Source organism: Portunus trituberculatus, chromosome 39, assembly GCF_017591435.1.
Source record: "Portunus trituberculatus isolate SZX2019 chromosome 39, ASM1759143v1, whole genome shotgun sequence".
NCBI classification, from domain to species: Eukaryota; Metazoa; Arthropoda; class Malacostraca; order Decapoda; family Portunidae; genus Portunus; species Portunus trituberculatus.
In genome coordinates, this window is record NC_059293.1 from 17,359,055 (window position 1) to 17,481,294 (window position 122,240).

Below are 122,240 nucleotides of genomic sequence, written 5' to 3' on the forward strand. Positions count from 1 at the left end.
CTAATAATTTCAGAAAGTAGCGACACCTGGTTTGTATCTGATGGTTCCTTTAATAGAAAATGGAATTAAAATGTATGGCAGGGAAATGTAAATATGCATGCAAGTGGTAGAAGTGTTCAAGAAATGCATAAGAGAGTGGAAAAATCTTCAACTGTTATTAACTAGAATTGAAGTATCACAGTTGTATATATTTGAAGAAAACACTCAAAGCAAATTAGTATATGATTGAAATTAGTTATTGAACAGCACAAAGAGTAGATTTGTAACTTTTCACTATTTATGTAGTAAATAACAGACTTCATGTAGCACTATATTATTCACTGCAGGTGTTGTTGAGTTCTTAACAAAAGGCACCGTGTCCATGGACCATGAAGACTTTAAGGGCTTTGGATACAAGACTTGCCTGCAGAAGATAGCAATGACCAAAAACAACAATTCCTTGGTTAACACGGCTGCCAATTGCTACACTCACTCCTTCAGGCTGTCTGCAGCATATGACTTCTCCATAATGGCATATACAAACTATACGTGAGTATGTCTGTTTTTTCAAAAGTGGAAAAGTAATGAATTTTAAATTGGAACTAATGGCATAGGAAGGTATCCTTATACTCTTGTTAGATCACTGGAATGTCTATAGATTATGAAACCACCTAACTTGAGGATCATGGAAATTGAGTTCCCCAGTTAGAGATCTAGGGTGAGAGTGTTGCATCCTTGTCTATAATGTCTTTCATAAGAAATTTTCTTGTGAATATTACCTGGTTCTACTTGAGTTAGGATTGTCCATTCTATATAATGTTGGATTATAACTTGAATGTTGTTTTGCAGGTATGACTTCAAGGGAATCATTGACTATATTTTCCATAGTGCTGATACAATGTCAGCCCTTGGGGTCCTTGGTCCCATTGATCCAGATTGGTTTAGAGACAACAAAGTAATGGGGTGTCCACATCCCCATATCCCATCAGGTATGTTGTGACATCATCTCATATAATTTTTTAAATTATATTGTAAGAATGTCATTTTATAATGTTTGTTTTGTGAATATCTAGGTTTTGTAGGGCATTTTTAGGTGAAGAAGTGATGTTGGTTTAAACTGAGGATTCATTCTAATGCAGGGTGGCATCTGGCAGATGCTGTTTCCATAAGTGTGCTCTGAGCCCTAATTGATAAACAGGTCTGCCTTTCCTGCATAGTCCAATAGATGAGAAATAAGTGATGTGTCGGGTATAACTAATACCTTGTAATTTTTCTTTCCAGACCACTTTTCTCTATTAGTGCAACTTGAGATGCGACCTGCGACTGCAGCCCTGTGTCACCCTAATGGACTTCTCCACCGGTAGCCTGTGGCAGACAACACCCCTACAATCCTATCATCACCACCACCTCCACCTTCACCACTACCACAACCTTCACCACCACCCTCACCACTTCCACCACCACCACCACCTTCACCATCACCAACACCAACACAACCACCACGACCACCACCACAACTAACATCACAGGGGCACAGTCCACTCACCTCGGGTCTCCTGAAGAGGTGTCTGACCCCTTGGGGTAGGCCAGGCTCACAGCAGCAGTTGTCCAAGTTGATGACTCCTGCTGACACTAATGATTTTCTGAGTAATGTTTCAATTAGGATGAACATTGTGCTTGTGATAATGATTCAGGTGAGATAGGAAGAAGGTGGAATAGCCTACACCCACCTTGCTCACCTGGCCAGGAAGCACAGTTTGTCATCATTGAAATGTTACTTGTGGCTCTGGCATATTTGATGAGCCTAAGTTATATGGGTGTTACGGTACAAAGAAAACATTAAGTTTGAACTTTTAAAACTGAATGGTTGAATGTATTGAAATTGTTTTTTGGAAGTAAGTGGGGCTGGATCTTGTACAAAAAATGTAGAGCTGATAGGTAGGTCTGAACGTAACTTTTGACTGTGCCCCTTATCTTGCCTTTGGCTTCCAGGCTTGTGTGTCACCTTCAAAAGAAGCACACAGGCAGCTGCCACTCCGATCTCACTTGTGTGTTCCGATGGGCCCAGCCTCCCTACCTCTTCCCTCCCATGTTCCCTACACACACACTCATCTTTTTTAACTTCTAAATCCCACTGTCTGCCAAGAATTGAAGATATGCCATACAACCAGACTATCCACTCCCTTCATCAGTCTGGGATGATCACCTGCACTCTTAACTCCACCTCACTGCCACCTGCCACCTGCCACGCCACCAGCATCAGAGGCCACTTCCTTACCCTCCCCCTCCCCTCACACCCTCACACAGCTGAAGCCAGGCTATGTCAAATCTTGCATGTTCCCACTTCTTCATGCATCCTACAGTTTAACCTTCTGGAAGCCAAATTATTTGCAACTACAATGTTGTACAGGAAGTATGCCCTCCCTTTACTATATGATTTATGTTTGTAACTATGCCGTCTTAAACACATGGATGGTATGGTATTTTTTCATCCAGAAGCTGACCAGCCCAAGCTTACAACATCTCCCTATGGGGCTGCTCCCCACCACTTGAACACCTGAAACACGCACCACCAACATTGGATATCTAGTTGTTCTTAAAGGCTTTCCTGCCCTATTTTTAAAGTGTGTGTGTGTGTACGTGTGTGAGTACGTGTGAGTGTTTGTGTATGTGTGTATGTGTGTGTACCTGGGGATTAGTTGAGAGGTTCAAAAAAATACATTGGTTGGAACATCCTTCACAATTAAGTACGTGTCTGGTTGATTGTGACTTTTATCAGTGCTTGAGCATTACTTGTTTCCAACCAAGAGTATCATTAAACCAGCCTCTCTTATTTGATTAAAAACTACATATATATTGATACTGTTGTTTCTTACCTCTGACCAGTTTTCATGATACGGCCCATAAGAGAGCAGGGACAAAAGGGAAATTGAGTTTTAGTGTCACTCTTGGAATCCTGCTTTTTATGTAGTTTATTACTTCTAACCTGTTTGGCTGAGCCTTTTCATTTCAAACCTAGCAGTTTTAAGTTGTGTATGTGATACAAGCACCAGACATTGTGAGATATTCCTGTACAATATGGACCAGTCCATTTACAGATTTGTAATGAAAACATTTGCCTCTTCATTGGCAATATTATGTTCATACTTAAATTTATTATATATTGACGTGTGTATGTATAATTTTATTAGTATTAGCGTTAATCTTCACACACCACCAGAGATTTTCGTCACCATATGTTTTACTCCACTGTTTATGTATCATCTGTCCTTGTGCCGTGCCCTCCCTGTGATAAAGTCTAATTGCAAAGTTGTCCCAGTTAAGCTTATACATATTTTTTATTTTAGAGCTGTATTGAGTCTATATTACACATCAAAATTAAACTTTGCTGAGTTTAGTAGAGCACCAAATGGGAATATTCATAGTAATAATAATTAACTAATTATGGCAGTCACTGATATCGACATTTCAATAGAATTTATTGAATCACCATACATACTAAGTATATTCCTTCCATAATGATGGTGTGACATGGGTGTTTGTGTATTGCAGTGATGTACTGTACAGTGTTATGAGTAATCTTACTGTGGATCACATGACATGGATTTTTAAGGCCAGTAACATAATCCTCAAGTGATTTATCCACACAGAAATAAGGCATTATTGCAGTCATATATTTTCCAAGTGAAAAATTTTACTTGTTTGTTTTTGTTTGAATTTTTTAGCAACGTTTACAAAATTGTGGAACTTTTTTGGACAAGTGATTGGTATTTTTATAAAATTGATTGAGTAATTTAGTAAAATGATTTTTTTGAAAAAATTAGGAACATTTATGCATATGTTATCTCTGTAGCGGCCATAGCTAAATTTTGTGACAACTAGGACAATTATTTATATTACCACATGAAATGAGACTTGTATTATTGCCAGATCAAATGTTTTCCTTTCAATGCTTCTTACATCAGTAGTCAACATGCCACTCCTGAAATTGATTTCATAGGAGGTAAGTAATTTGTGCAACTCTTGAAGGAGGGCAGCAAACAGGGTTCAATGTTCCCATGAGTAATCTTCAAATGGAATTTGCAGTGTTAGAAGACTGGCTCCCCTTTATAGTCAATCCTTTGGGAAGTTTGTAATTGTAATTGTTGGAGAAGCAGGAAGAGTGCTCTGTATGTAATCCATGTTTTTCTGCCTTTTCTTATTTATGCTACTCTCGCATAACCTTCAAACTATATTTTATGCATACACTGGAGTAAGTAATCTAGATTGATCTTTGTAAATGGTTATGGGCTGTTTGAGGCTTCTTGAAGGACCTAGTCAGCAGATCTTCGGGTATACTCTGGTGACAGTTTGCAACTATTCTTAATAACACAGGCTACAAATGACTGCCATCAAAATTTTATCATCTTTTGTGTTTGAGAGTTTGTAATGTTAGGTATCAAGTCAAGTTTTATACATACTGGACCTCTCATAGAGGGTTATGAACAAATGTTGAACTGCTTTATATTTGTAGCCTACAACCTTCTTTGTTGTTTTTGTAAGGCATAATATGTAGTGAGAATGTTTGTAACTGGTTTTGGATTAGATGTGTCCCGTACTTGATCAACGCTGGAGGCTAGTCTGCTCCAGTGAGTCCGCTTGTGCCGCCTCGGTACACGACCGCCCTGCTGCAGCCCCCACCCCTGTGCACCCCACCACTCACTCACATCGTCATCCACTAGAAGCATACTCATTTCAATGGAGTAACCATCCAAAATGTATATTGATGTAAATGTTTTGACTGGCCAGCTTACAAATATCAGTATGAAGCTGTTGACCTTTTGAGTCTTATTTAAAAAAAAAAGTAATTTTAGGATATAATTTCAGTTAAACTTATTGTTTGTAGCTTTATTGCACAAATCAGAATTGTTGAGTTGCAGCATTTTTCTCATATCTAGTTCTGTATATTGTTATGTCTTTTCATTCATATTTTATTGTACGTCATTTTGTATACTTGCATTCATACAGTTTACTTATCTCTGAGCATCAGAATCCTCTGTGATGCCCAAGAGATGTGCTGTGGGCCAGGTGCCTGCATCACGGCCCAGCTGGGGTGCCACTATCTGTAAAGCTTTATTTTTTTTGGTGGTGCCACTGCTAGCCTGGCTGACCCTCAACCTCCACCTCACGGACTTGGTATCGCACCAATCTTTTATTTTGAATTTTTTTTTTATTTATTTTTTTATCGGGATAGATTTTTCAGTTTCTTTTCAGCAGTTTTCAGTGATATTGTATAGTAGTGTGTAGTTTAAGTTTTATTGTACTATATAATTTTTTGATCGAAGTATAACTTTGAATTAATGACCGCTGGAGGAAAACGCTAAGTGAAGGCAGCTAGAGGCGGCTTGAGGGCTGGCCGGGGGGAGAGCCGTGGCAGGCACAGGAGCACTTGGGTGGAGTGAGTTAGGGCTAGTGCAAGTGGCGGTCCTCAGCAGTACAAAATGTCTCCTGTGCCCCGTGCAATGGTCATTATTATAATATAATTACTCTTGACGTCAGTTCATCACCCAGTCCTCACCCGACCACGCGGTAGCACACGCGTCTAGACATTAGTAACGTTAGGATTCAGTAATAAAATACTGCAGATTACTTGCATTTTATTTAACCTGCACCAAACATTTATTGGTGTGAAAAGAAAAGGTACAGGAAGAGAACAGGTGTCAAGACTAACGATGGTGAATGTGAATGGCGGTGAAGGAAAGTGATGCAAAGGGAAATTACGTGAAGAATATTGTAGAGAGAAAGAGAAAGAGAGGACAATGCCCCCAAATTTCACCGTGAGTACCATCTGGAAGTTGGTTATTGTCGCATATATCTTTTCTTCTGCAGATTTACACTTTGTCTGTCCTTTACCCAATTATTATATAAGAGTTAAAACGCGATCAAGTATCCTTTGCCGACGAGAGAGAGAGGGGGCAAACTCGAGAAGCCCACTGTATTCCGAAGGGACAGAAAAAAAAAGGTTGAGCTTGCTACTAGGCTACATAATATGTTGACACCACGAGGCACCCAGAAGGCAAGATAGACAGTGCCATCTTTGTTCTGATGGCATAACACGCACTCGTCTTTCACATTAGTCACGTCTGATATCGCAATTTGATCTTAACGCGAGCCTCGATTCCCACACTCGGAATACAGTGTTAGTTAAAGTTCATTTGTCGCTTTCTCTGTGTCCTGCAGGCTCGCAGTCTTCATGAAGCGGACCTCTGATTGTGACCTTGGCTGGCCGTTGGTAACAAGCGAGGCTCCCCAGGCCGCTGAACCACGCGTCCGCCCTGACGTCAACATTATCTAAAAATATGACCGTATCAGACCGCTGGTTATGTACTTTCATCCCCAGTGGACTTAATTAAGGACACACACACACACACACACACACACACACACACACACACACACGTTCACATTGCACAATAATGATAATAATGATGATAATAATAATAATAATAATATCAATAATAATAATAATAATAATATCAATAATAATAATAATAGCAATAATGATAACTTCGCTTATCTTCAGTCATTTTTACATCACAACTTGTTTATTACATCCATCCTTTCCGTTCTGCCGTTCTCCTCCAGTCTCATATTCACACCTCCTGTTTCCCTTCTCGTCTTCCTCCTCTTGATAATGTTTACTACCCGCTGTACGTAATATGTAATGGAGTAGGATACATGTGGTAGGGTTCAGTAGCAGTGCCTCCGTGCACACACTTCACTTCAGTTTGCTTCGCTGTTAGTGCTTTCTCTCATATAAGTAATTAAACTCAACACAAAGTTCTCACGACGAGCAGGAGCCGCTATCGGATCATTCATAAAGACTTCACTCGTCAGGAGATGCGGTTTTTTCAGTAGTTTGTTTGTCGAGATCAACACCGTGTCTCATGCAAGCAAATTTCAGACCATACCGTCCCTTGAGGGTATAATTTGAGACTCCTGGGAATGCCCGTGACTTCATGGCTTATGTTTTGAAACGCTCTGGGTTATCATTTTCAAAGGCCACAGATTAATTATATTAGTCGGGCTCTCATTGGCGTATTTCCCATTCGTGTTACAGAATTTTTATTAAACCATTATTAGAATCGTAAAAAATGAACACTTGAAAATCCCAATAACTTTCATAAGTGCCTGCTGCGCTGAAGGGTTTGAGAATGAAGTCAGTTACGAAAGTAATATTGAGTCAGTTCTTTTGATATCAGAAGATTGAAGATTGTTGGTGTCAGTGCACATGCATAAGGAACCATGGCAGTAATGCAAATAAAGAGTCTTACGCACAATTTACTATCTCGTCTTGCTGTTTTCATAATTAAATGGATGTCTTTATTCTGCTTCTAGTGGTTAGCATCAACATGATACCACAAGGGGAGCGCTGAAAATCGTCACCTTGATGAGCCTTCATCCCAAACAAGAACTGCTCTCATCCAGACTTGCCGTGAATGATGTACGTACCATAGTGTGTTTGTTGTGACGGATTTCATCACCCACTTACGCTCTACACACCCCAGACAGCCCAACCAAAAAGATAATATTATAGCTTCTCCTTGTTGGCTGACTGGCTTCATACAATCAATGCAGGGTTTTTCCTGTCTTTTGTCCTTGAAAATACTTCATAAGTTGTCATCATATTAGATTTAACTTTGTATATAAGCGCATTTTCCTCATCTTATTTTCCTTCTTCTCTTTCCCCCTCCTCCTTTTTTCTTCCTTTTCTTGTGACTATCTCTTCACTTTGTATCGCTTATAAAATCCTCATACTATTCTCATTCCCTTCCTTTTCCCTCTCTTCCGTCATCCCTTTCTACACCTCTGTCGTACTATTGCTGTAATAAAAGTAACACCAGTAGCAGTGATCTGACGCAAAAAAAAAAAAAAAAAAAAAAAAGTGCTCATACAAGTACACGCAAACTCAGCTTTGAAAACTAGCTTAATTAGCTCAATGGGTAATGTGATCGCCTTGTACTTGACGCGCTGAGAATCGATTCCCAAGGACAGACTCCAATAAAAGACTTCAATTGCCTCTAACTTCTGGTTTCGTCATGTAGTTTCATGAGTGTTGCAAAAAGTTAGTAAGTTTTCTTCCCCCTGCACACGTATATAACAACCATACGGTGATTTAAGAAAAAAAAATATTAACATGTAACGTTTAAGTAGATGCAAGTATAGCAACAAAAGTACAAACAAAACAACAAGTAGATAAGCAGACAGCAGATAAAACAAGCAGTATTGCACTCACACCACACCAGTACTTTAGCGTGTAATGATAAACTCACACTGTCACACTGTTGCTTCTCTTCCTGACCTTACTGCTATGTTCACGGTTATTGTTCCGAGCCTATTAACGGCATGCTTCCATTACATCAATGCCATCACACAGTGTACGACATCGATATCTTCATTGATTTCTTGAATTCATAACGAGAAACTTAGGAAAAATAGAGAAAAAAAAATTGCTTTGATGAACAACTAATGTATCATGGCGTGAACTCATATTATCCCACTTTACTTTATCATTAAACACGTAAGGAAAATAAAAAAGGAATAAAGATGATAAGGGAACATATGTACAGTACACTGCTTTGAGAAACAACTACAATATCGTTGCCTGAATTCATATCACTTTATTATAAGAGCTGCAAGGAAATGAAGTAATAAATGAAGAAGACTAAGGAATTATCGAAAGGTAAGAGGTCTGTCTCAAGTAGCGCTGAAGCATCCCCTCACACAGCCCCGGAACTACTTAACGAGGCATCTCGACCACCTCAACCATCTCGATCTAACCTTTAATCTCTTTCTGCGAAAAGCACCAAGCTATAGAAAAAAAAAAAAAAACTGATTGTGAAGAGTAGGAGATAAAAAAAAGAAAGATGAAAACAAGGGACGTAATCTCCGAGGCACCACAGCATCCTAGAAGCGGAAGAAGCGAGAGGAGGAAGGGGAAGGAAAATTGCACCCTATACGCCTCGTCTCTGGTTACTCATTACTGGTGGAGTGTTACCCGCGCCTGAAACACATAAATAGCCGGGTTATTTTCCTGTACTAGACTGTTATTGCTATTACAATTATTGTTATTATTATTACTAGGAAGAACGCGTGTATGTTTTAATGCGATGAGGTGCTCTTCCCCACCCCCTCTCTCTCTCTCTCTCTCTCTCTGATAATAATACGCCTAGCTCATCCTAAGATCAACAAACAATATGGTTAAGGAGTATCAGCAGATCTCACATTCAGTGTGATATATCGTTCGAGGGTTGAGAGGCGGACCAGTGCCAGTGAGGGGAGGAGGCGGTGCCCACTGAGTCAAGGCCAAGGCGTGAGCGGGCGTTCGTTACTCCTCCAGTCCTCCCCTCCTGGTTTCGTCTCAGTTCCCGTGTGGTCCGTGCAGTGAGCGCACCACGTGGAGCCATCCGGTGCTGAAGGACTTGTGGCGGACTCAAGCCTATCGGAACAGGAACTTGGTACGCGAGGATTCAATATAGTGTTGTACGTAATGTGTTCGTTGTGTTGTTGTTGTTATTGTTATTGTTATTATCATTATTATTATCATTACTATTATTGTTATCGTTATTATTGCATATTGATCTATCTCTTTATCTATTAGTTCATTAAACTTTAAGTACCATGGCACGTTTTCATATTCATTCTGCTTATTATTAGGTGATTCTATACAGCTTCAGAATCTTATGTGGAGATTAAAATAGTAAAGACTCTGGTAATTAATCCTCTTACCTCCATAGACCCTTCCTAATGTAAATAATATTGTCTAATCATACCCAAGCCCCAAGGTAGAAATGCGTCCCAGTATTGAAGGGGTTAAAGGTGTACTAAGGCCCACAGGATCTATGGGCCTTGAGGTGTACTGTCCCTAAAAGTATTCCCATCGATGTTTATTTATTCGGGAGGGATTTAAATTCACTCAAACACTAATGAGACTCGAATTAGATTTATCATTAAAGGTTTCTAGTGTTTTAATGTTCCGTTTTCTTGTTGTGTGTGTGTGTGTGTGTGTGTGTGTGTGTGTGTGTGTGTGTAATTCACCTCGGTCGTTTGCTGGTCACCCAGCCAGTTTTCCCCATTACGGAGCGAGCTCAGAGCTCATAGACCGATCTTCGGGTAGGACTGAGACCACAACACACTCCACACAGCGGGAAAGCGAGGCCACAACCCCTCGAATTACATCCCGTACCTATTTACTGCTAGGTGAACAGGGGCCACACATTAAGAGATTTATTTGCCCATTTGCCTCGCCGCTCCCGGGACTCGAACTCGGCCCTCTCGATTGTGAGTCGAGCGTGCTAACCACTACACTACGCGTGTGTGTGTGTGTGTGTGTGTGTGTGTGTGTGTGTGTGTGTGATCTTTAAATCCTTATAAGACCAATCCTTGTTAGAAATTGTTTGTTTTAGCGAGAGAGGGTCAATTAAGTGAACTCGTGGGTATGGGATTGATGTTAAAAGTCTCTTATGTTTTTATGTGTCGCGTTGGACTTAAGACAAATATAAAGTGTTTATTCTAACTCAACAACTTTGCTAAAACATTTTTTGCGAGAGAGAGAGAGAGAGAGAGAGAGAGAGAGAGAGAGAGAGAGAGAGAGAAAGGGAGATCCATTAGTCTGGTATCTAAAAGTGATAAAAAATAACCATGTACGTGTTTACATTGTGTTTAATTAGGAAGATCTTCACTCCATTTCTGGCCGAGGGATACCCTGTGTGTTTCTGGCGAGCCTCATATACTGTTGTTGCTCGCCTGTCTGGCACCGAGGTGTTTTTTCCCCGTGACTAAAGTCGTGCTCTATTAAATGTTTTTATCTCCTTTTTTCTGCTTTTCCCATTTTTTCTTATCTGTGAAAGTTGTTTTGAGTGCGTCATGATAAGATAATTGATGACCACTGGATTGTTACTATGAAAGGACATGTCTTCTGCTATTATTAATGACAATTGCTTATCTTCTTGGAAAACGACAGCAGCCAACCAACACAACACAATGGAGTGAAATTAACGTGAAGGGCATCGCAGCAGCAATTGAAATACCAAGGCACTCCTGGAGGGACTGTTTGTTTTTACTTTTAGGAACGCGAGAAGGACAAGTAAGAGGTGGTCCTTCTTCAGCCTCTCAAGGAAGGTCCTTGGGAGTCCGCAAACATTCTTCCGACTAGTGAACAAAGAAAAAAATGTTATGACGTGAAGAAAGACGGCCTAATATATAATACAGAACAATGAGAGCTCCAAAAATATTGAGTTTATTGTTTCTGTCCGTCGCGTGGGCAGAAGCGACACATGCATCAAAGTCAATAGAAAATGCTAAGCCAGAAATTGACAAAGACTCTCAGAGGACTTACAAAGAGTCGAGTGGATTTGAGAGATCTCGAAGACAAGCTTACTACGACAATCGAGAATCTGTGTTGCGGGAAAATGAGGAAAATGACATTCTAGATCAAATTCAGACGGCGACTGCCACTGACTTGGGATCTTCCTTCAACTTCCGCGCTCAGTTCTCGCAAGGATACATCGATCTGGGTTCCCGCGACCTGGTGGAGGAGGGCGCCGCTACTCTTGCCTTCGTCTTCGACACCACCGGCTCTATGACAGATGATATGCAGCAAGTGATCGTGGGTGCCGGAGAGATTCTCAACACAGTGCTGGAGAAGTTCGACCGTCCCATCCACAACTATGTCTTTGTTCCCTTCCACGATCCCGGTGAGTCTTGACTACAGTGTTTCTTCAACTTTCACATAAATAGGAATTCAGTAACATTCTTTAATACAGTTACATTACTTATGTATTTGAGTATACATTTCCTGTTTTTTTTTTTTTTTTTTTTTTTGCTAAATTGCACAAAAAAAAAAAAACTCATATTAATAATTTATTGTTTTTTTTTCTTTTTAGCATATCTATTGCAATATTTTTTCTTATGATTACACCTACAATTTGTACTTAAAGATTAGCTTTTGCCATCTCCAGTCGGGAGAGAGAGAGAGAGAGAGAGAGAGACGCTGATGTTTATTAGAAAATAACCAGGCTTAGCTCTACATAAAAACGATCGGTATGACAGAATTGCCCAAAGTTAAAATAACAAGGCGGGCCATGCTTTATGGGTCCTCTACACGCCGGACAAGTTCCCTTTGACCCACTTGGAGGAAAGCAGGAAGAAGTACTCTCTAGCTCGTGGCGTGTGTTATGTCTGTGTCTGCGTCCCAAGGTTATAGGGAGGATGAATAAGTGAGCATGTGAGTACTGCTGTTGGCGACGGTGGCTTGTGATGATCACTATAATGATGTACGTGTCTGTTACTTAGCCGTTATCCGCAAATGAGTTTCCTGCAAGAGTTAGCCGACTATATAATTTACGAATAGTTTACATATCATTGAAATATATCGTGAGTTTAACCAAAGGAGCGATTCTAGCAATGTTGCTGTACAGAAACTAGCAGCGATCATTCTAGCTAACTGGTCTTTGTGTCATCGTTTGTAAGTCACGCGTAAAGCCTTGGAAACGAATACTCGAACGTGGAAAGGTTGGCAGGGTAGTGGGTACAGGAGTGTTGTGAAATGTGATACTCGGCGACACCCTCGTGCTGACCCTCGAGTTTGTTCCCCAAGCCTCCAACCACGCGCGTGTGCTTGTCGCTCCTGGCCCACCCTCCTCTATGGTGTGTGTGTGTGTGTGTGTGTGTGTGTGTGTGTGTGTGTGATTCACCTCGGTCGTCTGCTGATCACCCAGCCAGTCTTCCCCATTACGGAACGAGCTCAGAGCTTATAGACCGATCTTCGGGTAGGACTGAGACCACATAACACACTCCACACACCGGGAAAGCGAGGCCACAACCCCTCGAGTTACATCCCGTACCTATTTACTGCTAGGTGAACAGGGGCCACACATTAAGAGACTTCTCATCTGTGTGTGTGTGTGTGTGTGTGTGTGTGTGTGTGTGTTAATCCTCAAAATAAAGGAAGAAAAAGAAGTAATATGAATCGCGTCCCACGGTCCCAGTTTTAGCTTGAAATATTATTTAGTGAGGTAGGACCAGGAGCAGCTCACACGGCTGACATACTCCATCTGTGGCTACAAACTCCAGCCAGCCTTATCGGGAGGCTGTGGCATCTCTCGGGAGAACACTGTTGTCTTTGTAAACACATCTCAGCCTTACCCGGGAGGCTGGCTGGCTGGCTCCCTCACTTCCTCATCACCGGAAGAAGGCAATCGTTTTAGGAGTTTTCATCATACTTACATGAAAATTCATGAGCCCAGGATGCCGTTGGCTAGGTGTGGTGAATCGGTGAGGGCTCCTGTACGCATCTGCCAGAAAATCAGACAACGAAAAGAATCTTCAACAAAATGTCTTGGCGTAATAGCGATGTGTAGGATTAGGACCCGCGGTCTCCTTTGTACGCTGAGTAATCCTTACAGGCGGTATTCTGGTTAGGCGGTTATTAAGATTTAAATTGATATTGCGTTTGGGAAAATCAATTATAATGAAAGCGAGGTTTAACTAAATGCTCAGTAGTGATGTGTATAGTGTAGTGAGCATACAGCTTGCTCTTACTTCAAAGTGCAAGGTTAAGGGGAAGGAGGAAGAGTTCAGTAACCCTATCATGCTGTAGTGGCTGGAGAGCGAGAGACGTCCCATGACCCCAGAGATATCAGGCTTGCCCTTCCTCCCCTCGTCTCCACCCTCACACTTGCTCCCTCACCGATAAAGCCCACTTCACCACTCTGCCCTTCCGTGCATCTCCTCTTGCCACCAGCATGTTGAAGGAAGCAGCGGAACTAGAGGGTAAATAATAAGTACTATTTGGTCGTGGATTGTTTTATTTACTTATTATTATTATTATTATTATTATTATTATTATTATTGTTATTATTTCATTTTTAGATGAATGCGTTGAATCTTCTCTAGCCCGAGCCGATGTCCTGTTATCACGCCTAATGTAACGAAACTTTGATACAAAGTCGAAATAATATAATAGACAATAACAGATTAGTAGGCATTTGCTAAGATGTAGGTTGGCCAAATACAAATTCGTTCAGAAAAGGAATAATTTTGTCGTTTTTCCATCATTGATTTGGTGGTAAAGGCGAGTTGATGTGCTGTGCTTACTTAACAAGTAATTATCTCTCAATACTTACATTGTCACGTGTTCTTGGTTGCTTCATGATTATTTGCAATGAGTAGGAAAGTAAATTCATATTTGGTCGCAGAGGTGGGTCCCGTGACAGCCACCACGGATCCTGAAAGGTTCCAAGAATCTCTCAAGGAATCCTACATATTTGGGGGAGGTGACTGTCCAGAGATGGCCATCAAGGCGATCAGGATAGCCTTAGATATCAGCCTGCCTCACTCCTATGTGTACGTATTCACGGATGCCAGAGCCAAGGACTACTACCTCCTAGATGAGGTCCTGCAAATTATCCAGAAGAAGCAATCACAAGTAAGTAAGGGCGTGGGAGAAGTAATCCACCATTGATACCTTAAGATGAAAGTGTATTATTTGCTGATTACACCACGAATTGTTTTAGTATTATTGTTTATTAATTTTTCAGGTGGTGTTTGTGATGACGGGTGACTGTGGCAACCATACCCACCCAGGTTACCAAGCCTTTGAGGACATTGCCTCCACATCATCAGGACAAATCTTCCACCTGGACAAGGGGAATGTGAAAGAGGTGTGATGAACTGATGATTGGCTGCATTATGTGTACAGCCCTCGTTTTATCAATTTCTTTTTTTATTGGTATTGTTTGCAGTATATTCAGACGTTAAAGCCAGTAATATTCCTCATCTTAATGAGGTCTGAATTATATCACATAGATTATGTTCAAAGCTTTCAGGTGCCATGCCCTTTAAGAGGAGCCTGTCAGAATAGTTGTAGCAACTAAAACTCTTAACTTTTTTTTTTAGTTCTATCCCGAGATCACCGGTAGGCATGTTTTGTCCTTTGACTAAGTAATGTTGAGCCACTCGGCTTATATGCTAGCTAAAATACCTTTGATAGCTCTTACATTATCAGTCATTTGAAGAGTTGTTTGAGCCGTTCAAGACGTTGTCACGTGAAACGCGCTCGTGCCGCAGCACTCAGCTCTGTCACCACCAAAATCTGTTGACGTTGGTGCTTTATGTTTAGTAAACATCTGTGTAAACGGCTAAACGCTGATTACACAGCTGACTTGCAGGGGCGTGGCAGTGTCTCCCTCAGTTCTGTAGGCATTTTTGTTTGTAATTCTACAATGGCCTCTAAAACAAGGCTGTGGTTTCCACGTGTTGAAAAGCTGCCTGTGTCAGACAAAATGGCTGTTATACAGGACCACAAGTGAGGTCACTGAGGTGTGAGCCCGTGAGCTGTGCTGAGCTCATGTTGCTGTACTACCTTAAGTAGTATTTATTTACTTATTGCATTACACAGACAATTTTAACTGTTAGTAGTAACAGACATGCAAATTGTGAAAAAATAAATAAATAAAAATCCCTGCCTAGGGTAACTGATTTTCGGAAAACTGGGATTGGGCAACTCCTTCACCTCTACTACGGTACGGAATTCACGTATGTGTGCTTCTGTATGTTTTCTAGGTACTGGATTTCGTCCGTGTGTCTCTTGAATCCCGGAAGGTGAACCTCCTCTCTTTCAACCGTGAAGATTTTGGCCCTGGGGAGGAGAACATTCCTCTCTTAATAGACCCGACACTCAAGCAGTTCACCATTTCAGTGTCTGGAGAGAAACCAAAAATTGAAGTATGTTTGATTGTAGCAGTGGACATAATGCATTCATCTGTCTTCTCATTATTTGGTCTACAATTAACGCTAGAGGCTATTTAAGATGAAATAACTTCTTGATTATAAATATGAATGACAAAACATTATCCAGTCACCTGATATATGATTGAGTCCAGAAGCCATTTTGAAACGTTTTCATTTGATTATTCATGTGGTGTCTTACTCAGCTGTTCATATAGTAAGTTATCAGACTCACTGGTAAATCCTGCAGATATATGATGCTGCAGGCAGATACATCAAGGAAGAGGAAGGGGTGGAACACTTACTGGATCTAGAGAATGTCAAGATAGTGGGCGTGAAGCAGCCCTCGCCAGGTAAAATTGAAAGATGTATTTTCTATAGGAAGGAAACTTACTATCATTTGAAATAAATAATGAAATCTTGCTCCCTAAAAGAATTTCTTCCAGTAGTGTATTAATGACTGAAAAGTTAACTTCTCATGTATTTGATAGAATTAACACATTTTTGTAATAAGAATTCTGCCATTATAGCATGCTAATCTTAATAATTTTGACAGGGCAGTATAACATTTCTGTGGGTAGCGAAAGTAAGTTCACTGTGCGAGCCACGGGAGTGTCGTCCCTCAGCTTTGACCATGGCTTCTCCCTCTATCCAACAACAGACTTTAAGGAAACATACCATAGGCCTATGACAGGTAAGGAAAACTATTACATTTCTTTTTGTATTACAATGAGGATGTTGATAAGTGTTCACTATAATTTGTCTTGAAAATACCTTCTTGATTTATCAACAGTTTAAGTAGTATATTTTTTACTTTAAACTAATAGATATTGATGTTATTGTTTTGTAACCAGGTGAAACATCATATGTCTTGGTGAAGCCATCTGATGTAACAGAATTTGGGGACTTGATTCGGCTGCAGATGATCTCTCTTGATGGAAGAATTCTGGAGGACTTGCCTTTGACTCGCTTACCAGGGTCCCTTCCTGTTTACAATGGCACAGCATTTCTTACTCCAGATCAGCCCTTCAATCTTAAGGTGGGAGTTGCTTGTAAATACTTTTATATTATTGGATTATATTGTCTTCTAAGGTCTTGTCTATGTAGGTTTCTTATTACTATGCTCAAAATTTATCCATTTATTTGTTTATTTATTCATCGCAGATTTTTGGACGAGACAAACATGGATATGAATTTGAAAGGATTTCTTCAACTGCTGTGTCATCACAAGAGCCAAGTGAGTATTATCCTCGTTATCATCAGAAGGGAGGAACTCTTCATACCCTAGGGGCCTAGACCTTTACCTAGTGCTCACTACAAAACCAGTGTTTTCCTTCAGATACTGCAGTGCATGTATAGATGTTGAAAGAAGTACAAAAGTTGGAAAGGTACTTCAAGCTCAGATTTTTTTATACTTTTACTGATAGTGGAAATAATAAGTAAAAAATGTGAAAAAAGAAAACAGTTAAATATACAATATGTACTTCTATGTAGACATTTATCTTTTCAGTCACAAAGTAGCTTCTGTACGTAGTAGATTTTAAAATTCTCTGTTTTTCTATCATGGAACAGACATTTATCTTTTCAGTCACAAAGTAGCTTCTGTACGTAGTAGATTTTAAAATTCTCTATGTTTTTCTATCATGGAACAGGTCTACCTGAAGTGAACTCACTGAATGAGGTGACAGGATACACCAGCCGACCAGCAATAATCACATGCCACGTTCACACTCTGCTGCCCTTCACACTGCTCTGGCAGAAGAATGGACTGTATATAGGCACCGAACAGTCATACCCGTGAGTTACTGCAAGTGCTCTTCTGTGTTTTTCTGTTTAATGTAGAGATTTGATGAAGGTGATTTCAACATGTGAGAAACTCCATCTTGTGTTTTCAGACAATCATCAGAGGTGCATTATATTGTCAATTCAGCAAGCCAGGAAGATGAGGGCCAATACACATGTATAGCAAATAACAGTGTTGGTACTGCTTCCTCTGATGTGTACCTAGATGTGAAAGGTAAGTCAGATTCCTTCCTCATACTTGTGTTTGTTATTTATCATGTTCTGATAATGATTTTTGTCCCTGTGATGTCCCTTTCTGGAATGACATAGGAAATAATGATCTATACTGCAAAGGACAACTTTTCTTGAAATTACAAATACCAGGTATCAAAGTAGTTGATTTTAAGTACTGTAGTATATAACAATTTGATATTTTGTTAGATCTGCATCTTTAATTCATAGTTTGGATTGAATAGGCATGATAGTAATTGTAGCAGATTCATAAAGCTAATACTGTATTGTAGATGGTTACAAATCTTATATTGTTTGGATGGATTGAGTAGTTTGTTAAGTAGCATTAGGAACATTTTGAATGCATGTTGGTACTCTTCTTTCATTATGAATGCCATAAGAGTTCTTGGTAACATCTGGTATTTGATGATATACCATTCCTTAACTCTCACTCAGATGTATGTGATACGTTACCTGTAGAGTAACAAAAATTGTTTCTACCATTCAGTAGCTGGTGCAAGTTATGTTGTTCCCTGCCCACAGAGCCACCTCCACATGTTGTGGCTTCAAAAACTGTGACAGTTTTTTCCACACAACCTGCTGTTCTTACTTGCCATGTCACTTCAGCAGTTGAGTACAACATTACCTGGTCTCGTTATGTAGAAAAGGGCCAGATCAAGGATTTCTTCGGAAAAACAGAAACCAGTAGGTATAGGCTTAACACAGAAACATCTTGCTTTGATGTCTTCAGCTTTTATTGCTCTGGTTGCAAATTCCTTCTTCAAACAACCAGCTGATTCTTCTTGTTTTAAAGGTAGGTTTCACAATTTCATAGGTCCATCTTTATCATGGGATGACCTTTATCAAACATTACAGTTATATGCACCTTTTCTCTCAAGTTTCTTGCTTTGTAGGTCTTTGCTAAAGCATCATTGTATTTGTTTTGGTTCTTTTAGTGGTGTTCCTATGTGTGCTTTGTTCAATTATTTGTATTCTTTCACTACATGGCCAAACAAGCTAATATCTCATTGTTTGCATGCTTGCCTGCATGCAAATCATTGAAATATGTAATTTATCTTATTTACTAACTATTATCTCTCTCTCTCTCTCTCTCTCTCTCTCTCTCTCTCTCTCTCTCTCTCTCTCTCTCTCTCACACACACACACACACACACACACACACACACACACACACACACACACACACACACACACACACACACACACACACACACACACACACACACACACACACACACACACACACACACACACACACACACACACACACATCGCAAGCATGATACGTCCAAGGCTGGAATATGCAGCAGTGGTATGGTCTCCGAGTTCTAAAAAAGATATAAGAAAACTGGAAAGGATACAGAAGATTGCTACAAAGATGGTGCCGGAATTAAAGGACCTTACATATGAAGAATGACTGAAGGAAATGGGACTGCCAACCTTACAAGATAGAAGAGAATGCAGTGACCTAATAACAATGTATAAGATAGTAAATGATATTGAAAAGATAGACAAAGAAGACCTGGTGCTGTTGGCAGAAGAGGATGGAAGGACAATAGGACATGAAAAGAAGATGAGGATGAGGCAGTGTGTGAAGGATGTTGGAAAATACAGTTTTCCACACAGAGCAGTGGAAAAATGAAATGCATTGGATAATGGAATTGTTACAGCACATAGTGTGCATAACTTTAAAGAAAAATTAGATAAATGGAGATATGGAGACAGGACACTATGAACTCTGCTTAAACCCTGTACAATACAACTAGGTAAATACACACACACACACACACACACACACACACACACACACACACACACACACACACACACACACACACACACACACACACACACACACACACACCGGAGAAACACATTAACAGGATTTTTTGGAAAACATACAACATGCTTCAAAATATTGGAGTTGCATTCCACTACCTAGATGAAGGAATGATGAAGATATTATGTACCTTAATAAGACCCCAGCTAGAATATGCAGCATGTGTCTGGTCACCGCATATGAAGAAAAATGTGAAGAAGGTAGAAAGGGTACAAAGGCTGGCAACAAGGATGGTACCAGGACTCAGGGAGTTAGACTATGAGGAAAGACTGAGGAAGCTGGGGCTGACCACATTAGAAGAGAGAAGAACAAGAGGAGACATGATAACTATGTATAAATTGGTGAACAAGATTGACATACTGGATAGAGAGTTGATAAAGGTGACCACAAGTAATCATCTCCGAGGACATGGAAAAAGCTAATAAAGGACATCTGTCTAAATGACGTGAGAAAATACAGTTTCCCGCATCGTAGCATTGATAAGTGGAATAAACTGAGCAGTGATGTCGTTGACACGGTGTGTGTCAATCAGATGAAAGAGAGATATGACAGGAATGGACAAAGAGACAGGACATAGAGAGCTTAGCTCGGGCCCTGTAATACACAAATAGGTAAATAGGTAAACACACACACACACACACACACACACACACACACACACACACACACACACACACACACACACACACACACACACACACGGTAGCTCAGTGGTTAGAGCACTGGCTTCACAAGCCAGATGACCGGGGTTCGATTCCCACGCCAGGTGGAGATATTTGGGTGTGTCTCCTTTCACGTGTAGCCCCTGTTCACCTAGCAGTGAGTAGGTACGGGATATAAATCGAGGAGTTGTGACCTTGTTGTCCCGGTGTGTGGTGTGTGCCTGGTCTCAGACCTATCCCAAGATCGGAAATAATGAGCTCTGAGCTTGTTCCGTAGGGTAACGTCTGGCTGTCTCGTCAAAGACTGCAGCAGATCAAACAAACAGTGAATTACACACACACACACACACACACACACACACACACACACACACACACACACACACACACACACACACACACACACACACACACACACACACACACACTAAAGGCTATGGATCTACCAACCCTGGAACAGAGATGGGAGAGAGGGGATCTGATACAAGTTTATAAATTGATCAATGGAATGGACCAAGTGGATAATGAGAAACTGATCCTGAGATAAGAATATGACATTCGAAGCACAAGATCGCCTAGTAAAAAGCTGAGAAAGGGAAGATGTCTAAGAGATGTTAAAAAATATAGTTTCCCACAAAGATGTGTTGAGACGTGGAACAGTTTGAGTGAAGAAGTGGTGTCAGCAACGAGTGTGCATAGAAAAATTGGATAAGTGTAGATATGGAGACGGGGCCACATGAGCGTAAAGCCCAGGCCCTGTAAAACTACAACTAGGTAAATACACACACACACACACACACACACACACACACACACACACACACACACACACACACACACACACACACACACACACACACACACACACACACACACACACACTGCGTAGTGTAGTGGTTAGCACACTCGACTCACAATCGAGAAGGCTGGGTTCAAGTCCCAGCGCAGTGAGGTAAATGGGCAAGCCTCTTAATGTGTACGGGATGTAACTTGAGAGGTTGTGGCCTCACTTTCCCGGTGTTTGGAGTGTGTTGTGGTCTCAGTCCTACCTGAAGATTGGTCTATGAGCTCTGAGCTCGCTCCGTAATGGGGAAGACTGGCTGGTTGACCAGCAGGTGACCCTGGTGGTGAATTACACACACACACACACACACACACACACACACACACACACACACACACACACACACAGCTCAGTGGTTAGAGCGCTGGCTTCACAGCCAGAGGACCTGGGTTCGATTCCCCGGCCGGGTGGAGATATTTGGGTGTGTCTCCTTTCACGTAGCCCTGTTCACCTAGCAGTGAGTAGGTACGGGATGTAAATCGAGGAGTTGTGACCTTGTTGTCCCGGTGTGTTGTGTGTGCCTGGTCTCAGGCCTATCCGAAGATCGGAAATAATGAGCTCTGAGCTCGCTCCGTAGGGAACGACTGGCTGTCTCGTCAGAGACTGCAGCAGATCAAACAGAAACACACACACACACACACACACACACACACACACACACACACACACACACACACACACACACACACACACACACACATGAGCATAGCTTTTTTCCTGTAAAACACAACTAAGTAAATACAACTAGGTAAATACACACACACACATTCACATATGTATATAGGGACCAGTATGGTAATTCTTTACTTGTTGGTTTGCAGTTGGTGACTTTGTAAGTGTGGATGAGTTGGAGGGATATCAAGTGTTGGCCAATGACTCCCTTGTCCTAGAGAGGCCCAGCAGCCAGCATGAGGGATGGTTCAGGTGTACTGCAGCCAATGAAGGTCACTACCACTCTCACAAATAAATGAATAAGTTGTATCTCAAAGGCCAAGATTGGAGTATGAAATTTTGTGCATTATGTATTGTGGTTTTGAGAATTGAAATGTGAAACACTTATAGACTCAACTAGAATGATAAAAATGTAGCTAGACTCAACAGTAAGGTCAGTGAAGTAAGGGATATACAAGAGTTGTGATACAGGATGGATTTGCACTAAAAATGTCATCGCTAAGATGCTGTTTTTGCTTATATGTAGAATTATGGTTACCATAAAGATAGCATTCATATATTCTTCACTACAAAATATAATATAGGTGTTTGTTGTAGGTGGACGGCAGTCAAGGGAAGTACATGTCACTGTACAGTCACTACCGGAGGTGACAGTATTGCCAGAAGTTCTGGGCTACAGAAGGGGAGACAACATCACCCTGTCATGCTTAGGCCAAGGCCTCCCTCATCCCATCCTGACTTGGTCAAGAGATGATGTGTCACTCACTGAATCAACCGATGGATCAGCATCCCAAATTGAGCTACACGTGTCCCTGGCTACACGTGACGACGAGGGAATGTACACCTGCACCGCATCCAGTTCATCTGGCACAGGTAAATTATTTATTTCTGATTACAAATGGATTCCTTGTTTGTATATTACTCATGGGTTCCATATTGTAAAAATATTAAAACTTTAAGTGTTCAATTTATCTTTCCTCAGCAACGGCAGTATCTACACTGAGATACACTGAGGCTCCCCAAGTAGTACCATTTGAGGAGGAGTTGTTTGTGAGAAATGGAGAAACAGTAAGTATCTGTTTTAATATTATCTGCACATTCACATATCTGTTGTTACTATTAAATTCAAGTAAGGAATGAATCTAGAAGTCAAATCCCTGTAGTCTCAGAATGAGACACCTTAATGGCTGTGAGTGCAAGTGGAGGGAAAAGATTTGAAAAATAAGAAATATAATTGTTGTATCATGTGCATAGTTCATAGTGTGCAAATGTTCTATTTCCATTGATAGGTAAAGCTGCAGTGTCTGGTGGCAGGAATTCCACAGCCCACATTGCAATGGGTCAAGGATGGCACACCACTTGTTCCTATGTCTTTCATACAGGTGCCAGTGACCACTGTTCTTTTATTTATTACTAATTACAAAAAATACTTTTCTTACATCATTTTTCAAGTTAATGAAAACAACACTGATATGTTGAAATTTTGAGTTTTGAACCCATACCTATTATAAAGCAACTAAGATTAATGCTGTAACAAAGCATTTTGTTTGTTGATACAGATGGAAGATGATTACCTTAAGATTCTGGGGGTCCAGGAGAACGATGCTGGTCAGTACACTTGCAGGGCCACTAACTGGGCTGGTGCTGATGAAGCACAGATTTCCCTAAGGGTTGGTGCTGCTCCCACTGTTATTCAGGCGCCCACAGGTAAGCTTACAATGACAAAGTGTTAACTGATAGAAGAAATACTTGTATAGTTGGGTTAGGATAGCAGTTTAAATATAGTTGCCTACTTTGTGAACACCATCAGTGTTATCAGGTGTATGACAGTAATGATAGTGACAATGATGACAGGTGTGAGTTGTAAATTCTGATGAATTTCAGATGCTGAGCTTGACATTGGTAGTATGGGAGGATTTTCATGCTATGGTGTAGGAGTGCCGGAGCCTTCCATCACCTGGTACAAGGCTGATGGTTCTTATCTCCCTTCCCATTTTGCTCAAGATGGGGATGGTAATCTCAGAATTAAAGGTAAATGTCATGATGAATTTAATTTTGTGAATGCTTATAGAAATAAGTCATATGTAAGATGAATTAGAAATTATGGCTAAGAGGGAGTTTGCTAGATTACATAAGAAACAGTAGATAATTAAAGTTAGTATCAAGAAAATATTGAAAAGCAAATAATTTCTTTGTGGTCTTAACTGTTTTGACTGAACCAATTCCTTAGGTGTGCAGTTAGAGGATGAAGGAACATACAAATGCATCATTGAGAACCAATATGGGAGACTACAGATGCAGGCTTCACTCTTTATCTCAGGACTAAGTGAGTATAGAGTACAGTGTCTGCATATCATGCATTATCAGTGCATCAGGTTTTGCATCTTTTTTATTTTCTATTTGTGTTTTGTGGAAACCCCAAATTTATTCCATGAAAAGACTTTTGTGCAAAGATATGTAATTGAGTTTTGCTCAAAGGTAATGTAGCTAGCATCAGATATTCAGTCAATTATCATGTTGGATGAAGGCAAAATATCTAAGCCTTCAAGAAGTAAACTTAGAGGATTAATATCAAAAGTGGCATCACAGTAGCAATTCAGTCTTCATTTCCTTGCAGTGGCTCCCGTGGTGGCAGTTCCACAAGTGCCTCACCTAGAGGTGACCAAAGGATCTGCTGTCACCCTGCCATGCATAGTTGTCATGGCTGATCCTCCTCCTCAGATTACTTGGTATTATGAAGGTTCACCAATTTATTCAGGAACAGGTATGAAATGTTATCATTTACATTGTTCTTTATGGAAATATTTTACATAAAATTTTTATTGTATTATTCTTTCATCTGCTTTCACAACTTTCAATACAGGCCTTAGATATGTTGTTATCTGATCTAAAAAAAGCTCTCTGTACAGGATTAATTCTTTAAACTTAGGCAGCCAAATTATTACTCCTATAGCTTTCCTCATGAACAGGGGACATGGTGATAGATGATGACGGATCATTGAAGATTCCTGTGGTAAAGTCCAAAGATGAAGGCAGGTACCAGTGTGTTGCTACTAATGTGGCTGGCAACTCTTCTCTCACCCTTACTCTGTCTGTACTGGGTAAGTATGGCTTTTATATTCTCTGTCAGTTGCATCATTCACTATATACATGAAAAATCAAAGTATTCTTCTAATACAATTTTATTGTTAATTCATGCAATTATTTCCTTCTTGTTGATCATTACTTTCATCAGTCTCTCAGTCAAAATTCTTTCTTTGTACATAAAACAAGCTTATTATCCATGTAAATATTGCATCTAATACTACTGTTCAATATTATTTTGATAAATTACTAATAGTTTTGGTTTGTATCATATATTGGTTTCAGAAAATAGTCAAACATGTTTACTTCATTCTGTAACTGAAAATTGTTTGTCTGTTTCAGTTCCTCCCAGAGCTAAGAATAACAGAGGAGAAGAAAATATAGTGGTCCTTAAAGGGGATGTTGTTAGACTCAAGTGTCCGGTCAAGGCTGACCCAAAGCCTACCTTTTCCTGGACCAAGGATGGGCAGCCTCTGCCATTTGACTCACGCAGGTAGACTTGGGTGTGCCGGGCAGCTAGTGGAGTATAGATCCATAGATGAAGTGGCAGGAGAGTGTGGAAGTGTACCATTATGAAAGCAAGAAGTACAGATTTGTAGAAAGATTATATAAATTCTGTCTGTGGAATCTTCTCCATATCACAGATTTACATTATTGTTTTATTACTTTTATAATTACATTTTGCCCCGTTTTTTTTTTGTCAGAGTGCGTGTGTCAAAAAAAAATGGCATCATCATGATAAAGCAAGCAAGACAGAGTGACGCAGGAACATATGTCTGCATTGCTAAGAATGCTGCTGGTACCACAAGTATACCTGTTAATCTGCAAGTTAATGGTTAGTAATTTCTTTACTTTTGAAATATGTACTCTTCTGTATTTATCTATCTATATATATATACCAGTATTTATTTGACTGTTGGTGGGTTGCAGTTAATGTCCATTAGTATTTAGTATTTGCACGATATGCATTATTTATCATTGTCTGGTTTGGTTTTATACAGATGAACCTGAAATATCTCCTGCTGGAGATGAAATTTTGACAGTCCTTGCTGGACAGGATCTCAAGCTGCCTTGTGAGGTGACGGGTCATCCACAACCATATGTTGCTTGGCAAAAGGATGGACAAAGTTTTGGAGAAACAGTCAATCTTCAGTAAGTATTTTTAAATTAAATTTGATTGTAGGTGAAGTGCTGGAAGCTATCATCAATTATGATAATGTTTTCTCAGTAAGAACAAGAACAATTTTGATATTTGATATTATTATCATGTGTACACAGACCAGGCCCTGGGTACCTGCTGATGAGCAATGTGACTCCCTCCATGGCTGCTGTCTACACTTGCACTGCTTACAATTCAGTAGGAGAAGCAAAGAAAGAATTCACAGTTTATGTAAATTGTAAGTAGTTTGTATTAGAATATGTGTTATGTAATATGAAGTAAATAAGTTGTTCCTGAAGTCATCAGCACTGCAGTGGAATTTGCTTACACTGAAATCTTGTCAGAGTTAGATCTTCGCTTTTCTGCTATAATTATTTAGTGCAGAACGGGGATTTTAGAATACACATTCTGGTATTTCTGGAGTGCTGTGTGGACTTGCTGGTGTCATTTGTTAAACAAAAGCAACAGTTCCCCTGACATTCCTCTTTTTGCTGTGTGTAAGTCAGTTCTTTACCTTGTTGCATAATTTCTTTTGGACTGCTTCTGTTGCATTATGATTTTCTTTTCATTGTGATTAACCTTCAAGTTTAATTTGCATGTGCTGGAGGAGTGATGTAAATAAATGTTTTGCAAAGATGCCCCTGTTGTGGAGGAGATTCATGAGTACACTCCAGAGAAGAGGATTGTTGAAGGAGGGCAGCTGTCACTTCCCTGCCATGCTGAAGCGCATCCAATACCAACCAAAGACTGGAGCAAAGATGGACAAAAGCTACATCCAACACCAGGTAAGCTGATATATAGTTGTAAATGTACTTTGGTTTAAATTCTTTGTAATTTTTTAGGGGGGCAACTTGTACTGTGCCATGTCTAACATGAATTGAGGCCCCACCCGCAAGAGGGGAATAACCCTTACGACCCTACTTTCGAGAAAATTGTGCTCAGAGTTTTTCAATTCTCACAGTAATGAAAACGGCCACAATGTATAACTATTAAATATGAAATGAAAGATCTGGTCTAGCTTTTTCTCGCTATATGATTTTTATTATATAATAATTTTTATGCCCATGGCGGTACATTTTGTTTACTCATCTACCCCGAATACCTGATAGAATATTATTCCTTTTATTATATCACTGATTGTAAGCATTCTATGGTTGATTCTCATCCTTTATACTGGCTTGAGACAGATTCATCATTAGGAACTCCTTTTTGTTCCATATAATGCCTTTAGCGGATTTACCAACCAAATAAATCCCCATCCAACCAAATAAAGAGGATTGATTGGGGATTTATTTCCATCCTTCCACCCACACACAAGGTTGGTGGTTACAGTGATGGAATTTCTGTGACACTTTATTTTGGTTCTCCCACTGCTACTAGTAGTCCAGGATATCATCTCCCGGAGAATCCGGGTCGTCAGGACCGTCAGGAGCATCCTGGGCAGCTAGCAACTGCTGTGCTGTGAAGAGGTCGGTGTACCACGACTTGTACCCAAGTGGTACGAACTGCAGGAAGTTCATTGTGGTTGATTTGCAGCATGAATGTACCAAAAAATCAGGTGGAGGTGTGTGCTCTGTGAATGTTTCAGCTGGTCTATTTGTGTGAAGGTGGCGTAGGAGGCAGTAGGCAGGAGAGCGGCGCACGTGATTGGCTGGCTGTGGGAGCGTGGCAAAATCCTCCTCTCTGATTGGTTTGGCACCTCCACCCACATGAGAGGCTCGTCTCTCTCTTGCAGGGCTTTCGGATACTTAGTCTGGCCAAATTTTTTCACCAAATTCCCCAACTTTGGGCCTTAATTTCGCCATTAGGAAGGTCAAATATTGTGATGCTGACACTTCCACAAGAATTCTACATCCCTTATCAAAGAGTTCCATCCCGTAACTCAAAACCGGTAACTTTGAGGGTCATCCCCTTCTTGTTGGCGGGGCCTCAATTAACTTCGCATATATGAAAATATTTACATGTCAGTTAAAAATTACAGACATTATGAAATTTTTTTTATTAATATTATTGAATATTCACTTAAACCTTTCACATGTTGCAGATCTGATCATATCCAACTCTGGCACTGTGGAGGTGTCCCATGCTGCTCCACAACACTCAGGCAGCTACAGGTGTACTCTTAGAAATATGCTTGGAGAAGCTCATATTGATTATGAAGTTGAAGTTATTGGTAATTTAAATTCTTATATAAAATCTTTTCACAATGCCTTATTTCAGTGTTTTTATAATTGATCTGGAATCTTAGCCACCCGTAATCATTGCCATCATTACTGAGTATCCTTTTCTGTTTTCTCTCCTGAATAGTTCCTCCTCGGGCATTGCTTCAGAACTGGCAGGAGGCCACAATGGTGGTTGAGGGGGATGAAGTAGTGATTAGGTGTCCTGTAGATGCAGTTCCCCTTCCTGATATTACTTGGTTTAAGGTATGTAATATCCTGCATCATGAGATTAGGAATGGTCTTTTCACTCTGGTCACAGTCTCTTTCCAGATTTTTGGATAAAGGAAATAACAAGTGTTTGATAGTGCTTTTTGTGACTTTTTTGTCATTTAATGGCTGAGATTCTGTTATTTCCATAAATATTATTATTTTAGACCCAATATTTGATAGCTATTTAAGATCTCCATGTGTTACCATTATGAAAATGTGACATCCTCTTGTTGTCAGGTTTTAAGATAGATAAGTTTATAAATAAGTTTATAAATTGATAAGTTTTACTGAGATTAAGTATTTACTTTTGGGTGCAAGTATCTGAAAATGCTTTAGAGCCTGAGTCTAAGTCTGAGGCATATATATTAGTTTCAATTGTATTTCAGTGTGTAATGAAGCATTGGTGTCTATTGTCCAGGATGGTGTCTCCATTCATTCTACCAAAGATCGTGCTGACTTGACTCATCTAATTATTGAAGAAAATGGTCATATACTTCACATATTGGAGGTCTCTATTGCTGACAATGGTAACTTCTCTTTTTTTCTTTTTATCATAAGTGTAATTGATTTATAGTCAAAACAAATTGCATCTGCTAATTAGGTTAACTAAATTAGATTTTATATCGATCAAACTAAGAGTTTTCACAAGTTATTTTTTAATCACCATCTACTATCCAAACCTTCCCATATCTTAGAAAAAAAAGAAAAAGAGTATACTTTCTTACAGGTACATATGTGTGTGTGGCCAAGAATGACGCAGGTGAAACAGAGGTGTCATATCACTTGGAGGTACTTGTGGCTCCACGGTTCAGTCAGTTCTACCACAATCCTGAGATTGAGTTAAGAGTGGGCCAGGAATTATTCCTAGATTGTCATGCAACTGGAAATCCTAAGCCACAGGTCAGCTGGACTCTCATACTTTAAACAAGATTTTAATGATTTGTGATTTTCATGGATTTGTTTACTAGATTTAAAATTATTAAGTCGCCAAGAACTCTTTTATTGAATTATTGGAATATAGAAGATAAATACAGATCTGCAAAACAAAAATGAAGCCTGAATATTTCATATAAGTGTTTTTGAATGTGCCTCAAAACAGAAAAGAGAACGCTAGAATTACTACTGTTCTCTGTTGTTATGATGAAGCAAAAAATTTATTCTGCTTCAGGTATCTTGGGTTCATAATGGATCTCCACTTGAAGACTCAGTAACTAGTAGCGGAAGTCAAGTGAGTGTGCTAAGAGTATCATCCAGTCATGCTGGTTTTTACACCTGTACTGTGCAGAATACAGCTGGCACTATTCAGAGGAACTTCAATGTCACTGTCTTGGGTTGGTAATGACATTTTGTTTGATTTTATATCTTCTAAGGCAGTAACAATGCACTCATCTGTACTAACTATTGAATTTTTAGTGTTTGTTTCTCTTATAATTCATAATATTGATACAATATTAAAAGATTGATGTATTTTCCAGTTCCTCCCATCTTTGAAGACAACAAAAATCACCAAAACAATGTGAATGCTGTGAAAGGCACTGACACTCAGCTGGACTGCAGAGTAAGTGGCTCACCTCCTCCAGCTGTTTCTTGGATGAAGAATGGATTGCCCCTCGCACATTGGTCAGTACACAAGTTAACTTTTGCTTTTTCTCATTCTTTTTTTAAGATTTTGATATGTCTTAAATAGGAAATTTGTTATCTTATCATAAAGGCATTCTGGGGTGACTTTTTAAGCCTAGTGAAATGTAATTAGGAAATTGTATACCTTGTTCCAGGCCAGATTTACAACATCAACTTTCACCTGATGGTCAGGTGCTGAATTTGCTACAGGTAGATGCCCACTCCTCTGGGGTGTATCGTTGTGCTGCCAAGAACAGCCTTGGCACGAGACACAAATTATTCAACATGACTGTTCTGAGTGAGTTACTCATTTCATTATGTTACAAAATCATCCAATTTACCAGTCCTCTTTTAAATCAATTTCTTCCTCTAAACAACTTTAATAGCAGCAGGAAACCATTGGTTGAAAATAGCCTGTCTAGTCTAGTGTAAGTTAATTTTACTCCTAGAGCTCCCTAGATGGGATGGTCATGGCAGAAGTCTTGAGGCTAAGTCACTGACAAAAAAGTGGCATTTTCTCTCCCTTATCTGCCAGCAGACAAGTAAAAGTACTCCAATAAAGAGAACTGTCTACTTCATTATTTTTTCTTTATCAATGTTGGTTGCTTTTAGTGGCTAATTCAAAAGATGGCAAACAAAGTTGAATGACAGGAATCACTACACACAACAGGTGTTGGTAAAGTGTTCTCCACTTGAATGCTTTTATTCAAGATTTGCAGGTCTTCTAGATTCTTTCTTCAATTTGGGGTAAACAGTCTCTTGTCGTGCTCTGTCCATGCAAAAATGATTTCCAGATGCATTATAGAACATCTTCCAAAGTTAGGACAAGTGCTACAGGAAGAGAACATCTGATCACGGAAGTTGCTCCATTCTGGCTGAATGTATTCGTGAAAGTGTCATAACGCACCTCGTTTGCACTCATAGTAATAGGAATTGTTGACTTTGTAAGACAAGAAATATCAGTATCATTAAGAGCACATGAGAAAGTAAGTGCATCACTCCATCCATCTGCTGAGTGAACCCTGTGCAGACATCCTCCCATTCTCAATACTGCTCTACAAAATCCATGAAACTCCCTTGAGCAGGAGATTTATGGAAGTTCCCTTGTATCTTACAGATACATTTTGATGAGCAGAAAAAATTCATGGGTAGCATATCACATGCTCTTATAATTGGAGTTGACATTTATTCACTATCTTTTAACATACTTCTAGTGTACTGAATCTATTCTCATGGAACAACTGCTGATTTGATCACTGTTGATATGCTGTGAATCTGTGAGGGTATTAGTTTACAAAGGGATCAGTTTCCTGCTTCAGATTAGATTTTATAATGTCACACAAACAGAGCAAGATGGGGAGCACAAAGGACTTGAAGATCAGAATCTTTGTTCTTCTGCACAGGTGTACACTCATGCTGAGTGAGTCCATAACATCATGGGGCAGGCCAATGCATTGGATGACTTCCTGGCAAGACCAACCATTGTAATGAACTGCATCACTGAGGTATGTGAAGCCCTGCAAGTTCTCAGTTCTTGCCACACATACCATAATATTTCATCCAATAAGTCTCCAACCATCTGGACTTTGGCCATGGTCTGAGAGACCTTAAGGCCTAATATCTTCACTTCTTGATACTGTATCTCAAGAAACATTACCAGAACCTCCAGTGACTCAACTGAAACTACAGTCTTTGGCAAAATCAGGATTAGAATTGCCAGGAAGAGAGACAGTCATCATAGAATTTCTAACACTCGGTCGACATAAGTGTTCAGTGGCAGAGCAAGGATGCAGCCACTGGATTACTTCTGAATTAACCAAAAAGAAGTTACATCCCCACTGTACTCTTAGATAAACTTCAGTCACTGTGTTGAAAAATCCTTGTAGGAAGTCTTTTGGCTGAGAATGTGAAAAGTAACTTCCAGTGTGGTTGGTTAATGTACAAAACATGATTCACCACTCACTGGTTTTCCAGAATGATCAAAAGTTGACAGTTGTATACTACTGGCATGTCCACATTACAGGTATTACTAAAGTCACATCTCTGCTTCCTTTTTCTCACAGATTTTTACTTTTTTTTTTTTCCAGCATTCACCATTAATATTATTCTTTCAAGTTAATCCACTTTCTGTAAAATTTCTCTTTATTTACAAGCAAGAGAGTGGCAAACAAGGAAAAACAGCAGAGAATAAGATGAATGTGGTAAATTTAGTGTGTACAAAGGATGACCTTCATTGAAATGAGAGTATAGAGTGCTGGAGCACATGACAAAATTAAGTGAGGATTAAGAGAATTATAGTATGCAAGGAGGAAGATGAAAAGAGGAATGAATGGAGACTTCTGTCATAGCCACTCCCTCGGTTAAGATCTTTAGAAAAGGCACCAAATATAGACACACTAATAGCTAAACAGATAGATTGATAAATAAATACAGTAACTGGTTTCCTGTTATGTCTGAACTTAACTAAATTCATTCTTGCCTTATCTGAAGAACATACTCATGCTTTATATTATGTAATGGACTTTGTACCTGGCAGCTCCACCATCAATAAGAAGAGAAGATGGTAAAGCTGATGATCTAGTGGAGGAAATTGACGTTGTTGCTGGTGAAGAAGTCATCCTATATTGTCCAGCTGAGGGCACTCCAAGACCCACCATTACCTGGCTGAGGGAAGAAAAAATATTGCCGTCCTCTGAATCTCCACAACATTTGCTGCTTTACGATGCACAAGAGAAAGACAGCGGTGACTACACTTGTCTAGCCAGCAATCCAGTTGGAAGTGTAGAGAAACAGTTTGCTGTGAGAGTGATTGGTAAGCTATGTGCTGTGTCTGGCTCTTGCCTAATCCATGCTTTCTGTTTGAACATATCGTGTGTGTGTGTGTGTGTGTGTGTATAATTCACCAAGGTCATTTGCTGGTCACCCAGCCAGTCTTCCCCATTACGGAGCGAGCTCAGAGCTCATAGACCGATCTTCGGTTAGGACTGAGACCACAACACCCACTCCACACACCGGGAAAGCGAGGCTGCAACCCCTCGAGTTACATCTCGTACCTATTTACTGCTAGGTGAACAGGGGCTACACATTAAGAGGCTTGCCCATTTGCCTCACCGCCCCCGGGACTCGAACCCGGGCCCACTCGATTGTGAGTCGAGCGTGCTGACCACTACACTACGCGTGTGTGTGTGTCTGTGTGTGTGTGTTTTTACCTAGTTGTGACACACTTCCATTATTGATATTATTGTTTTAGTGCCAGCAAAATAACAAATTTGAAGAAGGATATGGACAGACCAGACACTAAGCCATATCAGGAAGCAATGGTGGACACGCCCTTTTCCCTGTACTGCCCTGTTGTGGGGTCACCTTTGCCAAACATCATGTGGAGCAAGGTATTGATATCAGCTGTTGTTGGTTGATGGTAATTAAGTTATGGGTCATTACAATACTCATAGAAGTTCTTGAAAACCTGTTTACAAATTCAAGTGTTTCCAGATAGGCAGTTAAACTGGTTTTGATGGAATAATTGTCTTGAACAACTTATTCACTACCACACAGTATTTTTTGCTTTAACTGTGTTTGATTATTGTTGATATTTTAAAACAATTTCTTATTCCGATAGATGTCAAATACATGAAATACTGTGTAGGATTTTATGTATAAGATGATGCTTGTTGAAAGAAAAGAATTAATCATACTTTCAAAAAAAATATTCAGAATGGTGTTGTGATAGAAAAGCACTTGGAGCAAGGTTTCAATGACCATATCAGCTTTGGAGAGGATGGACAGCTCTTGCTTGTATCAAGTGCAACTGTGGAAGATTCTGGAAACTACACCTGCTATGTACAGAACACAGGAGGCTCAGATTCAGTCTCTTATGTTGTTGCAGTTCAAGGTGAGTTGCTGCAATATTTGAATAACTTACTAAACATCATCATTTTCCTAAACATCAGGACAGAGTTCTCCCTCAAACATTACTTATCCTTATTTGTTTCAGATCTCTTCAGCAGAATTTACTTCACTTCTCAGTATAGCTCACTGTGTATTCTGTCTTTTTCCATCTTAAGGTTGCCCTTCTAATATTTTAGTGGTCTATTTATAATCTGTTTGGCACATGGTGTAGTGTGACCATGTCTTATTTTTTTTAAATGTACTCAAAATATACTCAGATTTGTTCCTCTTCATTTTTGTGTTTTCATGTCTGCAGTGTGGATAATCTACAATAGAATATGTAAAAAATTCCTTCCTGTTTTCAGTTCCTCCACATATTATGCAAGAAATAGATGCTCCTCTTACCTATGTGGAGGGAGAAGATGTTAGCCTTTACTGTGAGGTGGAAGGCACAACACCGCTGAGTATTGTGTGGCTACTGGATGGTGTTGGACTGGAAGATTTGAGGTTGCCAGGCATAACTGTTGATGAAGACTTTACTGTCATGGAGGGCAATCTCACACTAGCTAAGGTTTGAAAAATATGTCAATTTTGACTTTGGGAAATGAATTTTTTTAATGACTTGTATATGATTATGAACTATTCCTCTGTCTGTTCACAGTTGTGTGTATACATATTCAATTATACCATATGTGTACATATATAGTATGATTAAGACATTTTTCTTTGTTCATAGTCTGTGGTCAACATAGAGGATGTGAGTGAGATCCATAGTGGTCCCTACACTTGCATTGCCAGCAATGGTGCCGGGTCTGATGAATTTATACATTCAGTGGATGTGGCTACTCCTCCTCGAGTGGAGGATGATTCAACTGATACTAATGTTGTTGTGATGGTCAACAGGCCAGCCATCCTCACCTGTGAAGCAGAGTCCAACCCAGAGCCTTACATTTCATGGTTGAAGGTAAAGGTTTGGGCATGAATATACTTAGACAATGGATTCCTATAATTACAAGTAATGCATGCCATTTTTATGACCTTGCATTTGAAGTTTGCTCTGCCATCACAATCACTGTCATTAAAAACATGCCTAAATTAAGATGTTGATGAATCAACAGAACTCAGAGCCATTAGAAGAGAACCCCAACATGCATGTGAGTCTTGATGGTCGAGAATTGAAGTTGTTGCAAGTCAGAGAGCAAGATACTGGCAACTATTCATGTTTGGCTGTCAATGTTGCAGGAGCTATTTTTATCAACCATACTCTTCAAGTTCAGGGTAAATATGAGTTGAAAATATACATTTTCAACTGAATTTTTTGTTTTTAATTTTGATTAATTTTGACAAAACTTGCTTTTAAGTGTTCATCTTGAATTGCATAAAGTCTTTTACTGATTATTTTCTTTTGTATTATGAAAAAGATATGCTAAATCTCTCATTCTTTCATACTGGCTGCTTTCTTAGAGAATGAGAATGAAAGTCATGTTATGTTCAGTGTTCATATCATAATTTTTATGTTTTTCTCTTCTATAATGAATGCAGTGCCTCCTCACCTGCAAGGAGAAGTGAAGGAGAATGTGCATGCAAAGGCAGGTGAAGATGTTGAACTATTTTGTCCAGTTTATGCCACACCTCAGCCTTCCATCCTGTGGATGAATGAGTCCACCATACTTCAAGAGACATTTACAATCATGTAAGATTAAAAAAGCTGTTGGATTGCGTTTCTTCTGATTAGTTTGACATAGTAAGGTTTTACTGCATATACAGTAAAATGCTCGTTAAAGATTTAAAAAATTGATAAGACATTGTGGTATATTTGATATAAAAAGCAAATACATTTACTTCAGGGAACTTAAACCAATACCCATTTAACTAGAAACCCACAGAGACTAGTCCTACGTAGTGTTAGCAAGGACGATGCTGGCCGGTACAGCTGCTTGGCCACCAATGAAGCCGGGACCTTGGAACAAGACTTCAATCTTCATGTTATGAGTGAGTCATAATTTTCCATACTGTAAAATCTAGGTATGTAATATTTTTTACTCCTGTCACTGGGAAACCAACATTGAATAGAGTGAAAGATTGATTAATCAGATTTGTTTGTTATTTGCCCTAATGACCAAGACCATTTTTTAGCAACAATTTCAGTAGATATTACAAAGTATCTTTGTTACAAGAGATGCTATGTAGTATTTGCATAATCTCAATAGATACTACAAAGTATTTTTGCATTTTATTTATTTAGCGGCTCCCAAGCTGGTGGACCTTGAGAAGCCAGTGGTGGAGAAGTCTGTGGTGGCCAATCGTCTGGTGACTGTTAGCTGCTATGTGGTGGCTGATCCTCTGCCGGCAATCAGATGGCTCAAGGTACCTCATGACTCCCACTACATCTAATTTGGCTCTTTTACTTTTCATTTATGTAAATACATATACTACTTGATTTATGCAGTTACAGGACATGTTATATTTAGCTGTTAAAAAATGTTCTATTCTGTTTTTTTTTTTTTTTTCTTGAATTAGGATGGAAAACCACTCCCTTCAACATCCACTGTGGATTTGAAATTTGACAATCAGGACCGCCACCTCACACTGCTGAGAGCCACGCCTGCGGACAGCGGCAACTACACGTGCCAGGCCACCAATGCTGCTGGCACCACCACCCTAACCACTCTTCTCTCAGTTCACACTCCTCCAACCTGGAATCCAGTATGTTTTTTGCACTAATCTAATACTGAAAATCTTCCGTTTTGGATATTTTTTTCTTGTATGTTGTGTGGAATAGTCTGCATTTGTTAATTAATTAGTGTAATAATTCAGGATTTTTCTAAGTGTTTGATATGAATTTAGTCTTAACGAAAAGTTTAACATTTTCATTGCTCTGTATATACAAAATCCTATTAAACAGTCATTATTATCAACAGGATAGTGATCTAGAAGAGGAGATTACAGCTCTGGAAGGTGAAAACTTAGAACTCTTTTGTGATGTGGAGGCAAACCCATTTCCTTCCATTTTGTGGCTTAAGAATGGACAAGTGATCAGCCCAGTACTCAAGTCTAATGACACAGAAGATGACAGGTAAAGAGGGTAATGAGAGAAACTGAAATAATCATTAATTTTGTTGTATATCAAGTAGTTATTGAACTTGATTGATAAGATAATGAAAAAAAGAAAATTGATTGAGCAGATCAGAGAGATTCTTAAACATTTAGATAGAAAGACTGAATTTATTATATCAAAAGTGTTATTATATTAATTTCCACTTTATCCTCTCATTGGCAGGTTATTGAGAGTGATTAAGCTTGATGATGGAGACAGTGGTCGGTATGTGTGTGTAGCAAGCAATGCTGCAGGCACAGGCAAGTTTGAGTTTGAGGTGACTGTGCTGGCCCACCCATCCCTCACCTATGAGCCTCAAACTAACCACACAGGTAACTCACTCCTCTGTACCCACCACACAACCTCAACAAGATTTTCATTCATGTGAGATAGACTTTTCTTTAAATTACTTTTGGCTGTTCTGTTTATTAGATAGCATTCAGTATTTGTATATTGAAGATGTATCTCTTTGGTGTATAGATTAGCATTTATCATCACATTGTTCTCATAATTGTGGATTTTTTTTTTTTTTCATAATTTTGTATGTACAGGGACTGATAGGCAATGAAATACATACTTGGTATTGATAAGTAATTCTTGGTTTATGCATTTTTTAAGTGCTTCAGAACCATCTGTTGTCTCTGGAGTGCCCAGTTGATGGGAGCCCCAAACCCAGCATCCAGTGGCTGATCAATGGCCTGCCAGTGTCCTCATCAGACAAGTACATTCAGCTTTCTGCTGCTCAGACACAACTCCACATACTAAGGTATTCATGCAGTGATAACAGACTGTCAGTAACACTGTAAATACCTGCAACTTCATTTCATATGCAATGCTGAATATGTTGTTTCCACAGACAGTGATATATTTCATGAAAATATAACATCAAGCAAAAAAACTATGATTAATGCAGAAAATTATTTCCTTCCAGAGTGCTGAGTTCAATGGCAGGACAGATCTCATGTGTGGCCAGTAACAGTGTGGGTGAACTAATGACTAACTATACTCTTAATGTCCTGACACCACCTGTCATCACCTCAACACCGAGCTCAAGGCAGGCCAAGGTGTATGAGGGAGGCTTACTTACACTCTCCTGCCACTCCAGTGGAAACCCAAGGCCACAGGTGAGTCATCAAGTAAGTTTTGATATTAAGGTGATATATTTATGCTTTTATAAGGATGTCACAGTGTACATGTGTTATTGACAGGTGGCTTGGCTGGTGGGAGATGGCAGGATGTTGACTGAATCAGAACTACTTGACTCTGGTTTGGAGTTACATGAAGTCAATCAGTCACTCATTATCTTGGAGGCTAATAAAGGCCACCAGGGTCATTACACATGTGTGGTCTCCAACCCTGCAGGATCAGCTGAAGACACCTTTTTTGTAGAAGTTCTGGGTAGGTTGCAAGTGATTGTCAGATATATAGCAAAATGTAACTTTGTTTTAATTAAGAAATGAATGATGGTGTTAAAAGACATTATAAAAGAATAAGATCTTCACCTGTGTCATTCATAGGTACAAAACACTATACATAGTAATTATCATGGTAACAAAGATTACTATACAACACACACACACACACACACACACACACACACACACACACACACACACACACACACACACACACACACACACACACACACACACACACACACACACACACACCAAGCTCTAAAAAAGATATAAGAAAACTGGAAAGGATACGGAAGATTGCTACAAAGATGGTGCCGGAATTAAAGGACCTCACATATGAAGAACGACTGAAGGAAATGGGACTGCCAACCTTACAGGATAGAAGATAATGCAGTGACCTAATAACAATGTATAAGATAGTAAATGATATTGAAAAAATAGACAAAGAAGACCTGGTGCTGTTGGCAGAAGAAGATGGAAGGACAAGAGGACATGAAAAGAAGATCAGGATGAGGCAGTGTGTGAAGGATGTTGGAAAATACAGTTTTCCACACAGAACGATGGAAAAATGGAATGCATTGGATAAGGAAATTGTTGCAGCACATAGTGTGCATAACTTTAAAGAAAAACTAGATGAATGGAGATATGGAGACAGGATGCTATGAGCCCTGCTTGAACCCTGTACAATACAACTAGGTAAATACAACTAGGTAAATACACCAAGTGGATAATGAGAAACTGATCCTGAGAGAAGAACATGACATTCGAAGCACAAGATCGCATAGTAAAAAGCTGAGGAAGGGAAGATGTCTAAGAGATATTAAAAAATAAAGTGTCCCGCAAAGATATGTTGAGACGTGGAACAGCTTCAGTGAAGAAGTGGTGATAGCAACGAGTGTGCATAGTTTTAAAGAAAAATTGGATAAGTGTAGATATGGAGACGGGGCCAAACGAGTGTAAAGCCCAGGCCCTGTAAAACTACAACTACGTAAATACAACTAGATAAATACACACACACACACACACACACACACACACACACACACACACACACACACACACACACACACACACACACACACCACAATAAAATGAGTACTTATACGATAAATGTAAATACATAATGACATTTATATCACAGTGCCTCCAGTGATTCGGGAGCCAGAAGGAAGCACCAGTTTGGAGGTAATGCAAAGCTCAACAATAACACTCCTTTGTGTGGTAGATGCCCGGCCCAGAGCTACAATCACCTGGTTCAAGGTTTGCGAATTGGATTGCATGTTAGCTGTTTGGTCTTAATGTTCCTTTTTGCTAGAACTATGAGAGTATACTTAAATTTTAATAATTCTTCCACTGTACATACTTTCATTTTATCTCTTTTCCTATATCTTGTTATTTTATTAGTCATGTTTGCTTATTTCAATGTTTTCTTGATGCCCATTTCTCTTAAAATTTTCATTCATGATTAGCCAAGATGATTTTGAGTGTTCAATTACACACATCTTTTATCTCTTTACTATACATTACACCACATTACAATTTTTCATTCACTTCCCAATAAAATGTATCTTTTAACTTTATTTCTTGTCGTGCAGGATGGAAGGGAAATAGATGGAAGACAGGACCCATTTCTTCATGTGACAGGAAATGGAGAGCAACTTAAATTTCTGAGAACTCTTTCTTCTCACACTGCCAATTACACCTGTAAAGCTGCTAATGAAGCTGGAGAGGACCATCTTAATTTTCAAGTGCAGGTTATGGGTAAGTTTTTTTTTTAAGGTAGAAAAAATTATTTGTCTGGCAGTATTGAAACAGTCACTCAGATTCACATGAAGTAATTGCGGAGTGCATTAATGGACGTATAATGACATACTTTACTTCAGTGCCACCGATAATAATAGAGGATTTGGTGGAGAATGCCATTGGAGGAGGCATTGGAGGAAAAACACACGGAGTGGTTGGGCGCACTATGGACCTTGAGTGTTATGTCATTGGAACTCCCACACCCACTGTCACCTGGACTAGAGACATTCAGGTACATGACACTGTTCAAGGTTTGAGAGCTGAAAATTGTATTCTCAGTATGAAAAAGTTTATTCACTAAGTTTATTTGTACAAATATAAAATTCTATAAAAGTATTTCATAATATACTAGCAAAGTGTAGATTAAAATGAGTATGAAATAAAGTAGATCAGAAGTAGAATATTTGTATACAATGTAGGAAAGCTTTATTATATTGATATCCATTGCACATCTTGATATCTTATGTGCACCAGGAGATAGAAGTTAATGATCACTTGGAGCTGCTGGAGGGGGGACAAGTGCTGAGGCTGCACCATGCACAGACAAATGATTCTGGTCACTACACCTGCACTGCTAACTCAACCTCAGGCACTGCAGGCCGAGACTTCCTGGTTGTCATTCACAGTGAGTTGTCTTTATGTTTTCATGTGGTTTTTATCAAAATATCAGTTTTAATGAATATCTTCCTATTATACAAGCAGGAAGTAATGATATGTGCTTCCCATCCACAGGACGACCTCTCATCACACCACCATCAGAGAAGAACCTGGAGGTGGTATTGAATGACCCACTGACATTGACTTGTGAAGTAGACAGTTCCCTAACGCCTGCTGTGTCATGGATCAGACATGGACAACCCATCACTCCCTTCCTCAACCCAAACTTTCAGGTGTGTGGAAATGCTAGATATTGTTGAATATATATGCCATTCTCAAAGCTTGCAGCTGGTACCAGTTGCTGTCAGTCATGGACGGGAAGAGCTGCTATCTTATTCTTTTATTATGTGCATTATAAAGTACACTTGATCTAAATTGTTGTAAATGAACTATGAAAATAACTATATGAAATAAATGAATAAATAATGTAAAACCATTCAATTTAAAATAACATGACATTAGGTACGGTCTGAGGGCAGAGAACTACATCTTCGAAGAGTGAGGAAGGGAGATGGAGGAGCCTTTACTTGTGTGGCAGTTAATGCTGCTGGACAGGACACCCTTACCTACAATATTGCTGTACAAGGTGAGTAAGAATACATGATCAAGTCTGTCAAAGAAATATTTTCATAAATACACCAACATAGCCAATTGTTATCTTTTATTACTCAGCTTCAAAATGTAAAGTATTCGATCCAAAGCCACTGAGTTGAGAGAGGGAAACTTAACAAGTTACTATCCAAATTGAAGTTGGTTTTATGACGTGGATAATGAATGTGCTTCTTACACTGCTACTGGAGAATGGTAATATTTAGATCCATAGATACTGAATGGATAATTGATGTATGTATGTATGCTTACTTGCAAATACTTAATTGATTCTTTTCTACAGTACCAGCTGTGATCGAAAGAGCCAATACTCAGTCAAGAGTCATTGGTGTTGCTGGCCAGAGTGTGGAGTTTGTATGTGAAGCTTCTGGCAGCCCCAGGCCCAGCTTGTCCTGGGTGCATGATGACACACTTGTCACTCCTGACCACCCACATTATCAGGTGAGACAAAATGTATCTGTTTTTCTTTTTCCCCTTTTTTTAATAAATCAACACCAAAATTTATGAATTGATATGAATGGAGATCAGCTAGAATACATGAATAGACCTTGGGAATCTTGCCATTGTCTTGCATATGTTTAAAACAGTCAAACCATACAAAAACTAATAAAATGAACATTAATTACTGCGACAGATTCTTGACAAGGGTAAACGACTGCAAGTGAAGGAAGTATTGCTGGAAGATGAAGGAACAATCAGCTGTACAGCCTCCAATACTGCTGGCCAAGACACCTTCAACTTCACTTTGGAAGTCATGGGTATGATTGGTGTTTTGTGTGATGTAATAACTTGACTCATTCATTTTATGCAGTTTGCCTACATTGCATAAAATGATTGAAGAAATGAGACATTGGAACCCCTTACCTGTATTTCTTCTCTCTCTCCTGATTGCAGTGCCTCCTTACTTACCTGATGAAGCAGTGACAGATATAACAGTGAAAGAGGGAGACAGCATTATCTTAGAATGTCCTGTGGAAGCTACTCCATGTAAGTCAAAAGATATGTTATCTATATGCTGAAATTCTTACTTCAGTTAACAGTTTTCTAATGGTTAGTCTTTCCTCAGTTTTCATAACTCCACACATCTTTTCAGTTATCTCACTGTCTTGGTTCATAGAAACTCAGATTGAATGCTCTTGACTTTATACTCCTCTTTATTGGTCTCAAAATGTTTCCATTGTTTTCTTGCTATTGACAGAGTTTCAAAGTACTTCTATAATTGCTTTATGCTTGTTTGTTAACCATTTGTCAGTGATCAACATAAACATATAATTGAAGGGAAACTGACGGAGATTTACTAATCTTGTGTAGTAATATAATGGTTTATCTTGAGATTTTCATGGTATAAATCTGAAGAAATTGCAAGAATTTTGGGATTGGGAAGGAATAATGAAACCATCTTTGAAATCTGAAGAAATAATTATGAGCAGTATAGTCCTTGGCCCGTCAGTACAAGGAAGGAGAGGTTGATTGTTTAGACGAAGATGATTTTGAGTGGTCACTGACCAAACACTCTATCAACAAGAATGCCAGTGCACAGATTATTCCCCCTCCCAGTATGATGAACACAGTGAAAACCTGCAGAACAAGACATTTCATTATACTAAACTATATAACTGAAATGCTTTGAAGAGTTGATGATATATATATATATATATATATATATATATATATATATATATATATATATATATATATATATATATATATATATATATATATATATTATTTTCTTCAGGGAATATAAAAGAAAAGTATAAGACAACTGTATGAAAAGAACAGGAAAAGTGAGCAATCTTCACCTCCTTGAAGCCTGGTGTGGGATAAGCCTTCTCAGGGTTCCGGTCAATATTAGGCCACCATTTGCGTTTAAGGCGATTCAAGTGGCCCTTCTGGGTCATCTTTGATAATCTGCATTGAAAAGTGCTTATCCTTTTAGTACATATGTGTGTTTCTACTTCTGTGTGTGTGTGTGTGTGTGTGTGTGTGTGTGTGTGTGTGTGTGTGTGTGTGTGTGTGTGTGTGTGTGTGTGTGTGTGTGTGTGTGTAAATACATTTATATAGTTCTACTGCTTATGTGTATTTGACAGTTTAAATAACATTTGTCATCCATTTTTACATGTTAATTTATAATGACTGCACATTTCTTAAATATTGACTAATTCAAGATAAGCACGTGAATGACAAATAACATAGAGACATACACATGGTTGAATAGCTTCTTGTAAGGGGAGTGCTTCTGTAAACCAAAGCCGATACCACGGCGGAGGAAGTCTGTCTTGGTGTCCACAATGTCCATGGCTTGCTGGACAGGGAGCTTACGTTGCAAGCGGTATATTATGTATTCCTTGTTGGCGAAGAATGCATACTTCCCTATAAAACAATACTGATGAGGAGAGCTGGAAGTCTGTTTAATATTGGTGTTAAAATTCCCCATCAGTGAAATAGAAATTCATGTATACATGGATGAGGGAACAAAAATGTTTGTCGGCAGAGAAAAAAACTGGTTATATACATAAACTATTTATGGAACAAGTGTTTGTGAGTAAGTGCATGTAAAGAAAAGAGGTACCTTGCAGAACACTGGCAAGTGCATCATCATTGTTATAGGGTAGATTCTTTATTGGATCTTTGCCTACCATCTTTTCCCACGACATTCGCATGGGAGAACCCACAGGAGCTAGCTGGAAGAGAAAGCATCTGTATGAGTATGACCAGATGGCAGCATAAATGAAGCTGTCTTTTATGACTTGTAGAAAATGCAACAGCAGTTTTCTTAATTTAGGTGCCATCTGTAATTGTACCTGGAAGGAAAATTTTGCTATGTGTCACTGTTAAAGAATTTCAAGAATGTGTTTAATGAGATTTTTTTTAACTCTGTCTGAAAACAGAATAATAAAGAAAAAGGTTAACAGTAAATGATAAAAGAACACTAACTGCAAGGGAGTCAGCAAGTGCAGTGTTGGTGCGAACTCCAAGGTTCCAGTTTGGATGCTCCAGGAGTCCCTTAAAGTCTTTAAAAGGGAGTTGGGGCTGACGTGTAGTAAGGATGGACACCAGAATAGCTGAATAGCATGTGAGCAGCACCAAACCCATCCATAATCCTGAGAAGAACACAATCTTTCCTGACACTGGACGAGGCTCCACTGGTGTTGCTGTTGAAAATGAGTTTACAATGCATTGTCGCTCCATGCATGTGATCTATGCTTCACTGAGTATTTGATTATGTACAGTACCATCTCAAGTTTTGTGCTTGCTTGAAAACACACAGGTCATCAAAAGCAAGCGTTTGATTCTTTTATGGAGACTACAATTCAAGTGGGCCTTTTTTTTTTAATATAGATTCTTTTGCCCTTGGTAGTTCTCTCTTACATAAAAAAACAACAACAACAACAACCCTGTACTGCGTGCATGTAATAAGCTACATCATTGATGAAATTAATGTGAAATAAGGGATAACATTTAAAGAAAACGTGTCATGTTATTAGTGGGAACTCACACTGCTGAATGATGCCTGAGAATATTATCCAGAATGCCTGATTGGCACTGATAAAATGTTGGTTGACACCCAGATGCACTGTCACTGAGTTGAAGAGCCATAGTGCCACAGCTGTGGGTGGTAATACACAAGATTATTATTTAACAGCACTGAAGGGTCTCTTAATCATTGTCACACTGCCACTCTGTGCATGGGCTCACCACATGCAAGGATGGAGACTGGTATGGTAACCCAGAGGTACATATCGAAGGGCTGCCCATACAGTGTCCAGGTGCCCTCCAGCACTGGCCGGCGGATGTATAACCGTGCTAAATGTGGGGTGGATAGAGGTGACTGTTAGTTGTTATCTCAATGTGACAACAGCAAAAGAAAAAGACTTGTCAGATGACTAAACAGAGAGAGAGAGAGAGAGAGAGAGAGAGAGAGAGAGAGAGAGAGAGAGAGAGAGAGAGAGAGAGAGAGAGAGAGAGAGAGAGAGAGAGAGAGAGAGAGAGAGAGAGAGAGAGAGAGAGAGAGAGAGAGAGAGAGAGAGAGAGAGAGAGAGAGAGAGAGACTGAGTCACAGGAGTCACTATCACATACCTCACGATCTGTATAGGCAAGGTGAAGTCAATAGACAGGGAGCGTATCTGTGTGATGGACAGAGGCGCCACAGCAACATCTGCATCATCAGTCTGCAGCATCCCCACCATTCCATTCCACGTGCGGCCATCCTTTTGCAGTGAGCCGAATAGAGTGTTGGTGGCAGTATAGCTGAAGCATGGAGACAGATAAGAATGTGTTTTTACTGTACCCACGATTATATTTTCTACAGAATTGAGTCCATCCCATAGTGTTTCACCTTTATCTTTAAATTTGTGAATTTGCTTCTTGCAGACATAACTTCATCACTGCATGTCATTGGCTGATTGCTCTGCCAGAAAAATGTATTTCCTCACATTTTTCTTCAATCTTATTTGTGTGCAATTTCTTACAGTCTTCTCTTAGTGTATGTGTGTGTGTGTGTGTGTGTGTGTGTGTGTGTGTGTGTGTGTGTGTGTGTGTGTGTGTGTGTGTGTATGTATGTGTGTGTGTGTATTATAAGGATATTCAAGGCCTTATCCCTACCCAAGTACCACTTCAACAAAAACTTACGTAAAATTGAGTTGTTCTTGCAAGGTGTGCCACACATCCACAACATAACCCTCACGGAAATTCTGAAGCATCCTGTCCTGCACCAGACTTTCATATGGCATCGTCTGTGGACCAGAGTGAATATTACCTCCCCATAATAAATTTCCCATTATCACCCACCTCCCAGCCAAATCCATAAAATAGATAAATAAATAAACGTGGGAAAATCAATAAGGTGATATTATGAAATGCTTCGTGGAAAGAGAAAGTGAGTGCTGGAAAGAACAGCAAAATGTAACCTTGATAGTAGCCACCCGGAGATGAAAGCCTTGCAGGTCCTTGCGTCGATCATATTTGTTCTCACGAGTAACCTGCTGCAGCCCTGTAGCTGGTGTCCAGAAACCCCACGTCTCCTGCTGTATGGTGTGGCTGCCTGCTTCTCGACCCACATTCCACACCTCGATTATTTTAAAGTGACTTTCCACAGTTTCCTGGCACAACATCACCTGCAGGGGAGTTTTTCTTTTATTTATTTTTCTATTTCTTTACTATTTTTTAATGTGTCACAGGGCAAAGATAAGAAAAGTGAAGAAGCCCATCGAGTTGCTAATTTCAAGACAAAAGTCAAAAGAATCATCTAAAATTGTATGAATCATCATGATATTCATACATATTACAGCACACACAATACCTCACTATCCACGTAAATGTTGACGTCAGCAAGAACGTCTTTTACTTGCTGAAACGAGATATTCCTAGACAGCAAAACGAGCCACTCTTGCTGTTCAGTGTAGAACCCAAGTTTTCCTGCCTGCAGCATGTAACCATAGTATTAACATTGATGAATAACACACACACACACACACATGACAAATATTAGGTCACCATTTCATAAAAAAAAAAAAGAAAAACAAAATGGAGCATTCATAGTGAGTGAAGATAACTAATGTTCAATGCAGTTGTGTGATGCGTGTGCATGACCAAATTTGCGACTGTTATTTTACGTACGTAGAGTTTCTGACTCATCCCTTCTCGTTGGAAAGTGTCAGATGTAGCACCTTGAAACGACTAGTTGGCGTTTTGGCAGGAAGCAAATGCAAACAAACAGCTACCCGCCAAGATGTCTTCCTCAGTGACGATGCTGAAGCAGGGGGGTTTCTATATTACCTGGGGGCCCTAGGCAAGAAGGACCATGGGGGCCTCCAGCCCAGAATGATGATGAATGAAGTTCAGGACAATGGATCAGTAAATAAATATTTTATTAAAGAATTGACTTATAAAATACGTAAATGATAAATAACATAATATCAGCCGTCCCTCTCTATCCCCACCAAGCAACTGCCTATGTTGCTTACCCATTGCGACGCCTCGTGTTGAAGCTGTGGTTGCTCCTCTTTTGGCATACCGGAGGAGTCAACAGAAAAGAAAATGCTTTTGGATGTCTAAGTAGAAAGAAAGAAGAGTGTCTACCACACTCTAAATTAGCCAACATTTCTGATAAGAAAACTGTTAATCTTATGAAGATTATGCACAATTGGAATAAAATTAAATCATTCCAACAACACTCTGCATTGAGGGAAACATTTCTTATAGAGTGGCAGCTATTTCGTCTAACGACAATTTGCATAATTTTTTTTTTTCACTAAAATTAATAGCTGGGATCCCAGAGGTGTTCTTTTTCCCTCACCAACTCTAACATCTTCTCTATCCCTGGAGGCCACATTTTTAAAACTTACTCCGTGACATCACGACGTAAATAAAGCCGCAAATCGACTAGTGAAACCAACATGGTCTTGATTTGCGACTTTCGCATTCGCTATGCGCCGATTGCGAGTCAGAAACTCTACGTACGTAAAGATATAAAAAAAAAAAGTCGCAAATTGGCACGTGTGAACCCGCCTTAAGATGAAACGAATGACAATTGACAACAGTGCACAGAAAAATTTGTGTACAACGTGACATACTCCACGTTGTCGCCATATAAGCTGACTTACTACGTTTGATATTACTGTCGCTAGCAGTACATGTGTTAGATGTCTTACCATGCTCATGAAAGTGGAACTTTGCCCTGGCTCGTCCCACTGTGCGATGAACTGTGATCTGTAGCGTGGGTCCCGAAGGTACATCACTCGCCCAGTGTCGGCACCGCCATCCACTCCGCCTTGGAACGTGCTGCTGGTCTGGATCGAACTGTGCAAATACTGAATCATTAAATTTTTATTTCATTATTTACAGTGTGTTTTTGTTTTCGGCACCAGGAGTAACCTGTGTGTATACGAAATATGAACGTGATCGTAAAATAATGTAATGAGATGTTTATGATACTCGATCATAGATTCAAGTGTTGTCTCAGATCACTTATTCACGAAATGGGCGATTAAAATATTTCCTGCTAGAGTTAAGTACAAGGTTGATGCATTCAGATCGAGCTGGATATTACACACACACACACACACACACACATATTGGTTTGCCCACGCTGTCTTGAAATGAAGCAAGGCATACTAAGGAAGAGATAGAAAGATTGTATTTAAAATGATTTGATAGAATTGAGTGGAGAGAAGGCAGAAGGTAGAACATTACGGAAAAGACTAGTGAGGGTGAAGGATATGGCAGGGGGTGCAGAAGAAAACTTACTGGTAGAGGCCGAGGGCGAGGGTGTTATTGGATGCCAAGGGAATGATTGACCCAGCAGCAGAATTAACGATGTCCGCCATCAGTTGCGTCGTCTCTTGGGGCGAAAGTATCTCTGCCGCCACGTCCCATTAGAAAAATGTATCTAGTTTTAGGTTTTATGAATGGAAATTAAGTCCATAAATTCAAATTTTGAGTGATTAATGTTTACGTTGAGTGGAAAAAATAATCCAGTTTTGTACTACGACTCGAATTAAGTTCATGAAATACGTGAAGAGGAAAAATACAGAAAGGTTTAAGTAATGTCTCGAATGAAGCCCACAAATTCAAGTTATTGTTGATTACATTGCGTGGGAGAATCATTCCGTTCAGCTGACATGATGAAGTTTTCCAGGCGAAATGAAGAAGGAAGTTATGTTCAGTCGCTACATGAAGAGTAAAGAGCAATAGTTCACCTGAGTCCTCCGGATCGAGCAGCACCACGTGGTTCCATTGGCGCTGCTGCATAATGTCCCTAATCATTTTCATCAGTGGACGGTCAGCACTCACAGTCGTAATTACTGCCATCACCACCGCTAACACAATCACTCCTCGCCACCTTGCCATCACTATCCTGCACACTGATTCACAGAGGGCACGGTCAGCACTACTACTACTACTACCACCACCACAACCATTACTACTACTACTACTACTACTACTACTACTACTACTACTACTACTACTACTACTACTACCACCACCACAACCATTACTACTACTACTACTACTACAGCTGTTATTGCTATTAGATTATTTAGTACTTGGGTATATACGACTCGAGCGTGAAATATATATACAGGTAATTGCTTCTCGGCTACTGTTGTTTTCAAGTTCGTTTTGAGTAATATTTATAGTTAGCACTCCGGAAAGGGGACGATGGTGGTAATAATACTAATGAAACTTAATCTTACCGTGAAAAAGACGTATTAGAAACCTAGATAGGATGAAAACTGGCAGAGAGAGAGAGAGAGAGAGAGAGAGAGAGAGAGAGAGAGAGAGAGAGACCCAACTCACCCTCTGGCTGGCACAGGACTGACTGACCTAACGCATTGATGACTGAGAGAAGAGATGTCTTGGGCCTTATAAGCACGGCACGCAATCCCCAGGTGGTTCGTCACAACTTTCTTCTTATTACACATTTTTCATGAACCCTCACAGCGTAGTAGTTCTTAACTTTTTTTTTATTATTTTTTTTTTTTACCACCACGCTTCCTTTAGGAATATGTCTCTCCCCCACTCCTCCCTTCTATCAATGAATAAAATCCCCTCCTAGATTTTAAAGAAAAAGGCGATACTTTAGCAGTTTTCATAAACTTCTCATTACTTAAGCATGCTCTCGTTAAGAGAATGACAAATATGATTAGATAATGAGATAAATTCCTGCTTTTTCCCAAAGGGTTGCGTCCCCCTTGGAAATTAGTGAAAGAGGAGGAGAGGGAGAAACAAAGCTATATGTATATACTATTAATTTGTCTTATATTCTCTGATACGTGTTCTGCATGTTATTTTACGGTTGTACGATTCATAATGTCGAGTGAAACAGAAGAACCGGACGAATTTATGAGTTACGTATTTTTACCGCCGTCTCTAACCTATACCGTGTTCACCTAAGATAAAGAATAAGAAGAGAAGGTACCGTAGCCAGACTTTCGTGACCACACCAAAGTTTTGTTCGTGGCTGGGGCATAACTTTGTCTCGCTATCTTTGTCCCGACATAAATTTTTTAACTCTCTCTCTCTCTCTCTCTCTCTCTCTCTCTCTCTCTCTCTCTCTCGTTTTTTAAGAACTTCCCTAAAATGTATCTCATAATTTACTCTTTCAATGTTTTCTCCCACGTTGCGTTTTATTTTTTCTACATTTCTAAGCCAAATGATGAAACTTATAGCTATGCATCTCCCCTTCCAACATTTCTCTCGATTCCAGGTGTAATAGACATCGATTAAGATACAAATTTGCCTAACCAATTACCTCACTCCATAACAGTTATACAATTATATGATTGATTGAGTTATATAATCGATGAACGCATACTTTACTAACACAAGGATCTATAATATAATATAGTATGCTGAGAGAGAGAGAGAGAGAGAGAGATCTGTAATTATGGTGTCCTGACAAGACGCCTGTATCTCATCTCCTATTCATATGCTCCATAACAAAAGTTTGACCACTGAGTTCCATAAATAATAGTACACAGGAGACCGAGGAATCATCAGAGCGAAGTGTTATTGCTGTTTGTCTTTCGGTGGGTCGTTCAAATAAATGGATTTATAGATCAGAGAGAGAGAGAGAGAGAGAGAGAGACCAAACTGATTTCTCTCTCTCTCTCTCAAAGGTGCACTACTGTTTTAACCATGATTTTTTTTTTATTCTACGAGTATTCTTATATATACTGTATATCTAGAGTGGCTTTAGATGATGTTTTGCCTTTCTTTCCAGTATCTCCTTATTCACAATGCTGGTCCTAGGCACTCATCAAATTCCTGCTCCTCATTAGGAAAATAGTATGCCTCACAAGCTACTGTGGTGTCTTGCAGTAGGATTTCGCGTTAGAGACCACAAGTTTGTGTATGAAATGGTAATTAAATCATAAGAAAAGAAAGACACACCCAAGGACTGACAAACTGCTGGAAAGTGAAGTGAAAAATACCCTTTCATCACTGCCAAGTAACTGAAAGAAGCACACCCTGATGTTTTGGAAGAGACATCATATATATATATATATATATATATATATATATATATATATATATATATATATATATATATATATATATATATGTAACACTTGAAAAAGGGAATTTTTTTTCAAATTGTTTAAAGAACAGATTATAAAAACAGGATGTGGAGAAAAAAGTGTAAGATTTTCAATTTATGCCGTAAGACTTGAAAATCATGAAAATTACAATAGAATTATGCAAAAAACAAAACTCAACATATATGAAATAGGGTTGGATGTTATGAATTCCTTCAACTATTTTCACAAACTTATTCCTGTGTTCTCTTGCTCTTTTCAAATTTCATTATCTTTGTATTTGTAGTATTGGTCCATTGGTTTCTCTGTCTCTGATCACATTTGGCTCTTCTCGTTAAGAAAATAGGGATTGGGTTATGAAATCCTTTAACTATTTTCACAGAGTTATATCCACTCTCTTTCTTATGTAGCCCCAACAGTGACATGGGAGAGAGATGGCTCACCGATTGACATTAATGGCAAGGGAAACATTAACACAGAAAGGAATGGACAATGGCTGCGAGTGGTGCGAGCTGGTAGCCACAACACTGGAGTGTACACGTGTACCAGCACTAACTTGGTGGGTCTGCTGGATGTGGACCTTGTTTTGAATGTTCTTGGTAAGTGTGTGTGTGTGTGTGTGTGTGTGTGTGTGTGTGTGTAACTATACGTAAGCATTTATCCCACTTACTTTTGAAATATTAGTTTCTTTGCTCACAGTACACAATGCAGAACTAATGTGTGAACATTTGTTTCTTCAGTACTACCAGAGATTGTGGAAGGAAGACTTAGTGTGGTGAAGCACAACACTGTGGAAGGCCTCAGGGAAATGGAGGTGGTGACAGTGACAGAGGGTGGCCATGCTGTACTCGAGTGCTACCTACGGAAGGGCTTTCCTGCCCCCAACAGGACCTGGACTCTTTACCCTAATACTTCTCTTCCCCTCCATTTTAAGGTGAACATGAAAACATAACAAACTATAGCTCTTTTAATGGACTACTTTTATAATGATGATTATTGGAATGAAATAGTAAACTCAGACAACGTTCACATCTGCACTTCTAATGTTATTAGCTATGTCATCTTAATTTCTATTATTTATTAGCATTTATCTGCATTTACATCGTTATGATTACTGTAGGTTGTGTTTGTCACTCATTGGTTTTAGTTTTCCCTTCTGGTAATGGTACCTGTTACTCACACAGGTGATGGGGGGTGGGGAGAGAGTAGTGGTGAGCAAGGCATCAGTGGAGGATGCTGGAATCTATAGTTGCCTGGCCCACAATCAAGCTGGACAGGACAGCAAATTGATAAAGCTGGAAGTCTATTCTCCTCCACGTATCAATATGTCGGCCCTTCCTAGCAATTTTGTGGTTCTTCATAAAGGTAAAACAAAATTTTTTCTTATTGTCTGTTCGTGTGTTCATTTGCTTTTCTTCCCTTTTTCATTAATAGCATGAATAATATTGAATGAATTGGAATGAATATATGAAATTTGCTTGGATCATTTGGAAGAAATGAACTGCTACACATATATTGTAAAATCTATATTTCAAATATTGCTGCAAATTTCTGACGTATTCTCAGGTAATGTGGAGGCTGAACTACCCACCATAGGTCAGCCTCAGAACTCCACTCACTCAGCTGCCGTCACCATCACTCATGGCCAGACCATCACACTCCCCTGCCCAGTCACAGGTCTGGAATTATAATGTATCACATGCTAGTTGTATATCATAATCAACGAAATAGGGTAAGTGTACATTTCATCCTTCATTATTAAGTAGGATGATTTATGTCTTTCCTCTTTGATAAGAAAAAAATTTTTCCTCCTCCAGGATATCCTCTGCCTCGCCGTTTGTGGTACCAAGGTTCCCAGGCGCTGGTGTCGTCATCAAAGCGAGTGGTTGGTACTGGCGGTCGAGACTTGACTCTAGTGGGTGTTGGGCCGAGGGATGTTGGGATCTATGTGTGTGTGGCAGTAAATCCAGCTGGAGAAGCACAGCTCACCACTTCTCTTCATGTTATTTGTGAGGATTTGATTGTTGTGTATCATTGCATCAATATTGTGATAAGTCATTGGTATAGATTTGTTGGATAGATTTTTCCTCAATTTCTGGCTATGAAGTCTTGATGTATTGCCACTTCATGATAAATAATACCCAATTTCAATGCCTCACTTTCAGGCACACCTAAGTGGTTCCCACAAACTACCATCAATCACAACCCTATTTCTCCATGAATATTACATAGTGTCATCACCATAAGATATTGATTTCACCTTTATTATTTCACAGCTGTTCCGGAACTGGAAGGGCAAACTAATGAAGAGTTGATGTTGGTGGAAGGGGAAAATACTATTCTTGAGTGCAGAGTGAAACCTCAATCTGCAGGACAGCTGGGGCCAGGCATTCAGTCCCATTACAATATCACGTGGACAAAGGCAAGTACTTAAGTCATCAGCAAATGTTTATGAGTATTCTTTTGCTGGATTCATTTTATTGAAATATTTCAATATGTTGACAGGGTGATAAATGTATGTAATTGAGCTTGGTGTATTACTTAATGTGTCATATTGCATTACATAAACATATGTTTTAACATTATAGTCTGGCCAACGACTAGAGCAGGACACACTGTGGAGTGAGGAAATTGAACTGGTGATGGACAGTCCAACCAACCTGGATCAGTATTATGACTATGACAATTCTACATTCAGCCCAGAAATGTTTGAAGATTTCAGCTCACAATCAGGCTGGCACTCAACAACCTATCCTGAAGAGGACAATGACAGGCAGCTTGATGGGGCACATTACACCATCTCCACTGATGGCTCACGTCTTTTCTTGCCACTGATTACAAAGCAAGAGGAAGGCATGTACTCCTGCCAGGTGGCCAATGAAGCAGGAACTACTCACAAGACTTTCAGATTGGATGTCTTGGGTTCGTATATATCTGAAAATATGAGGATTTTGTTTTATGAGGCATTTTATCTATAACATAATTTGATTTTCTTTCACTAATACATTTTTATTTGCATGTACATTTAGTTCCTCCAGACATACAAACTGAGGAACGGCCATTCCGGCATTACAATGTGACAGTGGGGAAGCCGTTGGTGCTGGAGTGTGATGCCCAGGGTGACCCACCACCTGAGGTGAGCTCTATAGAGTCAAAGTTATTAAAAGCTAGTTTTTCTCATGTCTCCTATTTTTACTATTGAAGTTTATTGTGGCAGTTTTGTAATGGCTGGATCAACAGAATGGAAACATTACAGGTTATTTGGTCTCATGGAGGCTCCCAACTTAAACCATCTTCTAGACTGCAGATGCTTGAGGAAGGCCACATTCTCTTCTTCACTAGTGTTGAGGTATAGTCTCCTTGATTTTTTCTTCTTTTTATTTTACGTATTTGTTTTTTGCATTAGTTCATTTCCTTGGTTTCAGAAATTTACTCTATTATTATTAAAGCTGTTTATTACAGAGAGAGAAAGAGAGATATTTGTATTGAGGTTTGTGTTTCTTGGACAGGAAGACGATGATGGAGACTACATGTGTCAAGCAGTTAATGTAGTTGGTGCGACAGATGAAACCTTCCACCTCAATGTTTTTGGTGTGTGGTTTGATTGTAAGGTTATGAAGTTGTTCCCCATAAAGAAATTCAAAGTGGACTGCAATTGTTATTCTAGGTCATACATATTCATCTCAGCATATCTATCTAGTCATGCTTATTTATTCCTCTTATTGTCATTCTTGTCCTTTCCTATGCAGCTCCCCCAAAAGTGTCAGGGCCACCAGAGACCAAGGTGTCAGTACTAGGGGGCCAGCCTGTAGCAATTGAATGTGATTTAGAAGGACGACCAAAACCAGACTATATTTGGATGTATAATGGAGATGAAGTCACCTCTGATGACGTCATTGTAGTGGAGAATCTCCTCACTATTGATAGGTGAGTTGGGTATTACTGCAACTAAATGTCTTAAAATTCTGAGTATCCTTGTTAATGTTAGAGAAGAGTACTTTTCTCTTTAAAGCTAAGAAACAAATCAGCATGTATAGATATGACCCTAGAATTTGAATGACCTATTATTTAAACAGTAGAATCTAAATAATTTTTTCAAGATTTTTAATCTTGTACTCTGTGGCTAGTCTTTACATTCTAACAATTTGAATAAAGTTGAAATCATGTTTACTGTAACTTCTACTTTATATTGATCATTGTGCATTGATGTCACTAATTTTAAGAACATGTCTTTTCCATTTTCTGTAGCACCACTTTGGACCATGCTGGGGACTACCAGTGTGAAGCCATCAACTCAGTTGGACATGCTGTGAAGACATTCAAGCTCCAAGTAAAAGGTGGGACATTCTCATTCTCTACACATAAATTACTTTAGTTCAGGTATTATGGTTACTTGCTGATGTAAAATAATCATTAGATGAACGTGGAAACTGTTCATGAAATGCTATCGATAATTTTGGGATATCTTTTTTTTGCAAAATTGATGGACTTAGCAACTTGGCAGTTCAGTCTCCAATCTTGTGAATATGGCAGTGAAGGCTATAATTTGAGATCATTGGTATTCCTGTTAGTTTACCTGAATTAATCTCTTAGAGCCACCAATCATAGTTGGAGGAACACAGGAAGAAGTTGTGAGTGTGTTGGAGGGAGAGACTGCATCTCTTCACTGCCATGCCTCAGGGAGTCCTGAGCCCATCATCTCTTGGTCAAAGGTAAGTTTACATATTGTTAGCTTTCTCTGCATCCATGTCTCTCACTGTCTAGCCTCCTATTTATGGTTTCCTCCCTTGCTGTAACTATTTTCCATTATAAGTTATAAGGCAATATGTTTTTCACTTTTATGTCACTTCAACATTAATAGATATATATACTGCAGAGTCTTGTTTAGTAATATTCATATTTCATTGGAAGATATATGTATAAACCTTTGTCTTTCTCAGGAAGAGGAAGAAGTAGGCGTGTGGCTACTTGACCAGCTGAAAATGTATCATGAGGGAAGTAACTTGCAAATTCAACATGTGAAAAGGGAAGATGCTGGCTATTACACATGTTTGGCATCAAATGTGGCTGGCAATGACACTAAACAGTATCTACTTCAGGTCTTAAGTGAGTAACTTTTCTTGATGTGATTTTAGGTAGTGTTATTAATTTGTATTGCAGTAACAGGACACTGAACATCAATGAACATGTTCATTGTAGTTTTATTAGTTGATTGTTGTGCACCACTAATTGGAAGGATTTTACTTCACAATATTTCTTTGTACTTGAACTTGATTTTTCTTCTGTAAGGTGATACTGATGTGTCTCATGTCTCTTTCAGTGAAGCCAGAATTGTTAGCAGCGGAGGATGAGGTGAGGGTGGTGTTGGGGGAGGAGACGCTACTTTCTTGCTTATTTGGTGGCATCCCTGCGCCTCAGGTATGTAGATTTTGTTTTGCATATGAAAATTACTATTTAGTCCACTTATTTCACCACAGTACGTACAGGTTGCTCTCAACTACAGTCGTGAGTTTGATCGATAAGAGTTTCTTCTATCAAGTGGTGAGAGGACCTAATAGTATGGGAATAGAAGTGAAATTTTATTGTACCAGTTATTTCTTCATGAATGTGAAACTTCAGATTCATTCTATGTTTTCTTTTTTGTTCTTGGTTAGATCTTAAAAAAAATTCAATGATTATTATATTCCTGTAATGTCTGTGTATTCCATTCTTTTATTCTAATAATAACAACAAAATATGTGAATTTTTCTTGATTTTTATTAAAGATAACTTGGTACTTCAAAGGGGAGCCTAGGGAACATGGAGAAATAGTAAAGATTTCCCCAGCACGCTCTAGTGACATGGGTAACTACAGCTGTGTGGCTGAGAATGAGGCTGGCCAAGCAAGTCACACCACTCAGCTCATAGTGCACAGTAAGGCCCAATGCTTTGTGATATAAGTATAAGTTTAATCACTCATATTTGCCTAAATGTATAAAATCCCATTAAATGCCATAGCTACATAAGCACTTTACACAAAATTACCATGTTAGAGAAGCTTTCATTGCACTCCATATTTCATGAAAAGAATCTTGTAATTCCTCTTGTGCAGCATACCCATCAGTGGAAGCTGAGAGAAAGCACGTGGTTGCCATCAGTGGAACAGAAGTTACTTTGCGCTGTCGAACTAAAGGTCAGCCTGCACCAACCATTAGGTGGTTCAAGGCTCACCAAATGATCAGTTCAGGTCCAGGTATGTTAACAGTTTAGGATTCATTGTATATAATTATCAATTTTTGTAGAAGTAATTTGATTTTCTTAAGAACACTTGAAAGTACTAGGTAAAGAAATAGCACATGAATTCACAAACCATCATGTTATGATTTTGTAAATCTTGTTAATTAATGGACTTTGATTAAAGCTGTTTTTATCATGAGCATAGGGCTGTGCTTCAGTTTTGTATCTTGGACTTTTTCTCATAAGAATTTGAGGTGAAAGATGATGGGTCTCTACATCTGCCCCTCGTCTTGCCTTCCCTTGCTGACACCTATGTCTGCACCGGTCAGAACCGTGTCGGCTCAGCTTCAGACCACATGCAGCTTGTGGTGCAAGGTGAGACATGACTTTCTTGCACAGTCTCAATAAATTATCTTAACAAGACAGGTAAAAGAAAATGATTGATGTCATATGAATCAGTTTTATTTAAAGTAAATTATTTTTATTCATGAACTATTCGTAGGATACCTGCATATTTCCTCTCCTCTAACAAGGAAAGTGTTGGTACTGTATCTTTTTGGTTATGATGAAAGGCATGTAGAGTTGCTTGATGTCACTCAATTATTTCAGAGCCTCCAGTAGCACTGCACGATGAACAGAAGGAAGTGACAGCCACTGAAGGTCAAGAGGCAGTCCTCACCTGTGATGTTACTGGTTCCCCCACTCCTACAATTACCTGGGCAAGACCAAATATGGGCCACACACCTGTCACTCCAGAGAACCCACGCATTAAGGTGCTTTTCTTAAACCCTATTACTTATCAGCTCTTATCTCAATATATATATGTAGCTTTAAATTATTACCAATAAGGCTTTTCCATTATTACAAGTTGGTGTTTACACTTGCAGATATCTGGAAAGGAACTAATTATCTTGTCAGTAGTGGCAGAAGATGCAGGCAGTTATGAGTGTACTGCCCAGAACCCTGCTGGTCACATCAATGCTCAGCTCCTTCTTACTGTTCACTGTGAGTTTTCTGTTACTGTTATGACAACTTAACATAATGGTAGAAACAGCTTGTAAAAGAGAGAGAGAGAGAGAGAGAGAGAGAGAGAGAGAGAGAGAGAGAGAGAGAGAGAGAGAGAGAGAGAGAGAGAGAGAGAGAGAGAGAGAGAGATAGTAAATAAAATTAATAAATAAATAGCTTACAAATTGTCTTGGGTAGCAAAAAAAATGAAAGATGGTGGTAAAAAGTCCACTAAAGCTCACTGTACATATTCTTGCATGCTTTTAAGACTTATTGCACTTGTTTTGAATCTCACCTCATGCATATTATTAGAGAAAAGATAATTGAGTAAAGGATAACATTCTCTTGCTCACATCTTGCAGCCCCACCATCAGTTCAGGAGGGAAGGAATGAGTCTGTGTCACTGAAGCGTGGGGAGGAACTAAGGCTGAGCTGCACAGTGTCTGGCCTTCCACAGCCTCGTACATCATGGCTGAAGGATGGACGAATCCTCTCCAATACTGCCAGAGTTCTCATACAACCAAATGGAGGTCTGGTGGTGTCTAGAATACAGGTATATTTGAGTAACGTCTTATGACTAGCTTTTACAGTAGACGTAATTGAACTCTGATTTTTAATCGTGTCTCGTACAGTTTCCTTCAAGAGGGAGTTTTTGAGACATGTAAAGTCTTAGAAACATGAAAGTAACGTATGTTTCTCCTTTTTTTGTCAGGCATCAGACTCTGGGGTTTACACTTGCCTGGCAACAAACTTGGTGGGACGTTTGTACCGTGATGTGGAAGTAGATGTCCTGTTGCCCCCAACCTTTGTAGCTCTGCCACGGAGCACTGAAGTCACTCAAGGCCAACGGTCAGTGTGGCAGTTTTCAGTTTCTTCCATGTCACCTAACCTTTTCATTGCTATTTGGTACATCTCTCTTTAATTACTATTTGTAGGTTTGAGTTGGAGTGTGAGGCCGTTGGAAACCCTATACCATCAATCCAGTGGTTACTTAATGGAGTGCAGGTAAGAATTAATGTTAGAATATATCAAGAGCAAAACTGGCATGTGGGTAGTAAAATTAAGGTGAGATAGTAGAACACTGATTTAGAGAAATACTGTGCAGGATGTATAGCATCAATAAACTCATTAGCTCTTGCACAACTAATGAAAACTGCAATAAACGTAAATGATAATTCTTAATATTTTTGCTGAGTCTTATCTAATAAAGTTTGATAACAATTAAATATTTAAAAGACCCAGGTAACATGGTGCATTTCCCTGAAAACAAGTTCATGACTCCACAACAGGTAGATGGGGTGACCACCTCGCTGGGTGGATGGTCTCATCTGGTGGTGGAACACGCCTCCAAAACTGATGAAGGCACTTACACTTGTCTGGCAGAGAATGAGGCAGGGCACAAAAAAGCCATTGCAGCCGTACAAGTCAAAGGTAAAATATTAGTGATGTATGTTTTCCTTTTCCCTTTATATTTCCTCTAATGTGCTCCATCAGGATGGTAGGTTAACTATTGTGCTCTTAGTTTCTGTGGCATTTTCTTACTCTTGAGATAAGGAGTCCAAGGTATAGAATATCTAAAATATCTCATTTATATGATCATATTTATTTTTTTGTTTCTGTTTTACATCTCTCCTTACTTCTTAATGACAAAACTATATATATGATTAAATAGTCAGGTGGAAGAGAAGAGATTTATATACAGTGAATGCATTGCTTCCCTGGCAACAGTCCCACCAATCATCATGTATGGGCCGGAAGAGACCACCGTGCTAGAGCTGAGTGCCGTCACCTTGGTGTGTGTTGCTGAGGGTGATCCGGTTCCCTCCACAACCTGGATCAAGGAGGGACACTCACTACAGACATCGGACAGAGTTACACTAACCCCTAATGGATCCCTGGTAAGTTTCAGTTAACTATCATCACCACCAGTACTACCACCTTTCTACATCTATTTCATCGTCACAGTTTTGATCTGCTTTAGCTTGCAGATATTATCCTCCTTCATTTTACAGGTTTTTACAAGCATGAAATATTATAGTCTTAGTAGGTATGTGTCTTATGTAAATGCCAGTATACCTCACAGCAATGACATATCAATATTATTTAGATCATCAATGCATCCCAAGCCTCTGATGCTGGGGAATACAAGTGTGTAGTGAGCAATGGGGCAGGAGCAGCTGAGGCCACAGCCCACTTGGTTGTCCACACAGCTCCTGTCATCACTACTCCACCTGTAGCTCAAGGTGAATCATTGTGTATCAGTCATTACATTTCTTGACATCTGGAAAAATGCTAGATTACTATCATAAATGCATATTCTGAAATGCTTTGCTCTCTCACCTTGACTATTTTCAACAGCCACAAAGAGCAAGGAAGAACACTTAAAAGTGCTTCTTCTATTATTGATATAAAAATGGTTTATCTGTTAGTAGAACCATTAAAATACCTTTAAAATCCTGTGTAGCTTTAAAGGTAGTGGAGGTGCAGGGCTGATTGTTTCAGAGTATGGGCCATAGTGCATCTAAAAGTGTGTAACAAGTTGACTGACATGAAAATTTTTTGTCTTCTGCTTGCACATTTATTCCCTGGAAATTCAGTTGTGGAGGTTGGTAGCATGGTGGTGTTTGACTGTGTGGCAGAAGGTTCTCCAGTACCTGACATACAGTGGAATGTTTCTCCTGGTGATCTTCATTCACGGTTCCAGAAGTTGACAAATGGTTCTCTTCAGGTACGTTTTCAAATGCATTGACAAGTATTTCATTATACAGTCCTAAGTATTGCACAATGTTTTATCTTCATTTTCTGTATCCAGTATCTAATTTTTTTTTTTTTCCAGTTAATTGCAGCACAAATGGAAGATGAGGGTCAAGTTATATGTCAAGCTTACAATGACTTGGGTGAGGACTTGGCTAAAGCTAGTTTGTACATCAAAGGTAAGTTCAAAGAAACATCATCCTGTTTCCCCCTCCCTTCATAATTCAGTGTTTTATTTGCCTTTAAAGAACCTTAAGTTAATGAAAAGCTATGTAAGCAAATACCTTTCCTTCTTGCTGTATTACTGACATTATTAATGACCATTATTTTGATAAAGTTCCAGGATTCTGGGGATCGTGGGGATCTTGGTCACCCTGCAGTGTGTCCTGTGGGCCTGGCCAACAGCTTCGAAGGAGAGAATGTGACTCCCCAGCACCTCGACATGGGGGTGCTCCGTGCCAGGGGGCTGAAACTCACACACGCCCTTGTCGACCCCAACCTTGCCCTGTGGATGGTAACTGGTCACCATGGGAACCTTGGAGTGACTGCAGGTGTGTCAAACATATAGCTTTCTTGTGAACACATGGTGTTGTTATATTATCATTATGATCAAATCTATAACTGAAAATACCAAATTGAGCACTTATAGCAAGCAAGTTTGGTAGTTTAATCTATAATGTTGCCTCCTTTTACCTTATTAGTGCAACTTGTGGTGAAGGTGTACAGATTCGATCCAGACACTGCACAGCCCCAGTGCCTCTGTATGATGGCAAGCCTTGTGAAGGTAGTGACACACAGGAGGAGAAGTGCCACCTAAAAGATTGTCCAGGTAGGATAACATTAATACATTAATGTTCATTTGTGCAAAAATGTTTAAATCCATAAGTAATAAACTTGAAAGAAGGTTGGAGAATATTTTTAGCTCCATGAAATACAATTAGTAGTTCTATATTAAGTATATTTGTCTTGACTCTCAACTCACTTTTCTCAGACTTAGATTTGAACTTTACACAGAAGAGGATAAGGAGATTATAAAAGATGGTCTTTACAGTGTCAGGACAGTGGGGCTCCTGGAGTTCCTGGTCAGACTGTAGCACCTCTTGTGGACAAGGACTGAAGCAACGCTCCCGCCTTTGTGACTCTCCACCTCCATCAGGGGGAGGAGCTCAGTGTGAAGAAGACAGCTTGGAGGTGACCCCATGCTCCAGCTCTCCTTGCCTGGTAAGTGCAGTTATGCTGTAATTCAATCAATGCTTATAAAATTTATAGGCTCCAGAACCTTGTGACTACCTGTGTCCAAGCTTTATAAAGATATGAAGAATGTTTGTGAATGCTAGTGATGTACAGTCAGCTCCATAGTTGGTGAAGCAGCCTTCCTGCTCTTATTTTGAACTAAAGCCACATATCAACTCAAGCAATTTTAGTAGGTAAATATCATTGGCCAGAAGCTGTGACAAGTAAATTAAGCCATACCTCCTTTCTCAACCCCACTCCATGTCCACCTTTCCATTCTGCACCAAGTAAGAGACAAGTTGGTCAGTCAGCAACAAGTTACTATTCAATCAGTGACATGATTACAAAAATATCTTAAACTACAGCTTCAAGCCAGGAATGAATGGACTATAGATTATTATTATTATTTTGCATGGTTTGCATTAGCTGGATGGCAGCTGGGGAACATGGGAGGCATGGAGTGTATGCAGTGTGTCTTGTGGAGGAGGAGTGAGACGGCGACTTAGAAACTGCCGTGATCCACTACCAAGCAATGGGGGCCGCTACTGTCCAGGGTCTGACACTCAGGAGGATTACTGTAATTTTGACTTGTGCCCAGTAAATGGTAAGTGAACATCACATGCCAGTCTAGTCCCTGCTGTGAAAGGGACATGGCTTGGCCACACACTGTCTTTGAGTTACTGCAGTGTTAGTTTATTGAGTTCTGATTCTGGAGTATTCTTTTAGCCTTACTAAAATGAGTGCATGGTTAGGTGGGTGGTCATCGTGGTCACCATGGGGTGCCTGTACTGCCACCTGTGGGGGAGGCCAACGACGCAGGTTCCGTACATGTGACAGTCCACCACCCTCCCAGGGGGGCCGTGCTTGTACTGGATCAGATGCTGACACCGAGGCCTGCAACACCCAGCAGTGTCCAGGTGAACTGATTATAATGCAACTAATGTAATTCAGTCAAAACTACATTTTCATTACCTCAACATTTAGTGTACAGGCAGGACTGGTTTGTGTATATGCATACTACTGTACGATTACTTTTGTGAATTTTTTAAAGTGTAATTTTTTACATATTTCTAATTGTTATTATTATTCCTCTGTATTTATATTGACTTATTTACTAAGATTTTGTATTCATTGATTGGGTTTGTTACTGCAGTGAATGGTGAGTGGGGACTGTGGGGCGAGTGGTCCAGTTGCAGCGAGTCATGTGGGATTGGCATCAGGACAAGGAGACGGCTTTGTGATGCCCCGTACCCCAGAATGGGAGGATCGTCATGCTCAGGGGAAGAAACTGAGGTAAGTCCATCAGGAAGTGACACATGTATGACTCATTGCTCTTATCAGTCTCATAAATATCAAGATTGCATGATGTATCAGATGTTGCCAATTTCAGTACAAAAACATGTGGATATTAGCTTATATAATTGAATTTATTTAACAGAAATGTCTTAAAGACACTTTACTCACTGTGCTTTTCATGTGCCAGATGATTGTATGTGATAAGACCTTCCTGTTGCAACATGTTGAAGCAAATAGACTCATTGTCTTACAGACTGGTGTGTGTCTGGGACATTTGTGCAAAAAACTGCCAGAAGTAGCCCGTGGGACTCTCATGGGAGAACTTAATGGAGAAGATTTGGGTATTGTCAAGCTCTTAGCCAATGTCTCCACCTTAGGCATGCAGAGGACAGTCACTGGCAATGTCAGTCCTGTCATACCTAAACATGTGAGATATTGTATACTTTGTGCATGGTGCCCATGTTAATGAACTTAATATAAAATTTATGTTTTTATAAAGATCCATTTTGCAGTTGTTTATGTAATACTTTAGTTAAACATTTTGAAATATATTAGAGAATTTGTTCTCTGAAGTAACAAAGATTATTTTTGCAATATTACAGGGTGCCTGGTTGACTCCTTTACTCTCTCTGCTATCTCCGGTGTATTGGATAGGAGCATATGAAATTAATGGAGCTGTCAATGGCCATACTCTCACAGAAGGCTTCTTCCGTCAAGAGGCACATGTGGCTTTTGCTACTGGTGAGTTTCAGCTACAGTGAGGATTTCATCTTTGATAAGGAAAGCCTCAGTTGAATAAGCCAACAGAGCACAATACATACAAAACCAGTTGAACATGCAAGATATCTTACTGTATGGGGAATTCAAATAATGTGCATTTGAAGTAATGTAAGGAATATATTTGTATTTTTCAGGAGAGACAATAGATATGACACATGTAGTACGAGGTGTTGATTCTGATGGAACCTTGCTGGTGGATGTTGTAGTCACAGGAAACGTGCCTTACCTGCCTCCTGGCTCCCCCATCACCCTTCACCCATATACAGGTTTGTAATGCTTTTTTTTTCATCTTCCACTTATGTAATGTCTATTATCCTTTCATGAGGAATGAGGAATGAATACTATTTGGTAAGTTTTTGAGACTTCTCTTTATTTTGTGGTTGGGGAATTATTTCTATGACATATCAATGAGTGTTTTCAGGAAGCATTCCAGTAACATTAAGTGTGATGATGTGCATTTCATACACTTAGCAAATTTTTTTTCCCACAGAAACTTATGTACAAACGGGTAGCGGCTCCCTCTTTGTTACATCTACTCGTGCATTCTCTCTTGGACATCATCAACTTCCATATGCATGGAATAAAACTATATCATATGATGCTGATCTGGGCAGCATGCCATTCCTGGTGGAGACACTGCACACAAATGGTCTAGGCACCTCATACAGGTATTAAAAGATTAGGGCATGTTTTGTCTTCAGTTGGATTCTGAAAATAAATAAACCTTGACCTATCATATTTGAAGCCTTGATACATTAATCCAGTTTTAATGAGCAATATAAAGCATACTGTAATTATAGTGGATAGGAAAGTAGATTTTGAGAGACCATTTGAGTTGTAGAAGTGAAGTCCCTCATTACACTGCTCATAGATTTAAAAGAGCAATGGCTATATTTTTAAAAAATATTTTCTTGCAGCAATATCAAGCAAGAGTTGACTATGGTGGCATCAGCTTCTATCACACCTGGAACACCTAGCCAGATGTGCCCATCAGGCTTCACCCTGAATGAGGCAGGACGTTTCTGTCAGGACAACAATGAGTGTGGAAGCTCCAGTAGTCGCTGTTCTCATGGCTGCACCAACACCGTAGGGAGCTATGTGTGTACTTGTTCCCCGGGGTACACCTTAGGCCCTGATGGCTACACCTGTCAAGGTTTGTAACTTGTTTTGTGGAGAATATTTTTTTCTCTAGTTATTATTACATTTGTGGGTGTGTTTGTGAGTGTGCGATTCTGTCAACTTGATATATGTTTGCTAATATTTTGTTTTTGTCATATTGAAAAGATTATTCTTGGATAATATGAAAAGTAAGGAAATTGTATTTTTTACAGATATGGATGAATGTTCAATGCCTGGAGTGTGTGGTCCACAAGAGCAGTGTGAAAATTCTCCAGGATCGTACATTTGCACCTATGCATGTGGACACGGCCTTCGGAGGACTTCATCTGGTTCATCGTGTGAAGGTGTGTTGATAGCTTCTCAGTAAAAGATCATATTATTTTTGTTATTATTTATTATCTCTTTTTTTTTTTTTTTTCTTTTTTTTTTTTACTATCAATTATTTCTTAATAGATGTCAACGAGTGTGAGGAGCAGCCAGGAGTGTGTGACCAGACTTGCCTCAACCTCATTGGGGGCTACAGGTGTGATTGTCGACGAGGTTTCCGACTCGTTGGTCAGAGTCGCTGTGTAGGTCAGTCACCTTTATAGCATTTCTTGCAACTCAATGAATATTTGAAAAAACTTTTTATTGTGGAAACCTGCTATTTGTACACAATCCATACCAGGGGCTTTTATGAATTGTGATTAGTATGAATGACAAATTTTTTCCTCCAAGAAATGTATAACACAAATTGGATTAATCCATTTCAGACCCATAGATACTTATTTAACACTTAACAGATGGTGATCATTCATGTAAACTGTACAAATTGCAGGATAATTATATGAAGGACAAATTTGATTTTACATGATAAAGTTGGATGAATGGTGAATTGTATGAATGATGGGGTTTCACTGTATGTAGGTATTTTTTATATTGCATGGAAACTTTACCTAACTTATTTGATTTATTCCTTTAGATATTGATGAGTGTTCAACATTCCGGTCTCCGTGCAGCCACAGCTGTGAGAACACAGTGGGATCCTTCAAATGCACTTGTCCCGAGGGCTACTCTGTCTTGCGGAACGGTCGCTGTAAAGGTTAGCACGCATGTTGTATGGTTTCAAAACCATAGATTAGCTAAAACCAAAATATTTTCTTAACATTATCAGAAGTAAGATGTGTCATCTTTAAATGCTTCAAACACTATTCAATAAAAACCTTATTTTAGGAGTCTCATTCTGTATTTTACAAGTTTATTTAATGTTTTATTCTGTACTGTGAAGACATTGATGAGTGTAGGACCCACCAACATAATTGTTTGGAGGAACAAGAGTGTGAGAATACAGAAGGCTCCTACACCTGCATAACCAATTGTCCTCTGGGCCTCAAGCAAGCCTCTAATGTTACCTGCACTGGTGAGTATAGTCTTTTATGATAAGACAGTGTGTGTCTAATATGCACTTGAGATTATGGAGGTTTCTCCAGCATTCATCATTGTTCCATTTTGAAAAGTTTCATTCATTACTGTAGTTGGCAGTAAAGTCACTACAATACACTTTGTCAAAGAAATTTTGTACGAGTTAAAGCTTTTATTTATCTGTCTTGTCTTGGTATGATTATGTACATTTCTGATACAGATATTGACGAGTGTGAAGAGAGACTGTCAGGGTGCCACTACACTCAGATCTGCACCAACACCTGGGGTTCTTATGTCTGCTCATGTGCTCAAGGCTTTAGGTCTGCAGGTCCTGGCCAACCTTGCTTAGGTATGCAACTCCCTCATAATTTCCCTCCACTGTGAATATGAATTGTCCTCTCTGTGAGTTTGCTGGCATTGATAATTTCCTCACTATATAAGATCTACTTACCTTTCACTCAGCATTGCGCCTAGTATTTTATACCTAGCATAGGCATGCTATTCAGGGAAATGGTCTATTAAATTTTAAATGAGGGAAAGAAAGGAAAATAAAAAAGTGCTCATCTTTAGTTATATTTGAGGAACATTTCTTAAGTTTGTTCAGATGAAACTGCTATAAAATTTCATATTTTTAGCTGATCATTGTATAAAACAATTGAACACAGTAATAACATGATACTGCTTACCTATTTTCATTTGTATATTCTGTGGCATTGTCATTTTGGCTGATGGTGGGAATAGATGTGAACGAGTGCTTGGCTTCCCCGTCCCCATGTAGCTACCGCTGCCACAACCTGCGGGGAACATACGAGTGTGTGTGTGCCCCGGGACAACAAAGGCTTCCTGATGGAAAATCATGCATTGGTGGGCTTTTGTTCATTGTTGTTTGGTGTTGTGGGGTTATATTCTCAGTTCATAAAGCCATGCTTGATGCTTAAAAAAATTCAAAGTATCTAGAGCTGAACATGTTTAAACAAACAGATATTAAAGAAACAAAAAGCAATAACAAAAAGGACCTTTAAGCATTCACAGAAAATACAGCAACTGACTACCAGATTGTCAGCTATAAAAGTAATGTTTCTTTGACCATTGTGCTGTCAGTATCTTTTCCTAAAAGTGTTTAAGCTGTTTACACTGCTACACCTCGTACAAAGTATAGTGGAGGTCTAATTAAAATACATACGTATTGCCTCTAATCCACTTGACATTGGATTGGTTTCAAAATAAGGATTTGATGAAGTCATTGTAACTTGTAGAAAGAGATTAATTTCACACCACATAATAGCTCTTGAATATCCTAGTTACTGGCTGGTGGTGGTGCGTGTTGCAGGGCTTCAGTATGTAGAGGATCCTCGCACTCGTCCACTCCTTCCCCATCGCCGAGACAGACCTGCCTCACCTGGCTACCCAACCTCTGAGTTTCAAGAAAAATTACTTCAAAAATTCTACCTCCAGAATAGCTGCCCAGCAGGCTTTGAGTATTTTAATGGAGAGTGCCAAGGTATGGGACAGCAAACTTTGGGCAAGATTAATATTTCAGTTTTGTATAATAAAGTATAACTATCACTATTGCACCTCTCCCTTGATTTAGTGCTGTTGATGAGTTGATTTACTGTAGTAGCAGAAAATATATAACACCACAGTAGTTGGGATTTAGAGAACTACCATCAAGCCTATAGCTTCATAACCCTCAGAAAGTTATTTATTTACTGCAAGACAGTCAAAGAAATTTGATATATCAGAGTACTTTAAAATTTTTTATACAAAAAATTTAACTTCTTATTGGATTTTTGGGTGAGCCATTGCTTAAAAACAAGAAACAAGATAAAAGCAGCATTCAGAGGAGAATTCCCTCATCCTCTACACTAGCTAATGATACACTACTTAGGTACTTTGCTTGTTTGCATATTTATATTACACCACTAACTACTATACTTTTTTTGTTTAGGAAATTACATTCATGAATTCAAAATCTCAACTTTATTTACATGCATTTATTTTTAGGAGAACCATTTTCCTCTCATTCCCTCCAGGTGAGAAAACCATTTCAGAACACTTCATTTTCCATAATTCTACAATTCATTCTGTCTCTTTCATTAAACTTGCTAGTCTTCAAATGCATTTCATAACTCATGCTTTCTTTTTACAGCAAAGGCCCCTCTCTGACAAATTTAAATCCTGATTTTCTCAGATATGAATATGGCCATAGTTTTGTTATCTATTGTGAACTATGACTGCTCAGCATGAAATGTTGGAAAATGTATTCATTGGCTAGTGAAGAGTAGAACTGGAATATCTTCTCTTGTATAATCAGAGTAGGAAGCTTTCATGTTAGTTTAATTCTCTTACAGACATTGATGAATGTAAGCTGCGTGACAGATGTCAGCACCAGTGCCACAACACCCATGGCAGCTATGTGTGTCTCTGCCCCCCTGGGTACCGCCTCAATCATAATCAGCGCACCTGTGATGGTGAGTGTACCTTCTTGCTTCATGTTATGAAATTTTCCCTTTTGGTTTTTATTTTATTGGTAAGTCAATATTTGAACTTATGTGAGTTGTAAAAGTTTTCAGATGGGGATGATACATGGAAATAGCTAGGTGTCATACAGGGACTGCCACATGTAGACCTGATAGCTTCGTGTAACATTTTTTTTTTTTTTAATTAATTAATTTATTTTTTCCAAAATCATACAAGTTTAAATGGTTAATATAACTCTCAACTTGACATCCCATTTTTGTCCATTGCAGACATTGATGAGTGCATTGAGCAGTCAGTGAAGTGTGGCGTGGAGGAAGTTTGCTTCAACCAGAGAGGCTCCTACCGATGTGTGGCCATGCGTTGTCCCCCGGGTTACCAGCGTGATCTGCCTACTGGGTAGTATATTGTGTATTTTTTCAGAACATTGACAAAATCTACTTGTAGGAGAATATTAAATGTAAGACCAATGCAAAAAGTGATTATAAGTGTATTAATTATATGTATTCTGCTCCTGCTCCAGCTCTTGCATCTTGGATTGCCGCCATGGTGGAGTCAGCTGTCCTCCTGGTGTCAATTATGCCCATATTTTAGCCTTCAAGACAGCTTCCCTGCCAGCTGGTATAAAGGCCAACCAGGATCTGGTGAGACTGATGGCTTATGATCAGCTGGGTAACTTGGTGCCACAAACTCTCTTCACCATCATTGAGAATGAATCAGGTATTTGAGTGGTTTCCTTGAATCCAGTTACATAGTTTCATGCACATATTTTTGCAGATAATGGTCTTTATAAATACTAGCTCAATCTGGCATTCTCTTTTCTTTTATAGCCATTTTCTACCTTTCTCACATATTCCACATTTTCAGACTGTCCATACTTTTGTTCATGTCTTTGCTTTCATTGAAAAACTGATGAGTTTGTAATAGCTTAGGAACTACTGCTTTATTTCAATGTCTGTAGGAGTACGATTCAGAATTCGTGTCAAGAACGGAAGAGGAATTCTCCGCACTCTGCAGCCTCTTGTAGCAGGACGGGAGTATCGGTGAGTTCTTTTTCTCATTGCTCTAATGGCATTCCATGTGGTTGTGCCCCATTTATTGTTGTGAAGTTTTTTCTTTCAGTCATGTGGTAACAATTATTTGTCTATTGTTTATTTTCACCAGGGGCTGATGGGGTTAAGAGCATGAAAGATGTGTATTTGTTGTGTTTTGTATGTGGAATTCCCAGCTTAAAATATAGATGAATAGATTATTATTATAATTCTAGTTGACATTTGACTTGTACTTCTAATTTGGTAGAGTGTCAAACCTTAATGGTAACGTCTCATTTTGAATTCTTTCCTGTTTCTCTTCAGGATGATTGTAGAGGCAGTGTCCTATGATGAGAGGGAACACTTCATCAAGTACTCCACAAGGTTCATCATTTTCCTTCACATATCAGAATACCCATACTAGACAATGTGAGACTTTGTGCACCTTACCAGGGAAGCATCATGAGTGCAATTTGTATTTATTTTAGTGGTATGTTTTGAAATATACCAGAGTCTATTTGGTATAGGTGTGGAGGAGCATATGAAGAAAAGACTTAGTGAGTTGTAGAGTAGTTTGGTAATTTTTTTTCACTATCCCTATTTATTTGTTCCCAGTTGAGTTAGTTTTTACTCATCACCTGAGAGAAGACTAAGATGCTGAACTTAGTTTCAAGCTTTAAAGATAAACTACTAATATTGTTCTATGTAGTTTATGATTTAGTATAAGTTAGGAGTAATTAGTATAATGTAGTTATATGGAAAGCAGAGCTGGGCGCATTACTGGATATCCGGCAGTCCGGTACCACACTTCCGCACCTCCGGTACTGTACTCATAACTATTAAAAATGCGCTTGAAAAATTTAGTCCGCACCTCAAATAATAAAACAAATTACAAGGCAGGAGGGGGTGGGAGCTTGCTTAGACCCGAATGAGTGACATCACTCAAGTGGCGGGAAACGGGGAAAATATGCCTGGTAGCACAGACCGCCAAAAACGGCCGAAAGTAATGCTACGGAGTGCGGACTGTTTGTCATCTTTATTTATTTATCTTTTTTATCCTTGAAAATCTCAGGTGCGGAAGTACGGACTCAAAATTTCGCTTTTCCATACTTGTCTCAAGTGCGGAGATATGGACAAAAAATTTCACCTTTCTGTACCTGTAACTTCCGCACTTTTGAAAAATTTTCCGCACTTCGCACCTCCGCATCTCGTTTGGTGGTCCGCAGGTACGTGGAGCGCATGTGCGGACTGAGATAAGGAAGTACTCAGCTCTGATTAAATTAATTCTTTTCTTAGAAGCAGTATACTTATGATTTTTTTTCTTTTTTACTTTTTGTCTATATGTGAATGTGGTTGCCATGCGAATCTCTTAGTTTTAGTGAGAAGTATGTATTTCAATTCCATCATACTCAATAAATTCACTTTCCATACTAAAACTCAATGTATGTAGTTTTTAAGACAAGCTGGTCAAAGATAATACTGTAATGTAAAAACACAATAAAATAATAATAACAAAAACAATATGACAAAATACTCCAAAGAGGGTAGATATATGATAAATTTTTAGTGTTTAAGGTGCTTCGCTCTTCTTTTCTTGAAGCAGTCCACGTCTTACGAAACCAAAGAGAGAGAGAGAGAGAATTGCCCCATAACTATTCCTACGTCGTCCCTATGATGTCTCCCTTCCCATTCGTGAAAATACAGACTGAAGGAATTGTTGCGAAAGCTACAGTGAATATGAAAGGCAACAAGTAGTGAAAAGTGAGAAATGATAGTTACATAAATAACATGAATATCCAAAACTATACTTCTATACATACATTAGAATACATTAACATTCACATATTGCTACATTATGATATATACAAACACATACAAATACACTTATAGTCAATGTGCGTGCGTTTGCGAGCAGTCAAAAACAACAAAGACTAAGAGACTGTTCGCTCATTCGTTACAGAGTTTCAGATTCACAGTTCACATTTCTTTGCTTTTCAACGTCTTTTCTCCATCAATTCGAAGCTACCAGTTATCAAGACTATTGCCATAATTCCAGAGCTAGTTTGAAAAAATTCTGCCTCAGTGAATAGGGAAAAAACGCCTTCTTTGAGGTGATGACTTATGTTGCCTTTAGAAACGGTCATGAAGATTTAGAGCGTTCGAAGCCTTGAGATGCTCGGAGGACTGAACCCACTGCCCTCTTCGTCCTCTCCGGCTTCCAGTCAGTGCGTCGCAGCTCAACGGCGGACGGTGGTGTTATAAGGTAGGTCTTGATTGTGCTTTCTTTTCCGTTTTCTAGCTACATGCAACCTGATTTGGTGTGTATATTTAATTCTTACGTGAATTTTGTCTAGCTGTGTTGTTTCGTGTTTTGTGTGACATCACTTGGAAATAAAGGACGAGGGTAGGGTAATGTGGAGGATGATAACGATGGCAGTCAAATAGTTTGATGTTGAGCGGTTTGAGGAGACCCGAGGTTTTTGTGATTCATTTATTTATTATTTTTGACACGGGCTTACGGTTACATGCCAATACACTCGGACGTACACAACTGTGACTCCATGTCTGCAGATATGACATATGACAGGTCATTGTCTCCGTGGCTGCAGGGGCTAGATGGCGTAGTTGGTTAAGGCTGCTCGTGTTCGAATTCTTACCAAACCTAATTACCCGGTGGGAGATGTAGCGCGCTCTCGTTAACCCTAGCGTTGCCATATGGCCTTAACTGTTGAGGTGCCCAACGGAATAATTTCCATATTTTCCGTGGCTGCTGGAACGGAGTTATTACGCGGCTTTTCTCCCAGTTTGCAAGGCAGAAAACAGATAATTGGCTGCCATACCTATTTAACTATTCTCCAGTCGGTTAACTGCTCTTTACATGGCGTATAGGTGAAAAGCTGCATGACATACGTTGATGCAGCCACAGGGAGAATGACGTAGCTACCGTGTATGCCGTATTGTGCAGTCTTGGAGCCACCCTCGTGGTTATTGGACTGCGGCAGAGAGAGAGAGAGAGAGAGAGAGAGAGAGAGAGAGAGAGAGAGAGAGATTGATTTCGGGGCTCCTTAAACAGAGAGGTTGATTTCGGGGCTCCTTAAACAGAGAGAGGTTGATTTCGGGGCTCCTTAAACAGAGAGAGGTTGATTTCGGGGCTCCTTAAACAGAGAGAGATTGATTTCGGGGCTCCTTAAACAGAGAGAGATTGATTTCGGGGCTCCTTAAACAGAGATTGATTGATTTCGGGGCTCCTTAAACAGAGAGAGATTGATTTTGGGGCTCCTTAAACTGAGAGATTGATTGATCGATTTCATGATTTCGGGCTCCTTAATCTGAGACACTGATTTCAGGTCTCCTCAAACTACTTATCAAAACCATACAACTACCATCATTCACGCACGTTATCGCCCTCCACTATTTCTTCTAGAAACGTCTGGAGTTTTCTTTTGATATTGTGGCTGTCATAAATACTATTGATAATAAGTCTATGTTTAGGAAACTAGTATTTAATTACACAACTCAAAAACATCAATTCTTTATTTTCTACCTCCTTAGTTTGCTTCTCTTCATTCTCCCCTCTTTTCGCTTTCACTCACTTCCTTTCTCTCCCTAACCTAACCTCCCCCATCCCCACTCACTCTCTGAAACATGTCAGTAAGTTTCAAGTTCCTTTTAATGTTATGTAATAGTGAAATGTTCAGCAAGTTTCAAGTTCCTTTTAATGTTATGTAATAGTGAAATGTTCAGCAAGTTTCAATCAAGTTCCTTTTAATGTTATGTAATAGTGAAATGTTCGTTTATTACATGTGTTTCTGTCCGCCCAGGGCGCCCCAGCTCACACTGCTTTAGAAGATAGAGGATGAGAGGAGCTCGCTTATGAAATTCCGGTCTGGATTTAGCAGCTTGCTCTGCACCATATGGGACCTCTTAAAACGTCCCCTTCTCAGCAGTACTGAAGAGGATGATGAAACGGTCTGTCTCAGATGGCCTTAAAAACAGGCTCAAGGCTCACCAAATGATCAGTTCAGAGGTACGTTACGTTAAGTTTTAGGAGTCATTGTATATAACTATGAATCATATCTACTAACTAACCATATCAGAGTTTGAGGGCACGTTTTTCTAGAGAATAAAGAACACGCATATTATGAAATTTTGCCAGTGTACTTGACACCCTCCCCGAATATCCCAATGTGTCAAGAATCGTCAACAGTGTATAATGGCACTTCTCCCTCACGAAGAAACGGACGAGTGAAGAAATGGTGACGTAGTAACAAGCTCCACCCACATAGTCCCTCCCCTTTCTCTCCCCACTTGTCAGTTTCTTCGTGAGGGATAAGACTAGTAGTAGTGACTCTCCTCTTTTTATATTGTACGTGAGGGATAAGTAAGTGACTCTCCTATTTTTATAGGGATATTTAATTGAGATATTCAAAGTTTTTCAGGTTATGAGAGTGACAGACTCCAGCAGGGAGGATAGTGTGGCCCATTGGTGTAGATGATACTACTGGCAACACTCCTCCAGCAGCCTCTTTCTTGTCTGCTACAACCACGTTACTGTTCTCGTAAGCTGGAAAATATGGAAGAAGTCATTACTTACGCTGGAAAATAGAAAATATATATTATGGAAGTAAGTTCCTGAGTTCCACCTGCCCCATGGTATCTTGCCTGCTGTTGTCCATCGTCCTTCATAGCTCATAGCCCCCCCAAAATTCCAGAGGCCTTGTAATGCATACAATTAAAAAATATTTATAATACAAATTTTTTTAATACAAATTTTTTTTGGAACTAGTACTATATAAACTACACACCCTTATTACTTACTACAAAATATCGGGAGAGTCTTAGGATTTTTTTTTCTGGGTACTACTGTAGTGAGATACTTTAATGGGGATGACTCCAGCAGGCTCAGGATAGAGTGGTCCGTTAGTGTAGGAAGCTGTGGTAACACTCTTCAGTCATGGACTCCTGAAGCTTGCTCATTCCAGGTTTGCGTGTCTTCAACTGCGTCACGGTTCTCGTAAGCTGGAAAATAGAAAATGTAAGTATTGTCTTAAAGGTCAAAAGCATTCTTTCATAGCAAAATTCTTTAATTTTCACGGCGAAAGGATTCAAGAACTAATGAATCACCAATAAAAGTTATTAAGACCAGTACCTCGTCTCAGTATATTGGACAAGTCCCTCTGCTCTGTCGTCTTTCACAACACTGGTGTTCTTTCTTTCAGCACCATGCGTAGCTAGGCCATCTCATCAGTAGCCAACTTCTACTGGAAATAAGTTTGTTAGAAAAAAAGGCATTTCATTAGAAATAAGTGTTATTTTCAAGTAAACTATACTACTCACTCACTCATTCCTCACTGTCACTCATCTCTCTCTGGGGTTACGAGCCGTAGTCTGGGAGCTAGTGGGGTAGGGCGTGCGATGCGAGGCAGGTGCAGGTGGCAGGGATAAGACATCTGCCCGGGCTGAATATCGAGTCGGTACGCAACCAATAACATTCGGTCAGCACGCCTCAGAGGGAGGGTGGCCCCAAGAGACCGGCTGTCGATAAGAACGGGGACGCCGCTGCTGCCGCCACCACCTATGCTAATTCTGCGATCACACACACACAGACGTATCAAGGATTGTTTTCCAGCGTTAATTTTGCCCTTATAGTTTCTATTTCCTTAACGACTGAATGAAATCGATAGGTGTATGATAGTGATGATCTTTTGCTTTCCTTGTCCCTCCCTGAACGAGAGAAAGGATCCATGACGGTACAGTATCTTCTTGTCACTCCTTCGCTCTTGCCATCTTAGAGGCGGAGTATTGGACAGCAAAGTCAATAACACCTGTCCGACATTTATCTCTGGCAAAGAGTGCAGCGCCAGAGAGAGCCTCCGAGAAAATCACCTTCGCTCTAATAACCTTAAAATATTTAAAGCTGGAAAAGTTCAGAAAAAAATATGTAAACAATCGGTTCTCAAATGAGTGGACTAATTTTGGTTGTTAATACGGAGTCATTGGGAACCTTAAGGAAAAGCTGTTTTTTTCTTCTTCGTGGGATGATCCATAAAAAGTAAGTATTAGACAAGATTTTCGCTTCATACAAGAACTGCCACGTGTAGGCATGAAGACGTCACGTGAGCACCTTCTCTGGTCTTAATATATCATACCAAGAGGCACCAACACTTTACAATTCAAATAGTTTAGATTATTATAATAGCTTATCACATCCTCGAAGAGGCGGCCAACAATACCACCACCACCACCTACTCGGACGCATTTCATATATCCTCACTTAACTACATCTTTAGTGACTGCCAAACCCAACCTTCGTATTGTCTTGTCTTTTTCACCATTACCACCGCAGTCCCTTTCCTCTCCCACTGCTTTTCCTCCGCCTGCCAGCAACAGGTCCTCGTCTCTCCATCTGTGTCTGGCTGCCCCCACACTCCTCTCCTCTTGCAGCCACAGGAGCACAGCACTGATTGGACTCCAGACCACCTGCAGATGCTCCTCATACTTTTCCTGCTCTTCGTTTCCTTTTCTCTGATTTGATTTCGCCTTCTGCATTCCAGCTTCCTGCGTATGTTTCCGAGTAGCGAGTGCGTGCAGGAGACTGTCTGTGAGGTCTAGCAGAGAGAGAGAGAGAGAGAGAGAGAGAGAGAGAGAGAGAGAGAGAGAGAGAGAGAGAGAGAGAGAGAGAGGAGAGGAGAGAGAGAGAGAGAGAGAGAGAGAGAGAGAGAGAGAGAGAGAGAGAGAGAGAGAGAGAGAGGAGAGAGAGAGAGATCTTTGTTGTGATCTATTACAGAACTACTTCAAGATAACACGCACATAATTCTCTCTCTCTCTCTCTCTCTCTCCGCAAACTAGTTGATGGAAGGAAAAGCAGGCAGACAGACACATACGTACAGATGCGACTCATTAGACACACTCAGGTCCTCTGGTGTGCCTCTCAAGGGTGGCGTCGGTGTCATCACCATGCTGTACGTCCGCGTGCTTCATGGAGCTGCTGAAAAAAAAATAAGACGGTGAAACATCCCATCCAGTAACCCTTCACAAGGCTTTGAATTGCTGACAGGTAAAAATTTTGTCCAGCAGGAGGAGAACAAAGCAGTGAGTGACAAGACAAGGAGAGTAAAAAAGGGAATGAGAGAGAATAAGACAGGAGGAGGAGGAGGACTGCTTGTTTTGTCTTGGAACGCGTCCACTACTCTCCCCCTCACCTCTCCAATCTCTCATTTCTCGCCCTATCCACCCTTCCTACCCTTAACCCTCCTATCCTCCCTTTCACAACTCGTTAACGTATCCACTTCCTCTCCCAGTCTCTCTTCTCATCTTATATTTTTAGCCCTAGCCTTTCCCTCCATTCCACCCCAGGCTCTTCCACAGTCCACACCACGTTCTTGCCTGCCCTTCCACCCCCTCCACACCTCCCCATGGCCTTCCTACCACTCCGTCTGTTTCTTCTCCCGAAGTTCCGCCCACCATAAACACTACAGCCTCAACCTGCCTCCACCTCCTGCCCTGTCGTGCACAACGCCAAAGTGTCGCTATTAGTCAAGCACAAACAAAAGCGGGACGGGGCTGCCATTGTTTTGCCGTCCAGCGCCTGTTTGCTACTGGGGAATTGCGTCATCGCCTTTGTTTGGTTGTCCCGCTGTGGCTGGTGACAGGAAGAGCCGTAAGTGTTGCGTGAAATGCCGGGAATAATGTTTTACTTGCATTACTTGTTCCGCTGTGTTACTTGTTTACTTCACTGCTTGTTAGAGAGTGTGGGGAGGGGGGCAAAAGACATACGTAAGGGGTTCTCTTACTTTTTTCTTTTCTTTTCGTTTCCTTTCTTTTTTGCGATGTTGGTTATGATTTCTTTGCACCTGCCAAGAGGTGAAGGATGCATGCAAGTTGAGATTATTTTTTTGTTCATTTTTCTATTTCGTTTTCTTGCAGGCCAAAAAATGTATAGGGTTTGGCTGCCTGTTCTCCTTTCCTTTGTTTTTTTTTCTCCTTTTCTCCTTTCCAGTTTTCCTTGCAACATTTCACCGCATTCCATCACTTCCCTCCGCTCTTTCTTCCCCTCACTTTCCCTCCTGGGCGTCAGTAGAAACCAACGTAGCGGAAACAATAAATCTAAACTAACTTGCGGTATACTCTTCTTCCCACCAATAAGGCCTCTATCTCCCTCCTGCCTTCCTAACCAGATTTTAGCCTACCACAGACCCTTCCCATTTCGTCGTCTTGCTTTTAGTATAGTCCTACCCATCTATTCTACTCTCATCCCTTCACCACTAAATCTTGGACTTCCACCTTCTTTCTCCCACATTTTAACCTTCTTCCTAGTCGTCTCAGTCTCTCTCCGTCACTTTCTCAAGCCAGACGTGCCTTTCTCAGTCCTCAGTCTTTCACAGTATCTCGAGCGCGCCAAAAATCTCTTTGTAGAGTGGAAAGCAAGTCAACGTCTACCTCCTACGCGGCACAAGGCTAAATGAAGCAGCTGGGGGAGCCACAAAGCCAGCCTGTTTGTGAATCTGATTAAATTTACTTCTTTTCTTCATTTTCCTTTCGCCACTTGTAATAGTCATACTTTTTCTCTACTTAGATCCTTTCCATCATTTCACCACACTGATTATCTTCCAGTCTGCTCCTCTACGTGTAATTCACCACCGAATAAAAGAATAAATAAAGCCTTTTGCAAACATTCTCCTCTTTGATCCTTATTGAAATTGATGCTGATGATTGATGATTATTATGAGAGAGAGAGAGAGAGAGAGAGAGAGAGAGAGAGAGAGAGAGAGAGAGAGAGAGAGAGAGAGAGAGAGAGAGAGAGAGAGAGAGAGAGAGAGAGAGAGAGAGAGAGAGAGAGAGAGAGAGAGAGAGAGAGAGAGAGAGAGAGAGAGAGAGAGAGAGAGAGAGAGAGAGAGAGAGCCATCCACACATACTTGCATCTCAACCACATTCTTCCAAGCCACATCTACCAGCACACAACACATCCCATCCTCACCCATCGGCTCTTCACGTCTTGTCACATTGTCCTCCTCCCGCTCTCCTACTTCCCGCCACCTAACGCCAACAGCGCCGCCAGCGAGATGGTGAAAACAACGCCATCTACATATCAAAAGGTAAAACGAAGGAAAGGAAAGAGGAAAAAGGGGAAAAACAGCAATTTGGTAAGGATGTGAAGCAGATGATGGGAGTGAAGGGGAGGAAGGACCAGCGGGAGGAGACAGAGGGATGGGGCAGGGAGGGACGGAAAGTTAATATGGTGGAATGGTGTGTGTGTGTGTGTGTGTTTCACTGATCTGCTGCAGTCTCTGACGAGACAGCCAGACGTTACCCTACGGAGCGAGCTCAGGCTCATTATTTCCGATCTTCGGATAGGCCTGAGACCAGGCACACACCACACACCGGGACAACGAGATCACAACTCCTCGATTTACATCCCGTACCTACTCACTGCTAGGTGAGTAGGGGCTACACGTCAAAGGAGACACCCAAATATCTCCACCCGGCCGGGGAATCGAACCCCGGTCCTCTGGCTTGTGAAGCCAGCGCTCTAACCACTTAGCTACCGTGCGCGCGCGCGTGTGTGTGTGTGTGTGTGTCTGTGTGTGTTGGTGGGGGAGCCAGTTGATGAAAAGAGGGGAGAAGGGAGAAGGGAGGAGGAGAAGATATAATTTAGAGAAACAACAAAAGATATTAATTCCTAAGGCGCTGAGAGAGAGAGAGAGAGAGAGAGAGAGAGAGAGAGAGAGAGAGAGAGAGAGAGAGAGAGAGAGAGAGAGAAAAAAAAAAAAAAATTGTGAATTTTCTTCAGCAGAAATCACCTTCCGTCACAGAATCCCGTCCGGTTCTTTAATATATGAAAATTAGATCAAAGTTGAAGATGTCGGCGATGGAAATGAAAAGGAATGTGACGTGGGGGGCGAGAATGACGCACGAGGGCCTATGGTAATGTCCCTATTGAGAAAGGCTGCTTTAAAACTATAGTCTGCGAAAGGGGGTAAGTAATATCGAAGTTTCCCCTTCAAAAATTTTCAGGGAAAAGAAAATGGGCGAATATTCAAAAGAAACTGTTCATATCTATATTTTTCTTTTCTTCTCCCTTTCCCCCCCGTTTCTAAAGTTGTTACGGGTGAATTTAAATCTTGTAATTACTACGGAAACTGGCCTGGTATTCTAAGGTTTCTTTTATACGGTTTCTTTTTTTGCCGTACGATCAACACTGGTGGTTCAGCTCGCTTCCAAGATACGCTGATAATAAAAAGACTAAGAAAAATGATAATGGATTCTGATAACTTTCACTCGCTAGTTCGAAGTTAACTGTTCATCTACTCCCCCTCTTCCTCTAACCTTTTTTTCCGCTCTCTCATTCCAGCTCTCTTCCTCTCCCGCTCTCCCTATCCCCCTCTCTTCTCTCTTTCCTATCTTCTTCCCGCTCTTCCCTCTCTCCCTACTCTTAAAGAATGTAGAAGGGAAAGGAGAATGGAAGGTTGTTAGAAATACGTATGCTACAATATAATCAAATCTAACACAAAACACAAGCAAAAAATACAAGCTAAAATAAAATAGTAAGTGAATAAAATGTAGTCATCTCATAGCTAGAGAAACGTACTTACAGAGAACACCGATGATGAAGAAACACAGACAAAATGGAGAAACAACACAATCCACTGTCCTTCCTAGCGAGCTGCGACACACTGAGTGAAAGCCGGAGCCGGGAGAGGGCGGTGGTTCAATCTTCAGACCAACTTACGGCTTCGAACACTGAATCTTCATGGCTACAGAAGTGATCAGACATGACAAGGTGCTTTTTACCTAACTAATGAAGCAGAGTCTTTGTTGAACTACCTCTAGAATTATGATAACTCCTTTAATTTCCTATAGTGTCTGTAGAGTTAATGAAAAGTAGGGGAATCTGAAACAATCTTATAATCAACGAGCGAACAGTTGCTTCCACATTTACAGTCAGACTTGTTTCCGACTGCAAGCAATAGCATGCACGTTGACTATACGCGTGTGTGTGTGTGTGTGTGTGTGTGTGTGTGTGTGTGGAGTTATCACAGGGGGCTGGTGACGGAGGAATGGTTATGCCTACCAATTGAAAACATCGCTGATCTCATGACCTGGCGGAACTGCTGAGTCGGAAAGTGTGATGAAGCAATGTACGCTCTCACACAGCCACTCCTCTGCCTCCCAACCTCCCTCTCTCTCTCTCTCTCTCTCTCTCTCTAACGAGGACATCGGTAAAAGATCGCAGAAATTACGAAAAAATGAAGAAAAATAGAAAAAGAAATTCATTAATAGGAGAAAAAACGCCTCTTCTTTCGCCATTGAGCTATCTTTATTGACACGAACTAAAGGAAAAAGACTTCCAATACCTACATACGCACAAACGCTTCCACGAACCCGTATATATTTCTTTTCAATGGTTATTTTATTCACGCGATGCTTTTGGAGGTTTTGGAATATTCCCTTCAATGTTTCGCTTTCTGATTTCAAAAGCCAGCGCCACCACAATCTCGCACCCCGCCCCTCCATGCACCCTCGCCACAACCAGAACCACTTACACACAAAGGAAAATAGTAAGAGAAGGAAAAAGAGAGACAACATCCAGACCGCTTCCTGAGATTGGCTTTGGCCAGTAATAAGAGAAATGTAATGGGTCTTTTTCTATGTCTAAAATGTTGCTCTGGTTCTCATGTGTGTGTGTGTGTGTGTGTGTGTGTGTGTGTGTGTGTGTGTGTGTGTGTGTGTGTGTGTGTAGAGGTGAAGCGAATCGTCACGCCACGTATAAACAAGCAAACTTTTTTCTTTTTGTTTGGATTAGATAACGCGGTAAAAGATAAAAACAGTGACTGATATAAGGCGATACGAACGATTACTGTATGAGAGAGAGAGAGAGAGAGAGAGAGAGAGAGAGAGAGAGAGAGAGAGCAACAACAAACACTAAGGCTTTTATCTTTCTCTCTCTCTCTCTCTCTCTCTCTCTCTCTCTCTCACACACACACACACACAGAGGAAAAGTGATAAGTTGCTTTTTCTATCATCATGAAGCGGCTATCAAATGCATCACTCGTCTTATGGAACCAGGAAAACACTCTAGTGGCAGCTCTCTTGCATCACCGTCACAACCAACCATCTAAGCTTTCATCAACTAAATAAACTTCACTAATACATCAAACACATTGGATTTACTGTCACTGCTACCGCTAGAATGTGCCGTCAGTTCAGTTTGGTTTTACTAGGCATAAAATCCAATAATGAACTTGAATTACCGTCAACACCATCTTTCTAACCTTTCATTAACTTATTAAACTTAAACAGGTGATCCCTTTTCTTTGCAGATGACCTTGACTCTTTACCTAAAGCTTTATTTTTCGCAGCTTATTATTTGAAGCCTTCGAAGCAGTTTGGGTTACCTGACTTTGCTTATTCGCTGTGGAATGTGAGGTGAAATGTATCTTTTCTACAAGTGACCTATTCTCATACCCAAAGACTTATTTTTGGTCCCACTTTTCAGCCCCGCCGTCAACATAGTATAGGCTCACCTGGGTCTTAGCTTATTCATCGCGAGGCGTGCGGTCTTGAAGTGTTCCCTCGTTTTTTCGTGGTCAAGGAAAAGACACAGATAGCCTCACTACTTCAGACTTTCCTGAAAACACATTCCAAGAAAAGAAGAGGATTAGATGAGCTTTTTTTTTTTATACCATGTGGGCTTTATCACGGGAATTTATGGGCTAAAGGGGTTACTTTTTGGGGTATCTTTTATATCAATACCCACCCGCTAGGAAACCGTTGCCCCGAGTGAGGAAGCCCAACCTACACCTGGACCATGGACAGCAGCTTAAAATACACACACTAGGTTCGTTTTAAAAATCTTCAGTAGATAAACAAATTGATAGATAAGAAGGTAGGTAGGTAGATGTACTGTGCGAGTGTATATGTATTAAGGAGGAGGAGAGGCAACATTATCACCATACACACTACTATGCATAAGATACAAGATAAGACTCACGCTGCTATCTAGGCTGACATGACGGGAAGTCCAATCTATACGTGACATCCCACTAACCTCTCATAAAGCTCCATATTTGTTACATTGACCTTAATCTGCACTGTCTTTTTCTTCTCTTCTAGTGTAAATTATTGGTCCATGATATCGTAATACATTTCAAGACAGACAGACACACACACACACACACACACACACACACACACACACACACACACACACACACACTCTCTCTCTCTCTCTCTCTCTCTCTCTAAAAGTAACATATCTTCACTCACCACAACACTGGTTTCTGCTTTTAATACACACTAAAAGGACTGTTCGACAACCCTCTTTTGGCTTTTGACCTCTGCCTCCACATTGAAGCTGAGGTCTGCATTTCTATCCCCGCCGTCTTGACCCTCACACCACCACCATCACCTCTCCTCGCATCCAGAGAGCAAAAAAGTGTCCCGAGTGACTGCCAACCCAACACACTCACACAAATCTTTATTCTTTTCAATTTCTGTATAAACTGTGTCGTATTGGATTTCTTTTTCCTATTAGTTTATTACTTTTTTGTTTTATTGTTATTTTTTTTATATATTTAAGGAGAGATCTGATAAAGGGCAATTAGAAAAGGCTTGAAAATAAGATATGCACTCACACACACACACACACACACACACACACACACACACACACACACACACACACACACACACACACTAACTATCATTAACTATCAGGATGCACTCACCGAATTAAACTTGCGGAACCAAAGTATTCAAGAACCCAAGATACCGTCATTCCCTACCCCCTGACGCCCCACCGCCACAACAAGCAGTCCGCCACCACAGCAAGCTTGTCCCTGTACCACCTCCCAGGACTGACCGTTACGAGAAAAGCATCATTCCTACTATTGTCAAATTTATTAATTCGTAATCAGCTTTGGTACATATGCATTCAGATTCATGTTTTTATTTGCACCGTAAGTTCCCTAAAGATTTAATTTCAACTCTTCCTAACTTCATAATTGCAAAGCTTTTAATGTCCTGTATTAGACGTCATTTTTAGCTCTGACTGCTGGAGTTGTGACGTTTGGAGTTTTACATATACTCTATAATGATTTGCTTTCACTATGTATCCCTTTATTGTATATTTTTTTTAGGCTCTTGGCTGCCTTTTGTATCAATAAACCATTAATTATTATTATTATTATTATTACACACACACACACACACACACACACACACACACACACACACACACACACATTACAACCAAGCAAACGTACATACAAGTTATCACGCTTTACTTCCTTGATTATCTCTACTTTCTAATCTGATGCGAAAAACAGGAACTAATGATTAAACTTGAGAAAAACGCATGACGGACACTACTGATTAATATCCTCAGGTGCATTGAAGAGCAAGGGATTGGTACATAAACAACAACATGAGGTAAGGACACTCTAAAAGGGCGATACTTACGGATAACACATCAATGCCACCTGGACAACGCTACACCTAAAAATACCACAAAGAAACACCTTACGATTAACATTCTGACGTCACAATATGTAGTTCCGTCTAAACACCTGACATCTGTTTGATACGATACGTGGATATCAACATTACACACACACACACACACTCATATTGATATTGGTAGTGCTATCCGAACGGGTGATGCAACCGAGATAAGTACCTCGGCTCAACTTGGTACTGTCCACTACTAACAAGATCGGAATGTCACTGTCAGATACAAAGATTACTGCGGTTCACTACATCCTGAAGGACTGATTGTTTTTTTCTCCTTTCTCGATATTCGTTTCTATTTAAAGTAGTGTTGCGCAGTTTATTTTCTGTATCAATATTCCTTATTATCATTTCACCAACCTGAGTAGCTGCTTGTTTTTAGTAATTATCTTGCTTCAAGGTGGACGGTCTAAATCGAATTGCACAAGAGTTAAGGTTCATGTTCTCAAACACTTTTGTGCTTCACCTCCACTGTTTCAAAAGGCTTTATGTAAATTTACACGAGTTTTGCTTTAAGGTGATTTTACGTTTCTAGAGGCAGTGACAAGATTTCTACATTATGAAGGGTAGAAACACTCTAATAATCTCGGTGGCCCTTGAAAAACCCACCTAATCATCTCGGTGGCCTTTGAAAAACCCTCCTAATCATCTCGGTGCCTTTGAAACTAGTGGTGGTGAGAGAACAAAGCGTTTCTGAATACGGACCAGTGAGACAAGAACAACACCTGAGAAGAGGAATGAAGTCATGTTACGCAATTTAACCCTTATACATACCTTGTTTATTACTTCACCGACCTGAGAAACCGATTGTTTAACTCGAGATGACGATATAAACTTTAGAGGCAAGAGAGGCAAGAGAAAAGGAATACAATACGTTCGTGAAACCTGAATAATCTGTTAGTGCACTATATCAGTCTTTATTGTTACATACAAGATTCACCACCATTGTCTCGTGGCTGAAACAATGAGACGGCCCCTGATGCAGCTCATTCCCTCGTCACTCTCGTCATTAAAGGATGCAAAGTGAAGCAGGCACAGGAGGAAAATGATACGAGAACCTGATCCCATTTCCCTTATCTTAATGTAAAATTTTGTATTGATTTGTCCTACTAGCCTCATATTGTTGGTAGTTCGCATTCAGTTACACTACGGTACTTTATTCATGATTCTATTGAGGGAAAATATAAACTACGGGTTACTTTAATTAACTACTTGATCACTCATTTTGGTGTCAGTGGTGAGTCTCAAGAGGTATATTCTAAACCTGCATCTCTCCACTTTGTTAGGATCAATTCAAGGCTGTGGCGGTCTGAGAAGTTTAAGATTTCTAAGGTTTGTATTCTTGCATTCTGAAACGCCCCACTCTCTCCCCACAACTATTTTCAAAGCCCACAAAAAGAATTACCCGGGTTTTTCACGAGTGTATATCCTGTTACTAATGTAGAAATGTTAATCTGTCACTACAACTATAAAATACGCCGTTGAAATAAGCTGTGCAAACTTGAAAAATAGCAGAGGATTTTGAATGTAGTGAAGAAGTGGCGCAGAAATGTTTTGGAGTAGTACTATACAGTTTAATGAATACCTTCCGTAGACAAGACGCAGAATCGTTATCATCAGTAGCTACTTCGTCAGCATTATTCATTTATCATTATCGTTTTTCCATGTCATTATTCCTTCATCTTTCCCTACGTTCAAGACTTCAATTGAAAAAGAAGAAGAAAAAAAAAAAAAAAGGTACCATGATAATATCCAAATCTTATCGGCTGAGTGTCGCGGTGACCTCCCTTGATAAAATGTGATAAGTAAGTGGCTGGAGGGACAGTGGGTCACACACTACATAATGGTGCAGTCACTATCTGGTTTACCTTCACAAAGCGTCTCACCTCGGCCACTGGTACACCTTTCCCGTGCAGGTGAAGCAGGTGGTGGTGGTGGAACAGTGTTATTTGGAGTAAGGATTGTGGGTAGTAGTGGTTGTGAGTTTGTGGTGGTGGTGGTGGTGGTGGTGGTGGTGTTTGGGGTTGTAGTACTGCAGTAAAGCGGTGATAGTAGTAATAGTGATAGTAGGGTGTAGATGTTTCTTTGGCCCGTACCAAGAGTCACGAAGGTTTAAGGTCGAGGGTAGAAGGGAAGGTAATGTGGTACCAAGAGTCGCTGTCATTATTGGAACGAAGAGCAGAGGGAAGGTCGAAGGGAAGGCATGGGTGCCCCCGTGTCTTCCACATGACCTTCGAAGAAACATTTTATAATTTTCGTAAGCTGGAGTAACCAACGAATAGTATGAACTAAAATCAACATCAAGTAATATTTTCAATCTTGGAAAACCGATAGTTATGTTTCCACTTAAGTTACTATTCTTTTTATAATAGTGAAGGATCGCCTTAAAATCGCGAGGTGGAAGAACGCAGTGGATCCAGAAAGCTCGCCACCTAGCTGTTTTATGAAGCTTGTTTTCGTTTGTCAGGAAAGTTACACTGTTTATTTCATGGTAATAAATATTTTCTTTAGTGAGCTCATCATCCAAGCCTATTAAAGACCAAATATGTGCATGGGTTAATGGAGAATAGGAAGTGACTGGTGAACTGCCAACAGACAGAAGGCTGTCAAAGTATGCAAAGAAAAGCCAGTCACAAGGTAAATACTAGCCTGTATAAGCAGGTTTAAAACAAAACCACAAAGATGTATGTAGGGATGTAGACAGAGAATTTCACAAACACCCCACTTCACACCAACCCAGGACTTCTTATCAAACTCTCTCTCTCTCTCTCTCTCTCTCTCTCTCTCTCTCTCTCTCTCAACAAAGACAGTGAGTGACATAAGCATTGAGTGCAATAATGTTAAAGCTAAGTCAACAGATAACTTTTCACTGATTTCATGATTGACTATACTAATGTGTTAACTATGGAATTTTTAATGATATGCATACAAATTGTGGTCTAGCAGATCCCAAAGAATACAAATTTCTCAACTCTTGTAATGAACTACCACTGCTTCTTGATATGGATTTTGTAAGACAGTGATTTCCAAACACATGATAAATTACCACTTTAGGGATAATGGAAGGATACAGAAAAAAAAGAAAGTTAAGAATTCTGGAAATTATGAAAACACTGCAGTCTGTAAAGTTGTTGAATAAACCTGTTATAAATACATAGTGAAATTGAGCAACAACAATAAACATTCAGAACTGCTATACATATACAAAACTTGAAAAGAAGAAAAATTATTTAAGTGTGTGGCAAGCCAGGTTTCAATAAGGAATGCTTGAGGACACAGATATTCAATAACTCTGATCACATGTGGGCTTGTTACTCACTACCTGAGCCTGCCTCTTTTCACATTGTCAGTTTCTCACTGAGCACCAGCTGATGCTAAAATCTTGAATTTTTATTTAGCTATAAATATCTTGATATCAAAAAATGTTGATGGCATTAACTGACTTGGTGATCGCCTCCCAAGCTAAACTTTTCTTGTGAAGGCTAGCTGGGTTTGTTGAGCGGTCTTGCAAGTCTTTATTTATTCTCTTTCACAAGATTGAGAATCATTATTCTCTGCTCGTGCGTGAGTGGCGAGGCCCGGTCACAGCTTCTTCCCTCCATTCTTGTAGCGCGCACTGTGGTTTTGTTGTCGTTCGTGGAGCTCAAATCCGGATTACAGTCATACCAATACCGAAACAACTGTTACCAACTCATGCTAGCAGCAGACCTTCCACGGTGACTCTTGGTACGGATTGAAGGTAAGGGCGAAGGCTTTGCCTTGCTGGTCGAAAGGAAGGTCCGTGCCTTGGCCTTCGCGACTCTTGGTACGGCCCTTTGTTTTTGCTATTGGTATTTTTTTTTTCTTCTTATCTTCTTTTTTTCTTCTTCTTCTTCTTCTTCTTCTTCTTCTTCTTCGTAGTAGTAGTAGTAGTAGTAGTAGTAGTAGTAGTAGTAGTAGTAGTAGTAGTAGTAGTAGTAGTAACAGTAATAGTAGCAGTAGCAGTAGCAGTAGCATCAGTAGTAGCAGTGTAAACCAATACAAACTAAAAACTACTTGCAAACAATGGTTGCATCGACTGGTAAAGTAGCGTATCGTGTGTGCCCTGCTATGGGTTTGATCCTCGTCCACTCGCCGCGATCCTTTAAGGCTCTCCAGTACTTCAAGACGAGTCATTACAGTGAGTAGCGTCTGTGAAAGCAAGAAAGAAACATGTACTGGTGGAGAGTTAACATGATTCTTTCTCCTTTATCTCCAGAGTAGTTAGTTGAAACTTATCTAGATGGGCACAGTCTTATCAGGCGTCTGACAGAGAACCAGAATCAGTACCTGGTACCACGGGCTCGTCAGTCTTGTTTGGTGACAGATGACTGCTTGTTATGAAGTAGGAGTTGCCTTGGTGACAAAGTACAGTGGAAACAGCACATGGAGGAAGTGGAGAGAAGGCAGAGAGGTGTCGGTTACATAACGAGGGACGCGCTTACATGGTGACGGAGTACCATGAAAATGATGGAAGAAATGTATGAAGAAAATTGGAGGATTGAGGGCATTTAGTGGAATTTAGTGGAAGTGAATGGTGATAAATAGAAAAAAAAATCAGATGTAAGGTATACAAAACCTGAATGACATTCTAACAGTGGAGTATCAAGTGTTTCTGCCACAGCAATGGCCTGCCATCAAAGACCAAACGTTTCCTTACAACCTTCCACCCACTTCCCACTTATCAGATTATGATATATCTCTCCAACGAACAATAACGAAAACAAAAACTCAACCATGGATTTTTGTGGCTGTGATATGGTCATAACCCCGACCTCAATAAATACATATCTGTAAAGATAATATAGTGTGTGTGTGTGTGTGTGTGTGTGTGTGTGTGTGTGTGTGTGTGTGTGTGTGTGTGTGTGTGTGTGTGTATCAAGCCGCAGTGCCAATATATGATAGTATAAAATGTAATCATTCATCACCAGGTGCATGGTACCCTTATTCACTCATCTAAACTGACAAAACTTGATATCAACACCAATAATTAGGAAATTAACACTTTTCCTCCTATTTGACATGTTTTTTTCCTTATTAGCTAATCACGGTGATTCCCTTCTTGCTCCATAGCCGCCAGCAAGCAATGCACTGGCTAGGAATTGCTAAATATACTATTCTGATTCCCTTGTTTACTTCCCTAACGCTGCTTGGAAGGATTGTACCATCTTTAGTGGTGTTGTATGCTGCAGATAGTGGTGAGGGAACCATGAGGTAATGGAGGAGGCAGTGACTTGCTTCGTGTGCTTCAAGGTGTACCAGCAGGGCACCCGCGACCCACTGGTATTGCCATGCGGCCACACCTTCTGCCGTTTCTGCATATCGGCTGTTCACAACACATCGCGGGGAAACCTGATTTGTCCAACCTGTCGAAAGGATTCCGGTATTGTGGACATTAGCCAGCTTCCCATCTGCTATCCGCTGGCCAGCCTGTCCTCCAATTACAACGACATGAAGGTAAGCATTGGAAATATTCCGAAGAAACCTGCTTGATCGCTGAGGTCTTTTTATATGAGACGAGCACTGGATAAGGACAATATGAATTATATAAAGAAGCTCACTGAGGTGCCAGTCCTAAAAAGATGTCAAAAGGGGTTATGAAAAAAGAGTTGGTCACAAGGAGGAAGTACAGAAACAGGCAAGGTGTTCCAGAAAAAAAGGATTGTCATTTAACGACTTTTGTTGGCAGTTTGGATGGTGCAGAAACCACAAGGAGGAGCACCGCTTCTGGTGCGAGGAATGCGGAGTGCCACTGTGTTCTCTGTGCCTCTATGCGAACCACCAGCAAGGCCACTCCGTGTTGCCCATCAAGACGGTCATGGAGAACAAGAAGGCACGTCTCAACAAGCAGCTAGCACACCTGAGTGACGAGATGATGCAAGGCAGAGGAGAGATATACTATTTGTACGACTACCTGACCACCAAAATGAAGCAGGTAAGAAGTTATTGATTTACAATAACGTTAATTTTTCTTTACTTTGTTTCTATGGCCTGGTAACCTTGAAAGCTATCATTCATAATCTTAGATAACCTTAGACGTCAGAACTTGAATAACATACATTTAAAACATGCATTTCTCGAATGATTCCTTAGCTCATTTTCTAAGATGAAGTAAGACCGTTAGTTGTAGACAAAGAACACTAAGACTAAGGCAACATTTCCTACGATGGCACAAACAGGTACTGAGCCTGGAGGAGAAAATCGACCTCCTGTCAGCCGACACTGATGAAGCCCGTAGTGTGGAGGACATCTTGGAGTGCGAGACTAAAGTAAAAGTTGTGGCGGAAGAAAACAAAACGTGGCTGCCAATGAAACTGTGCGACATTGAAAAGAAACTTAAGAATATGAAACTCGGTAATGTAACTTTTATCGAAAATCTGGAAAACAGCGAGTCTCAAGCGTCACTGCAGCCGCTGGAAGGGGAACACCACGACACGCGGCGCATGAGGCTGGACTATCGAGAGGGTCGTCTTCTGCTGCACTCCACCTCTCACCCTGCTGACGGCTACTTATCTGTCAAGGTACGTACGACAAAACAACAATTGGTACACCCTTTGTTTGTGGCGACGGTATACACCCCAACTTTTCCCTTGGGTAGTTTGATTGTTATTCACTATCTTCTCACTATCGTCATCTAGGCCATCCGTTTCTCTTGCAGATGCCGTCCGAGGTGTTCTTGGAGCTGGGAGTGGGCGGCATTTGTCTGGGCCGAGTCTATATCAGCCTGTGGAGTCACCTACGCCGAGCCCAACAGTTCCTGGCACTCTGCATGGGCACGATGGGACCATCTTACGTCGGGTCTTGCTTCAGTCACGTGGCGTACAAGGGCAGGCCGAAAGAAACGCTGTGCTGCAGAGAATACTGGACGGAAAGCGACGGACGGGGCATGAAGGAGCTGCTGGCTGACCTGGAGTGGGATGACCAGTACAGCAAGGAGCCGCGCCAGGGACTCCTCATCCCACTCAGCAAGCTCATTGACCAGCACGGCTTTGGCATCTGCACGAGAGGTCAGACAGGCGCCACCTTCCCCTGTCCCTTCGGCGAGGTGGTGAGCGGCATGAATGTGGTGAGCGCTGCCGTGAACCATCACCCAGTCAAGGAGGTCATCATCACGCACTGTGGTCTCGTGCTCCCAGAACTCTCGTTGTGAGTCACTGAAAAATGCTAAAACTATGATCTGGAGCTGCTTGCCCTCTAGCCACGTACTCATGACTTTGTATTGACTCAGTGGCGAAGTGAAGGATGGTGAAGGTGCAGCTTGAGTACCTGTCTCAACGAACTGAAGGGAAAGTTATCATACTTGGCCCTGCTGGTTATGTCAAATACAAGTCAAAGATCGAACGTTTCCCTGAGATGTGTGATGTTACTTTAGAAGAAAACTGTGATATTATACTTTATGGAAATAATTAAACTAATCCACCTTGCAAAGAACCGTAATGGTCAGAGCTCTGGTCACTACAGGTTAAACAAGGGAAGTTATAGAAGGTATATACCGCTAAGCTCTTTTCTGTGCCCTGGTCGAACTGCCGCTGCCATCGCTACCACTTACAGACCCGAGTGATGGAGCTGTGCCTGTGTCGCTGAATGGAGCCAAGACACCACGGAAGGTTCAGTATGTGCTGCGGTGGCAATTTTAAGGCAGTGATTTCGCCTGTTAATTAAGCGGAGGACATGGATAGTGTTGTAATGTTATAGTTTTGTTTGGTGTTACCGTTATAGTTATAGTTACTGTTATTACGATTACTTTTATTATTATTATTATTACTATTATTGTTGTTATTGTAATTACTGTTATTATCATTATTAAAAAGTAGTACAATTATTATCTTTACTACTACAAGTCAGCTGAACTCCACTTGATCTCTAGGGTAACGTGTGGTTACCGAACAGACTAATCATTAAAGGAATTCAAACACACGCGGCAAGTACGTCACATCTCCCTCGGCTTCTGCAGGTGAACTGTTTGCCTTATTGCTTCCCAGGATATATTTTTCTGACATATTTTCCATCTTGAACATTCACACACATACGATCGCAGTGAAGGACACTTTTCAGACGTTAATGACAAAAAGAATGAATGAATGAGAGAACGTAAACTAAGTTGAGTATCTACATATAGTCGAAGCATGTTTGTTAAAAGCAGTGTTGTAATCAGTAAATATAAACAAACTTACGAACGCTGCAAATAAGATTAATCATTATAATATAAGCAAAGTACCATTACCATACCATAACTACAAACAATTTCCGGCAATTTTCTCTAGAAAATCTGGTAGCTCAGTCCCCTTCACGTCAGTGGGAGTAGTCAACCCTTCAGGTTCAGCGCAGCCAAATCTTGCCAGTGTTTTTGGTAGCGCTCTGCTGGCTCCTCGCCCGCCTGCCCGCCGCCCCATCATGGCAGCACCACCCACGGCTTCAGGTGACGATAAATTATTTATTTGTTACAGGAAGCGCATTCCTTTAAAATTTGACCTTTGCAAAGTTCGTTATTCCTTTGTGACGGAGAGATTATTTAGGACGTGTGTGTGAAGGGAATGAAGGTTAGGAAGGTCTTTGTTCTGCGATGGAGTCCTTGGTGGTGACGATGACGCCCTGGCACTGTGGCTAAAAGTTTTCTCCTAATGTGCCTATGAAAATATTCACGAGACTTGCAAACAGAATTAAGTTATTTAGTCAACTCGTAGATTTCTATCAGCAACTCCTCCCCTCGCGAGTCACTCATTGTTCCCTCACCAGCATCAAGTCTGGCGACGCTCTTGGCGGAGTGTTGGTGTGCCTCCATGGTGCCGATTTACATAATCACACGTGTATTGTACAGATCGAAGCATCACCCACACCTCGAGGACCAGTAGTGGTGGTGAGGTATTGTTGCGTGTTGTTGCCCGGCCACCGTGGAGGCGTGGAGTTTCCCCGTCATACAGGACATGTCCCAAACTGGTGACGGTAGCGGACACTTACGCACGCCACTGACTCACGTCCGTAATAAAGCCGTTTCCTGTTATTGACTAAGTAAATGCAACAAACATTCATCAGGTGGTAAATGTGTAAGTCACAGTCAACACAGTCGCCGCTAAACGATGTGAAAAATAGTTGATTTACGATAAGTCACGAAATTTCCCTGACAGTAGCCAAAAGGAAATAATAAATGAGCCAGTCTGGCGTGAGGCCATGGGTGGGGAAGCCGTGCGTGGCTGGTGTTCGTGCGTTTGTTTGCCCGGTTTGTAAACAAAGCGTAGCTGGCGAGGAACTGCCAAGAGGAAGTTCCTGGCCCGTAAAAGGCCATAGTGGCCATAGTGTGAGTGTTGAACACACACACACACACACACACACACACACACACACACACACACACACACACACACACACACACACACACACACACACACACACACACATATACGTATATATATATATATATATATATATATATATATATATATATATATATATATATATATATATATATATATATATATATTTATATATAAATATATATTCGTCATTCGCGAACACGTATATACTGTTTATCATGAGGTGCAAGACAAGGTGGCCTTAGACACCTTGTGGTAGTTGTCGTAAAACAGGGGTAGCATGGAGACACCTGAGTCCATTATGAAAGTGTATTTACAGTAGCACAATACACAACAAGTGTAAACCGAGCGAAACGAGAGGCAGGAGGCGTAGCGTGCCCGCCTCAGGCGGCGGCGAGCGAGGACTGCGGGGAAAGACGTGACGTCAGACAGAAAGGGAGTATGGGAAAAACAAAGGACATGCTAACAACCTGCCATCAAAGTATGTACAGCATTGCTGAAAGAAGTATTAATAGTAACTGAATATGATGCAGCCTCTAGGCAATGTTGAGCCTAGATAACCACGCACAAACATATAGCAATTTAGTAATCTTCTCACCTCCTACAGAGGCCTCAGGAGGACTTCGAGAGGCCATGAGCTGCGATGTGTGCTCGGATGTATACGAACAAGTCCAACGCACACCACTGGTGCTGCCCTGTGGCCATACCTTCTGCCGGGCGTGTCTCACCGACATCAGAAAGTCAGGCCGCTTCCAATGCCCCACCTGCAGGGCGGGACACAACAACCTGCAGGTGGAGGCGCTCACAGTCAACTACTCGCTGCTCAACATTTTGCCTCTTTGCAACCAGTTTGAGGTGAGTGTTGGGAAGGAAGGAGAGGGAGGGAGGTTAGGCAAGTCTCTCTCAAGAAGGTGATTCCATCTGTGGAATGTTTGATTTTATAGTTAACTCTTTTGAAGTGTTAATTTTGTCATCTGATTCACTTAATCTTTTATAAAAGAGAAAAAAAAACATAATAAATAAACGCTGATTCATCGCAGTTTTCCAAAGACATTTTAAATTAACAATTATCAGAAATTACAAATCACAAATCTTTACAAATATTTACAAAAGTAAGAATGTGAGAAGTTTATATTTGTGCTTGGATGTAGTTTTGGTTTATCTTTGCAGTGTGACAAGTGTGCCACTCATGGAGACGACCTCCGGTACTGGTGTGCCAACTGTGACTTGCCGCTGTGCAGCATCTGCCTCTACTCGGGCCACCCTCAGGGCCACACTGTCAAACTGGCACTGACCTTTGTTACAGAGAAAAAACAAACTCTTGTCGACAAAATCAATTTGATCTTCAGGAACATTGAAAGCCATAAAAAAGGGTTTAAAGCAGATTTCAATGTCTTAGACAAGCGAGTAAAAAAACTTCTTCACAGGAATGCCTGCTTACAAAATATTGAGGGAGCTCTTCAAGACCTGCTGGCTGATGTCAAGAAGGCGAACAACATTACTTCAGTACTGTACTTTGAAAAGTCGGTTGAAGGCTTCCACGAAAAGAAAAGAATTTCTCTGGTGGGAAGGAAGCACATTCTGGTAAGAGTAAAAATTCAGAAGCTGTACTCAATAAGTCTAGTAGTAAAGAGACTGAAGCAGCTGAGGCTGAGGCTGTAGAGGGTGCCATAGCTTGTCAGCAGCAGCAGCAGCAGCAGCAGCAGGAGCAGCAGTCATCAAGCCAACCAAAAGTCGAGGCAGTAGAGGAGTCACAAGAACTAACAGATGAAGCACAAGAGCTAGCAGAGGAATCAGATGACACAACAAATGCCCCGCGCGCTGTGATGGACTACCGTGACGGACGCCTGCTGCTCCACACGCTGGCGGAGCCCGCCGCTACAAGGCTGTCTCTGCAGGTGTGTGTCGCGACACTTTCCCCAACGAGTCAACCAAGTTTGTGTGTGTGTGTGTGTGTGTGTGTGTGTGTGTGTGTGTGTGTGTGTGTGTGTGTGTGTGTGTGTGTGTGTGTGTAGTATAACTCTTTCCCTCCACACAGGTGCCACACGAGGTGTTCCTGGAGCTGGGTGTGGGTGACCGATGCTTGGGTCGGATCTACATCAGACTTCTCGGGCATCTGCGTCAGGCTCAGCAGTTCATGGCACTCTGCATGGGCACTATGGGACCATCTTTTCTTGGGACCAGGGCCTCCGAGAAAGTGAGGAATATCATCGTGTTTAAGTCTGCTGTGGACAGAAACAATCAGTCATTCGCACAAGGCCTTATGATGGGCCTTGAGTGGGGCGGTCAACATTCCTTAACAGAAACTGAAGGTCTTGTAGCAGGAATGGCTGGCAACAATGGCACTGCTTTTGGAATCTGCACTCAAGGGCAGACCAATGCTGCTATGCATGCTCCACTGGGTGAAGTGGTGGCCGGCCTTGAGGTGGCGCAGGATGCCTTCCAGCACAACCCAGTTACAGAGGTCACCATCACTCGGTGCGGCCTGGTGCTACCCGGCCTTTCGCAGTAACACGCTCAGATGCTCATAGATTCATGTGATGACATACCTTGTCTGAAGACGCAAGTGGCTGTTACAGAATTTCACTGGCTAATAGTGCAATAACTCTAGAGAAAATTCGCTCGTATATTTTTCCTTGTTGCTTTTGTAGTTTCCATTCCTTTAAATGTAATGGGTTTATTAATCCAATATTTTCTACTCATGAAAAATATAACTCAAGGTGCAAAAAGAAATTAAAGACAATAAAAGCAATTACACTACAAAAAGTTGTCCTACATTTTCTGTTTTGCCTTCATATCTTGTGCTCTTCGGCATATCGTGCAAATATAAACATTTTTCTTTTAAGTTAGTGTACTGGAATCTAGACAACACTTAAGTACCTGAAGAGATTCACAGACTGGGGCCACGTATGAGCCAACAGTGCCCCGGACATCAGACATATGGCATTAAAAAAAAAAAAATAAATATGAAAAAATAATAAATAGAAATAAATAAAACAAAAGCAGGCAGATCACAGAAGAATAGGGAGGAGGTCTATGCATGTAAGAGGAGGGGAAGAAAAATGCAAAAGTAATGAGAGAGACCCAAGATAAAGGAAACAAGGACAAGAAAGAAAAGCACGCCAGAGTGGAGGGAAAGAAGCACACAACTTGGTGAGAAGTAACGAGGGAAAAGAAATAATGTGCAGGAAGGGAGAGAGAAAAGAGAAATAAAAAACAAATGAAGGTAAAGAGAGAGAGAGATGGTAAAAGGGTTGAGATGTAATATTACCAGAGAGAGAGAGAGAGAGAGAGAGAGAGAGAGAGAGAGAGAGAGAGTGGGAGTTAGAGACATGGAGTGATAATGAAAATGTGATGGAGAATTAGTGGATTTAGAGCAAAGGGGACTATTTCTCTCTCTCTCTCTCTCTCTCTCTCTCTGTGCGCCACGAGTGAAAGTGACATATGCTACTCGCTGGTTTGAGAGGCGACAAAACAAATGCCTGGGAACTACAGACCAGCCTCAATAACTTATGCACTCGACTCGGCGTTGGAGGCGAAAATATTCCATGCGCTGCTAAACGTTCACTAAAATGCCTTTGAAACTCTCGTCCATTAACAAGACTATCACGGGAGGGGGGGAGGAGAGGGAGTGAGGAAGAAGAGAGTAGGTCTATTAGTCTGTCTTCTGGAAGTTCGTTAGAAGGAATTATGGATGAGGCAAATCCTAGAAGCGCAAATGTAGAATACGTTTTTTGTTCAGAGAAATTCTCAATCTAAGTCAAGAGAACGAGGGGATCAATGTATAATGTTCCATGGATGGGATTATGTCTTGTGTAATGAAACTGAAATTTTCATTTGTGACTTTTGTTGTTAAACACATTCTCTCTCTGTCAAATTTTTATTTTATATTCACAAAAAAGGAATATTACTTTCAGCTAATTTCTGAACTGTTTCATATCACCACCACAGTTGCAAAGATCTACATTTAGTATATTTTTCAGTAAACATTTGTGGCATTTACATGGCTTTATTTTTGTCTATATAAATATGCATGTGTTATCAGAATAATATTTACTAATATCTATGACGGTTATTGATGCAATTTTTGCATTTAAAGTTGGTGTTTTGCCTTAAAAAAAGTGGTATATATATATATATATATATATATATATATATATATATATATATATATATATATATATATATATATATATATATATATATATGTCATCTCAACTTAAAGCGCAGATACGAGAGGAGATACAGTAGTTCGGGCAAGTGAAGAGGAGAGAGGAAGACTACGTGGGAATGAAAGTCATGGTGATGAACGTGCAGGACAGACGTAGACGAGAGAGACCTAAGGAAGGACCGACTGAAGGAGGATCTCAGAGAGAGACAGCTGAAAGGAAGAGCAAAGTAAGGGATCGCAACCAGTGTAAACGACTAGTGAATGGATGCAGCCCCATCTGAAAATGGGAAACGCCTACAGATGAGATTGTATATATTCTATTTTATTCCTAGAAGAGTGTCATCCATGGGCCAGTTTAATGTTGACAAAAAAAAAAAAATAAATAAATAAATAAAAATAAATAAATAAACAAATAAAATAAATAAATTGCCAGTAAAAGTCGATCAATTTCTGATTAGATAAGTGTTCTCACAATTTTTCTGGGAACGCCTTCAGTCAGCCAACACGACAGATAAGAACAAGAGACAGCTGCAGCGTTCATTAGCTGCAGCAGAAGTACATACCACTTCGCCAGGAACGCCCGTCTCCCGCGCCCAGAATGACAACGCCAGCAGCAGGTATTGTGAAGGCTGTTTCTTGTTACCAAATATGGGATCCCGTAATCTGCATTGCCTTGTACTTGAATAATATCGATTTCCAAATACTAGAAGTCACTGATTCTGATTGATGTTATGTTTCACGTTAATGTTGCATGATTCTCGTTAAGCAGCACTAGAATAACATGAAAAGTAAAATCTTAGATGATTTGGAAAGAAAATGCACTTGAACATGTTTAGAGTGCACACGGTCACCAATATTTTCCGAGATCATCCCCAAGCTAGACTCCCTTCGTTCACCGCTACATACGTTGTCTTGTTACTATTGCTAGTAAGAGACATTAGTGGGAGTTACTGTGACTTTCAAGGGTGTTTTCATGAATCTGGGACGGCATAGGAAGGATTCTGCACACGAGTCTTGACGAGATGTAAAAAACATTCTAAAACACAATAAAAACTAATTTCTCGTCATCCAATCTGTGAATTTCCTTCAATAAAGGTAATTAGGCAAAACATTTACAAACAAATTAGTAGGGGACGTCTGTGTGTCTTGCTTACACACAGGGTTCGTGTACTGCGATGTCGTCACCGAGAGACTGGTATAACAATCCATAGAGAGGGATATGCTGGGCAGAACTTATGTAGTTTAATTTCTTGTGGAAGTGCATACAACAGCAACGAATCCAACACTGCTGTTATCACTCTTCTCACTAACTCATTGTTCTCACAGACTGGTATTCTAACTCACTGTTCCTCTTCTTACTTCTTACTTGCACACTGCTTACTCTCAGGTTCTTCCGGGCATAACAGTGGGAAGGAATGAACAGTGTGTGGGGAATGTGTATATACTCTTCCCTTGCAACTCGTCCCAGACCTGTACCTAACCGATGCTGCACGGGACACGTAGCACGGCGCCTTTCCAACTACTGCACCTCACAGATAACACTCACTATCAAAGACCTTTATCCTGAAACACCTTACTCTCTCATCACTACTTTTCTAATAAGGCCGCAGATCTTTAGTAGGGTTCTCAAGAGTCTCTCTTGCTAATATAGAAACAATACAAAACCATTAGAAACCTGTGTAACTTCAACTATAATATACGCGGCTTTTGAATGCATTAGAGATGCTGGACAAAGTATTTAAAAATTCAGTTCAAATGCTTGTTGTGGTGCGAACACACACACACACACACACACACACACACACACACACACACACACACACACACCCGCATAATGTAGTGGGTAGCACGCTCGGCTCACAACTGAGAGGGCCCGGGTTCGAGTCCCGGGCACGGTGAGGTAAATGGGCAAGCCCCTGTTCACCTAGCGGTAAATAGGTATGGAATATAACTCGGGGGGTTGTGGCCTCACTTTCCCGGTGTGTGGAGTGTGTTGTGGTCTCAGTCCTACCAGAAAGCTCGGTGTATGAGCTCTGAGCACGTTCCGTAATGGGAAAGACTGGCTGGGTGACCAGCAGACGATCGTGGTGAATTACACATGCTCCTCACACACAGGAGCCTCGGGAAGCTTTCGGGACGCCATGAGCTGTGACGTGTGCACGGAGCTGTATGAACAAAAGGTCAGAACACCACTGGTGCTGCCCTGTGGCCACACCTTCTGCCGCCCTTGCCTGACTGACATCAAGAAGAAAGGCAGATTTCATTGCCCCACCTGCAGGGCGGGACACAACAACCTGCAGGTGGAGGCGCTCACCGTCAACTACTCACTGCTCAACATTTTACCTCTTTGCAACCAGTTTGAGGTGAGTGTTGGGAGGGAAGGAGAGGGAGAGGGAGTGGGTGGGAGGGAGGCAAGGTTCTTTCAAGAACACTTGATCAAAGGTGATTCCATCGGTGGGAGGTTAAATTTTCTAGTTAACTCTTTAAACGGGTCAAATTTGTCCTCTTATTCACTTAATCTTTTATAAAAAGAGTGTAGTAAATAAACACTGATTATTATATTAGTAAGCTAGCAATTTCTCAAAGACTAATGTAACTTTCATCTGAATTGATAACAAATCTTTACAAATCTTTACGAGAGTAACAATGTAAGAGGTTTACACTTGTGGTGCCTCCCATTTAGGACTTGGATGTAGTTTTGGTTTATCTTTGCAGTGTGACAAGTGTGCCACTCATGGAGACGACCTCCGGTACTGGTGTGCCAAATGTGACTTGTCGCTGTGCAGCATCTGCCTCTACTCGGGCCACCCTCAGGGCCACACTGTCAAACTGGCACTGACTTTTGTGACGGAGAAAAAACATGAATTAGAAGAAAAAATTAATGTCGTATTCAAAAGCATCAATGAACACAAAGATGAATTAAAAAAAAGCTTCAATGATGTAGATGCTCGAGTGACGCAGCTTTTCCGCAAGAATGTCCACTTGCACAAAACAGAAATGGCTGTCAAGGACCTGCTTGATGAAATCAAGAAGGCAAACGGCATTGCTTCGGTGCTGTCCTATGAAAAGTTAGTGGGAGAGTTTCAGTTAAAGAAGAGTTTGGCAGATTCTGACGAGAAAGCAGGAGAGAGAGCTGATCCTTCAGGAAACACTCAAGTTAAGGTGAAGAACTTGCCGGCTAAAGACGAGCATGCACTACCGGTTACGACTATGGATCGGAAGGAAGCTGCATCTGTGCCAATTGAGGCAGCAAATACGGCAGCAGAACAAAATATATTTTGGTCACCTCAGATTTATAGTATTAAATCACCTATTAGAAAAGGTGGCTTAGTAATATCAAAATATCATCATTCCACAACATCGATAAATGTCGAAAGGGACTTCATGCATATGATCTCTAACCAGCCACAACAAGAACCAACAGAGGCCCCGCGTGCAGTGATAGACTATTGTGACGGCCGCCTACTGCTCCACACACTGGCGGAGCCAGCCACCACAAGAATGTCCATGCAGGTGTGTGCAGTGAAACTTTCCTTTGTGAGTCTGCCATTCGTGTTTATCTACAAACAAGTAACAGTATCTCTCCCCACAGGTGCCACACGAAGTGTTCCTGGAGCTGGGTGTGGGTGACAGGTGCCTGGGTCGAGTCTACATCAGACTATGGTGCCATCTACGCCGAGCACAGCAGTTCCTGACACTCTGCATGGGCACGATGGGTCCTTCTCTACTGAGAGCCAAGGCCTCTGACAGAGTGGGGAGTTTGATCGTGTTTCGGTCTGCTGTGGATAGAAACAACCAGTTAGTCTCGCAGGCTCTACTGACGGGGCTGGAGTGGGGCGGCCAGCACTCCAACCCAGAGGCTGAGGGTCTTGTTACAGGGGTAGCTTCAAATAACGACTTGGCGTTTGGCATCTGCACTGAAGGACAAACGAATGTGAAGGTGAGTGCTGTGTTTGGTAAAGTGGTCGCGGGCCTTAAGGTGGCAAAAGCAGCCTTCCAGCACAACCCAGTGAATGAGGTCACCATCACATCCTGCGGCCTCGTGATGCCCGGCCTCTCACAGGAAGACTGACTCTACTTCTATTGAGGAAGGGGCAGCAAGATGTTCCCTTGGAAATTCTGACACACACACATGTGGGCATTGGCGTTATGTATCCTATATAGTTTTGCTTATTTGATACTGAATGGAAACACTATTTACTTCATGTTACTACTGTATGTATACTTATATTATAATAGTACACAGTGTTACTTAAGCTTGCTATCGCGTCCACTTAAACAATTCAAATAACAAATATATCCGACCGGCGACCAATATTAAGATCCCAGGCGTTTTTAAGCGTGTAAGTTATATTAGGGTGATCTTCACTAATATAACGGCCAGATCGGATAATTTTCTTAATATAAAACAATCAGGTCTACATTTTATATTTCTTGTTGAAATGAGTGACATGATTGATATGCGAGGTGTTCTTGTATCATGTGTGTACTTGTGAATTGTCAGTATAGAAAGTATTGAAATATAAGAAAGTACATGTGTGTACAGCGTATATGAGTGAAAATGGTAATTGTAATATAGAGAAAAATATATAATAGAAAGAAAACGAGTTTATAATAGGTTATTTTAGAAGTATTAAGAGAGTGGGTACACATAACAGAACATGTGTCGGTACAGCTTCCTTAAGGCGAGTTCACACGTATCAATATGCGACTGAAGTTGCAAGTCACAAGAAGTATCGACTGATCCTTTCTAATTGGAACACGTTCACACATAGCGACTAGGAAGTATCAGCTTGTTGGCGGGAAGTCAATGGAAACAAACAGCCCAACAAGATGTCTTCCTTTGCCTTTGGCGACGATGACGATTGCTATCGAATTAAATCATTACAAGTACTCAGTCCTCACTTCCAACAACACCCTGCACAGAGGGAAGCAGGCATCGGAGAGTGGCAGCCATCTCATCGAACGTCGATTTGCTTAAACTTTTTTTGCTGTATAATTAATTTTCAGGGTCCCTGTGCTCTTTTTCCCTCATCAACTCCAACCTCTTCTCTACATCTGAACACCACATTTTCAAACCTTTCTGTGACGTCACAACGTAAACAAAGTCGTAAATCGACTGAACAAGACCAACATATCAGTCTTGTTTTGTGTCTGGTTTCTCCAGTTGCTAGGCACCGATATTCAGTCGGAAACTATACCGACTTGCAATTTCAGTCCCATATTGACACTTGTGAACCCGCCTTTACTCAGGGAAACGGTTCCCTAACGGGTGGGCTCAAATAAAATGTATGTAAAAAGATACCTCCTTTAGACCATAAAATTCCGGTGAAAAGCCCACATGGTATAGAAAAAGAAGAGATTAAGTTAGTATTAATAGAATGAATATTTTTTTCCCTCAGTCTTGGAGAATTTTATTTGTGACGCATGGAGAGAAAAAAATCAGAGTAGCGAGAGAGAGAGAGAGAGAGAGAGAGAGAGAGAGAGAGAGAGAGAGAGAGAGAGAGAGAGAGAGAGAGAGAGAGTAAATAATAAGTATAACGAAGGAGGAAACAAAAAAAAAAATAGAGACAAGGCAATAAACAAACCAAAACAAAGGCAGTCAAAACACAAAAAGAAAGGGAAGAAAAAAGTGTGAAGTGAAGAAAAGGAAGAGAACCTGGATGACGAAGGAAGTAAGAGAGAGTGAGGAAAAGTACTGGCAGATGGGAGGGAAAGAACCAGGCAGCTTGGAGTGGGAGGAACCAAGGGGGGAGAAAATAATATGCAAAGGGGGAGAGCGAAGTTAGTTTTCCTGAAAAAAAAAAGTCAAAATCTGTCCTATCAGTAAATTGAATGTTACCGCCATCTTAGGCAATGTCGATCAAATTGTCAGGATAGAGAAATCCTTCACGTTGACTCGAATGTATTTGTATTTTATTCGGTCAAAACCTGCAGATGAGAAGAGAAAGCCATGACACTACATACCAATTACATCTAGTGGACAGTGGTACCCGATTTGACACCATTTTTTGGTAGAGTGCGTGGGGAGGAGGGAAAGAAAGGCCTCTCAACGAGTCGCACCCAACACCTACTAACAATGAGTGCTATCGTGCTTACCACTATTTAACCTTAAGATCTTTTACATGCACACTACAGTAAGAATACACCACAATTTAATTCCACACATTCACTCAATGACAATAATCACAATACAGAGAATCTTCACCACACTTCTGCGTTACGGGTCCTGCGAACGCTACTACGGCGTGTGTGTGTGTGTGTGTGCAAGCTCAACTCATGATGTTACTTCTATAACACCCTGGTCCCTTCTGTCCCTCTCCTCTGTCCTGGGGCTGCCACGGACGGTAGTAGACAAGATAACCTGCTGACCCATCGTGTAGGGGAGGTATACTCAAGACTTAGCAATTTCCACTGTAAACATTTTCGCATTTCTTCCTTCGCCCTACCATCATCAAGCCTGTCTCTACCCTTATTCGTGCGTCTTAGCTTCAGTTTTGGTCTTTAGCATTAAAACCTTAACTAACATACAATTTACTTATGCTAGTTTACGTGTTTCCTTATCGTCGGGCAGACCCCTTTCCATGCGGCAATAATATTAAGTTTGTTACCGTTTGCAAGTTATATAATTAGGACTGACAACTTTATTATGGTCATGTGCGCGTCCGTACTGATATTACTGAATGCATCTGAAACTCAGAAAATGTAGGGCGAGGGGTAATTGTAAGATTACGGACGTTACGTAACAGTGACAGGAAATTACGCGTCTAGAACCTGTATAGCGGGCTGCCCAGGCTGCACCAGCGACGCTGGGTTACCAGACGCTGCCGAAACTGACATTTTCCTCATACATTTTATTATTATACAAAGAACTTTGAATTATATAAAATATAATTGAAAACTGCTTGGCATTTCATATGAAAAAAAACCGAAATTTCTGTGGAAGTCAAGTGTGAACGGCATACTCCCAAATCTATTAAAAAGAGCTTTCGTGAGTCGTGACTAGTGCTATCCAGTAACAAGTGTGAGAAAGACGTGGAGACAGTGAGTGTCAAAAGATTCACCGACTTGCTTGTGTGTAGGCAACAGGATCATCAAGACATCTTCAGAAGGTAACAGTGGTTATTTTATAACTCAATTTTGTTTGTAGATGCGAGTGATTATATGAAGGGAAGGGAAACCTGTGGCCATTTTACAGTTTCACCCAACCATGGAATCTGTGATGAGGCTTGTTTTTATGTTGAGAAATGTAGTGAATTCATTGATGGTATTTATAATTTCCGTCACAAATGTATATTTGTTCGAGTTGCGTTCTTTTTTTCAACTCCAATTTATGCCTACTCGTACCTCTCATTCCCAACGATCGTCATGGATGTGGGAAATTAGGATTTTTTTTTTTGTTATTGTTGTTGTTGGGAGAGCATTAATTCGAGTAACGTACAATGTAAAGGAGATCGGAAATAAAAACAAATCACAGAAAAAAAAAAAAAACTGAAAACACTTTGATAGTGGAAGCATCGGCAAGATGCGGCAGAGTGTTGCTTTGATAATGTCGAGCAGCGTTGCCAACACTACATTTCCGGCTGTTACTCGCTACACCACACTGACCAAGCCCCACAAGTTTGCTTTAATCTTATATATATATATATATATATATATATATATATATATATATATATATATATATATATATATATATATATATATATATATATATATATATATATATATATATATATATATATATATATATATATATATATATATATATATATATATATATATATATATATATATATATATAATGTGTGTGTGTGTGTGTGTGTGTGTGTGTGTGTGTGTGTTGTGTGAGGCGAGGAGCTCGGGGTGAATCTGCCTAGCCTGGGAGGGGGTGTTTACCACCGCCAGATACATGTCACCGCTGTATAGCATGAATGAGGCGTGAATGAGTGTTGGTTAGGGTACTTAGATGATTGCTCTAACCGGTGCTACCCTTCATAATGTGAAAGGTTAAGTGTGAGCTGCTTGATAGTGAAATTAATGTGTCGCGTGAATAGTCATGAAGAGTGCGGTGGCGGGGAGCGGCAAGGGGAAATGCTGTTGCCGCGGCCCGCGGGTCCGCGGGCAGAGTTGCAGCCTGGTCGCAATAGACGGAAGACGTTCGCTCGTCCGCTATACTCCTCTGTGTTCTTTGTGGTGAATAAACCAGAAAGAAAGGTGCCTCTGACTCTTTCCTGCCGTGAGTGAGCACCTGAGTCTTTAACTGCAAGTCCAACGCTCATGATATCCTGGTTGCGGCCCACGAGACCTGGCAGAGACTGAAGTGTGGTGCCGCCAGGACAGATATCCAGTGCAAGTGACCTACACCCGCGTTGTAAGGACAGCTACTGCAGTATTGGTGTTGGAAGTAGTGTAACAATAAGTAAGTAAATTATATATATTAATTTGTTTTGTCAATATTAAACTGGCCCATGGAATGGATGATACGTGTAAAAATTATATATATATATATATATATATATATATATATATATATATATATATATATATATATATATATATATATATTAGGGATTGACCGATCATATCGGCCAGGTCGATTATCGGCGCCGATATTAAGCATTTCGACGCATATCGGCATCGGCCATTTTATTTTTAATTCCACTGCCGATAAGAGATAAATTTAAAACTGGGTTATTTTTGGCTCTGATGCAGCCGCGTCTCTCTGTCTGCTGTCACTACTCTGTCTCCAGCATTGTCCCACACACAGCACCATCTTATTGGTTACAAGCAGAGCCACAGTAACAGCCAATCAGCAGTGGAAGCTGTGCATGCACAGTGCTTACATACATGGTAGAGATACACACACAGTGGAGAGCAAGGAACATACAATGAGGAAGTTGTGGTGTGGGTTAAAGTTTGGACAGTGGCGATGTTGCCAACTGTTGGTAGCGAGGAATTTCATAGAAACGTTTCCTGGAGTAACTTGTTCAGATATCTTCCATGCTCCCCCCCCCCCCGACCGCCAATTCTTTCCCTCTCTTCTCTCGTGTTGATAAAAAAAAAAAAAAAAAAAAAAAATATATATATATATATATATATATATATATATATATATATATATATATATATATATATATATATATATATATATATTCGCGGTCTTAGATCTAATTTTCAATCTGTGGAACACCATCTCTCCTCTACTAAACCTCATCTTCTTTTCCTCACCGAAACACAGCTGTCTGAGGCAACTGACAGTAGCCCATTCTCTGTTCCCTCCTACTTTCTCTATTCTCATTTTCATTCCAAAGCTGGATGTTGCGTCTATGTACTTAACTTGCTCTCGTGCCCACGCTCTTGAGTCTTCCGAATTTTCCACCATCTGGCTACGACTTAACAGTCACTCTCAAACTAAATTCATCTGTGCTGTTTATCTCTCCCTTAACTCTTCTGACTATAGTAATTTCTTCGACTACTTAACTTCTAAAGTGGAGCACATTCTGTCCCTCTACCCTTTCGCTGAGATTTCCATTCTTGGAGATTTCAATGTTCACCACCAGCTTTGGCTTTCCTCTCCCTTCACTGACCACCCTGGTGAACTAGCCTTCAACTTTGCTATCCTCCATGACCTAGAGCAACTGGTGCAACACCCTACTCGTATTCCTGACCGTCTTGGAGACACGCCCAACATTCTTGATCTCTTCCTCACCTCTAACCCTTCTGCTTATGCTGTCACCCTTTCATCTCCGTTGGGCTCCTCCGATCACAATCTCATTTCTGTATCTTGTCCTATTTTTCCAATCCCTCCGCAGGATCCCCAAAGCGAAGGTGCCTCTGGCGTTTTGCCTCTGCCAGTTGGGGGACCTGAGGAGGTATTATGCTGATTTTCCTGGAATGATTATTGCTTCCGTGTCAGAGACCCATCTCTTTGTGCTGAACGCATAACAGAGGTGTTAGTATCTGGCATGGAGGCGTACATTCCTCATTCTTTTCTCAACCTAAACCTTCTAAACCTTGGTTTAACTCAGCCTGTTCTCGTGCTATACATGATAGAGAGGTTGCCCACAAAAGGTACTTGAGCCTTCCATCTCCTGAATCTCATGCACTTTATATCTCTGCCCGGAATCATGCCAAGTCTGTTCTTCAACTTGCCAAACACTCTTTCATAAATAGGAAATGTCAAAATCTTTCAAACTCAAACTCTCCTCGTGACTTCTGGCATCTAGCCAAAAACATCTCAAATAACTTCACTTCTTCATCTTTCCTCCTTTATTTCATCCTGATGGCACCACTGCCATCTCTTCTGTCTCTAAAGCTGAACTCTTTTCTCAAACCTTTGCTCACAACTCCACCTTGGACGATTCTGGGCTTGTCCCTCCTCTCCTCCTCCCTCTGACTATTTCATGTCTACAATCAAAATTCTTCGTAATGATGTTTTCCATGCCCTTGCTGGCCTAAACCCTCGGAAGGCTTATGGACCTGATGGGGTCCCTCCTATTGTTCTCAAAAACTGTGCTTCTGTGCTTGCACCTTGCCTGGCCAAACTCTTCCAACTTTGTCTATCGACTTCTACCTTTCCTTCCTGCTGGAAGTTCGCCTACATTCAGCCTGTTCCTAAAAGGGTGACCGTTCTAACCCCTCAAACTACCGTCCTATAGCTTTAATCTCTTGCTTGTCTAAAGTTTTTGAATCTATCCTGAATAGGAAGATTCTCAAACATCTGTCACTTCACAATCTTCTGTCTGATCGCCAGTATGGCTTCCGTCAAGGTCGCTCTACTGGTGATCTTCTGGCTTTCCTTACTGAGTCTTGGTCATCCTCTTTTAGAGATTTCGGTGAAACTTTTGCTGTTGCGTTAGACATATCAAAAGCTTTTGATAGAGTCTGGCATAAAGCTTTGATTTCAAAACTGCCCTCTTACGGCTTCTATCCTTCTCTCTGCAACTTTATCTCAAGTTTCCTTTCCGACCGCTCTATTGCTGCTGTGGTAGACGGCTACTGTTCTTCTCCTAAACCTATTAATAGTGGTGTTCCTCAGGGTTCTGTCCTGTCACCCACTCTCTTTCTATTATTCATTAATGACCTTCTTAACCAAACTTCTTGCCCTATCCACTCCTACGCTGATGATACCACCCTACATCTTTCCACGTTCTTTCAGAGACGTCCAACCCTTCAGGAAATTAACAGATCACGCGGGACGCCACGGAACGCCTGACTTCCGATCTTTCTAAAATTTCCGATTGGGGCAGAGAAAATCTAGTAGTTTTCAATGCCTCAAAACTCAATTCCTCCATCTATCAACTCGACACAACCTTCCAGACAACTATCCCTCTTCTTCAATGACACTCAACTGTCTCCTCTTCCACAATGAATATCCTCGGTCTGTCCTTTGCTCATAATCTTAACTGGAAACTTCACATCTCATCTCTTGCTAAAACAGCTTCTATGAAGTTAGGTGTTCTGAGGCGTCTCCGCCAGTTTTTCTCGCCCTCCAACTGCTTACTCTGTATAAGGGCCTTATCCGTCCCTGTATGGAGTACTCTTCGCATGTTTGGGGGTTCCAGTCACACAGCTTTGCTTGATAGGGTGGAATCGAAAGCTCTTCGTCTCATCAACTCCCTCCTCTGACTAACTGTCTTCAGTCTCTTTCTCACCGCCGAAATGTTGCATCCCTTTCTATATTTTATCGCTATTTTCATGGTAACTGTTCTACTGATCTTGCTAACTGCATGCCTCCCTCCTCCTGCGGCCACGCTGCACAAGGCTTTCTTCTTCCTCTCATCCCTATTCTGTCCAACTCTCTAATGCAAGAGTTAACCAGTACGCTCAATCATTCATCCCTTTCACTGGTAAACTCTGGAACTCCCTCCCTGCATCTGTATTTCCAAATTCCTACAACTTGTCTTCTTTTAAGAGGGAGGTATCGAGGCATTTGCTCCCCTAATTCTGGCTGACGGTTTTGGCACTTTTTCTACTCTTTGGAGAGCCAGCGCTCAAGTGGGCTTTTTCTAACTTTCTTTTTTGCCCTTGGCTGGCCCTCTTCCCTAAAAAAAAAAAATATATATATATATATATATATATATATATATATATATATATATATATATGATTTTACATGTGTTATCCATTCCATGGGTCAGTTTAATATTGGCAAAACAAACTAGCCTCATATAAATTGCCAGTAAAAGTGTATCAGTTTCTGATTAGATAAATGATTCTCACAAGGTCCTAGAGTCAGCCAACACAACAGAAAAGACGGACAAGAAGAGGAAGAGGTAGCTGTTGCCTGCAGCGTTCATTAGTTGCAGCAGAAATACATACCACTTCGCCAGGAACGCCCGTCTCCCGCGCCCAGAATGACAACGCCAGCAGCAGGTATTGTGAAGGCTGTTTCTTGTTACCAAATATGGGATCCCGTAATCTGCATGGCCTTGTACTTGAATAATATCGATTTCCAGTAGTTCTGTAAAAAAAAAAAAAAAAGTTGGAATGTTCGAAGTGCGGACAGTCCTCTCACTCCTCTCCTTGGTGACTCGTCTCAGACCTGTACATAACCGACTCTAGACGGGACACATAGCGCGGCGCCTTATGAACTACTGTACCTCGCAGATAAAACTAAAAATGGAGACCTTTACCCTGAAACGCCACGCTCTCATCACTTTTTTTTATAATTTTTTCTTATATAAGGCCGTAGAAGATTACTAGGGTTCTCAAGAGTTTTCCTGTTGCTAATAGTGTAGATACTATAATGATCAGTTAGTAGAAACAATACAACACCGTTAGAAACCTGTCTAACTTCAACTATAATATACGCGGCTTTTCAATGCGGTAGAGATATCTTGTTGGACAGTATTTCAGAATTCAGTTCAAATACTGAACGCTACTTACTAGAGGACTGACACAATGCTTGTTTTGGTGACTAGAACTTAATATGTAAAAAAAAAAAAAAAAAAAAAGTATGTATGTAGGTACTGCAATTCTGATAAACCGTGTATTATTATTATTATTATTATTATTATTAGTAGTAGTAGTAGTAGTAGTAGAGGTATTTTACACACACACACACACACACAGAGAGAGAGAGAGAGAGAGAGAGAGAGAGAGAGAGAGAGAGAGAGAGAGAGAGAGAGAGAGAGAGAGAGAGAGAGAGAGAGAGAGAGAGAGAGTTAGTTATGCCCTTCACGAATAGGAGCCTCTGGAGGGTTTCGGGACGCCATGAGCTGTGACGTGTGCACGGAGCTGTACGAAGAAAAGGTCAGACCTCCACTGGTGCTGCCCTGTGGCCACACCTTCTGCCGCCCTTGCCTGACTGACATAAAAAACAAAGGCCGCTTCCAATGTCCCACCTGCAGGGCGGGACACAACAACCTGCAGGTGGAGGCGCTCACCGTCAACTACTCACTGCTCAACATTTTGCCTCTTTGCAACCAGTTTGATGTGAGTGTTGGGAGTTTACATTTTCTAGTTAGCTCTTTAAGTGTTAATATTTTTTTTATTCACTTAATCTTTAAGAAAAAAAATGTAAGTAATCACTGACTATTACATTTGTAAGTTAGCAATTTTTGAAAGACTTTAGTTTAATTATCATCAGAATAACAGATAACAAATGTTTACAAATATTTACTAGAGTGAGTGACAGCACGACGTTTATATTTGTGGTGCTTTCCTTTTAGTACGTGAATGTAGTTTTGGTTTATCTTTGCAGTGTGACAAGTGTGCCACTCATGGAGACGACCTCCGGTACTGGTGTGCCAACTGTGACTTGCCGCTGTGCAGCATCTGCCTCTACTCGGGCCACCCTCAGGGCCACACTGTCAAACTGGCACTGACCTTTGTTACAGAGAAAAAACAAACTCTTGTAGACAAAATCAATTTGATCTTCAGGAACATTGAAAGCCATAAAAAAGGGTTGAAAGCAGATTTCAATGTCTTAGACAAGCGAGTAAAAAAACTTCTTCACAGGAATGCCTGCTTACAAAATATTGAGAGAGCTCTTCAAGACCTGCTGGCTGATGTCAAGAAGGCGAACAACATTACTTCAGTACTGTACTTTGAAAAGTCGGTTGAAGGCTTCCACGAAAAGAAAAGAATTTCTCTGGTGGGAAGGAAGCACATTCTGGTAAGAGTAAAAATTCAGAAGCTGTACTCAATAAGTCTAGTAGTAAAGCAGCTGAGGCTGAGGCTGTAGAGGGTGCCAAAGCTTGGCAGCAGCAGCAGCAGCAGCAGCAGGAGCAGCAGTCATCAAGCCAACCAAAAGTCGAGGCAGTAGAGGAGTCACAAGAACTAACAGATGAAGCACAAGAGCTAGCAGAGGAATCAGATGACACAACAAATGCCCCGCGCGCTGTGATGGATTACCGTGACGGACGCCTGCTGCTCCACACGCTGGCGGAGCCCGCCGCTACAAGGCTGTCTCTGCAGGTGTGTGTCGCGACACTTTCCCCAACGAGTCAACCAAGTTTGTGTGTGTGTGTGTGTGTGTGTGTGTGTGTGTGTGTGTGTGTGTGTGTGTGTGTGTGTGTGTGTGTGTGTGTGTGTGTGTGCGCGCGCGCGTGCTCGTTTGCTTGTGTTTGCGCGTGTGCGTGTGCCATAACACTTTCCCTCTACACAGGTGCCACGTGAGGTCTTCCTGGAGCTGGGTGTGGGTGACAGGTGCCTGGGTCGAGTCTACATCAGACTATGGTGCCATCTACGCCGAGCACAGCAGTTCCTGGCACTCTGCATGGGCACGATGGGTCTATCTCTACTGAGAGCCAAGGCCTCTGACAAAGTGGGGAAGAAGATCGTATTTCGGTATGCTTTAGATGGAAATAACCAGTCAGTCTCGCAGGCTCTACTGAAGGGGCTTGAGTGGGGCGGCGAGCACTCCAACCAAGAGGTTGAGGGTCTTGTTACAGGGATGACTTCTTATGATCATGGAGTTAATGAGTACAATAATGTATATTGCAATAGGCATTCAAATAACGACTTGGCGTTTGGCATTTGCACTCGAGGACAAACGAACATGGCGGTGAATGCTGTGTTTGGTAAAGTGGTCGCGGGCCTTAAGGTGGCAAAAGCAGCCTTCCAGCACAACCCAGTGAATGAGGTCACCATCACATCCTGCGGCCTCGTGATGCCCGGCCTCTCACAGGACTAACTCTACTTCCATTGAGGAAGGGGCAGCAAGATGCTCCCTTGGAAATTCTGAACACAAGATGTGTTCTCACACACACACACACACACACACACACACACACACACACACACACACACACACACACACACACACACACACAGAGTTAATTTGAATTGTGGCTAATTACTTATTTGCCTATAATCAAGGAAACGTGTGATTACTGATAGCCTATCTAAATAGAATTAATAGTTTACTTCTTTCATATTATTTTGAGGATCTTATTCTTTCTGAGGATAAACTTCGTGATAAATGAGAATGTAACTTAAAATGCCAAGTTTCTGTCAATGATTTACTAATTCAAAGACACACAAACCTTTATCTGTCTGTCTCTCACCTTCCAGTGTCCATCCCAGAGGCTAAGTGAATATTAAGAGAATAAATCTTTTTTCCCTCAGACTTGAAAATCAGTGGCGTGACAGAGATAAGAAAGGAGTAAATAGGAAGTAAAACGAAGGAAAAAAAGGCTGACAAGGTAATTAGCAAACACAAAAAAAAAACAAAACAAACAAACAAAAGGAGTTAGAACACAAAAAAGAAAGGGAAAAAAAAGTGTAAAAGAAAGAAGGAGACCCTGGATGACGAAGGAAGTAAGAAAGTGAAGAAAAGTAGAGGGAGATTGGAGGAGGAACCAAGGGGGGAGGAGGAAATAATAAGAAAAAGGTAGAGAGTGAAAGAAAATAAAGGGAAAGGAGACGGTAAAAGTTGTAATGTTACCAGAGAGAGAGAGAGAGAGAGAGAGAGAGAGAGAGAGAGAGAGAGAGAGAGAGAGAGAGAGAGAATCGACACACCTCATTTTTGATAAAGAAAATTATCATTGATCACGAATCAGGAAAAGGATACCAGGAGAGAGAGAGAGAGAGAGAGAGAGAGAGAGAGAGAGAGAGAGAGAGAGAGAGAGAGAGAGAGAGAGAGAGAGAGGTGGTAAGTGAAAATGAAAATATGATGGAGGATTAGTGGATTTAGAGCGAAGGGAATCTCTCTCTCTCTCTCTCTCTCTCTGTGCGGCACGAGTGAAAGTGACAAATGCTACTCGCTGGTTTGAGAGGCGACAAAACAAATGCCTGGGAACTACAAACTAGCCGCAATAACTTATACACTCGACTCGGCGTTGGAGGCGAAAATATTCCATGAGCTGCTAAACGTTCACTATAATGCCTTTGCAACTCTCGTCCATTAACAAGACTATAACTGGTAGGAAGGGGTGTGCGGGAAGGGAGCATGGTGTTGGTTCTGAAGATGATTAGTGCACTAGCTAATTCTATGATGCTTGGTGGTGGTGGTGGTGGTGGTGATTGAGTTACGCCAGTTATATGTGAGTTTTGTGCATCGCGGGCGTTGTTGATTGAGTATTTGTTTGGTTTTGGTTTGCTTATTGACATCTCTCTCTCTCTCTCTCTCTCTCTCTCTCTCTCTCTTTATCGTATCTTTTATTCCTGCTATTTATATTTTTTCTCGCTCATCCGCTCGACTTAGCGACGTTCGGCACCGTTCGTCTCCACTATTGGCACTTTTCGGATGAAGGAAAATTGGTCTTGGTTACTGGGCCACCTCTTTTCTCCTTCACGTCTTCTCGCCTTTCTTCTCCCTTCTTCCTCCCTTCCTCGTTTTGCTTCCCTCTTCCTTTCGTTATTCTTTTATACTGGGCATCCTTTCTCCGTGTGTATTTCTTCTTTTTTTCTATCTTCCTTCCTTCCTTTCTTTCTTCCCTTGTCTGCTACTCCAAGGAGGGAGCCAGTTATGTCGTATCTTTGGGCCACAACGGGTAGGGAAGATTGTCTGAAGTAAATATTTTCTCTGCCTTCTAATAGTTTCCATCTCTTCGACTTTCAATACGCGCGTTTGTTCATCAGTTTCTGTTAAAACTAAATAAAGAAAATGTGACTTTCATCTTTGTTGTTTTAGTAGATTTGTTTATTTTGCTTTTTTTTGTGTGTGTGTGTGTGTGTGTGTGTGTGTGTGTGTGTGTGTGTGTGTGTGTGTGTGTGTGTGTGTGTGTGTGAGATGTATAGCAGTTTTTGTTATTGGTATTGTGTCAGTGTAATGTGCGAGGCGTGTTTTGTATGTTATTGCGTCCGCGTTTAGGTGTTTAGATTTCCAAATCTCTCTCTCTCTCTCTCTCTCTCTCTCTCTCTCTCTCTCTCTCTCCAGACATTCTTTCCATTTCTCCCTACTCGCTATTCCTCCTCCTTCCCAACTATGAAAAACCAATTTGTTCATTCCTGTTCGAGTCTCATATTTTCCCTCTTGCCCTTCCTCCTCCCGGGTCCCTGCTGCTCCTGGCCTCCTCCCTCCCTCCTTACCTTTCCTCCCTACCCCTCCGGTCCCCTTGCTCTTTATCTCCCTCCTGGGAAGGCTAAAATCAGAGTGGTCTCCCTCCCGCCCCATCCATCACGGCGGGACAGGAGAGAGGTTCAAATCCCGCGCAGGCTCAGCCCACCTCCGCACCTGCTTAGATCTTCTTTACCCTTAACAAATTCAGACCTGTAATCATCTCTCTCTCTCTCTCTCTCTCTCCGGGATCAAGGCAGGCCAGTAATGTCGTGTCTCCTAATAGTACTTTGTAATAAGCTTCTTTAAATTCAGGTTTACTTACGACGCACACAATATTCTCTTCTTTACGAGTCAATAGTTCTGGTTGGAAGACTGTTCGCGTTCCGCCCACATGCCTGTGAGTTAATTCTTCCCTTCCTTGGTTTTCTTTATTTATCTGACGACTTTATTTTCGTTGCATTGTCTTGATTTGACGTTCCCTCTCGTGTTTGTTGTCTTGTTAATTTGTGTTTGTCGTTTTGATTTCCATGTACCACTTGTCTTTCTTCATAGGCCTGGCTAATCATCTGTGTGACCTTTGGAAATAGTCGCGGTGGAAGGGCAGTGTTTCTGAAGTGACGTAAAAAAAAAAAAAAAAAAGAGTATCCTGTCCATGTCATAAGAAAGAAAACGGATGTACTTACTCCCACACTGCTTGAAGGAAAACGGAGATGGCGACACACTTCCCATCCCGCCCAGAGACCTGTTAAAGGGGAGACTGGTTAGAAGGTTCTTGTTATACATTATCATTCTTCGAGCTTTCTCTCTCGGCCCAAGCAAAATATCAACCACCCTGCAGCAAGTTTCAGGACCCCGGTGGATTTTGAAGAACTACGTGAGATGAATACAATAAACTTTCAAATACAGACCCATTCACCTCACCTGAACTTCCCCCTCACACACGCACAAAGGGAACAAACAACATGGGAGGACCTGATAAGAGTAAGAGGATTTGATGTCTTCGCTCAAAACATTTACTTCAATTGTACCTTTTGTGCGAGAGTCACACGCACGGACCTGAACTGAGAAAACCTCCCTGCATTTTCTCGTCTGGAAGATAAGAGATGCTGAGGAGGCGGCGGCGGTGCAAGGAAGTGAAGAAGGTAGGCTAAAAAATAAGGAAGAAGGCAGGCAGGCAGGCAGGCAGGTAGGCAGAAAAGGTGAATTAATAGGCAAGATGGTAGGAAGACAGGTAGGCAGACAAATAGATAGATAGGTAGGTAGCTGAATAGACAGTCAGATAGGCAAGAAAAGCATATAACTGCAGTCTATATCTGTAAGCACAAGAGAGAGAGAGAGAGAGAGAGAGAGAGAGAGAGAGAGAGAGAGAGAGAGAGAGAGAGAGAGAGAGAGAGAGTATCGGTATGAACAAGTAAAGTTGTTGCGAAGGATGGCGGAGGGTGACAAAGGAAAATTCGATGTAATGGAAAGGGAGAGAGAGAGAGAGAGTGGTCGGTGAGCGAGCGAGGGCGGCCCGAGAGGAGAGTAAATGAAAATGGGAAGAGAAAGCCGAGTGGGGAGAAAAGACGAAAATGAACAGGGACCAGAAAGATGTGAAAGCAAAGAGCAAGAGCAGGAACGGCAGGGAAGTGGAAAGTTAATATTGCAGAGTGAACAACAATGAAAAATAATGAAAAAAAGGCAACACGAACAGGGAAAAAAAAAAAAATATATATATATATATATTAAAACGAGGGGAATAGGAAATGGAAGAGGAACGTTATGACTACTGGGAATCACAACATTGATGTGAAATATACTTCAAATAATTACATGAAGTTATATCAAAGTAACAGGAAAGGAGATAACACAAGATGGGGAATGATAACTTACACGATGAATAGAAAATTGAAGAGAGAAGAAAAAAAAAAAAACAATGTGAAATATAACTTAGAAATTAACTTCCATACCAAATCTTTCCCATTAATTTGAAATGCGTAAAAAAAAAAAAAAAAGAATATATTGACCTTAATTAGTAATCCATTTTCTGTTTATCCAATAGGCAACAGATGAAAAAAGAAAACGATAATGAGTAACTGAAATAAATCCAGCACTTGGTCCCTTCATTCCATTCACTTCTGCTCGTAAATCATCACTTCCTTCATTGCTTTCCATTATTCCATTATTTCCATTATTCCATTACTCATTCACCTCTTAATCACTGCATCCTTCTTTTCTTTCCATCTATCATTCTATCCTCTATTCACTCTCATTCTCTTCTTTTCTTTTACCTTTACATTTATCATTCTATTCACTCATTCTCTCCTTCTACTTTACGTTTACAGTATTATTATCTTTCCTTCACTTCTTAATTACCACTTCCTCCTCCTCTTCTATCCGTCATCCCCTCACATCCACACCCTCATCTCTTCACCTGTCTCTTTATCTCTCCCCACACACGCATTATCTCTCCTCTCCTTCGTCTTTCAGCTTTCACTTCATTCCCTCATCTAACATATCCATCTCTCCCTTCTTCTGTCTCTCTATCTCCTAGTTTCGACATTGCATTTTGTTTTTTTCAGGTTCTGCATAACGAAAATAAATATCAGTCTTCATTGTTTCCGGCTGAATTATGCGAGCTATAAATTTCGTTTTAGGCGGGATAATCCGGTTAATGGTCCAGCCGCGTCCGCTCGCGTGTTGGGCTGAGAGGGAGCTAAGGAATGGCCGTGTGGAGGAGGAGAAAGAGGAGGAGGAGGCATAGGAGTGGAAGGAGGAAGAGGAGCAGGAGGAGACAGACTGTTTAAAGGTATTTGGGAGATTTATAATGCGAAAACATACTACATAACAATTTATTATTTATCTCTTCAAGCGACACACACACACACACACACACACACACACACACACACACACACTCTCTCTCTCTCTCTCTCTCATTATTTGTTTAGATGTGGTGCACTTTCGTACGAAGAGGAGGAGGAGGAGGAGGAGGAGGAGGAGGAGGAGGAGGAGGAGCACGAGGAAGCAAAACTAACAGAAAAAAAAAAAAAAAAGGCTCACTGAATGGAAGGGAGGAAAAGATTTGGACATGAATGAAGGAAGGAAGGAATGAAGAAAGAAAACCGGGAAAGAAGAGAGAAAGAGAGAGAGAGAGAGAGAGAGAGAGAGAGAGAGAGAGAGAGAGAGAGAGAGAGAGAGAGAGAGAGCAACGAGACACAGGAATGAGAAGGAGAAAGAACGACGCTTTTCAAACCATAAATCTTGAGTAGTTACCAGCCGAAGAAAAAGGAAAAAAAAAAAGGGGAAAAAAAAACATCTCTACAGGAAAGATTGGTCACACAACCTTCCGACCTTTACTAACCATCCATCCATTTGTTATTTGTTTGTCACTGTATGTGGTTATGTATTCCTTCCTTCCTTCCTTCCTTCACACATTCTCTTTCTCTCTCTCTCTCTCTCTTACATTTTAACTCCATTTCACTTCCCCTTACTCTCACACTTCCTGTTCTCTTCAATACTCTTACAACACAACAAACTACGTATAAATTAACAATGTGTAACTGTTCTCAATCATCTCTCCTCTTCCTCCTCATTTAAAAGATACGAGTAATGGATCCTTTTTCAATTATTCCTTCTCTCTCCTCTTTCTTCTCGTTCTCCTTCTTCTCTTTCTTCAGTTTGTTCTATCGTTCCCTCCTTCCCAATCCTGCCCGGCCTCTGAACGTTATCGAAATTCGGGTTACTGGAAGGCCGCCGCTCTGGGACACGCTTGAAACCCTCATCACTCCTCGCGTGCCGCCCTCATCTCTCATTCTGGAGTAAGTGCACCCATTTGTCTACCTTCCTCCTCCTTCCTCCTTCTCCTCCTCCTCCTCCTCCTTGTCGTTTTCCTTCTCCTCTTGCACTTCGTCTTCGTGTTTCTCCTCGTTTCCGTCCTCCTCCTCCTTCTCTTCATTCTTGTTTCGTAGCCTTTCTCACCGTCACTTTCTTGCTGTCTTTTTCTTCTTTTCTTCACTTCCTCCTCTTTTTCTTCATTCTCTTCGTCTTTCTCCCTTTTCATTCTCTTTGTTCTCCTACTCTTCGTCTTCGTCCTCCTGCTACTCTTTCTTTTCCTCCTTCTGCTTGTCCTCCTTTACCTCCTTCCTGCCTTCCTTTCCTTCCTCGCTTCTTATTCCTTACTCGAACTAGTTTCTCTTCGCCCAAAATCCCCACACATGTCTTCTCCGAAATTCTCAGTCTCTCTCTCTCTCTCTCTCTCTCTCTCTCTGGCAACGCTATTTCGAGGTGTGCGTATTGCGGACAAATATTTTTTTACCGGGTAGCATTTTTTAATATCTAAAACAGCTCGTCACGCAGTCTGGCCTCGGTATATATAACGGTGCGTGTCGACGGCTCTGCTTTAATCTTGCCACAATGAGGTCTTGAATAATCTCATACCGCGGCGGCAACATTACGCTTTCTGATCGCCTTATATCAAGCTAAAAGGTAGAAACGGATGCCGGAAATTCCTCAACTAATATTCTAAAGTTTTTCTAGTGTCATTTTTTTTTTTTTTTTTTTTTTACCTTTTTCTCTCTCTTTCTCCACCACTTTGAAATTCATATAGCGAAACGGTAAACAAATAAGGTTGCGATTCGGTTAATTGTTCGTTTGTAGGTGACAGTCGGTACAAGTATACTCAACTCGTTTAGTCCTGGCCGGTGACGCATCTCTCTAGTGTGACTCGTAAATTTGAGTTAAACGTAAGAGTTACTCCCAAAACAAATATTTCACAATCAAGGAAGGAACGGCAACACAACAAATGAACAGAGTCAAAAGTAAACACACAAATATTGTCTTACGTTTCAACGCCTTCCCTTTACTTAGACAGCAAGGCGACGCTGCTGTGACGTCATGAACAACACACACACACACACACACACACACACACACACACACACACACACACACACACACACACACACACACACACACACACACACACACACACACACACACACACACACACACACACACACACACACACACACACACACCTCAATGATGGCCAGTGTTATGTACTTTCAGGCAATGATATAAAAAAATCGAACTTTTCAGGAATTTGATACTTTTTATAACGTACTGAATCAATTAGGAATTTACTAAATTTCCGAAATGTTTTGCCGCTTTTTATGAATGGCCTTGTGTTGAGCAGTAGCGGCGGCAACACACGAGTGAGTGAGTGAGTGAGTGAGTGCACATGAGTAAGTGAGTGAATGAGAGCACCCAGCGTCGCCCTGTATTGTTCATGCAGCGTGGCGGAAACCAATAGCAGACCTCACGTGCAATGCTGGCGCCAGATGCATTATGGTTTTGCCAACCTTTTAATAATCCATTTCAATAATAATCCGCCGGGGAACTCGAATATCGCCGAACTATTTCTAATAATCCTTGGGAACAAAATACTGACACTCAGGGGACATCCAGGCAGGCGCGTGACGGCTGTATTCCTGCAGTGAAGCACAGTCAGGGAAACAGCAGGGAGACAGGGAGACAGGGAGGCGCCGGCAGGGTCAGAGTGGTGGCAAGGTTAGACAGGGGTGACTCAGGTGAGGAAAATGATTAATTATGAATGTGTGCACAGGTGACATGAATAACAAACCAATCAACTTCCTTCGCGGAAATCCTGGAGGCAAGTGAAACCATGCACACACGTCTGAAGGGCGCAGCGCAGGCCGTGAGAGAGAGCCAGAGAGTGGAAGCCTGAATAAGGAGCAAATCTAAAAGTCAAGTTCCTGAAAGTATTACAGCTAAGTACCACCACCACCACCACCACCACCACCACCAGCACTACCAGCAACTAGTTAGAACTGCCAAGCCCTCGCACACCTTGATGAA

At 40.7% G+C, this 122,240-nt stretch overlaps 7 protein-coding genes and 3 long non-coding RNA genes across 26 annotated transcripts in view; 7 read left to right on the forward strand and 3 right to left on the reverse strand.

Annotated features, from left to right (window-relative positions):
- The window catches only part of LOC123515508, an 83,385-nt gene extending 77,778 nt beyond the window's left edge, over nt 1–5,607 (forward strand). For all 4 annotated transcript variants that reach the window (XM_045274180.1, XM_045274179.1, XM_045274183.1 and 1 more), the window contains 3 exons: nt 327–528; nt 829–968; nt 1,261–5,607. In XM_045274180.1, coding sequence (XP_045130115.1) covers nt 327–528; nt 829–968; nt 1,261–1,343 — 425 coding nt within the window. In that variant the 3' untranslated portion in view covers nt 1,344–5,607. The remainder of the gene's footprint in view (nt 1–326; nt 529–828; nt 969–1,260) is intronic.
- A 3,580-nt stretch (nt 5,608–9,187) lies between these two features.
- On the forward strand, nt 9,188–72,439 carry LOC123515753 (hemicentin-1-like). Its single transcript, XM_045274609.1, has 108 exons — nt 9,188–9,501; nt 10,982–11,714; nt 14,217–14,446; nt 14,559–14,681; nt 15,583–15,744; nt 15,998–16,100; nt 16,304–16,441; nt 16,602–16,786; nt 16,912–16,984; nt 17,400–17,544; nt 17,643–17,764; nt 18,304–18,465; nt 21,948–22,070; nt 22,396–22,671; nt 22,781–22,866; nt 23,088–23,180; nt 23,358–23,505; nt 23,683–23,829; nt 24,029–24,124; nt 24,416–24,562; nt 24,768–24,899; nt 25,225–25,375; nt 25,587–25,717; nt 25,884–26,034; nt 26,161–26,279; nt 26,677–26,826; nt 28,086–28,214; nt 28,349–28,467; nt 28,892–29,000; nt 29,201–29,373; nt 29,642–29,804; nt 29,949–30,093; nt 30,249–30,391; nt 32,630–32,963; nt 33,344–33,482; nt 33,808–33,985; nt 34,347–34,552; nt 34,718–34,945; nt 35,100–35,259; nt 35,524–35,674; nt 35,858–35,973; nt 36,227–36,348; nt 36,502–36,687; nt 36,903–37,057; nt 37,262–37,410; nt 37,697–37,844; nt 38,010–38,202; nt 38,287–38,476; nt 39,638–39,756; nt 40,092–40,257; nt 40,380–40,531; nt 40,774–40,924; nt 41,032–41,189; nt 41,419–41,542; nt 41,849–42,006; nt 42,200–42,323; nt 42,460–42,552; nt 52,019–52,207; nt 52,349–52,542; nt 52,793–52,973; nt 53,175–53,285; nt 53,426–53,617; nt 53,885–54,030; nt 54,197–54,530; nt 54,638–54,744; nt 54,865–54,957; nt 55,118–55,199; nt 55,358–55,535; nt 55,857–55,945; nt 56,202–56,320; nt 56,549–56,714; nt 56,929–57,026; nt 57,374–57,521; nt 57,700–57,840; nt 58,071–58,199; nt 58,434–58,597; nt 58,712–58,829; nt 59,192–59,382; nt 59,542–59,678; nt 59,765–59,834; nt 60,119–60,260; nt 60,558–60,727; nt 60,937–61,072; nt 61,427–61,557; nt 61,666–61,762; nt 61,921–62,134; nt 62,285–62,412; nt 62,635–62,804; nt 63,243–63,420; nt 63,569–63,733; nt 63,970–64,109; nt 64,366–64,539; nt 64,715–64,853; nt 65,027–65,158; nt 65,383–65,560; nt 65,810–66,045; nt 66,224–66,355; nt 66,465–66,584; nt 66,973–67,092; nt 67,279–67,410; nt 67,633–67,761; nt 68,154–68,276; nt 68,743–68,913; nt 69,764–69,883; nt 70,163–70,289; nt 70,414–70,610; nt 70,852–70,933; nt 71,246–72,439. The coding sequence occupies exons 2-108, from the start codon at nt 11,234–11,236 to the stop codon at nt 71,343–71,345; spliced, it is 16,215 nt and encodes a 5,404-aa protein (XP_045130544.1). The 5' UTR covers nt 9,188–9,501; nt 10,982–11,233; the 3' UTR covers nt 71,346–72,439.
- On the reverse strand, nt 44,140–49,466 carry LOC123515509 (glutamate receptor 2-like). Of its 2 annotated transcripts, XM_045274184.1 has the most exons (11): nt 49,266–49,466; nt 48,814–48,925; nt 48,219–48,366; nt 46,868–46,987; nt 46,476–46,682; nt 46,198–46,301; nt 45,646–45,816; nt 45,265–45,372; nt 45,065–45,175; nt 44,503–44,720; nt 44,140–44,249 (listed from the first exon to the last, which is right to left on the reverse strand). In XM_045274184.1, the coding sequence occupies exons 1-10, from the start codon at nt 49,414–49,416 to the stop codon at nt 44,582–44,584; spliced, it is 1,371 nt and encodes a 456-aa protein (XP_045130119.1). In that variant the 5' UTR covers nt 49,417–49,466; the 3' UTR covers nt 44,140–44,249; nt 44,503–44,581. The 2 variants fall into 2 exon arrangements, with proteins under 2 accessions (XP_045130119.1, XP_045130120.1); XM_045274185.1 differs by lacking the exon at nt 46,868–46,987.
- A 259-nt stretch (nt 72,440–72,698) lies between the features above and the next one.
- LOC123515512 lies at nt 72,699–75,672 on the forward strand. Its single transcript, XR_006677893.1, has 3 exons — nt 72,699–73,184; nt 74,743–74,948; nt 75,353–75,672. It is a non-coding gene; the product is annotated as an uncharacterized LOC123515512 (long non-coding RNA).
- Nucleotides 75,317–83,567, reverse strand: LOC123515511. 8 transcript variants are annotated; one of them, XR_006677886.1, is made up of 6 exons: nt 83,446–83,556; nt 81,514–81,675; nt 77,810–77,906; nt 76,071–77,529; nt 75,740–75,940; nt 75,317–75,485 (listed from the first exon to the last, which is right to left on the reverse strand). It is a non-coding gene; the product is annotated as an uncharacterized LOC123515511 (long non-coding RNA). The 8 variants fall into 8 exon arrangements; XR_006677889.1 differs by having other exon boundaries at nt 76,071–77,520; nt 77,810–77,909; XR_006677890.1 differs by having other exon boundaries at nt 77,810–77,909; nt 81,510–81,675.
- A 3,662-nt stretch (nt 83,568–87,229) lies between these two features.
- Nucleotides 87,230–93,267, forward strand: LOC123515513 (E3 ubiquitin-protein ligase TRIM17-like). Of its 5 annotated transcripts, none has more exons than XM_045274190.1 (5): nt 87,230–87,345; nt 90,640–90,904; nt 91,137–91,382; nt 91,627–91,968; nt 92,106–93,267. In XM_045274190.1, exons 2-5 carry the CDS (start codon nt 90,665–90,667, stop codon nt 92,595–92,597), a joined length of 1,320 nt encoding a protein of 439 aa, XP_045130125.1. In that variant the 5' UTR covers nt 87,230–87,345; nt 90,640–90,664; the 3' UTR covers nt 92,598–93,267. The 5 variants fall into 5 exon arrangements, with proteins under 5 accessions (XP_045130125.1, XP_045130126.1, XP_045130128.1 ...); XM_045274191.1 differs by having other exon boundaries at nt 87,290–87,383; XM_045274193.1 differs by lacking the exon at nt 87,230–87,345 and adding an exon at nt 88,763–89,168.
- Nucleotides 93,268–93,722: 455 nt separating this feature from the next.
- LOC123515514 (tripartite motif-containing 13-like) lies at nt 93,723–113,237 on the forward strand. Of its 2 annotated transcripts, none has more exons than XM_045274195.1 (4): nt 93,723–93,866; nt 95,366–95,613; nt 95,929–96,464; nt 113,147–113,237. In XM_045274195.1, exons 1-3 carry the CDS (start codon nt 93,842–93,844, stop codon nt 96,418–96,420), a joined length of 765 nt encoding a protein of 254 aa, XP_045130130.1. In that variant the 5' UTR covers nt 93,723–93,841; the 3' UTR covers nt 96,421–96,464; nt 113,147–113,237. The 2 variants fall into 2 exon arrangements, with proteins under 2 accessions (XP_045130130.1, XP_045130131.1); XM_045274196.1 differs by having other exon boundaries at nt 113,144–113,235.
- LOC123515515 lies at nt 96,425–97,527 on the forward strand. Its single transcript, XM_045274198.1, has 2 exons — nt 96,425–96,656; nt 96,797–97,527. Exons 1-2 carry the CDS (start codon nt 96,585–96,587, stop codon nt 97,268–97,270), a joined length of 546 nt encoding a protein of 181 aa, XP_045130133.1. The 5' UTR covers nt 96,425–96,584; the 3' UTR covers nt 97,271–97,527.
- LOC123515754 lies at nt 99,379–113,148 on the forward strand. Its single transcript, XM_045274610.1, has 7 exons — nt 99,379–99,546; nt 101,045–101,292; nt 101,645–102,442; nt 102,522–103,000; nt 106,987–107,168; nt 112,122–112,369; nt 112,638–113,148. The coding sequence occupies exons 1-7, from the start codon at nt 99,528–99,530 to the stop codon at nt 113,118–113,120; spliced, it is 2,457 nt and encodes an 818-aa protein (XP_045130545.1). The 5' UTR covers nt 99,379–99,527; the 3' UTR covers nt 113,121–113,148.
- Nucleotides 113,238–114,135: 898 nt separating the features above from the next.
- Nucleotides 114,136–117,882, reverse strand: LOC123515516. The gene is made up of 2 exons (XR_006677894.1): nt 115,488–117,882; nt 114,136–115,107 (listed from the first exon to the last, which is right to left on the reverse strand). It is a non-coding gene; the product is annotated as an uncharacterized LOC123515516 (long non-coding RNA).
- Between the last annotated feature and the right edge of the window lie 4,358 nt (nt 117,883–122,240).

Bases quoted from the DNA above. Each gene is read 5' to 3' on its own strand.
- LOC123515753 (XM_045274609.1), top strand. From the start codon at position 11,234: ATGAGAGCTCCAAAAATATTGAGTTTATTGTTTCTGTCCGTCGCGTGG. The intron at 25,718-25,883 runs GTTAGTAATTTC...GGTTTTATACAG, and splicing joins TGTTAATCTGCAAGTTAATG to ATGAACCTGAAATATCTCCT. The intron at 61,073-61,426 runs GTGAATCATTGT...CTGGAAATTCAG, and splicing joins TACTCCACCTGTAGCTCAAG to TTGTGGAGGTTGGTAGCATG.
- LOC123515509 (XM_045274184.1), bottom strand. From the start codon at position 49,416: ATGGCAAGGTGGCGAGGAGTGATTGTGTTAGCGGTGGTGATGGCAGTA. The intron at 45,817-46,197 runs GTAAGTTTTTGT...TCCATGCTTCAG, and splicing joins CAAGAACAACTCAATTTTAC to CTATACTGCCACCAACACTC. The intron at 45,373-45,645 runs GTATGTGATAGT...CCCCACATTTAG, and splicing joins TTGCCTATACAGATCGTGAG to CACGGTTATACATCCGCCGG.
- LOC123515513 (XM_045274190.1), top strand. From the start codon at position 90,665: ATGGAGGAGGCAGTGACTTGCTTCGTGTGCTTCAAGGTGTACCAGCAG. The intron at 90,905-91,136 runs GTAAGCATTGGA...TTTTGTTGGCAG, and splicing joins CCAATTACAACGACATGAAG to TTTGGATGGTGCAGAAACCA. The intron at 91,969-92,105 runs GTACGTACGACA...TTTCTCTTGCAG, and splicing joins ACGGCTACTTATCTGTCAAG to ATGCCGTCCGAGGTGTTCTT.
- LOC123515514 (XM_045274195.1), top strand. From the start codon at position 93,842: ATGGCAGCACCACCCACGGCTTCAG. The intron at 93,867-95,365 runs GTGACGATAAAT...CACCTCCTACAG, and splicing joins AGCACCACCCACGGCTTCAG to AGGCCTCAGGAGGACTTCGA. The intron at 95,614-95,928 runs GTGAGTGTTGGG...TTATCTTTGCAG, and splicing joins CTCTTTGCAACCAGTTTGAG to TGTGACAAGTGTGCCACTCA.
- LOC123515515 (XM_045274198.1), top strand. From the start codon at position 96,585: ATGGACTACCGTGACGGACGCCTGCTGCTCCACACGCTGGCGGAGCCC. The intron at 96,657-96,796 runs GTGTGTGTCGCG...CCCTCCACACAG, and splicing joins CTACAAGGCTGTCTCTGCAG to GTGCCACACGAGGTGTTCCT.
- LOC123515754 (XM_045274610.1), top strand. The intron at 103,001-106,986 runs ACTCTACTTCTA...TCGCGTGAATAG, and splicing joins GGCCTCTCACAGGAAGACTG to TCATGAAGAGTGCGGTGGCG. The intron at 107,169-112,121 runs GTGAGTGAGCAC...CTTCACGAATAG, and splicing joins GCCTCTGACTCTTTCCTGCC to GAGCCTCTGGAGGGTTTCGG.